Source organism: Chamaea fasciata, unplaced genomic scaffold (genome assembly GCF_029207755.1).
Source record: "Chamaea fasciata isolate MVZ Bird 193981 ecotype frontalis unplaced genomic scaffold, bChaFas1.0.hap1 SCAF_10, whole genome shotgun sequence".
Lineage (NCBI taxonomy): Eukaryota > Metazoa > Chordata > Aves > Passeriformes > Sylviidae > Chamaea > Chamaea fasciata.
Genome location: NW_027094095.1, coordinates 13,748,486 through 13,889,655, shown reverse-complemented (window position 1 = coordinate 13,889,655; position 141,170 = coordinate 13,748,486). Strand labels below are relative to the sequence as shown.

The 141,170-nt window shown below is 39.4% G+C and overlaps 8 protein-coding genes and 1 long non-coding RNA gene across 12 annotated transcripts; 5 read left to right on the top strand and 4 right to left on the bottom strand.

Annotated features, from left to right (window-relative positions):
• Positions 1 to 1,415: 1,415 nt before the first annotated feature.
• Positions 1,416 to 41,841, top strand: LOC136294879 (uncharacterized transmembrane protein DDB_G0289901-like). The gene is made up of 58 exons (XM_066193070.1): positions 1,416 to 1,442; positions 2,997 to 3,035; positions 3,873 to 3,908; positions 4,591 to 4,629; positions 5,272 to 5,289; positions 5,832 to 5,867; positions 7,315 to 7,356; positions 8,254 to 8,283; positions 8,539 to 8,574; positions 9,574 to 9,609; positions 10,818 to 10,853; positions 11,553 to 11,582; positions 11,842 to 11,877; positions 14,895 to 14,915; positions 15,194 to 15,232; positions 15,346 to 15,387; positions 15,568 to 15,603; positions 15,726 to 15,761; positions 16,094 to 16,141; positions 16,718 to 16,747; positions 17,935 to 17,973; positions 18,606 to 18,647; positions 18,852 to 18,893; positions 19,779 to 19,817; positions 20,345 to 20,386; positions 22,800 to 22,841; positions 22,944 to 22,982; positions 23,391 to 23,432; positions 23,532 to 23,570; positions 23,903 to 23,944; positions 24,047 to 24,085; positions 24,492 to 24,533; positions 24,635 to 24,673; positions 24,802 to 24,846; positions 25,208 to 25,249; positions 25,867 to 25,905; positions 26,896 to 26,937; positions 27,629 to 27,667; positions 27,917 to 27,955; positions 28,216 to 28,254; positions 28,510 to 28,548; positions 29,248 to 29,277; positions 30,545 to 30,586; positions 31,090 to 31,128; positions 31,854 to 31,892; positions 32,155 to 32,193; positions 32,586 to 32,624; positions 32,990 to 33,028; positions 34,488 to 34,523; positions 35,198 to 35,227; positions 36,113 to 36,148; positions 36,618 to 36,653; positions 37,702 to 37,740; positions 38,168 to 38,206; positions 39,348 to 39,386; positions 39,945 to 39,983; positions 40,242 to 40,271; positions 40,648 to 41,841. The coding sequence occupies exons 1-58, from the start codon at positions 1,416 to 1,418 to the stop codon at positions 40,744 to 40,746; spliced, it is 2,235 nt and encodes a 744-aa protein (XP_066049167.1). The 3' UTR covers positions 40,747 to 41,841.
• A 482-nt stretch (positions 41,842 to 42,323) lies between these two features.
• SLC35A3 (solute carrier family 35 member A3) lies at positions 42,324 to 61,581 on the top strand. Of its 3 annotated transcripts, none has more exons than XM_066192374.1 (8): positions 42,324 to 42,353; positions 52,362 to 52,566; positions 53,444 to 53,598; positions 53,713 to 53,835; positions 54,915 to 55,086; positions 55,636 to 55,754; positions 56,267 to 56,400; positions 58,471 to 61,581. In XM_066192374.1, the coding sequence occupies exons 2-8, from the start codon at positions 52,380 to 52,382 to the stop codon at positions 58,559 to 58,561; spliced, it is 981 nt and encodes a 326-aa protein (XP_066048471.1). In that variant the 5' UTR covers positions 42,324 to 42,353; positions 52,362 to 52,379; the 3' UTR covers positions 58,562 to 61,581. The 3 variants fall into 3 exon arrangements, with proteins under 3 accessions (XP_066048471.1, XP_066048470.1, XP_066048472.1); XM_066192373.1 differs by lacking the exon at positions 42,324 to 42,353 and adding an exon at positions 46,067 to 46,335; XM_066192375.1 differs by lacking the exon at positions 42,324 to 42,353 and adding an exon at positions 49,530 to 49,843.
• A 4,460-nt stretch (positions 61,582 to 66,041) lies between these two features.
• MFSD14A (major facilitator superfamily domain containing 14A) lies at positions 66,042 to 79,946 on the top strand. The gene is made up of 12 exons (XM_066192369.1): positions 66,042 to 66,251; positions 71,439 to 71,534; positions 72,599 to 72,661; positions 73,230 to 73,357; positions 74,391 to 74,505; positions 75,578 to 75,796; positions 76,089 to 76,202; positions 76,669 to 76,740; positions 76,988 to 77,100; positions 77,239 to 77,336; positions 77,861 to 78,024; positions 78,609 to 79,946. Exons 1-12 carry the CDS (start codon positions 66,165 to 66,167, stop codon positions 78,813 to 78,815), a joined length of 1,476 nt encoding a protein of 491 aa, XP_066048466.1. The 5' UTR covers positions 66,042 to 66,164; the 3' UTR covers positions 78,816 to 79,946.
• A 502-nt stretch (positions 79,947 to 80,448) lies between these two features.
• SASS6 (SAS-6 centriolar assembly protein) lies at positions 80,449 to 92,499 on the bottom strand. Its single transcript, XM_066192367.1, has 17 exons — positions 92,396 to 92,499; positions 91,367 to 91,427; positions 89,704 to 89,783; positions 88,417 to 88,521; positions 87,942 to 88,113; positions 87,244 to 87,321; positions 86,145 to 86,264; positions 85,865 to 86,056; positions 85,465 to 85,659; positions 85,030 to 85,119; positions 84,758 to 84,937; positions 84,063 to 84,144; positions 83,608 to 83,717; positions 82,663 to 82,785; positions 82,281 to 82,369; positions 81,747 to 81,838; positions 80,449 to 81,655 (listed from the first exon to the last, which is right to left on the bottom strand). Exons 1-17 carry the CDS (start codon positions 92,461 to 92,463, stop codon positions 81,567 to 81,569), a joined length of 1,926 nt encoding a protein of 641 aa, XP_066048464.1. The 5' UTR covers positions 92,464 to 92,499; the 3' UTR covers positions 80,449 to 81,566.
• Positions 92,478 to 98,250, top strand: TRMT13 (tRNA methyltransferase 13 homolog). Of its 2 annotated transcripts, none has more exons than XM_066192371.1 (11): positions 92,478 to 92,672; positions 93,000 to 93,046; positions 93,125 to 93,191; positions 94,023 to 94,085; positions 94,210 to 94,279; positions 94,698 to 94,804; positions 95,103 to 95,270; positions 95,533 to 95,605; positions 96,292 to 96,366; positions 97,214 to 97,628; positions 97,936 to 98,250. In XM_066192371.1, exons 1-11 carry the CDS (start codon positions 92,493 to 92,495, stop codon positions 98,129 to 98,131), a joined length of 1,461 nt encoding a protein of 486 aa, XP_066048468.1. In that variant the 5' UTR covers positions 92,478 to 92,492; the 3' UTR covers positions 98,132 to 98,250. The 2 variants fall into 2 exon arrangements, with proteins under 2 accessions (XP_066048468.1, XP_066048469.1); XM_066192372.1 differs by lacking the exon at positions 97,936 to 98,250 and having other exon boundaries at positions 92,509 to 92,672; positions 97,214 to 97,333; positions 97,483 to 97,571.
• A 165-nt stretch (positions 98,251 to 98,415) lies between these two features.
• Positions 98,416 to 109,146, bottom strand: LRRC39 (leucine rich repeat containing 39). Its single transcript, XM_066192370.1, has 11 exons — positions 109,060 to 109,146; positions 108,553 to 108,609; positions 107,939 to 107,984; positions 105,779 to 105,965; positions 104,802 to 104,907; positions 103,402 to 103,558; positions 102,719 to 102,855; positions 101,207 to 101,352; positions 100,682 to 100,834; positions 99,514 to 99,653; positions 98,416 to 98,501 (listed from the first exon to the last, which is right to left on the bottom strand). Exons 4-11 carry the CDS (start codon positions 105,901 to 105,903, stop codon positions 98,446 to 98,448), a joined length of 1,020 nt encoding a protein of 339 aa, XP_066048467.1. The 5' UTR covers positions 105,904 to 105,965; positions 107,939 to 107,984; positions 108,553 to 108,609; positions 109,060 to 109,146; the 3' UTR covers positions 98,416 to 98,445.
• Positions 109,147 to 109,198: 52 nt separating this feature from the next.
• DBT (dihydrolipoamide branched chain transacylase E2) lies at positions 109,199 to 121,851 on the bottom strand. The gene is made up of 11 exons (XM_066192368.1): positions 121,788 to 121,851; positions 117,618 to 117,741; positions 117,370 to 117,445; positions 116,324 to 116,505; positions 115,844 to 115,971; positions 114,847 to 115,090; positions 113,922 to 114,088; positions 113,205 to 113,282; positions 111,969 to 112,160; positions 111,749 to 111,820; positions 109,199 to 110,895 (listed from the first exon to the last, which is right to left on the bottom strand). Exons 1-11 carry the CDS (start codon positions 121,836 to 121,838, stop codon positions 110,728 to 110,730), a joined length of 1,482 nt encoding a protein of 493 aa, XP_066048465.1. The 5' UTR covers positions 121,839 to 121,851; the 3' UTR covers positions 109,199 to 110,727.
• On the bottom strand, positions 118,754 to 119,555 carry LOC136294549 (uncharacterized). The gene is made up of 3 exons (XR_010722445.1): positions 119,470 to 119,555; positions 119,077 to 119,137; positions 118,754 to 118,772 (listed from the first exon to the last, which is right to left on the bottom strand). It is a non-coding gene; the product is annotated as an uncharacterized lncRNA (long non-coding RNA).
• Positions 121,852 to 122,622: 771 nt separating the features above from the next.
• Positions 122,623 to 130,450, top strand: RTCA (RNA 3'-terminal phosphate cyclase). Its single transcript, XM_066193108.1, is given in 14 exon segments — positions 122,623 to 122,649; positions 122,651 to 122,701; positions 122,704 to 122,778; positions 122,780 to 122,971; positions 123,078 to 123,178; positions 124,005 to 124,148; positions 124,903 to 125,026; positions 125,507 to 125,565; positions 126,089 to 126,230; positions 127,333 to 127,457; positions 127,597 to 127,655; positions 128,220 to 128,314; positions 129,400 to 129,504; positions 129,871 to 130,450. Coding segments are annotated over 14 exon segments (1,398 nt in total). The 3' UTR covers positions 129,970 to 130,450.
• The last annotated feature ends 10,720 nt before the right edge of the window (positions 130,451 to 141,170 follow it).

The window sequence follows — 141,170 nt, the reverse complement described above, 5'->3', positions numbered from 1 at the left end:
AAGAAAGTCTCCTCAAATGCACTGTGTTGGACTGCAGCAGCACTGATTTATATCAACTTGTGATGTAACCAAGAGTTAACACCTGTCTTAAGTCTCTCACTTTACCAAGTGTATTTTCTGTTTCCTATAATAAGGATTTTTTTTAGTAACTAATCTGTAAATGCTTCCTCTTTTTTTCTGCCCCCACAGATTTTGATAGAATTAGAATGTAACAAGGTAAGAGCAATTTTTCTTCAATTTCCCAATTTTCAATTACCTCAGTTTTAGAATTCTTCTCCTACTGGTCCAGTTGTTTCATGCTTGTAGCATGAAGATCCTATTGTACTATTCAAATTACTTTCCTAGAAAGATGTCATTTATGCTTTCAGTTTTGTGTTCAGTTTTGAATGTATTTTTATTTTGAATTAGTTGACATCAGTTTGCAGGTGAGATTGCTAAAATGTGTAATACATTGTCAGCAAAGAAACACTTGATTTCTTTCTTCAGACCATCAGTGTGAATTCAGTTGATTTCCTGTTTAAAGTAATGTGATGTTTTTACACCAGTCAATAAACAGTAACTGGAATCTGTATTCTCTTGCAGCGTGGAGGGACTTACTCAACAGGCCGATGCATCATGGTAAATGTTCTTTCTCCAAAGACATTGACTTGCTGCTAACTGCCCAAGATCTCACAACCTAGTCAAAAGTTGCTTCTAGAAATCTCTTTATCCCCCTTGTCACTCAAACTAACAAAAAGAAAATTAAATTATCTTTGTTGATTAAAAATCCAAAACTGTCTAAAGGGTTGTCGACCTTGTTACCATTTTCTTCTGCAGATTCTCTCTTCTTATCTAAAGTAGCTCCGTGATAGAAGCTTTGTTTTTTCTCTTTTCACCCTTTATTCTTAGTGTTTTCTTGCTGTTCAAGATCACTTATTTCAACAGCTCTGAAACTGCTTTCATCTACTTTTTAATGATTGTGATGGTGTAGATCTCCTCAGTGATGGAGCTCAAGTGTATGAGGTCAGATAAAAAAGAATGCAAGCAGCAGAATTACGTTATTTTTAACAGCTGGATTGGCACAGTTTTGATTATTTGTCTGGAAAGATCTCTGAAATAATTTTAATAGTATCAGTTGGTGGAATGAAGTTATAGAAAGCTACTTTGTGGGTTCTTCCTTTTCCCACCAAGTAGAACTTGATTTCCTGAAAATCACTTACATAAAAATAATTTTTCAGCAAGATAATAAATACCAATGTGGTTTCTTTACAGGTTCCTTCCAGTTCCTCTCAGAGCAGCTATTCAGGCAGTCAGGTATGAGTCCTAAATTCCAATATTTGTATGTTTCCCTTCAGTAACCTTGAATGACTTCACTTCTGTAACTACAGAGTAGTGAGGTGATTTAATACTGTACTGAAATATCTTCACTGCCCAGAATGGCAGAGGTGTTCATCCAGGAAACAGTATGCTTGTACCTGGGCTAAGTTCAACTGCCTCCGCTGTGTTGAACTCAATAGCTTGCTCCAGTTTAATGTCTGTATTGTTTTTAACAGCAGACTATATCTGCAGTTGAAAATCTGGGGATATCACTGTCTAGTTAGCCTTTTAAAACTTCTGGGGTATGCATGACTGCATTGTTACCACTTCTGCTTCATTAATCACAGCAATGTATACTTGTTTTTTAGTTGATTATCTCCACTACCATTAATACACCTATTTTCTCTTTAACTCTTAGAAACTTTCTGGTATGTCTCCAGTTTCTTGAACTGAGCTTATCAAGGACGTATTTCTTACTACTTACTAGTGGTTATATTTATTAGTGAATTATCTGGTAATATTCCATTTCTTCAATCTTTACTGCTTGTAATGAATTACCAGATACAGGGAACCACAAATTATTTTGATATTCTGGTTTTCTTCCTTGTATTTTTAAATATATAATCCATATTCTTTTCTAACAGTTGAGTTTCTCATCTTGTAATATAACTACTTGAAGTTACTATTTTTTTATAAAATATGAGCCATTCTGTAAAATTTTGAAAGATTTCATGACCAGTGACAAAGCTGATGAAAGTTACATGAAATACAGATGAAAGCTAATGTCTCACATTAAGTTAGAATTGTTACAGGCAATGCCAGTGAACTGGTAGCACATTGTCAGCTGCACAATGCTTCATGCCATAAACATCCTAGCATTGGGTTTTTTCTGTCTTGCCCATTTGAGATTTTTATATGAAAATAATTGACTTCTATTTTTATTTCAGGGTGGAGTAGTCTACACAATAAGCAAGAGTGGATGTGGCCCTGTAAGCACTATTTTTACATTTTCTTTCTTGTCCCCAGTGTAACTATGATCATAGTAACTCTTAGCTTTCAATGGCATTATTTAATAAATGTTCATGTGGGAGTCTCTTTTACAAATAGAAAATACTGATGAGAAATAACTGGTTTATTTTTTGTCTTAGGGAGGTGCTGCTGGTACATATGGCCAACACGCCTGCAGAGATGTAAGCTGGTTACACATTTTTTACTGATTGTCTCCTAATATGCTTCTTAACGTCCTTGTTGAAAATTGCATTTGATTCTCTTCTGTAGAGCTATTGAAGTCTTCCTAAACGTATTCAGGAAAACAGTGTTAGCTTGAGGTATTATTCTGAGATTAAAACCCCAAATTAAAAGGTTTTACACTACCAGTTCCTCAAAACCTAATCATTTATGTTTTAAGCTGTATATGTACACATAGGTGATCTATAATATCTTCTATTAGAAACTCTTAATTTGTTTTCCTACTAAAATGTCAGAATTCTTATGATGTAATGCTTTTTATCAGGAAAAAATTTTGTCTTTGGATATTGCATATTGTGGAATATTATTAGGGGTTTTTTACAATCTTTGCATATTAATTCTTTAATTTAAAATTTCTATTGTCCATCTCATTTATTTCATTTTCACTTGAAAAAAAAAATAATTAGCAAATTATTGCATAAATAAATACCTGATTTATATTTTTATTTCAGACTGCATCCTCATCTGGGACTGGTCTTACTTATGGCCAGGTAACTGTGTTTTCCAACATGTTTCTATCTTCCTAATGTATTCAAAAGCTAAGCAGTTATGCCCAAATTTACCAAACAATAATTAAATTTGTGGAAGGGGATAAAGGCAAAATCTCTCAAATGATTTACTAATGATCATATCTGGAAATAACTTCATCAGATGAATTACATATTTGGTGTTTGTTGCTGTATCCTTACTTCCATTTTCCACCAAAAATCAATTATATTTATTCTATAAATTGACACCAGTTACTTTTATTATGCTTTTCCAAAAGTCAGTGCTTTCTTTGATGGTTACTAAGAATTAAAAGTACTTTTTTCAGCTTTTGCTTATGTAATTCTACTTATTGGTGGATGAAATGCAAAACATCACTGCACATTATTTTATGCTTCATTTAAATAATTTATCTTGTTTTAACATATGTATCCCAGTTTTCCCCGATTCTATTGCAATGGTAGGTTTTTTAAATTGAGCAGATGGGTTCTGGAACTTGGGTTGGTTTTTTTTTTTTCGGATGAAGGTAGGAGAGATTAATTCTTTTTCCTACTGATAGATTAGTTTTCTTACAAACTTCCAATTTGATGAAATTTTCACCTTTTATACAGCAGCCTGTAAACTAGCAAAATAATTGGGCTTTTAAAAAAAATTAAACCAGCTGATATATTGCAGTTATTAATTTATTAAATGCCAGTACATTAATATTTTTCTTCAGACTCTTAATTTGTTTGGTACTTCTGGGGCACCGTGATAACTGAAATATTCTTGTGGGGAATAGTGCTGTAGTTAATTTGCCAAACATTTACCTAAGCAATAAATGAATTCTGTATTCCTTACAGTCTGTCCCTTCAAGCAGTTCAGATTCCAGTAAGAAGGTAAGCACTCCTCTTCAAGGGGAAAAGAATTCTTACAGTTATAGCTTAGCATAACTCCTGTCATTTCAGTCAGATTTCAAGGTTTTAACCCAGATTGACTCATACTATTTGATTTGGTTTGGTTCTTAGAGGTGGGGAGAGAATGAGAATACATTAACACAGCAGAAGATAAAATTATTGCATTTGGCTTAAGTTTTTTTAATGAACTCAGTATCAAGTCTTTTTTGTTTGTTTGTTTGTTTGTTTGTTTATATAATACTGAATAAAGACAAAATAAATGGATGTCCTAATTTGGGGCAGAAAGTTTGAATAAAGGCAAAATAAGTTGATGATCTAGTTTGGGGTGGAAAGTTGAGGATCAAAAAGGGCACACAGTACAGGCCAGTAGATATGGTGCAAGACACGAAATCTTGCTTCTGTCTCTACAGCTGCATTTTGTGGTTTGGGGAAAATCTTTTATCTGCTTATACTCTTGTGTAAACTAGGTATAAATATATGTACTTCTTTGTTTGGTAATGGACATTAATTTTTAGTAAAAATGTAATTTTATAAAAGGGATCTTCCATAGTAGTATTAACAGAGTTTGTAAATTAAAAAATTAATATTCTTCATTTTTCTGACATATTTAACAGTTTTAAAAATCTCTACGGTGAGTAAACAGCTCCCTCTGGTTTCTCCACAGGTAGTGGTCGTTGCCAACAGCAACCCTTTTCCACCTGTGGTAAGCTATTTTTCTCTACAATACTCATTTTCTCTACAAATAATCTTGACCCAAAAAGCTTTCAAATACCTAGATTTTTAATTTTTCAGAAATATTCCTGGAGACAATATTTTGGCAGGCAGAATTTACCCTGTGTGTGTGAATATCTTCAGGGAAGGCATGTCACAAGATAGGTACAAACCTCGTGGTTCTGTGATTGCAGTTAATACTTGCAGAGACCACAGATTAGCTGCAGACAGCAGGTCTCACCATGTATGCAGTCTCTGTGCTCCTGAATAGTTTTGATTTTCTGTTTCTATTGCAATTTTCTTCTGTAAGTTCACTTCTATTCTCATTTTTAAATTATTACATTTTCACTCTGCTTACTTGGAACTAAAACTAAGTTTAGCCTTCAGGTGCTTGAAGTGAACTTTTATAATGTAATATTTTAAAGATGTATCATTTCTAACTGACCATGCTGCTCTAACCTGAATAAAGGTTAAGATGCATTTATTCTATGCCATCCTTTTTATATCATTCCTTCACATTCCACTATGTATTGCATCTGAAATATAAGGGCCCTATTCCCCTTTCTCTGCTCCAATGTTCTGTTTGGGCAAGCCCTTGTGCAAAATAATGAAAGATTTTTCTGTTTATTTGCAGCGTCAGACCTTCCCTCAGGTAAGCATGCTTCCTCTTGTGATTCCTAGAGTATCATAATAGTTCTTATGGGATCAAACCAGTAGTCTCAGAATGGTGTGTGCTACACTTGTCCCTCATGCCACAGAATTCAGCAAAAAGTGTCTGGATGAGGAAGTGGGTTTGTATGTGTTGGTGTATGTGCAGTGCAGGTGACAGTGAGATAGGTTAGGAGGGGTGATGATGTCTCAGCTTCCCTCCCCACATTTGGAAAAGCCAAGCTGACTGGTAGTGCAGAAATGTGGTGCCCATAACCTGTGCTCCGCTGCTCTCCACAGAAGATGTAAGAGTAGAAAATAGCTAAGGAGGGCCAGTCTGCCTCCCCAAACCTTCGGAACTGAGAATAAACTACCTTCATGCTGGTTGTTAAGAGCTGACACACAGTACCTCACACCTAGGACCTTTCTCTTTCTTCTCACAAACTAAATAGTTCAACTTAGTGTTTTCTGTTTAACTGCATTGCATTAAACAACTCAATTAAAGGTGCTAAATTATGTTTCTTTGTTTCTGGATTGTTTTTTTAGAGTTTGGGAAGCTCTGCAACAAGGATCATAGTACAGGTAGACACTTTTTCCTCCATTATACATGAGGTTTAAATGAAGATTTTTATTAGTAAACTAAATAATAATTCCTGTCTCTTAAGGGACAAATAAGTGTGGATAACTTAGAGATATCTTAGATGTCCACAAACTACAGTGGTGGAGTAGGGTATTTATGTGACTACTGCAAAGGGGATATCTTAGCTGGTGGCTGAATAAAGACTACTGCAGCTGTTTTCTACACCTGTAAATTTAGAAAACCTCTGTATAAAAATTCCATTGTGCTCTTGAAATTGGCAAAATTTGACCATCTCAGTCTGCTCAGGAAGGAGGATGGAATTCTAGAACTAAAGCTTGAATGTTAGTCAGTATCAAATCAAATATAAATTGTAACCTGCACAGTTCCATTTTCGTTCAGTCCATTTTTCAAACAGTCCATTTTTTAATGGAAACACCCAGTTCAGAATTACATTTTTAAAATCCTGCCATTAATGCTTAGGTGGACTGTTGTATTTTTAATTTTGCTTCTTGATAACCAGGCACTTGGAAAGTGGATTGCAATCTAATCTCAGTAACAGCATGCTTATAAAGTATTATGAATATCATTCAGACATATTTTTCTGTGCTCTTTGCCATTTTAGCATCCATCCCACTCATAATGGCTAGTCAATCAATTAGATTCCAGTCCATCAGACTATGACAACAAATTCTCACTTTCATTGAAAGAACAGTAGCAGGTCTACCCCAGCTGAAATTTGTCTTTCCAAAACCATTGCTTTCAAAATGTATAGCATTATTTTCTTCCATGACTAGTAATGAATGCTGGCAAAGAAAGGAATAAGATTTCCTTGTTATTTTATTTCTGACTTTAAATTTACAGTGTTTTGTTTACACAGGTTAACTGTCTTCAATGTGTAAATATAAAAAATATTTTATGCTCATAATCCACATATTTTGTGGGAATCAAAATATTTTTTGCAGTGGCTTGTGGCTTTTCCTTACATTAAATTGTAATGAAAATTAAATTGTAATGAAAATGTGGATTTTTCAATTTCTGTTTTGGCAAATTCTTTGTCAAAAGTTTGTTGTGCTTATTAATAGAAATATCAGTCATAATGTGAATACAAATAGATAGGAGTTTAAGGTAATTTGTGAGGTACATTGGAAAGGCAGAATTATTTTAACTCACTTCAAATGCCACAATATGACACAAAGATGTATTGTACAATTAATTTTCTTTAAGAAAATTATATCAAGATATATAAATACTTTTAACACTTTATTTGTGTAGGATCTTTATATACATTTTATAGCACATGGAGATGGTATAAAGTAAGAAAATGTGTAGTGAACCCTTTGTGGCTTTCAAACTGTCTAGTAGATAGAAGGACAGAGTGACTTCTTTAAATGGCTTAGTGCATAAGTAATTCCTCTTAAAAATAAATGCCCATTTTTTGTTCCTGTATAGAGTGGACAAAAACAGCAAAGCAGCAGCAGTACTTATATTCAGGTAAGTAGACTTAAAAATTGTAATAAATATTCATGTAGATTTCACTTAAACAGGGCTAGCACAACTTAGGAAAAATTATTTTCTGCATTTAAAAATGGATTTCACAGGTGCAGGTATTTTTATTTCCCTGGCTTTTGTTCATGAAAATACCATCTGACATTGGTGTTCAAATGATTTTGTTTGCGATGCTCACAAATGCATTTCCATGTGTGATGGGTTGACATGAAATGAATGCATTCCACTCAGAGCATAAAGGTCATGGCCCTGAGAGGATGCAATTCTAGGCTCTTTACCACAACATCAGCCCCATACTGATAGATTCAGAGCCCATGCATATTAGGCCTCAAATTGCAAAAGTTTTAAAGGGTAGTTGCTGAGCCAGATCAAGAATGAAAAATCATAATCGTGGAACTTAAAGCCATGAAGATAAAGCTACTTCTGTGAAAAAACGTAAGGGAATTTTAGAAAATACTCACACAGTGTCATCATAAATTATTGCAAAGTAAAATTTGAGAATATTCATGGTATGAACTCAAGTATGAAGGCTCTTCAGGTCTTCCTCCTCTTGGGGACTAGGGTAGGAGAGATTCAAAAGTCTGTCAATATTCTCTATAGCACTATATGCATCCAGAAAACTGTCTCAAAAAGGTAGGTATGACTTTTAGCAATCAGGGCCACGGGGAGGTCGCTATTCAACAGCACTAATATTCAATATGCACAAGGCTGGCAGTCGTGGCTTCTGGGAGAATAGGACAGTCTATTGAACAGCTGTTACCAGACTATTCTATCTCCTTTGTGCTTTTTGTGAAATCCCCATGGAACTGTAGTTCTATGAACATCCTGCTCTTGAAAGAAGCCTCCTTGTCAAGGTGTTAATTGTCTTCTCTTTATTTAAAGGGTTCCCAAGGCAGCCAGTCCTACGGCCAGGTAAGACTTTGTTGCTGAAATGTATTGAGATTTTCTATAGGAGCCTGTCTTGTAAACGGGCTTCAGGGTGTGGGCAGTTTTTTACCTTCTTGGTATTTCTGAGTGGTCCTTGATTCTAGTCTGTACCACTGAAATACGTTGAAGGAAAAAAATAATATAGTACAGAGGAACTTTAGGAGGAAATGGACTTTTCTGTTCCTGCTGTAGTAAGACAATACAGCTTTGTGTACAAATATCTTCCTACCTTCCTTGCAGGTCTACAGACCTCAAGGTGGCAGTTCCTACGGCCAGGTAAGCATCAGTCAGTCAGCAGTCAGAATAGAGCATTTCAGAAATGAAGAACTGTGGCACTGTAAAGGCACTTAACAATCCCTCAGAATTTGAATTTTAAAGGACAGTTTTCTCTGAAAGTGTCTATTCTCACACTCAACATTTATGCATGTGCTACTTATTGATTTGGGATCCCAGTGTGTGAAATCATCACACTCAGCATCCTCGTGAGAGCCAGAAGAAGGCTGGTTCTGCACACTGCCCTGCATGGCTTTGGGATGTAGTTGCTCGCTGTTGCTAATGCGGGCTGGATCCCTTATTGAGAGGGAAGTAACCAAACGGTGTCCTTGTCTTAGGGTGGACCAAGTTTCTCAGGCAGCAGCAGCAGCAGCTCCTATGGCCAGGTAACCAAACTGGTTGTTCTGTAGGAAGTTCTTCACTGATCTTTCTGTGACTGACATGACTGGCAGACTTTTGAGAGTGATGTTTCCCTTGGCAGTCTGTACCTCAGTTTGGGCTGTGACTGCTGCTGGGAATAAGATAATGTGCTGCACAGCTGCACAGCCATTAACATACTGTTCTGGGTCCTTCGGCATAGGAAGAACCTTTTAGGGAATCCTGCATGCAGCTGTCATTTCCATAACAGCTCTTTCCATCCTGCTATTTGAAGAAACCTCCTTGTCAAGGTGTTAATTATCTTCTCCTTATTTAAAGGGTTCCCAAGGTAGCCAGTCCTATGGCCAGGTGAGGCTCTGTTGCTGCAATGTGTTGAGCTTTTCTGTAGGAGCCTGTCCTGTAACTGGGCTTTGGGGCATGGGTGGCTTTTACCTTCTTGGTGTTTCTGAGTAGTCCTTGTTTTGGTTTGTACCATGAAATTCTATGAGGGAAAAATAACGTAGTAGAGAGGAACCTTTAATGGAAGTGGGCTTTTCTTTCTGGTATTGTGTGATTCTGTTGCTGCTGTGCTGGGACTACACTTATGCAGCTCTGTTTACAAATGACACCTTACCTTTCTTACAGGGCTCCCAGCCTCAAGGTGGCAGCTCCTATGGACAGGTAAATGTCAGTCAAAACAGAACATTTGAGAAAGTGAAGTGACATTGCCCTGAAAAGTTAGAAGATATTAAAATATTCTGTTTTCAATTCATGTTGAATTCTTAACCAATATATCCCTGAGTCCATCTAAAATATTTTGTTGGGAATGTGACCATTGTGTTTCCATGGATTGCTAAAGGAATCCTAGATTTCTTCTGCAATCTTACCTTTACCCTGGGTTTGGAACTTTATAAATTTATAGTAGAAAAAGTGTATTTGATGCTGTTCCCATTTCAGTTGATGGTACAGTACAAATTTATAGGCAGTTCTTGCTGCCTCTTTGCTTTCAGCAGAGAAGCAGCGTTGAGAAACTGATGATCATGGGGTCAGGTTCTCAGCTGAATGGTACTGGAGCCTGCAACCAATGAATGTCTACCTCCCTTCACAGTTTTTATGTAGATTAAAGCAGCCCTAAGATAGCTGTGAATTTTGTCAGGATCTCTATGTCAGATAGCAAAGATAGACAGGATACTTTGAATGCTCTTCGGTAATCCCTGTCTACATAACTCTTCCAGGCAGCTGGGCACAGGTCTGCTTGTACATGAAACAACTGCACTTTTTTGAGATCATATTGAAGGCAGATTTCAACAGCAAATAATAACCACAGTAACTTTATATTACTGAGAATTTTTTTTAAAGTACGGTCATCCTCGGCTAATTTATTCGACCTGCTACTTTGAATTGCAATGGTTTGTTTCCATTTTATGAACATATATTTTTTCCAAGATTATTTCCTATTTTTAAAAAAACTAGTTTTCACCCCAATTTTCTTTCAGAGGAAGGGAATTTTTCAACTGGGACCAGTGAAAAATATGAATATATGAAATCAATATACACCTAGTATGCAATATTAGCCATCTAAGCCCGTTGACTGAAAAACAGAAGGAAAGGAAAAATAAATATAATTAGAAAATTTTGTTTCCCTTCCTAGAAAACTCTCATAAGTTAGAGTAGTGTCTGAGACTGATGGCAATCTACTCTATGATTGTCATTCAGTAAACACAATGTGATCACCTATTTCTCCAGATTAAGAAATATCAAAATAATTCCAGTTAAGCAGTAGAGTCTATACATTCTCTTATTCTGTTTTCTACCCCCAAAAATAGACATTAGAGAGGCACCTGCTTCACAAATACAGTAACTATGAATCAATTGTTAATTTCATACAGGGGTACCAGCCTCAAGGTGGCAGTTCCTACGGCCAGGTAAGCACCAGTCAGTCACCAGTCAGAATAGAGCATTTCAGAAATGAAGAACTGTGGCACTGTAAAGGCACTTAACAATCCCTCAGAATTTGAATTTTAAAGGACAGTTTTCTCTGAAAGTGTCTATTTTATGTCTCAAAGTGAGTATGAGTGCCACACTCAAAACTTATGCATGTGCTACTTATTGATCTGGAATCGCAGTCTGTGAAATCATCACACTCAGCATCCTCGTGAGAGCCAAAAGAAGGCTGGTTCTGCACACTGCCCTGCATGGCTTTGGGATATAGTTGCTCGCTGTTGCTAATGCGGGCTGGATCCCTTATTGAGAGGGAAGTAACCAAACGGTGTCCTTGTCTTAGGGTGGATCAAGTTTCTCAGGCAGCAGCAGCAGCAGCTCCTATGGCCAGGTAAGCAAACTGGTTGTTCTGTAGGAAGTTCTTCACTGATCTCTCTGTGACTGACATGACTGGCAGACTTTTGAGAGTGATGTTTCCCTTGGCAGTCTGTACCTCAGTTTGGGCTGTGACTGCTGCTGGGAATAAGATAATGTGCTGTACAGCTGTTAGCATACTGTTTTGGGTCCTTTGGCACAGGAAGACCCCTTAAGGGAATCTGCATGCAGCTGTCATTTCCATAAACATCCTGCTCTTTAAAGAAGCCTCCTTGTCAGGGTGTTAATTATATTCTTTTTATTTAAAGGGTTCCCAAGGTAGCCAGTCCTATGGCCAGGTGAGAATTTGTTGCTGCAATGTGTTGAGTTTTTCTGTAGGGGCCTGTAACTGGGCTTTGAACATGGGCTTTTTTTCCTTCTGAGCAGTCCTTGTTTTGGTTTGTACCATGAAATTCCATGAGGGAAAAATTACATAGTAGAGAGGAACCTTTAATGGAAGTGGGCTTTTCTTTCTGGTATTGTGTGATTCTATTGCTGCTGTGCTGGGACTACACTTATGCAGCTCTGTTTACAAATGACACCTTGCCTTTCTTACAGGGCTCCCAGCCTCAAGGTGGCAGCTCCTATGGACAGGTAATTTTCAGTCAGTCATTGGTCATTATACAGCATGTACGTGATGTTCCCATATATAAATTGAGAATTCTGTGGTTTCTTACTTTAAATAATATAGTAAGTAACTCTTTAAAATTAAGTGTTGTGAACTTTTTTTCATATGGCTCTAGCAACAATAGGCTCACTGAGGCAGCACTTTCCCTTGTAGAAAGGAGTGCAGGTGTCAGCTTTCTGATGCACTTTGATATTCAACATACTGAGTACTTTACTAGATAATTCACAGTAGGGTATACTTGGGTTTGAAGCAGCCTCGCAGCTAAAGCCCTTTAAAATTCATATTTATGTTTGAAATGGAGAGTAGAAATATGTGGATCATGAACTATTCTTTTTTTTTTTCCAAGCAGGGCGGATCTGCTTCTTATTTTGGCAGCAGTGGTTGTGGACAAGTAAGACTTTTTCTGCAAACTTTTTGAAAACTAGACTCAGCTTTCTTTGCAATAGTTTTTAATAATTTTATAATGTTTGTTAGTTTGAAATCTACTGTTTTCTTGTGACACGAACTTATCTAGCACAGAGGTCAAGAAAGGCTGCTATTGTTGGCCATTGTAACGAATATGAAGTGGCTGCTCCCATTTGGAGTTGCACATGGGAGACAAACAATTAGTCTGTCTACTCAATAAGTCTATAAAATCTCTGCTTGGGAATTTTTGGATGTTGATGATAAGATTCCAGGTGAAAGCATAATGGATGAGGCCAATAGTAAACCTATGTTTGAATAAATATATAGAGGGAATCAAGCAAAATGAAATATAAGTATAAAACCAGATATTTTTATGAGAAATATTAGGACTGATGTAAGTTAGGCATGAATGGAAATACATCTGAAAGCATCACAAGGAGCAGTACAACAAGAACACAGTTATCAGCAATGAAAATCACAAACACTGAAGAATGGGTGATTTCCACTAAGGCGTGTCACAAGTTGACTTATTAAGAGAAGACCCTTGCTGTAATAATGGGAGGGTGACAACCAGGGTAGAACTCTTTCTGTGTACTGTTCCTCATCCTGTTATCACAAAATATACCCAGGCAAATGAATGTCTCTGAGCAGAAGCCTTGCCTAAAATCCACAGCGCTGAATCTAGCAAGAGATTGATGTTCACATTTAGATAGATGGTCACCCAACAGTAACAGTTACTTCCAAAAAACCCCACCAGCTTTACCAATCAAGAGGAACTAGGATGATACAGAGAGACATCAGTTACCAACCTACCTCTTTCCATGTGGCTCACAAGTATTCATTTGATCATCTGTGTGCAAGTGCCTTGATGCTTGTATGGGGGTATGAGAGTGACAGAGGGCAAAGCCACACACTTAAAGGGTTAAGTAAAATTAAACTCACTCTCTGTAAAGTTATATGTTGAGTTTTGTTACACTAAATCTCACATAGGAAATTTTAAGGAAACTAATTACTTTGCAAGAAAATGGCATTTACCTTTTTATTTGTTTGGTTTTCGACAGGGTGTCTCCTATGATAGCAACCCCTGCCACCAGGTAAATGGTCTTTCTTCTCTTATTTTAAGATGCATCTGAAATTAGTTTTGGCACTAACCCAATTATTCCCAAATTCAGATTCATATTGCACAAATCCATGTAATCTTATGAATTTTGACATTAGAACTCACTATCTTCCTGTTCACAGGAGTATTCACTTGGGCTTTGGAGTCTTTTTTGTCACTTTTTCCTTGCATTACATTTTGAAATGTCTAATTCTATAGGACATTAAGGCCAGATTCTAGAGAGAAGAAGTCTGCTGCAGAATTGTTTAACTGGCATGTCTTAAATCAGGGCTGGAGTTCACCAGCTTCTTTCTTCCTGTCAAAAGCCAGAAAATACTTTACAACTGCCACTTGAGGTTCCTGAAGCAAACTGAGTTTGTGCAGTGAACTATAAATAGCTACCTGTGGTTTTGCTACAAGTTCAAGTGTTGGAGCTCTACAAACCACTACCCTAAAAGATGTCAGCCATGTTAAAAGAAGTAATCACTGTGATGTTAAAAATTAGGCAGAAAATGGCAACTGATGAGTTCCTTTTTATTCATTATACTTTTTTTGATTCTTACTGAGTTTTCACAAGAAACAGAAAAATTGGATAGATTAATTGCTTCAACAAATGCTGTGTTTCAGCAATATAAATATATACTATATTTATAAATATGTAAACAACATAGGTGTTGCCATGATAATATATTATAATGTGGTACAATATTTACAATGTACTGTATGTAATACATTATTGTAACTTAAAAGAACTATATATTAAATAGCTATATATTTTATAATAACTTTCAATTTTTTAAAAGGACCTATTTCTTTTTAAGACTAAAGAAAATGCTTAAATTTTGTTCCAAAATCTTCTAGAACATCGAAAGATAATACTTTTCATTTAATTTTTCTTTGTCTGTTCTGAATGAAGCCTCAGTCCCATTTTAGCGAATGGCAAATATCCCACTCCCTTCAATAGTTCAGTATTTCACTATTCTTATTATGACACTAGTACTTCTACAAATATTTTTTTCTGATTTCACTGGAAGGAGTTACATTCCTCTCTACAGAGGGCATATTGAAACATACTGAGTGTTTTATTAAAACTTTTTCCTCAAGGCCACTGTATCTCATAGGTCACAGCTTTCTGTGTAACAATGCTACCAGGGGAATTTGTATGAACTTGTTCCATTTGTATAAATTAGGTTTTCTACAGGAGGAAAAAACATACATTCTCTAGTGAGTGTTCAGAATGGAACTCATCTGTGCACTAGACAGTATTTAAAGTTAAATGTTTGAGGTTCCTTGATTTATATCTCACTTAGTATTTACCACTGCATTACTGGCAATCTGTGCTCATTACATTAGAAATTATATCCATATTGTATATCTGCCTCTGCTTCTTACTCTTCCTAAGCAAGTATCATAGCTTTCATCAAAAAATATACCGTGGCCAAACAGTGAGTGTCTAAAGCATTTTTGTCTGATTTACAGGGTGGATCACAGGGTGGTCAGGTGAGTACATCTTTATTATCCATTGGTAAAACCTTTTAAAGCAAATGTAATCCACACTAGTTTTCTTGCTCCTGGGGATATAGACTCCTGCAGAGTCTTTGTGTTCTGTCTGTAAGTCATTCTCTGCAAACGTGCTTTTTATCAGCTCTGAAATCCATTTACATAAAAGTGGAAGTCACATAGAACTTTCATAGAACTCAGCAACCTATGATAGCTGTATGCAGCCAGATAAAATTCAGCTCTCCAGCATTCTGACTGTTGCTGTTTTATTTTCACAGGATGATTCATACTCCTCACAGAACTATGGTGGTAGCCAAGTAAGTATTGCCTCCCACAAGGGCTTTGTGAAGGTTTTAACTTCTATGATGACTGATCAATATCTGATCAGCAATACAGTAATGTAAATTCTAATTATCTTGTTTTTTCTTAGCAGAGTGGATCATCATCCTCCCAAAATTATGGTGACAACCAGGTAGGTAGACCTTGATTATCTCCTGGTAATAATTCTTATAAAGTTTGATAATTTATCCCAATATCTTGAAAATTGTATTTGTTCAAAGAAATCCTAGGTAATCGTTTATCCCAGCTTTACAGCATTTGAACCAAACCACAGTTTCTTCTGAAATAGAGTTTATATTTGTCTGTTTCATAGGATGGATCCTACTCACAAAACTATGGTGGGGGCCAAGTAAGTAATACTCTATTTCACCACTTATACATCACTTCATATAAACTTTAGCCTCTGCTCAAAATCAGGTTTTCTATATTCTTTATCCAATTTTTATTCGTTTTTTTTTTTTTGTTTTAAAGGGAGGATCATCCTCAGACACCTATTATGATAATAGTGTAAGTATTTCTTTCTTTCTCCTAGTCACATATTATTTGTAGTTCCTGCATTAACTTTCTCAAAGATTTAATAGAACGTAATTTTTTCTGTGCTCTTGGATTTGTTTCATTGGAGTTTTTTTCTTTACTGAAGTTTGGAACATTCCCTGTCCGCCACTGTTGCAGCTACGGATTTGGCTCCTTTTTGTCTTAAAGACAAAAAGACCCTAATTTAATTTAATTCTGCTTCTCCTTTGCATAAACATCTCTTCCGTCTTGCAGAGTAAACAGGAAAGTGTATTTTTAGCAATTCATTTCTGTGAGGAAATAACTGGTATCTGATGTCCTTCTAGGAGTCACAAGATTCTTCATACGATAATAATCCCAACGCTTGTGATGATGTGAGTATGCTTTCTCTAATATATTTTAATCAGAACATTTTTCATGTAGATGAGAAAATACTGCTCTGCTAGATGCAGTCTTTGGAGCAGAACGATCCAGAAAGAATGCTGAGTTTCCACACTAACAGTTATTTCAGCAACTGCCTCTTCTCTTGCTGAAAATTGTCATATATATATGTTTACAGATATAGTTAGTGCTTTAAATGCAATTAACTTGATGAAATGAAATATGAATAAAAATATTTCAATGGCTTTGCAGTAACAGCTACTTTCCTCAAAATCTAAGGGTATATTTTACATTAATTAAAAAAAACCAAACCTGCAAGAAAATCTTTAAATACATACAATGAATGCAAGAAGAAGTGACAAACAGTCCACTGCTTTTCATGTTACATTTGTACCAATCTAAGGATTGGACTGGTAGAATTTCAAACTAATTTAGACAAAACTGTGGAGAATGGGAGCAATAAGTGATTTTTGTTACGTCTGTATGCAGTATCAGAAACAATTTGTTTTCTTTAGGCTTACTTTATTTAAATAATTCTTTTAAAAATGAAATAATATATTCTTTTGCAGAATGACACTACCTACAGTAGCAATAATCAGGTAAGTACTTTGTTTGCTCTGTAGTGTTCAAATTCTAATGATTAATGACAGTGTTAGTAACTGAACACTTCTATATTAGACCTGTGGACCTTTAGTATATGATTATTTTATAATACCCCTCAAAAAGTTAATTATTTCTCTGTACTCAAGGCTGCTGCAAAATTACCTCAAATGGCACAATACTTCTAAGAATATATACTAATACATTCTCTTTGTAATATATCCACTTTGACTGGATAATTTGGGAATTGATCATCTGTGTACATGAGGCATGTGGCCATCTCAAGTTTTTCTCACTCATTCGGATTTAATGTCACCAATGTGCTGCTGCTAAAAAGTAACATTTGTGCCTGGTATTACCCATTACTCTGTCAAGACTTTCCATCTGTCCTGCAAGCAGAAACGGTGATTAACATGAATAGATTGTGACCAAGCAAATACACTGTTTTGTAAATAAATTACATTTTCTCTACTTGTTTCTGTTCATAGAAAATCTTTTTTCCATCTGCCACAGCCTCCTTTTGTTTTACTGCCATCTAGAGTAACCTTCTGTCATCAGTTACTTGCCTTTTCAAATTCAGTCCTTTATTATTCCGCTTCATTGTTTTCCCTATTTTTCCTCTGTAGTACTTAAGTACTGCACCAAATGTGCTCTAAAAAGTAGAGACCTTCTGAAAACATCATTTTTTTGTCTTGTATTTACCTTGAATGCATAGCACTAGGTTCAATTCAAAATGGTCGGAAAAAAACCCAAAAAAATTCTTCATCAGCAAACCCTGTTTAGGAGGCTCCTCACTTCCTCCTTTGTTAATGAAAAATGTTAGTATTCCCTCGGTTATCTCTGTCTAGCCTGTATGGCATTGTAAAAGAGTTTGCTTCTAAACTTTCTTGCAGAGAAGGATGGGGAATGCTAAAAAAAAAAGAGAGAGAAAGGATCCTGATACATATTGTATACTAAAGTACAGTGGTTCAGCTTAGGGATAACTCCCCTAAGCAGGAACTTCTGTTGAAAGAGATAACTGAAAACAAAGAATATGCTTTTTAAGAGTCTTACTGCTAATAAAATGAAATCTCTGGACATTTGGATTTTGCAAACATCTCCTTGACAAGTAGTAGATTTTTGCTAAAGTATTTAGTGTGGACAACTACAGCTATAAACTACTAACAGGCTTGTGGCTCCTTTGCAGCGTTCTGGTTGTGGAAAGAAGAAAGTTGTTGTTGCCCGAGTAAGTAACACTTCTTTTCTTTAACTTTTTGCCTGCTTGTAGGATTTTAGTCCTAACTATACCTTATCTGTCTTAATTATACTAATTTTTTCCATAATCATGTTTATAGTAGTTAATATCCTCCTTCATAAGGGAAAAGTAAAATAAAATTACTTGCTCTTTGGATGAATCTCTTTAAAGGAAGCATATATATATTAAAAAAAAAAGAGAAAAAGACATGAAAATCATGCTTTGAGGTATAGGGCAGCTCAAATTCCTGCTCTTCATTAAGCACATACAGAGCTGGTCCAAGCTAAAGTTACAATTGAATAAGTATCATATAAAGGACAGCTAATATTTTAGCTGAAGAAAGAATAATAAGTAAGGAATAATAATGTTTCCCAATTTATTATGCTTAGTGGTTGTGTAGAAGATACAGATATCTGTACTGTATAGTTCCAAGTCAGACTCAGTAGTAGCCCATAAAATTTATGTGAAAATAGCCTTTTATTTTATAATAGTGCATTCCTACTCAATGTAGACAACAATGGGTCTGAAGCACTTATAAACCAATAATATGGAAAGAAAAAAAGATCTATCCCTGATCATAGAATTTTCATCTCCTAATTGTAAATGTCATTATTTTTTTACAGGACACATCACATGTTTTAAACAGAAGAGCCTATGATGTACAGGTAAACCATTCCTGTCCCTTTTTCTGAGTTACTGCTGGTAGCAGTAAGCTTACAGCTGCTTGTGTATTACCTACAAAAAAGAAGGATCTAGTGTCCACAAAAAATGACTAATTCTCTTTAGGGTTAGATAGCTCTTTCCTGATAGCACTATGTATTTTATTTTATTACCCTTACAGATATGTGTCATTTTTTGTTTCTTCACAGAATGCATCTTCTCCTTCAAATAGCAGCCACTCTGACATGCAGGTAATAATGTAGTGTCAACTACATGATATCAAGGAGCTTTCTGATAAATTATATTTAATTTTGAAAGTTATGTTCCAGTAATTTTTCTGTGCTGAAGGATGCTATTTTGATTTGACAGCATTTTCCCTCTAATGTCATAATTTTGCACAGTTGTAAATAGTGATATTAGGCCCAGCATATAGGTTCTTCTATTCCTTCACACCACTAAGCAGGTAAGAATTGCAGGTGGTTTTTTACATAACATTTTGTAAAATTAATTCAAAAAACACAAAATGTATAATTTCAGACTCTTATTTTAGAAACATTCTTGCGTTCTTGATTGTAATGGCTATATACATAATTGTTTCATTTTGCATTTGGTAAGAGGGTGCATCTTAGGGATTACAGACTTCTGTTACAAAAGTAGGTCCAACTTTCATATTTTGTAGAATTATTTACTGCTGCAGCAGTGTTTATTTAGAGAATTATGTAAAATTTAACTGATTCATAGCGGCATCTTTTTCTGTTTTTCTTAATATCTTGGCTTGGTACCCAAGAGCTTCCCAGGGGTCTGAAATCTGGCTACACCCAGCATTATGTAGATTTAACAGTAGCATAGTCCTCTGTCTCAGAGAGTTTGAAGTTCAATTCAATATTGCAGACAGATCTCTGAGCTCTGGAAGGTAACAGTTTTCTTAATTAGTTTCCCTAACGCCCATTCTATGTGAATTGTATTAAGTCACTTAATTAGCTTTCATTCTAATTTATGTTTTCACAATAATTCAACAGGGGATGTTCATTGGTGCAGGGAAGTAATGGAGTTTGTAATAGTGTTTCTCACGACATGGTTTTATATTTTAAATTCTAATTAAATTCTTTAATAAAATAAAATTGTTTTCTTCACAGGGTGGATCATTTATTGCAACCAGTGGATCAAGTAATCAGGTCAGGATTTTCTTTATTTTTAACTAGTCTTGTTCAGATAGCTTCCTAGTAATTAAACTAATTTGATTCAGAAATCAGAATTTAAGTAGTTTTACATGGAAGATTGGTGATGTTATCCGTTAATTTGTAGATGAAGTGACCCTTTTCATATTAAATTTATCAGAAATGGCTCTCTGAAATCACTTCTTAGCACTGTTTCAATATAAAATGTGTTTTATGGGTGATAGCTCCATGGGATACTCCTGACTACCCTGATACTTCTCTCTTGCTGAGGCATCTGCCATTGAGGCATCCCACTGAGAGATGAACTATCAGTCTGACTTCCAAAGCAAATGTCAACTGTACACATCTGTGCTGTCCCCCCATTTGTTCTAGGTACAGCAAAGGTCACACCTTCTCTGTAGTCCCACAGACTTTCTTCCCCTAAACAGTTTTGCATCTGAAATAAGATTTTATTTTAAATTTCCACAAAGCAATAATTTTTTCTTTTTTCTTTTTTTTTCTTTTTTTTTTTTTTTCATTTGTAGGGTGGTTGTGTTTGTCCTGATGGAAGCAGTGGTTATAGACAGGTAATTATTTTTCTGAGTTTATACTTCCTTCTACATTATTGAGTATTTTGAGTTAATCACCTTGTAAATATGGACATTTGGTTAACACTAATGGAGATTTCCTTAGTATGGGTCAGCTATATACAATTAAATGAAAGAATGAATTCCACTTAACTGTATAATTACCATTTGACCACTAATTTTCTGGAACTGTGCTTGGTGATCCACATGCTCTGTCACTTGACTATTATGTGTCAGCTGTTTTCAAAAGCCAGTCAATATGCCTTGTAGTAACCACAGTACTTAGTTGCATCCAGCTTAGTTTCCTTGTCTTTCTCACTGGTGCAATAAAATACTGTGACTAAAACCACCAAAATTTGATAAATATTTCAAAATATAATCCCTTAAATCAACATTTAAACTGTTCGTTGGTCTAAAGAATCACTGAAAATTTCAATGTCAGTTGCACTGGATAAACTTTTCTCTTAGGCAATGCCTCTGGGCCAGGAAAAAGGCCAAGGAATGTGCTTATGTGGGCATTATAGCCTAGCTTTACCATGCTTCTGGCTTTTGAATTCGCCTTGGATTTTAAAGTAACCTGTCTTCTACCAGGATACGTATTTCTGAATCTTTTATTTATTTACATAATCCCATTACATAAATCATAAATGGGTATTTACTTAAACCCATTTGAATGGTGTGATATTTCTTTAGTTTTCGATTTCAGCAAGAAGTGTTTTGTGAATTTCTTCTTTCTGTAAAAACTCCCATGCTATTTAAACAAACTTATTGTATAAAGAAATTTCTGCTTTCTGAACTTAACTTCATTAACTTAAACTATAGCAACAGCAATTTTGGTCAGGTACAATACCACCTCTTTCATCTAATTGAGGCTAAGCAGTAATCATGGCCTACATGCTGTGAAATATAAACTAGCCTATTAAAAGAAATAATACTGAAACTTCATTGGGGAAAAACCTCTTTATTTCTTGCATCATTGTATAAAAAACCCATTTATAAGGAAAAAGGTGGAGATATTTAGGCAAGTTTTTCATTCTAATAAACATTTTTCTTTGCATGCTTTAATTGTTGCAAAAAAGTTTTTAACAGAAATGTAGCAGAGCTTGTTTGAGGAGAGTGTATTTAGTTGCTATCAACAAAAATTCTCAACATGAAGAAAATAAGATGTCAAAACTGGACACATTAGAAAACCAGTTCTCAATGCAGATGTATCAACTTTGATACACAAGAGACTTATTTTCCAATTTGCAATCGTATCAGCTGATCAAATTAATTCATGATAAATTATGTAGCAGTAGACTTGATCTTTGCTTTTGTGGTCTTATCTTCATATTCTGTTCAGGGCCCTCTACACATGGCAGCTGCAGTGCTTACAGAAGCATGTAAACAGATTGGCCATGATAGGTTACATTCTAATAATAAAAAAGCAAGGTATAGGTAGATGTATACGTACAAATAAACTGCTATTCATAAATCTTAGATTAAAGAGAGAGTCATCTACTTCCTGGGGAAATGATCATAGCACCAAGCCTGACAGGGTTTAAGAAGCATTTAGACAATGCTCTCAGGCACATGGTGTGACTCTTGGAGCTGGTCCTGTGCAGGACAAGGAGTTGGATCTGATAATCCATTTGGGTCCCTTCCAATTCAGTTTATTCTGTGATTCCTTCAAGGTCCTTTGTATTTTAAGACCAAGAGATAGTCTTAAATACAAAGCACAGGGGAAAAACTCTTGCAAAAAGCTTTCTTTTAGATTTAAAATGTGTGAGTCACACAAAAGTCTCTTCAAACTTGAGAAGAGCTACGCATATTTAAACCATCTTGTTTCAAAAGAAAAAATGGGTTTACTTATGTGGATCCCCAAACTCCTCACACTGTAATTATTCTGCTTTTTCTCCAAGCTTCATTTAAAGACAAGATCTTCGTCTACAAATAGTCTCAGAAGAAGAAGTCTAACCATAGAGTAATACTTCCCCTGTTTTGTATATAAGGGGGAAGTGACAGTAATAGTGAATATAAGGAGCTGGTAAATACTCTTCTCTTTAAGTGGTGTGCTCAAAAACATGCTCTCCTTAATACTCTTTACACTTTGGAAGGCCAGTATTCCGGCAGTTTTTAAAAAGACCATCAAAGTCAAGATCATCTATAAAAATACACAGAGTTTGGAAGGTATTATATAGGATTCTGTGATTAGAGTAAAACTAAATGCTAGTACTACTTTCAGATCTTTTAACCTGAACAGGAAATAACAGAACCTGCTACAAACTTCCTTATCTCTAAAAAAAAATACAAACCAGCATTCTTTTTAAATGGTTGGTGTAAGGTTTTATTTGAAAGAATAGAAATTCACAGTAGACTCATTTATGTAAATGTCTGTTTGCAAAAAAATAGCTAGCCTGTGTTTTCATTTCAGGGAGCCCCAGGTTCTTCATACAGCACATATTCTGGTAACCAGGTAAACATTCAGATAAAGTGCCCTATTCAGAAGCTCCATCTAAATCCTTCCCTGAAGGAGTAGCCAGATATAAACCAGTAACCCATTTTGTCTTCTGCACAGGGAGGGCATTTCTACTATCCTGGAGGATCCTATGGACAGGTAGTAGTTCTTCCTTCCCTCACCAGGATAATACAGACTCCCATCCTCCTGGTTTCCTTCACTCCCAATATTGTGGGTGTTAAGACATACTAAAATTACACACCAGAATGTTATCCCTTAGAGCAGAAAAATTAAATTAAATCAACCCTGATGAAACCTGGTTGTGTGAAGCTCTACAGAGAACTGTACAGAATGGACTCTGCAGTTACTTTGCAAAATTCAGGTTTCAGCAGGCTAAGAAAATTGCTGCCAGAAGATTTCTTCCACTTCAACAACAATGGTCTTGAGTTTTACTTAGGCATATAAAAATTAGCTCAAAATTGGGAGAAAGAGTAAACTGAGAACCAGATGTGCAGGTATTTAAACTCTCATCTGCAAGAAAATAACTGGTCTGTGTTTTTCTTCCAGGGCAGCCCAGGTTCTTCCCACAGTTCTTACTCTGGTAACCAGGTAAATATTCTGGTCACTGTGCCTGCACAGGAGCAGCCTAAAAGTATTCTTTGAGAGAAAATTCAACTACAAAACTGAATTTCTGTGCTTTCTCTGCAGGGAGGGCCTTCCTATTATCCCGGTGGATCTTATGGACAGGTAGGTGCTCTTTGTAGAGGCAATACCCTTCCTTTATTGTCATTCCTACATTCCCCATGTAGTGACTGCTGTGAAATGTAACACACAAGCATTGAGTCTGTCATAACACCTAATAATTGTATCAGCTGTGTGTATCTTACAACATGAAATCTGTCTGAGAAAAAGACTAAATTGTACTTAAAACTTCCATGGAATGATCTTTCATCTAACTAAAAGGTTAGGGATAAGAAGTCCTCTTCTTTAACAGTATTGGCCTAGAGTGAGATTCAGATACATTGCTATTTCCACCATCCTGTTTGCAAGAAAATAGCTAGCCTGTGTTTTCATTTCAGGGAGCCCCAGGTTCTTCATACAGCACATATTCTGGTAACCAGGTAAACATTCAGATAAAGTGCCCTATTCAGAAGCTCCATCTAAATCCTTCCCTGAAGGAGTAGCCAGATATAAACCAGTAACCCATTCTGTCTTCTGCACAGGGAGGGCATTTCTACTATCCTGGAGGATCCTATGGACAGGTAGTAGTTCTTCCTTCCCTCACCAGGATAATACAAACTCCCATCCTCCTGGTTTCCTTCACTCCCAATATTGTGGGTGCTATGACATACTAAAGTTACATTCCTGACTGTTATCCCTTAGAGCAGAAAAATTAAATTAAATCAACCCTGATGAAACCTGGTTGTGTGAAGCTCTACAGAGAACTGTACAGAATGGGCTCTGCAGTTACTTTGCAAAATTCAGGTTTCAGCAGGCTAAGAAAATTGCTGCCAGAAGATTTCTTCCACTTCAACAACAATGGTCTTGAGTTTTACTTAGGCATATAAAAATTAGCTCAAAATTGGGAGAAAGAGTAAACTGAGAACCAGATGTGCAGGTATTTAAACTCTCATCTGCAAGAAAATAACTGGTCTGTTTTTCTTTCAGGGCGGCCCAGGTTCTTCCCACAGTTCTTACTCTGGTAACCAGGTAAATATTCTGGTCACTGTGCCTGCACAGGAGCAGCCTAAAAGTATTCTTTGAGAGAAAATTCAACTACAAAACATTGAATTTTTGTGCTTTCTCTGCAGGGAGGGCCTTACTATTATCCTGGTGGATCTTATGGACAGGTAGGTGCTCTTTCTTGTTTGTAGATATAAGAGACTTCTTATATTTTCACTTCTATTCTATCCTTGAAAGATGGAAAACACTTTCTTGAGAGATTCAAATTAATCAACTTTTCTTGTTTTCTGTACAGGGAGGGTCTTCTAATTATGATGGCAGCAGTGAATCCTATGGTCAGGTAAGTACTCTTTTCTTCCTCTTTGTGTAAATGTTGCTGAGGGCCAATACCCTGGGTGAAGTAAATATACGGCTATATCTGTATCTTGGCTCTCACTGATTCTAATGAAAGTGATCTTTACTTTGAGGAATGAGTAAATTTGTATATACTTTTACCTAAGTAGTCTTAACTAAGTAGTTTATAGGGAAGTAAAAGGTGGGGTGCCTCCAACCTTTAAGGCTTCTTCTTCTCAACAGTTCTGCTAACTAAGTAAATAATCATATTTTTTTAATTCTGCCAGAAGATCCCTACAGTAAGCATCAAAAAAAAAAAAGAAAAAAGTCTGTTTGCAAAATGAAAATTATTTATGTTTTCTGGACAGGGTGGATCTTCCGCATATAGTGGTTCTGAGACTTATGGCCAGGTAAATGTTATTCGTCTCCTACATCCATAGCTTAAGCTTGCTGTGTCGGTTCTTGTGTACTGGGTTCTATGTTTCAGTTATTTTTAAGTGACAATGACCATGAAAATGCCATTTTTACTTTTGCTTCTCTTTATCTTCGTAACAACTCAAAATGTTTCCATAATGTAGAGAGCACGAGGCACTATATAAGCTGTTTTTAACTGTGCCCTGTGCCTACTTGATGCTTTAACTACATTATTATTCATATGTTAATTCATTCAAAAGGAAAAATATTTTGTGCATTTACTTTACACACCTTACTTATGCAGAAGCTGTTGGTTAAAAAATAATGAGATTTTTTAATATAAAGAATGATAACTTTGCAAATTAACTTCATTGAAAATACTTTCCTTATAAAAATGCATGTTTGCAAGGAGGGGTTTCTTTCCAGCCTCTTCTGCTTAAGCAACAGGTAAAGTTACATATTTTTCCTTTTCTTCTATATTCCTTAGTTTAGGTAAAATTGGATATTCTAAGTGCTTAGTTAGTTTTATTCTTCTATTTTATACTCCTCACAATTAAGGACATGTAAAAGTCCTTTTTACATGAAAATAAATGGGGTTTTTGTTATTTTACAGGATTCACCTGCCATGGGAAGCAGTGAAACTGAATATAGTGTAAGCATTTCTTCTCAACAATATGAATATCATAATTCACTACCTTTTAAAGTACCTAGGTGCTTACATGGACCTTTACCTTATCTGGTGTCACATGATTGTGCATGATAAAGACTTCACAAATTAAAATTGCAGTTACACAGTTCTGACTTCTAACAATCAAACATTTTTTGAATTGGTTGTTAGAAGAAGGTATTACAAAAAAAGCTCTTTTTATTTCACAATTTCCACCAAAACTCAATATTAGTACATGGCTACTTCCCTCTTTCCATCCACAATTCACACTACACTTCATTTGTTTTTCCAATGCCAGACATAGAAATTCTATTTCCTTCATCTATATATGGCATAAGAATGGTTTGTTTCCATGTGGTGTGGTGAAAACTGTCTGCTTTTCTTTAGAAGGTGCCTTTTTTCCTGATTAAAATATATTTTCCTATTAATTCTGCTGAAGTTGATTATGAAACTTGACAACTCTAAAGTGTTTTCCAGGGTCCTCCTTAGTAGGAAATTGCTTTCTGCAAGTAATTATAAATTCAGCTGTGCACTTTAATCACAGGTCTACTGTGTCGATGCTGTTTCTGTACCAAATCTTCTTATGGATATTCAAGAAAGCTAAAGTATGATACTACAGAGGGCCCAAAAAGCCTTCTGAAAGAAACTAAGGTGTAACAACATATGTGTACCATATCTTGGTCTTAAAATATGAAGAAAGCTTTTAAAAGGCTGATGTTTTCCCCTGAAACATTCTGGAGGAAATAGGTTGAGATGGGACCTCATTCCTTTATTTCACTATGTCAGGATTCAGCTTTCAAAATAAAGAAATGCCATTCTCCAGAAATGAGCAGAGAAAGGATTTGTACACTGCTTATCCTACAGCCTACATCTTCAACCTTCCGACAAGCAGTACCTTCCTTTGCTTCCCACCCTTGCTTAGAAAGAAATAGTAATATTTGCCATGGCAATAACTAGGTTCTGATTATTTTTTAGGATCCCTCCTCATCGTCTGGTGGTAGCCGCCAGAGTGAACGGGTAAGCAATCCTTCCTTTGTGTATTGCCAGGTGCCAGACCCAGTGCTTGGCAACTGCAGCACCTCAACTACATCTCCTGTGGAAACCCTGAGACAGCTCCAGTGTGGGACAGAAAGTCCTCAAGCACAGTGGGAATGAGGATATGGCTGAAGGGTTAAAGTACTGCTAGAAATCCCAGCTGATGCTGATGTGTGCTCTTGCATCTCAAACTCATGTCACAGATATGATAGCACCATTTACTTGTTCAGGTCCTTGAGCTTTTTAAATCATTGCTTGACTGCAAAGGGCTTCAATACCCTGATTCGTCCAGCACTTATTTCAAGTGCAACCCTTTGCTTTGTTGTGCTCTATGACTTACTTAGGAAGGCTTCCATGTTCCTATCATTCGTACATGGCACATATTGTATTTATTCTAATGACATAGACTGAGAAATTACTTTGTTGGAGATATAACTCTTTCAACTGTTGTATCCTAGAGAATATCACCCACCAAAAGAGCAATTTTCAACAGTCATGAAAGGGCCTGTGCTGTTTTATACAGAAAGACAGCAGATTTTTTTCTTCTTCTTGAAGAATCCATGATAGAAAATTAAGGAATGTGGAGAAGCAAGGAGGAGTGTTTTTCTTCCACTCTGATCTTTCCAGGTTTTGGGGTTTGGTTTTTTCATGTAATTTCAATACATTTTTCCAGGATTTTTATTCCCCAGGAGGCAGCCAGTCAGGTGGACATGTAAGCATCTATTTTATTTATTATTTGCAGTTCCCTTCAAAAATGGCTGTACTATTTAAAAATTATCCCAATGAGTAAATGACACCAAACCATTTATTTCCTGGAATTTCTCATGACATCTGGCATCACGTCTTATGAAATCAAATTACAAATTGTTTGAATCGAAAAAGTTAAAAATCGGGTGTGTATAACAGTCTTGTTCTCCAGAAGCCCTTTCAAACAGAAATAAATTGGGTCTTCTTTTTGCAGGGGTCATCTTCTCAAAGTGGTAGCTACTCCAGTGGACAGGTAAATACTAAATCTTTGTATTTTTGACCTCAAGTATCTGCCATACAAAAGTTTGAGGCCTCATATTGTATTACAGTAATTTTTAATCTGTGAACAAGATTGACTCATTCATCTCTACATATCTCTATGTAAAAGTCCAAATGTAAGCAGAGTAGTCAAAAATACAATTCATGTATTAACTGATAAACTGATTAACCAAGAAAAATTAAAGTAATAAATATTTGGCATTAATTTATATATTTTAATTTCTTTTTTTTCAGGACTCATCCTCATCTGGAAGCAGCCAGTATGGTGGGCAGGTGGGAAATTTTTCTTCTTGTGAGGGGTTTTTTCCCCAGTGTACATATTTCAAGAAAATATTGCCAGATTGGCAATATCTAAATTTCCAGACTACTCTGTGGTTTATTTTATCCTCATTAATCTTTCTACAGATAAAATTGCATTGCAAACCAAATAGATCTTTTCAAACATAGTTAAAAGAGTAAAAGACAATACTTTGTATTTAAATAGAAATGTCAAAGAAAATTTTTTAAACCAGAATGTAAATTTTACAGGGTTCACCTTCCTCAGGAGGCAGCCAGTCTGGTGGACAGGTATGTACTTTTTTTCTACACAGTCTTCAGCTGGGCTGGTGTCAGGCACTCAAATTTACTTCACTTATCTTTCCTTCACAAGAACTGTTTTCCTTCACCACTGTCCTTTTTGCCCGAAGTCTGAGCAGCACATTGTTTTCTTTTGCCAGGTCATTTGGACATCCTGCAAGCCAGAGTAGCCAGCAGGAACTGTTTGGCATGTGTATCTCAGCTTCTGTACCTGCTTTGGTGCTAAACAAATTCTATGCATATTGAAAGTGGAAAGTGAGACACTGAATGGTGAACTACTGGCCGCCTCTCAGTTAGTTTTATCAAAGTAGAAATCACCTGTTTTCTGAATCATCTGTAACATGAAACAGTACTGCATGTGCTCCAGGTGCTCTGGCCTGTTTAGGAAAAAAAAAATGCTTTCTGTGGTACTACTCAACATTTTTTACTCATCCTTTTGATGAGTAATGTTTTTAAAGTAAAAATTATAAGAAAATTTGAATATAAAAAAATAGCATTTTGTTGCCCCATCAGAGCAGTAAGTGCAGAAATAGTTGCAGAGGATGAAATAGACTCAGTTCTAGAAGTTGAGCAGTTAAACTAGCTTTATGGTTTGCATGCCTGGGATGGTGGAAGTAATTTGAGTTGTAACCAGAATCTATTGTAGTCCTGTGCTCTTGATATCTTAAATACTTTCTGCATTCTTTACAGGGTGGATGTGATTGTTCTGGGGCAAGTTCTGTAAGTGCTATTTGTTCATTATACATTTTCTTTAACTAAACTATTGAACTGGAAAATTATGAGAGATCCTATTTATTTCCACCTTACTTATTTGAATGTACTCTTAATTTTACATTCATTGTTCCTTTGGTGACTTAGATGGTTCTGATATGGCAAGAGTTATTTCTCATTATGCCAAGATCCAGTGTTACAGAATCATTGAATCATGTTAGAAAATGCCTCAAGTCCAACCATTAACTCAGCTGTGCCAAGGCACGTCCCTAAGTGCCACATGTACGTGTCTTGTAAATACTACTTCCAGGTGTGGTGATTCAGCCCCTTCCCCAAAAACCTCTCCAGTGCTTGATAATCCTTTCAGTGAAGAAATTGTTTCCTAAAATACAATCTAAGTCTCCCCTAGCACACCTTGAGGCAATTTCCTCTTGTTCCTCTTGTACTCCTGACCCTTCAGCAGCTCCGTTGCCATTTTTGGACACAAACCCACACCTTAATGTCCACCTTGAAGTGAGAGGCCCAAAAGTGAACATAGGACTCATCAAGATGGCAGCCTCATCAGTCCCCCCTCAGTACAGGGAGACAATCACTTCCCTAGTGCTGCTTGCCGGCCACTTTATTTCTGATAAAGGCCAGGAAGCTCCAAAGTTGCCAGTAAGTTGCATTTCTGAGCAGTGATGTCAGTTGCCATACAGTATTTTCAGAGATGTGTATCTCTTCTCAAAAAACCCCAAAAAGTTTGCATTAAATAGCAGAATTCATTGACAAAAGATCTATCATGAAAGAAAGCTAAAAAAAAAATCAAGTCTACAAAAGTGCCAATCATAAAAATTTGTATCAAAAAACGATGTTTACATAATTTAAAACATAAGTAAAACCAAAAGCTGAAACTTCTCACTTGTGCTTCAAAGTCCACATGAAATTATTTAAGGACTATGAAACAGGGTATTCCCTGCTTTCTAAAGCAAATCATATGTGATCATCAACTTTTAGCACGTAAAGGACATTTCTGCGCCTTGGGTAATACTCTTATTTCTTAGACAATGAATTATAGGTACATGCAATACGATTCTTCATGATTTATGATCTTCTGGGCCAAAAAAAGGCTATTTTCTCTCTTGATTTGATAAAAGTAAGTGAAGTGTAAGTGTAATTAATTTCAGTCTGTGATATTCTTCCTTTGAAATGTCATAGAACAGACATTCTAAGGTTTTGTCTCATTTCTAGTTTATGACCAAAGACAAAGGCTAATTTTTCTTTTTTTCCATTATAGGGCGGATCCCCTACTTTAGTCAGAAGTGATTCCTCTGCAAATGTAAGTAATGTTCATCAGCTTTTAAGTATGTCCTCTGCTTTGTCAATATAATGGCTAGAGAGGACAAAGAAACAGTGCCTAATAGAAGTCATGCACTTGTAAAAATAACCTCCTTTAGTTATAACTAAAAATACACACAGGACATTCCTTTTAATTGTAACTAAAAATTGCACTCAGGACATGCATGCATTGGTGGTCCCAGTTTCTCTTTCCATTTGAAATAGTTTTCATTAAAAGTCTTACAATGAAAAATGTTGTCACAAACACAAGTAGATATCAGTATAAATTTTTACTTTGGGAGTCAATCCCATTTGCTTCCTTGAAATTATGTAAAAAAATCCCCCAAGGACATGGATTTATGTGATTGATTCTTCTTAGATCATTTATGGCAAGAAAGTTTAGTATTAGTATTTATGTACAGCTATCTTTCCAGAAGGTTTGCTTCAAAGTATTTCTTTTGGAGCAAAATAACTGGTGGGTTTGATGTTTGCTTTTTTCCCCAGGACTCATCTTCTTCTGGAGGCAGCCACTACAACAGCCAAGTAAGCATTCATTCCAAAAGGAGAGCCAGTTTGCTGTTTCTGAAAATGATTGTTAATTCATTCACTCAATTAAATTCAGTTTTTATATGGGAACCGGGTAAAAAGAAATTAAATTCATCAATGAGTTACATATGGACTAAAAATTATAACGAGTTTTTTTGCAAATACTGCCCTTGCTTTGGGAAACTTGCAAAATGAACCTCACAAAAAAAGTTTCCAGGAAAAGATTAAATCAAAATGCATAATTTTATATTTCTATTGGACCTAATTCCATTATGAAGAAAAATAAATCCAATCCCCTCTCTTTAAAGAGATGTCTTATTGAATGAGGTTTCACTAGTTTTTCTTAGTTTGGTTTTCAGAGTCCTGTTAGGTAGATAATATTTTACTCCTAGCTCTGGCCCAGCATTCAGCTTTCCAAATAAAAATAAAGCCATTCTCCAGAAATGAGCAGAGAAAGAACAGGAAAGAATGCCACTTTAACCTTCCCAACACGTCACACAAACAAACACTATGTTTTTGCCTCCTACCCTTGCTAAGGATCTAAGGTATTTTCCTAACTTACCTTGCTCAACTTAAGTTCTAGTTATTAAAGCATTCTGAAAGTCCTGTTCACCTGTCTTCACTCTTATCTTGCTGTTTTGCTCCTGTTGTCCTAGCAGAGTCATGTTTTGATTTGAGGAAATCCTACTGCAGGTAATTCACCCATCTTCTATTCTTTACAGGATTCATATTCCTCTGGAGCTAGCCAGTATGGAGGACATGTAAGCTCTTACTTTTGATATATATATGTAATTTTTTTAAATAAATATTTGACTCATACAAAGGATCTCAATTTAATATATCAAGAAAATTGACAGTGGTCTATACTCTGTAGTAATATTGTGAATTCAAGGAAGACAAAAACCCAGAGTTTATTCTGGGATAATTACACACAAACACTCAAATAACAAAATATAGGTGTCTTTGCCACTTCTTTCCATGAATTAGATATTCAGAAATAACTAATTATCAATTTTTTTCCAGGAGTCATCTTCTTATGGAGGCAGCCAGTATGGTGGACAAGTAAGCATTAATAGTCCCCATTTTTGTAGTTTATTTATTGTCCACCTGACTGTCTATCTTAGCTTTAACTTAATCTAAAATATTTTCAGTATCTCTTTCTCTGTAGTGTTCTGATGCTACTGTAATTAAAAAAAAAAAAAAAACCAAAACAAAACAAAAAACCAACAAGTTCAGATGAAGGTCATTATCTAAGAGCAAGAAAAAACAGAATGTGAAATACATTGTTGACTCAACTGACTCCTGAAATTTGCAGGACTAGATATTATGTTTCTCTGAAATAAATCAGTACTTTATGAAGCTAACCAGAATTTTTAAAGCCTCACAAAATGATTCTGTGAGGCTATGAAATAGGTGTAAAAAGGTTTCAGGTTCCATTTTTTGTTTATTTTCAGGGTTCACCTTCCTCAGGAGCCAGCCAATATGGTGGACAGGTGAATATTTTTCCCTTGGAGTGTTTACTAGTTTATCAAAGAGATTTGGTAGTTCTCTGGGTAAAAGAGCATTTTAAGGAGGTTGGAGTTTGGTTTGGGGGTTTCTGTCCATTCTTTATCTAATTTGATGTTAAGTATATAATGGTTATAAATGTATGTGATGCCAAGCCGCAGAAGAGTTTTTAAGACGGAATTTCTGATGCATCATGGTAAATGCAGATGATGCATCTCATGCATTTTGGCACAGTGGCTCAGTCCACTCACAGTTCTGGAGTGAAGGAAACTGGGTCCTCCTTCATATGAAACATGGTTTAAAGGAGCACTATGGCATGGATATAGAGATCATTTAATTCTTTTTTGTTCAGGGTTCACCTTCTGCCGGAGGCAGCCAGTATGGAGGACAGGTGAGAATCTCTTCCTTTGTAGTCGTTATTCTAACATAGTTTCTACATCAAAACTTGGTACTTTTATATTGACTGAAAAAATGTTTTGTGAAAACTCTATTTATCTGATAACAGATAGGTATCTAAAGATACATGGTCTGAAGCAACACAAAAACTATGGAGTTCTGCTGCTTCTGTTGTATTAAATGCAGTTCTGTCTTTTTTTCTACCCTCCAACCTACCCTGTTGCTGTCAAGATTTTTTAGCTGTAACAGTAAGGAGTGGCTGGAAGCAGATTCATCCCTCCTCTACCTCATTTCCTTCAGCAAAATGCAGTATCACAATTGATATCTGAAAAGCACTATGGTTTAAATAGGAAGAAGGGAGAAGGTGAGGAGTTACTAAGACTCCTCAAGTCCCTGTGAAATGAAAGATGACAGACAGAGTTCCTAGTGCTGCCTGGAGATACAGCCTCTAATATGAAGTGACACATAAAGCAATAGGCTGAGTGTTTATCTTCCTGTAGTTTTTCGTTGTGCAACAGAGGAAAAAAAATAGTGTTTCATTAAAAGGCTCTTAAAGAAGCTTTTTGATTGGAGAAAAACTTGGCACCTTTGCTACAGGGTCCATCTTTCCCAGGTGGCAGTCATTATGGAGGACAGGTGACAATTGTTTTTCTGTTTATGGGTTGTTTTTCCCATTGTTCACCTTTTTTTTTTTTTTTTTTTTTTTTTGTGAAAATCAGAATATTTTTTAAAGGGCTGTCTTACAGCAAAATGGGATTTAGGCAGAATAGGCAAATATCTGACCCACTCACATGAGCAAAGCATAGAAGGATGCTGTGAGCACACAGTCCAGGGCAGCAGCACTACTCACACCTGCCTGAAGCTGATTTTGATTCAAACTTCATTGTTCTGTTTAAACAGAAGCCACTGTAAAGGCTTTCAGTGGATTTCAGTATGGTTATAAAGCAAATGTTCATGTCCCTGTGGCACTTAAATCCAAGGAAGACAAATAACAGTGTGTTTTTCTGTGACAGGTCATAAGTTAGAGAATGTGCAACAAATATAAATGCTTTTTCATTTGTTTAGGGTACAACTTCTTAGAAAAGCAGTCAGCATAGTGGACAGGCAAAACTTCTACTTTCATGGTATTTGCAGTTAGGGTACACAGCTGATCAGGAAAACAGACAGGTATTTTTTGCAAAAAAAAGGAACATTCTAAGACAGAATAGCTTTAAGCCAGACTGAAGGAGCATTACTAAGTATGAGTCTGTCTAGTGTACCAGATCATATTAACAGCAAACGATACAGGGGTCTGCCACACTGCATGGAAATGTTTCTTCAACATATCATGGTTTAAGAAGCAAATTTTTTTGTGTTATGTTTAAATAGAAGCAATTTGAAAGACTGACAATCAGAGAGAACAAATGAGAATGTTACTCAGTAACACAGAAATAATTGTTACTCATTTCTTCCAGGGCTTTTCTTCAGGAGTCAGACAGTCTGGTGGACAGGTATGCTTTTCTTTCTCTCTACTGTACAGTTCTGCTAGAGTCATATACTCACAAATTGCTTTGTGTAACTTTCCTTCACAACAATTGTTTCCCTTCACATATTTCATCCAGACTGAATGTGGAAAGTGAGACACTGACCAGTGAAACCCTGGCCACCTCTTACTAAGTTTTATCAGAGTAGAATTTACCTGATAGGCCTCCACTGGAAGTCATCTAAAGAGCACTGTGTGTATCCACAGGATCACAGAGTACCCTAAGTTGGAAGGCTCCATCAGGATCATTAAGCCCTGTGCAGGACACCCCAAGAATGACACCATGTGCCTAACAGCATTGTCCAAATGCTTCTTGATGCTCTGGCCTCCTCAAGGGAAAAAAAAATCTGTATTACTACTCAAAATTTTTTATTTATCCTTTTGTGAGTAGGTTTTTACTGTGAAATTTAAATGAGAAGCTATTAGATTCTATTTAAAAATTTGATCAATAAGTGCACAACTAGCCTAAAAGGGCAGGGGAGAGATAAACAAACTGCCTTTTTAAATGGAGCTTGATAAGTTGATGAGCAGTGTTTTATAGCACATTTTCTTAGAATAGCAGAATGAGAGTTAGATTTACTAACTCAGAGGCCTATTCCAATCACAGACCCAGGAAAGTAAGTTTGGTTGTGTTTTGTACAGGGTGGGTGTGTGTGCCCCGGTGGAGGTCCAGTAAGTATTGTCTTTATATATTTTTCATAGTATGTACACATACTGGAAAATTCCCAAGGAACTGCATTTCTTGAAATAATTCTGTCTGTGAAGTTCTATGTATGATGAAAGCTTTTTCCACATTATGCTAAAATGAGCACTTTTGAACATGCTAAGGTAGAAATATTAAGTGACTTGTTACTATAGTATTGCATTCAAAATTAGCTACTCAGTTTGTTACAGAAGCCAGGGACTTCCCCAAGGATCTGTTCCCCAAATATCTCATAGTGTACCTGCTGGGTTTTGGACTTTGCTCTTATGATAGTTATTAACAGTATGATTGAACTAGTGAAACAGATTAAAATCTTGGCTGCAAATGTCTTCAGAATGGAGCAGAGAAACACATTTGGAAAAGTTAAAGCTATTTCCAGTCTTCTGTCTAATAAATATATTTCCTATTTCTTTGTAACTTCCCAAAAAAATTCCCAAACACACAAAGTCCTCCCCACTGTTTCGCTGAGATAAATTTAATTTACTTCTGAAGGAGGGTTCAGTTACATGGGTTTTTTTGGTACAGTCAAAATTTCCGGGATCACTACTTCTCTCTGTTGGTCTGTATAATCAAGCAAAACAACATGCCCGAGTATATAACCCATGGCATACAAGCCAATTTTGAGAATCAAAAGCTTTGAAAACATCTAAATTATAATTTCTATAAATAGAAATTATATAATAATAGTATTCACTTATATACACATCATATATATATACACATATATTATTTGACATATAAATCAAGATTAATCAGAATAATAGTAAGCAGTGTAAATGACTTGATCATTGCAAATGAACTCTGTGACACTGAAGTTAATACAGAGTAAACATTGCTGTTTCTGTTGAATGCAGGGCTCTTTCTCAGGAACCAACTACCATGGTGGACAGGTAGGCAGTTTGTCTCTAACATTTACACAGATTCCTTCCTCAGGAATAAACATGACTCAGTTGTCATATTTGCCAGAAGCCATTAAATATTGAGTTCAGTTTAGTCACAGACATAGCTACAACAATTCCAGAGAGTGCATGGGGCTTTTATTCAATCACTCTTGACATTTCAGTTATATCCTTCTACACACAAGAGCCAAGGTTTTACTTTGTAGTTATAGAAACATTCTTACCTTTAAAAATTACTGAAGAATCATTCACAGGGTTCATCTCACTGCATAAACCACCAATATGATGTGTGGATAATTAGTCATTTGCCACTGCATTAGCAACTGTGTAAAGTTCTTCCAGTTAATCAGTGTCATGAGTATTGTAATATTAGGTCCACGATTTTTTTTTTTTTTTGCCGTTTAAAAATTTTGATGCTATTAAAAAGTTATTTATAAAAATTTTGCATTTTTTTTTACAGGGTTCATATCCTGGAAGCAATCAGTATGGTGGACAGGCAAGCAAATTTTCTTTGTTTTCAAGACCTTCTTTCTACTTGCAATTTATTAAATTAAATATATCATGCAGTACATATACTGATAGTTTTTTATTTTACTCCTAATAAATATTTGAAAACAGGGACTGTCAGTAGCTGGAGTCTACTTGCAGTGGAGTATCACAAACAAATTTCCATGTAAAGAAATTCCATGGATCATAATTCTAGTTGTTTTACCTTAGAATGCCTCTTATCTCAAAAGATTATTTTAATGGACCCTTTTTATATTTACATTAAATACTTGGAACATTTGGAACAGAATAAACCAATAGATACTGCTTTCAAAATATAAATTCTGGTGTGTTGCACACAATAAGACTACTTTCCTTTACAGCTTCAACTCAAGACTCTTCCTGTTAAGTGTGTACCTTATGCAGACTGCCACTGATTAAGAAATTTTACTAGTGCAAATAGCTGACAGATGAAATGGATAACTAACCCATAAGATGGAGCTTATTTTTCATTAGTGTTACTGTGTTTGCAATGTCTCACTCTACCATACTAAAAAAAAAAAAAAATTTACTCCACTGGCAAGCATTGGAGTTCAGTGTCACTCTATTAAAAAGATAATCTCATGTAGAACAGAGAAGATTCTTAACAGCTACAAATCAATTTTTTCCCCACACTACCTTTCTGGTAATATTAACAACGTTTTTACAATAATACACATGATGCTCTCTGAACATGTCTGACATAGTACAAAAACCACAAATAAAGTCAATTTTTTCCCCTCTTGAATAGAGCCACATGTAAGACACTTTTGATCCATTTATTTATGTAACAGAATAATCTCAGCAGGTGTTTTGTGACTGTTTGCCCAATTTACTACTTTCAGTTGTTGAAGAACTTAGAGGAATTCAGTGAAAAGTCTTTCACTGCATCTTTTTAGACTAATACACTTTCCAGATTATGATTGAGGTCTCCTGTCAAAAGTCCTGTGATGTTTCATTCTGCACAGAAAAACAAAAAGTAACTGATATTAATTTTCTGTGATTTTTTTTTTTAATAGGGAGCTTATCCCTCAAGAGGCAGCCAATATGGTGGGCAGGTGAGTATTCTCTTTCCATCCCATCACTTCTAACTCCTTCCTAACATACTTTCTAGATCAGGTCACTTGATGTTGACACAAACATTAATTTGGCCCTTTTATTAAGTTTTAAACAGTGAAGGTAATACAGATCAAAATCGTTTCAGTAAGGTGAATAAAAGATTTGCTTACTGAGTTACTGCTCTGTGTAAAATATTCCTCTGAACATACTATAGTTGCCAGGCTGCATTTCATAACATTGCTTTCCTGATTCAAATTGCTATTGTTGTGATGTGTAGCACAGAGTGTAAAATTTAGTTATCCAATTTACCTTTTTTTGTTCCAAGAACACCCAAATAAGCTTGTCCTAAGTACTGCACAGATTGTCTCAGCACAGTGATATAAGATTTTTCATTCAATTAATTCAAGTTTGGTTGACTTCTTACAGGGCTCATATCCTTCTGGAGGAAAACAATATGGTAAACCAGTAAGTACAAAACATTCAAATTTACCTCTTTTCTTATGCACCTGTTAAAAAACCCTCTATCTGGTTAGTTATGGACTAGACAGTTTTCTGAGAATTACTTTAATATGCAAAGAGTGTCAAATGATTTACCTATCTGGGATATTCAACAAATGCAAACACAATATTTATTTTCACAGTTTTGAGACAGCACTTTACTATGTAGCTGAACTTCTAGTAATCACAGGCTGAGGCCATTGGATTTGTGTGTGTGTAAGGAACTTCTGAACACTATTTCTGTTTAAATTCATAATAATCATACTCTGTGCTCAGATCTCAGTTTTTCATTGATTCTGTGTGCATTTGTCTCAAGTATTTCTGTCTTGCTTTGAAGAAAACACTTGCTTTTCAAAGGAAATAATAGTTGTCATTTAACTATGCATATTTTTCTACCATTTCAGACTACTCTTTTTACTATGTAATTTGGACTTCGCTCTTGCCATTCAATGGCAGTTGATACAAATGTTTTAGCTTATCTCTTATAGAAAAGTGGTACTTGTTATCAAAAAGTGGCCATGGATGTTACATTTTCTCACACATGAATCCTAAATGTGAAGCATTTTCTGTATCTATTTGATGGCATTTCTCAAAAACTTAATGCTTGTAATATTTCCTGTAGGCAATGCCATTCAAATAAGCAGAGCCACTTCACCAGAAAACTGAATAAGATGCTTTCAGAACATCTAATTTTTCTGTACTCACTTTTTTCAACTACCTTTCTTATCAGAGTTTTCTTTAAGTAAGGGCTGTAGAGTAATGGCCTCTTATCCCTTGCCTTTTTTTGTTGGTAGTGTCTTTTTTTTCCCAAAATGTAGCCATAGACTGACACCAGGAGAATTATTGTTTGATTGGACCTTTTTATTTTTTCCATTCCATATGTTAAACATAACTATAAACCAGTTCTTTTTTCTTCAGAATTTTGTGTTAAATTGTCCAACCACAACAGAAAGATGTAAAATATTTGTATTTCAGGTAAGGTTTTGCCTGGGATTTTTGAATGACTGGATATAAAACAGTGTTCATTCTTCTGTGGTCTTTAATTCCAGATAGCAAGAATATTTAAGCACAAATAGATTTTGAGTCAAAAACAGGTATCTTTTTTCAGGGTTCCTCTTCCTCAGGAGGCAGTCATCAAGGAAAGCCAGTAAGGATATTCTTCTTTCAGAATTCTGCAACCAAATTAGAAATGGGGATGTTGGGTTTTAAGATAGGTAGCAACAATGAGGGTGAAATTTTAAATTATGTTACGATGGTAAATGTACAAGGAAAATTATCAATAAAAATTGGAATATTATTTTGTTCTAACTTGAACCTTAGGATGAGGCACCATTTATTCCTCCCATAGCAAAGTTTCTATATACTCTGTTACTTACTCATAGGAACATGCCTGGGTCATTCTAATGAGAATGAAGTATTTAAATATCAGGGTAATTGTTTCAGTTTCCAGCTCTGTAGTTCAAACAAGACATGCTGCTTTGGCCCATTCCTCTGAAACTCTTCATGCAATAAAAAGGGCATAGCCATGCTTATTTGAGACACTCCAATTAAAATAGGGGGGGAAAATGCAGTGACAATGCTAAAATCAAAATCACTATCAGACCTGCTAATATCTAGGGCATTTTCAAGATTGCTATGTGCTCTTTGGACACTGTTCACTGCTGCCTTGTGTGAGAAAATTAAATGGTTCATAATTATTTCACAGGGTGGCTCTGGCTCAGGAAGCACTTACTCTGGGAAACCGGTAAGAATACTTTCATCACTGCACTTTAATCTTATTTTCTTAGTAAACAAAGAACCTGGGTGGTGGCCAGAGAAATTTGGGGATGATTTGGTGTGAAGAGGACATTCTGTATTAATACTAGTTCAACCTTCCTCTTGAACAACTTAAAACCATGCTGTGAGTTAAGCTAGTGAAATCTTGTTGACCACAGGAAAAAACTGTGTTCAAAACCATTGGCTGGGAACACCTCTATAAATTTATTTGTTTGTTTGTTTTCAGCAATCACCTTACTCAGGCGGCAGTCAAGTGGTAAGAACTTTTCCTCTTTGTAGTTTCTACTGGCGTCTTCCTATAAATGTCACAGAAAACTGAAATTTGTCAAATTTCCTACATCTTGATAAATGTTTAAGAACACATATGCAACATAATAAATGAAATACTCTTAACAAAGATGGAGAGAAGCGAGACCACATAGGTGCTTTATACTTCTATCACTGAAAAACATATGTTGATATAAATGTGGCACATGACCTTTTGACATCAGAAGTGTCTACACAATAGACGGGGCTAATAGAAAAAGATTTCTCTGAAAACTTCTATGCTTTTAACATAGCAATAAAGAGAACTATTTAGGAATGGGTTTATCAATTTTCTCTCTTTTTTTTTTTTTTTTTTTTTTTTATAGAGCTCTGCTGGGAAACACTCCACTCCCCAACTCCTGATGTTATTCAGTGTTTTGAGTGCCTTTGCTCTCTCTGCTGCTGTATCAAAATGGTCTATATGAACTTCTAAAGTGTTACTTGACATCCTTAACACGGATTATATTCCGTATTATTAGATTACTACTTAATGTAAGAAAAAAAAGTACCGTTAAGTCAAATTGGCAGATGCTACTTGGCTGTTATGTTGCATGTCTAGCTGGTATGCCATGCCCCTCATTAGTTTACCTCTGGTTTTAGTCATTAGTAGATATCATTAGTTGCGTCAGTGTTTTAGGCATCATTTTAAGAGAGCATATTGTACCCTACCTGTCTGATTTATTTTTATTTCCAATAGGGAATGCAATGAACACCTACCTGAAAGGATTGGTGTGGCAAATGAATACTTAGGAAATATTCGGTTTTTAACCAAAGCGGACAAGGTGAAATAAATTGCTGTATATCCAAATTGAACACTGTGCCTGGTAATCATCACATAAGATAAGGCTAATGTAAACTTCTGGTAAGCAGTTCTCCATGGGACAGAAGAAAAGATGCTGGAGTAGTATGAGAGTATTGGTTTTAGTGTTTTATAATCAAATTCAAATTCAATAGGGAGATCGCAAAGCAAAAAAAAAACCTCAAAAACTCCACAGGACTGATTTTTTGGGGGTTAATTAAAGTTTATTCATTAGAAAAATGAAACAGCTCAGAGCAAAGACATTATGAACTCCATCCAAACCAACTGCAAATATCTAGAGTTCTGTAGAGAAGCATATGAGGCAAATGTGCCCCAGATTAGGCTGATAAACCAAAACCTGCTGAAAAATAAAGCCTTTTTCCTTGGAGGAAATAGAAAAACTATTAAATTCATAAAACTAATACCATCTTGGCTCCTTTTTTCAAGTATTTAGTCTAACCTGTATATCTGAAAGGCTCATTTCATGAGTGATCCGTACATCTGCGAGCAGGTACTTCAGTGTGCTCGCTGCAATACCACGGCCCATTTTTGAGTTCACGAGCAGCTCCACACCTTGCAGCAAACTCTTCTGGAGCTCTCAGAGCCATCTTCTGTTCGGTGTTAACAAAACGCGTTCACCTAAAGCATATTTCTAATGAGTTATTGAACATGTACCTGCTATTAAAATCACCAGTATTAGCAGCTTGCTTTTCTGTCACGGTTTACACCTGTAACTGGTCGGAGAGGTTTCCATTCAAGTTCTCCTACGGACTTCTGCGGGGCCAGGATTTCACCCGGTTTAGATGTGCAGCAGTACCCTTTGCCAACCATCGGTAATCAACCTTTAATTGAAGCACAAAGTTATGCCAATGTACGATCTTCAAAGTTTCGCGGATAATTTGTTTCTTCGGACAACACAGTAGTGTTCCGTTTGAAAGGTCCGTGCCTTAATTCGAACCAGCCCCGCCATTCTCTAATACATTCGTGATGGGTTTCACACAACACGCTGGTGTCAGCGGCTGCCGACGTTCGCCCGCGCCCCGCGCCGCCGCCCCTCGCACGGCCCCGCCGGGCGCTGCCCGGCCCGAGCCCGCCCGGCCGCTCCCGGCTCCCGCTGCAGCCGCGGCCCTGGGAACGGAGCGGGCGGGGCTCGGCTGCAGCCGGAGCCTTTGCGGGACGGGACCGCGGCTCCCGGAAGCACCGGGAGCCGGAGCGAGCCGAGCTGGGCCGGCGGTGAGCGGCGAGCGGGGCCGCGGGGCGGGCGCGCAGGGGGGAGCGGAGCCCGGCCGGGCCGCCCGCGGCGAGCCGTGCGCGGCTGGGCGTGAGGGGCCGGCCGAGGGAGGCCCGTGCCGCGGGGAGACCCTTGGGGTTAGCGGATGGGGCGGGAAGCAGGGCTCTGGGAGCAGGCTGGGAGGGAAAGGCTGGGACTGGGGAGGTGCCGAGGGAAATGTCTGGAAACGGAGCGGTTTGGGCAGGGGGGAGCCGAGGGTGAAGCTGAAGTCGCTGTGGGGAAGCGGCCGTGTGTGAAGTTGGGAAGGGGCACGGATGCGGCCAGGGCTGTGTCGGTGCTGCTGAGGCGGTGACTGCCCTGCTGGTGCTCTGCCGGGAAGGTGCTCGCTGCGCGTGATGTGGTGCTGCATGTGAAGTTCGCAGAAATGCACATCTTACAAGTATTTGCATGGTTATCATCATTTTATACGAAGTTTTTCAAATGAGAAACGCTCTAGCGGTACAGCACTTAGGGATTAAGCAGAAACTCAGAGGATAGAGAGATAACAAATGTAATAATGCGTATCATGGAATAAACGGAGAGGTAAAAGATAACTATCAGAAGGTATCCGAAGTTGTTTTATTTTATTAAATCCTATAAACTGTGTTTTAAACCAGAGGGAGGAGGACTTGGATTCCAGATTAAATGTTTTAAAGCAATGACTGGGTGGAGAAGACTGACACAGCTTTGGGCCGAAGAGGGATGTGTTGTTTGGGACATAAAGAACGTATGCAATAAACCTTTCTAAAACTGAGTGACCACCACAGCGGGAAGTTTTATTTTGCACGGTGGTTTTTACACAGGAGGAGTGGGATCTAAGACACCCTTTGCTTTTCAAAGACCATATGTGCAGAATGACAAAGTGGGTCTTAGAATTAACATTAGGTGATGGACTGCTTTCTCAGAATCTGTGGGATTGCCTGTCTCCATAGGCACTGCATTGACTTATCAGTGTGCTCACAGAGTTGAGCTACAGGCTGCAGGGTGGGTTTGAGGGAGGTGACAGTTGTGGAGAAAGTGATTTACAATAATCTCTCCCTTTGGAAACTGTAGTTCATGATTCCCTTGTACATTGTTAGGCATCGTGAGAAGAACTTGTGATTGAAAATCACAGTTCTGGGAGATAAGGATCCGCTGGTTTGGGATGTGTGATGTTCTGGTTTGGTAGAAGTAGTATGTGTAGCAAAAATACTGGTTTGGGGAAAGACTGGTTCTAGTAAGTAAAAATTTGCTTTCTTTAGAGCAATATATTTTTAGGAATAACTCTGCCTCCAACATTTCTACAGGCTGCCTACACAACCCAATTCCCTATTCTGGTGATGCTATTGTTTGCTATAACAAGAAAAAGGCAGGGATCACCTGAGCCAAGTACCTGTGGAATTCAAGTCACGTGTCCCCTTAAAACAGTTCCGGATTTGGCAGTGTTGGGGGAGCACAACACATACTTACCTTAGGGACAGGCTTGCTAGACACAGTTATTCCTCCTGTATTGTTCTTGAATTGCTTGCTGCCTGGGGTCATTCCTCACCAGTTACTCCAGTTTCTGCCGTGTTCAAGCTGCTTGTGGGGCTGTGTGCCTTTGCTGGATCACATCAATGGAGGATGTCTCTAGAGGGGAGGAGAGATTCTTAACATCTCTACTTAGGATCTGGCATGATAATGTCAGGTGGTTAGGAGTTCAGGATTTTGCCACTGGATTTCTGAACCTTGTCTTACACTTATACCCCTTCAGTGCTGCTCAGCTGTCTCATTTTATTTGTAATTACTAGCACACTGCAGTGCCTACAGATTGATTTTCCCTGTAGGATCTAGTTTGTGTTACTGTAATCCAAGTAGGTCACCTTGATGGAGGTGTTTGACACACTGTGTTGCCTAGAGCACCCAGACTTGACTCGTAATTCATAAATAGCATAAGTGTAAGCTGCAGCTGAATCCCAGCTGGGTTCAGTCTTTGAGCACCTTAAATTGAGCTCCTTCATTGGCTTGATACATCTGCAGAAAGTGCCTTCCAGCAGTGCTTTGGTTCATAGCATTGCACTCCTGTGTGCTTCAGGAGAGGTGGGCATATGAACTGAAACTGAGAACTGAATGGCTCCTTGCTCCCAGAGCCTGAATGTGGCTGCTGGGATCTATCTGTACTGTGATCTATACAATGAACACAGTGTATGTGCTGTGTGAAGGCAAGATGCAGTTCAGGCAGCTTGTATCAAATTTCTCTGCTGGCAGGCAGAGTTTGGCTTAATGACTCTTACGTCAATATAAAACTATTGCACTACTGGGCAGAGTTGAAGCCTTCATCTTACAAGAAGTGCTGGTGTTAACATTTAGCTCAATGAGGGCCTGAATTTCCAGAGTGCTGAATATTTATACTCAATATGTGATTTGTATAATATCCATCAAACCAAATTTTTGTCAGTCAAAAAAATATGATCTCTGGATTCTTAGATTTGTTGTAAGGGATAAAGGTAGTGGGCTTAAAGAGCCCTTAGCCACAGATCCCACATTTTAAGATTCACAATGCTTTACTCTTCCTGCCTGATACAAAGGTTAGAATGCTAATTTTTTTTTTCCCCACAAAAGAAATAAACAAACAGAAAACCTTTGGGAGCTCATAAAACAACTCAGCCAGGTTCCCTTTCTGCTCTGTTTTCTGTCAATATGTGCAAAAACCTTGCCTGAGTCCTAAGCAATTTATAGCATTCTCTGGAATGAGACTAGTTAATAGTTAATATGTAATTGCATTCCTTTTGTTAAACTTGGCAGTGATGGAATTTCCTGGTTGAGTGGTAGGTATGGCCAGTGAGTCACTGATACAGCCTCCGCTATCTTTGGCAGAAGCCAAGGTTTTGGAGCAAAGTTGAGAAGAAATCGTTGGTTGATCTTTAACAGTTACCATTTAATGTGTAACTGTTCCATACCTAGGTGCACTTGCCAGTTTTGAAAGCCATCTGCATGGTTTTAAAATGGCCAAGGGTTGTGCTTTAACCCCAACTGGCAACTAAGCACCACACAGACGCTTGCTCAGTCCCCCTGGCGGGATGGGGCAGACAATCAGAAGGGTAAAAGTGAGAAAACCTGTGGGTTGAGACACAGACAGTTTAGTAGGTAAAGCAAAAGCTGCACGTGCAAGCAAAGCAAACCAAAGAATTCTTTTACCACATTCCATGGGCAGGCAGGTGTTCAGCCATCTGCAGGGCTCCATCGTGTGGAACGGTGACTTGGGAAGACAAACACCATCACTTGGAACCTCCCACCTCCTTCCTTCTTCTTCTCCCAGGATTATGTAGGGAGCATGACTCCATGTGATCTGGGATATATCCCTGTGGTCTCTTGGGGTCAGCTCTCCTGCCTGTGCTCCTCCCAGCTCCTTGTGCATTCTCAGCCTCCTCACTGCTCGGCTGGGAGGCAGAAATGTATAATCCCTGCTCAACAATAGTGAAAAAGTCCCTGTGTTACCAGCACTTTACAGCACAAATCCCAAACACATCTCCTGGCCAGCCACTGTGCAGAAGATGAACTCTACCCCAGCCAAAACCAGCACACAAGATACAGTTGTGCCTAGGGAGCCAGATGACGTTGCAGGACCAAGGTCCACCAGGGATCTGCTGTGTTCTACTTCATAACCCTGTCTTTAAGACCTCATTTGAATGCTGTTATGTTTTCAATTATTTTCACCAGTTAAGGTCTTTTTTATGTAAATGGAGAAATTGGAAATACTGCCTGAAGGAAACCTTCATGTGAAAAAAATCTTTGTTCCTCGGTTTCTGCTCGAAGAGTAAGAAAAAAACCTTGCTAGAGAATTTGCTTTTAACCACATTTCTGAAGAGGTGTACAAGCTCCAAGAGAAGCACAGTTTTGGTTTTTTTCATAGTGTACTTAGTGCACTGTATAATGTCTCCAGCAACAAGAATGAGTAGCAAACCGGAAAACAAAAGAAAGAGCAAGGTAAGTTTTTAAATGATGAAGTGATTTGTAGTGATGTAGTTTCAAAGTGCCAGGTATTTGGGGAGGAACAGCTGACGATTGTAGATAGCTTATGGGAGGGAACAAATAAGAAACCTGTTCACAGTATGAGGAAAATGGAAAACATAGTAGTGACATTTTAAAGTGAAAAGTACAAGGTTTAAGATGATTAGAAGTATTTAGGACATGCATTACTACAATTACAGTGACATGACAGATTTCATCTTGTGGTGAGGGGAGAAGAAATGTATTGTCAAATTATAGCAGTCCAAATAGGCCAGTTAAATTATTTGTGTGTATGTAAAATCTATTTCAGAACACAGTTCAGCAGCACTTAACTAGGTTTGGAAAGGTCTATGTACCTGTGTACCATGTGGGATATTTGTCATAAAATCATCGAATGGTTTGGGCTGGAGGGGACCTTAAAGATCATCAGTTTCTGACTCCCTGCCGTGGGCAGGGACACCTTCCGTAGACCAGGTTGTTCAAAGCCCATCCAGCTTGGCCTTGGACACTTACAGTAATGGAGTTTCTCCGGTTCTCTGGGCAGTCTGTTCCTAAATTAGCCCAGCCCATGTCCAGGCCCTTGCACTTGGCCTTGTTGAATTTCATGAGATGCCTTCCTTCCTTCCTTCCTTCCTTCCTTCCTTCCTTCCTTCCTTCCTTCCTTCCTTCCTTCCTTCCTTCCTTCCTTCCTTCCTTCCTTCCTTCCTTCCTTCCTTCCTTCCTTCCTTCCTTCCTTCCTCCCTCCCTCCCTCCCTCCCTCCCTCCCTCCCTGTTCTATACTTAAAGTACTTGTGTCATATACTACATCTGATAAATACAAAGCTATATTCACTCAAAAAAAAAAAAAAAAAGAGGAATAATTTTGGAATAGAACTTTCCTCTGAGGAATGTGGTTGTATTGCAGAAAGTTACATGTTACTTGTGTGTTATCCAGCACAGGGAAAAGAGCAGTGTGTGTAGAAAGTAAGAAAAGCATGGAAGTAAGTCATATAAACATATAAACATAGGTTCTTCAGGTTCTGTGAGTTAGCTCTTACTCCACTTTCCAATTGTGCTTTTCCTTTGTTGACAGCTTATTGTATTTGTATAAGTATAGCATCAGCACTGGGTTCGTATTTCATTGGAGAAATATGAGACCAGCATCCTGTTTCTTTCATCTGTTATCCTGATTTCAGAGCAGATGCCCAGGAGGTGTGTCCATACCTGTACCACTGGAATGACACAGAGGTGTTTGTTTTCCAGCAGATCCCATATGGGGAATTTGGTGTAGTAGCACGGAAAATTTAAACTTTGCCTTTGGCAGTTTTGAGAGGCTGGTTGTCTACTTCTGTGTTGGACTTTGCATTTTAACTGATACACAAATGCCTTTTATTAGGTTGAGCAATGTTAAACTGATTAGTCATAAAATGGTATATGACCTAAGAAAAATAACTCCTGTAACTTGGCTTCTTTACTCTAAAAGACACTCAGCAGTGAAAACATTTCACAGCTAGGCTGGAAGGAATTTAGTTCATGTAATGACATCACTGTGAAGATTTGGAGTGTGATACTAGTTAGTTTATTTTTCTTTTTTTAAATTAAACTTTACTTGTGGCAGAGTATGGAGGAGTAAAGAAATAGTTGCCAGTAGAGGTTATTTTTGTCAAATCTTTTGGTGAATTTAACCTACTTTTTTGTTGTGAGACTTGATGGAATTTACTGGGGGTTTTTTTTGTGGTTTGTTTTTTGTTGGGTTTTTTTGTTTGTTTGTTTGTTTGTTTTTTTGTCTGTCATCTACTACTTCAGATAACATTGGGTGCTTGGAGTTTTTCATTTAAGTTTCTCTGATACTTCCTGTAATTCTCATTTTGACTCCTTCTACAAAGATTTTGGGTCCTTCTACAAAGTTAAGAATAGAATCAGTTCATAAACGAATCCTTAATTTTCCACAGGATTTTGCAACAGTAGATACTTAGCAGCTGAAAACTTCAGAAGTTTTTATACCATCAGATCTTTAAAAGACAAAATCTTAAGGTTAAGAAAAGTCCTGCAATCTTATTGCTCTGTAGCAAAATCTGGTTAATATCAAGGAGTTTTGGTGTGCTGTTCATTAACTCAAATTGATTTTGGCCCAATTTCATCTGCAAATATTAGCATTTACCAGTATTTTAAGAGGGAAAGTGTAGGGATGAAATAAAAATAAAATGTAAAATACTAAATTTTAGGCTGGGTTTGAGGCATTGCAAAGGGAGATGAAGTTTACAAGTCAGAAATGTATTCATTTTTAAAATAAGATTATGAGCTGGAAATACTTGATTTTCTGCTTAAAAAAAAATCTGCTTCCTTTGTAGAGTTACTCTTCAGACTTTGCACAGTATGGTACTTTGGGCTGAAAGTATTACTTCCTGTATAGATTGCTTAGCTTTGCGTTGTGTTCTGAAAACCTTTCCAGGGTCCTTCTCCTTTTGACTTCCCAGGAGAACAGCTCTTTACATAGAATCCATCTGTGTGTACTGAATCCTGATGTTACATGGCTGCAAATCCCACCTGGCCTTCCTGCACACTGGCTCCAGTTCAGGGCTGCAGGTGTGTCCATGGCACGCTGAAGAAATGACGCAGAAGGGGCTGATTTTTTTTTCTTTAACTTAGACTAACAGAAGAGGAGCATAATGAGCCCCGTCCCTGAGACGAGTTGTTTAGTATTATAGTCATGGAACTGCAGGTCTTTAGCACACCCCTCTGTAAGATACAGTTCTTAAGCAGATGCATCCTGCAGGGTACCAAGTAGTGCATCCAAAGCCCAGTAGGAAACCTAAGTTGTAACTCAGCACAGGAAATGCAATGGGAACTTCGGTATCATTGTTGGTTTAAGACAATCCAGGTGTGAGCTGTTACTGAAGACAATAGCTCATTTGTTCAGTGATTGCACAGGTTGTTGCTGGGAGGATAGCAGGAGCTCATGGCTACAAGTGAGTGCTTACACCCACGATGGTCACCTGTAAATCTAAATGTGCTGTGACACTGCAGTTGAAGACAGGCCAACTCTTTCAAGTTCAGTGTTTTGTTCCTTTTGTGGGTTTTTCCCAGTTTGCACAGAGGTCCGTGAACTGATAAGCAGGTCTTATAGAAGAGAAAGGACCAGGAGAGCTGATAAGCTCTGTGTGCTTAGGAGAGAGCAGTTGTTTAATTGGCATATGTACATTTCAGAACTCTAGTTCCTGCTCTGTGAACCAGCTTGTAAATACAGCATGAAACTTCACACACTTGCTGTCTTCAAGCCTGTCTTGTTGACCACTGACAGGACAACTTTTAACAACTCCCCTTATTTCAGCTATCATGTTGGACACTTAGCTTCCATTCTTTGTGAACTTTTGAAACTTTGAAATGCATTAGTGACGTACAGTAAGGAAATATTTCCTGCTACTGGTGCCTTTTTGGAATACATTGTCTGGGGAAAGTTCCCTTTTTTATCATTACTACTGAGGAACACAAGACAGAAGTTGTGGTATGCATTCTTTATGGCTTTGGTGATGGGCTTATCAAAGTGTTGTGCTTGTTTGTTGATTTTTGTGCTGATTGCTTTGGTACTTGCTCATTAACAGCATACTAGTGATTTATTTTTAAAATTATAAATTTTAAGCTGCTTCATAAATAGATTATTGTATTTTAGCAAAAACATTACTGTAAACATTATTTTTAATATCATTAACTGTTTTGAAGGTTGCAGAATTGATATCTGATGATCTTGAACATTTGTAAAACCCTTTGTCATTTTGCAGGCTGACAGAATGCAGAAATTTGGGTCCAACTCAGGAGGGATATGTGTGTTCCCATTATGTGTATTTTGCTCAGAAGCATTTTGAAAACTAAAAAAACCCCCAAAAAAACCCAAACCAACAAACAAACAAAATACCCAATAAACAAAAACTTAAAGGTTTGAAGACTTCTTTATCTGTAGGTGTGCTTTCATGAAATTCAGTGGTTTCTGTCTTAACCATATGTTGCTCTTTATTTCCAATTTTTCAGGTCTGAATACTAAAAAATTAGGTAGATGAAAAGAGTGAAAGAAATTGTTCAAGTTGGCTCACATAAATGAAAACTTCGTTTTCTCTAGTATCATGGGCAAGCCTTTTAGTGAAATTCAGTTCTGTATCTTCTCCCAGTAGGTTGTTTGTTTTTTTTTTTTCCTTTACCTTTTTCTCCCTCTGTCTTCTTTGTGTTGCTGGTACTTCTCCAGAAACCACGGTCTCTGAACATGCATGTCCCTTCTTCATCCCTTTGCAAGAACTGGTTTTTTTCTCCTCCTTGTTCTCAGCTCTAGCAAATGTATTTATCAAAGTTGTTGTTCTTCAACACATCATCTCAGTTTTGTTGTTCAGGATGCATAATTCTACAGTTAACATCCTTGTGTAATGGATTATTCCACCAGAACCAATGGAAAACAGCAAACCCTGAGTATTGTCTGCAGCTTTCTTCTCCTTCCTAGTTTATATTTCTGTCTGATTCATATTGCTCCATGCAGTTGCATCTTTAGTATTTGTTTCTTCAGAAGTTCAATGAGATTATAGTTCATACAAAAGTATCTCCTATTAAGATTCCCTAATGGAACCTTGTGTGTTTCTTCCTCAGTTTCTGCATCCTGGCATCTGTTTCATCCTTATTTGCCAGTATGCTTTTACAAATGTTTTTACAATGGCATGATTTTTGAGATTAAAAAAATTATTGTGTGTGATGCAAGTGTGTCCTTCATATCCTTGTGGCTGTTGAAAATTCACTCCTATTTGCAGGTTACTACAATGTCTTTTAAGTGTCAGTGTCATATAGGTAATAATTTGACTTTGAGTACTTGTCTGGAGAAAATCTATAAATGCTTTAGAGACAAAATAAGGGCAAGTCAGAAATACTTGAAGAGTGTAGCTCTCCAAATGCCTACAAAACAGCAATGAAATGGATCTTGAGCTAGAGCAATGCAGTCAGCAAGAAGCTGTTTCAGTTCTAGCCACAAGTATTTAGAGGTACCAGCACATCCTTGAGCAGTGTGGACAGAACTGTATAGCTAATGAGTGAGAGGTTGTGTGTCTGCAGGTGTAAAACACGGGGACAGCTCTGCCAGATGCACACAGTCTGTGTGCTGTGTCTGGGCTTCTGACACTGGCAACCACATGCATTGTCTTGCCTTGTTACTCTTCTTTTGCTTGTAAACATAGTTGGGAACTTCTAGTTATTGATTTGACTTTGACATTATAAAAAATGGCTCTGTTTTTGAGTAAGTGGGCAATGAAGGGAGTAGAAGTTAATCTTTTACAGAAAGCATTAGTTTCTCTGTTTGGAAGTTCTTTATATGAAGCATGGCAAAAATTATCTGATACTCTGAGTAGCAGCAAGCTTTTTTTAAATTCCCTTGTCGTATATTGTGCTTGTAAAATGAAAATTACTGTCTCTGTTAGTCTTTTACAATAAATTAATCCTTTAAATTGGTGACAAATTGCAAAGAAAACTGCATTAACTTGGTGGAAGTTCCTGGTAGAGATGAGGATGGTACAGCTTTACTAACATGAAGTTTGTGGTAGTCAGTGCAGCCTGAGAAAGCAGTTGCAGTCACCTAGTCATCTATATTCAATGAATTTTTTTCTGAGCAGGATAATCAGCAGGACAGGTTTAGGGCTGCCTCCCCTAAAGCTTCTCCATCCCATGTCTTCTGCTTTCCCACAACTTTCCCTTCATTGCCAGGCATACCTTCTCATTTAAAGCAGCCCAACCCTCACCCTTCTTTTGCTGGCACGGTGCTACCTGGCAAGGCTGAGACTGCAGCCTGACAGACTTGGGAGAGGTGGGAGAGTGGAAAGATCTCTTCAATCTGGGAACAGCTCATTGCAGCAGGAGTACTGGGCATTGTGCTGGGCCTCAGCAGAAAACACCTTCACCTTGCAAATACCTTCTGAGCCTTCACCTACATACAGAAATCTGTGATTCCCAGCATCTGCAGTACTACCTTTGGGTTTGTTTCTTTTTTTCTGTTTCAGAGAGGAAGAAGTCAAGACATGTCTGCCAATTTAAAGTACCTTTCCTTGGGCATCCTGGTGTTTCAGACCACGAGTTTAGTGTTGACCATGCGCTATTCTCGGACACTGAAAGAAGAAGGACCTCGTTACTTGTCCTCTACTGCAGTTGTTATTGCTGAACTGCTGAAGATTTTGGCCTGTGTTCTGTTAGTCTACAAAGACAGCAGTATGTGTCAAATTTTGCACCAAGTAATTTTCCTAATCAATATGCTGTATTGTAGTGGCAACTGCAAAGCAGCCATGTGAGTACAGGCATACAACAAAGCATTTCCCTTCTCCTTGTGTAAGAAGTAGTCTTGGAAAGACAACAATCACGCTCTAGTATTTGCTTAAGAGAATGTGGAAATAAGTGTATTTGCTTAAGAGAATGTGGATACTGGGGAGGACACTGAATGAATTTTATGCTAACATCTCAAAGCTTGTGTTTGCTCAGGCATTTTAAGAAATCTGTATGTAAAAGCAGGAAAAAATGAAAAGTTTTAAGTGTGTCCAAAGCATGAATGATAATTAGAAACCTGTGATAAACCAGCAGATGCAGAAGGGAAGAAGAAATTTTGTTGTTGCAGGAAGAATCATAGTTTTAAGCTAAAAAAAGAAAACTATATTCACATTTACTCCAATCCTTATTTTGTATATTTAAAATGGAATTTACCTGGTTTCTGTTTATTTTTCAACAGCTTAAAAATGTCATTGTCTATGCATAAATATTGATGACTCTGTAGGATTCTAAATATGCACTTTTTTGGTGGCACTCTTTGATATATTATCTTAAATTATTTTTACAGTTTCAATAAGTTTAACTCAAAGTATTTTGAATAATTGTTTTCATTCTGGCATTTCAGGCTGCAGGAAGACACTTGCAGCCATATTTCCTTATGTATACGAGGCCTGTGAAAGTCAAACATCGATGGTATTTTCAGGTCTTGGTGTAGTGATAGCCATAAAAAGGGGCAACAGTTTAAAACCAGAACATTGCTGTGTCTCTTTTTTCCACTCCTTTCCTTTTAGTGAATGTCTACTTCTTTTACTGTTTCTTTGGGTAGAATGCAATTTACGGACTCTGAACAGGGTGCTACATGATGAAATCCTTAACAAACCCATGGAAACACTTAAGCTTGCCATTCCTTCAGGAATTTACACTCTTCAGAACAACTTGCTGTATGTAGCATTGTCAAACCTAGATGCTGCCACATACCAGGTATTGCCTATTTTGAATTCTCTTTAAGTTTAAAAAAAAAAAAAAAAACAACAAACAAAAAAACCACCTTATGAATTGTGGCATAGTAGTAGTAACTGTTCCTGCTTCTTCTAGGTTACGTATCAACTGAAAATTCTTACCACAGCATTGTTTTCTGTGTCCATGTTGAGCAAGAAACTGGGTGTATACCAGTGGCTGTCACTAGTAATATTGATGACAGGAGTGGCATTCGTGCAGGTAAATACTAGCAGGTGGTTTGTGGGGTTTTGATGTGTTTGTTCAAGAAACATGGATTTCTGTACTGATTATCCAGCTTTCTGATTCTACCAGCTGCACATGAGCACCAGAGTATAGTCAGGAGCTACGAATCACAACTGGCCAGGTCTGGAGGACACCAGAAATGGTTCAAAGGCAGAAGATAACTCCTCTTTTGCAACCCAGTGCTCTACTGTAGAATGTGACAGGGCCTCTGGAGCAACCTGCAAGTAATAGTGATAGCAATTTTTATTAGCACATTTCTTCAAGCATTAGGATTTCACAGATCATCTCCGCCAGTACAGGCTGTGTTCACTTTGGCATATGGATTCAGCATGGAAAATTCACTTTGGATTATTTCCAAAAGCAAAATTGGCCTCAGTTCTAAAAAGTGCAGGTACTAGAGTTCATAGTTTTCCGAGAGCAGGATTATGGGATAAGAGACTATTCTAAGAATTTTTAGCAGATTCTAGTATAGCCTAGAAATTTTTATTTTAAAACTTAAGGATTTGGAAAAAGATACAGTAATTAAATTCACTAATGAAAAATGGGAACGAAATACTCTGAATAGTATTTAACAGACTGCTCAGAAAATTTTTGTCCATGACATTGCATTTTATTCAGTTAGTCTTAGACACATTGCAACATTTAACTAGTCTGCACAATCACCAAAGTGGGGCACATGAAAAAAGACAGTTCATCCCATCTTATTTGTAAGGTAACCAACTGTTGGGTGGCACAAGTTGGTGGCAGAGAATGACTATGATAATTCACAATGGCATTAAAGAACAGTTCTTGCTTATAAAACATAAATCCTGCAGCTGTTTAAATTGAGTAATATTCTCCCAGTTGAGGCACAGTTTTACTCCTTACAAATAAGTAGAAAAAATTGTAGCTTTGCAGTCCTTTATAAGTATTTATGGTGCAAAATACAAAACTTTACCAGTATATGATTGTCTGTATTTAGTTACTGTTACTGTTGGTGGAAAACAAATTTGCATTTTGTAGATGCTCATGACTTGATTTCATCAGTGAATTTTGTGTAACTGTTTTACATCCAGTGGCCTTCAGACTCTCAAGCAACACCTGCTAAGGAGCACTCAGCAGGATCACAGTTTGTAGGCCTGATTGCAGTTCTCATAGCCTGCTTTTCTAGTGGATTTGCTGGGGTTTATTTCGAGAAAATTTTAAAGGAAACTAAGCAGTCTGTGTGGATCAGAAACATTCAGCTTGGTAAGTTCAATTTTAATCATCTGTTAGAGATATTGCATTCTGAAGCGTTAAGATAATTGTGCAAAATAAATGTATAAATAAAAAGTACCACCAACATTATAGTATGCTGCATATGTGTTATTTTAAAACCGAAAGTCAAACCCTGCTAGATGGAATGATAGCAGTTACTGTCCGATTTCAGTCTGCAATTAAAAACTCCACAGTCTCACCTCAGATTCAACTTTTGACATTAAGTCTCTACTAGTAAACATTCATTGTGTTTGAGACTGGCTCAGGAGAATCCCATTTCAAAGATCGTTGTCTGAACTGGCAGTAGAAAGCAATGGAAGATAAGTATATAAGGATGTCTTAATGGAAAAAATCAAAACTTGTTTCAGGCGTGGAGAATAGCTTTTAAAAGAGAACAGCAAACTGATTGCATTTGGATGTGATGGTATTGCAAGTGACAGTCCAATTTTAAAATCAGAAATACATGAGCAGCCTTTAAAGATGAGGAACCCATTTGCATGTTTTTCACCTGAAGCTTTTGAACCAATCTTGTACTTTCAGGATTTTTTGGTAGCATATTTGGACTGATGGGTGTTTACATTTATGATGGAGAACAACTGTCAAAGAATGGATTTTTTCAAGGATATAATAAACTTACCTGGGTGGTGGTTGTTCTACAGGTGAGACTGTGTGTTGCATGTTTCTGTGAAGGCACTTGGGGATTTGCTCTTCTAGAAATAACTGGAGAAACGAATGGGTGTCATTGAGGGGTGCTGAGAATTCTATAGTCAGAAGTCTGATCTGTCATTATTAGCATAAACCTCTAAATGAAAATCTGGAAAATATATAGCCAGTATGTGATTAAGCATTGTGCAAATTAAAAGCATGTAAGCATTATTTATTTTGTGATGTTTGAAATTATCTCTCTATGTGCCCTTCCTCATGTGGCTAAAAATGTAGAGTGCAAGCATTTCCACTCACTTAATGGTGGCAATGTCATCAACAATTTCTTGAATGGGGAAAGAGCTGCTCCTCCAATGTTTATTTTCAACAGTACATATCCGTAACATAAAATAAATGTATTGATCCTCCACATAGACAAAAGCTTTTCTGAAAGTAGATGCGTGGTGTTAAAATAAATGCTCTCGGTCAAATTATCAGTTTGTGAATCCAAACCTTGGTATTTTTCCAGGCACTTGGAGGGCTGGTGATTGCTGCTGTTATAAAATATGCAGACAACATTTTAAAGGGATTTGCAACTTCTCTCTCTATTATACTATCAACACTGATCTCCTATTTCTGGCTGCAAGATTTTGTCCCTACAAGGTAAGAATTATTACCCATGTATACAAAAAAAAAATTTAAAAAAAAAAAAAGGTTGAAAACTTACTGCTTACCAGATATAACTGCGAAAATAAATAAAAAACCAAATCCCGTCCAAGCCACACTATCAGAATGTTTAGGTCCAGCTTGCACATCAAAGTTTAGCCTCGTCCCGTAGCTAACAGTCAGCGTTCCAGGCGGGTGAGGAGCCGCTGCCCGGCGCCGCCGTTCCGCCGGGGCGCCCCCTGCGGGCCCCTGCGGGCGCTGCACCCCGGGCCAAGGGGCCCGGGCCAAGCGGCCGCCGCTGCTCCGTGTCCCCGCGCTGCGGGGTGGCACAGGGACATGGCCTCTGTGCTGCCTTTCCTCGCCCGCACCGCAGGCTCTAACACACGGCACTGCAGACACGCTCCCGTGGAAGTGACACTGCAGCACTGTGTGGCCCAAGGGCACCCGGGAGCCCCAAAGCAGAGCTGTTTCTAAAGGCAGTGCCACGTTTAGCAGTGCAAACAGCCGAGAAAGAAAGAGAAGGGCTTGCTCCGTTCTTCTAGGCCCCGTACGGTGTCCTGATGCTTTCGGGATCAGACTGTGGTGGCGCTGTGTGCCACAGGTTTTGTACATGGGTAGGCTGAGAACACTGCTTGTCTTGGCAGTGCATGTTCCTGTATGGAGTGTAGAATTAGTAATCCCACGTCCAGATAATCTAATTTTTGGCAGGAGTAGGATTTTCTTATGACTGACCAACGCTCCTTGCATATGTTACATGTGCTCATAACATAAAAATATTTTGAATAATATTTACGACTTTTGTATCTGGTACGAAGAAACGTCTTTTTATCTAAAAATACATATTTGCAATACTGTGGTCCCTTTCTCTCTCTACCCATTCTGTCATTCTGTATTATCAGGGCTTTACTTAAACATTCAAAAAAGGAAATGGGGTACCTGTTTAGGCTTAAGAAGTGGAAGACATTGAACTTAAATTATAAGTAGATTATATTTGTCCCATTAAAACAAAAGTAGAAATTGTTTTAAGAATTTCTGTGTGCTCAAATGGAAAATTAATAAGTAACTTAACAGCTTCTGCAAATGTGTTGCAAAATAAATAGAGCCAAGTAGCAGTAGGTAGAACTTGAAGCCATCCCATTTAATAAAACTTGATTAACTTGAGTTAATCAAACTTAATCTTTAGTACCTTGTTTACGCTAACAATGCATTTGAACGGAAACTGTGTAATTTTTTCTGTCACATCAGCAAACAGTTTAGATTGGGGTAATAGATATAAAGCACTTAAATGCTTGAATGTGTTGCAAGAGGCCATGCCCCAAAATAGGCTAAATGTATTCTCTGATGGATTTTCATGTCATATGCCACAGTTTTTTTTAGCATTTGGTTCAGAAGTTTAAATTGTTGACATGTCATGTCTGGGAGACCAGTCTTTTCTAAAATGTGTACTGATTGTCTGCTTGCTTCAGGTTTTTGTATCAGACTTTAACTATCAAAACAACTTGAAAGGCCAAAATGTCACAATAGAAAAGATGCCTTTATTGTGTTTTCATGAGACAAGTCTTTCTGTATCTGCCAAAAATTAGATTATACTGACTTGCAAACTGGTTCTTGGGCAGCAGTAATTTGTTTTGGCGTAAGCTTTGGACTTCAAAACAAACACGGTTTTAACAATATGAAGTATGTTATATGTTAAGAATGGGTGGGTAACCACAGTAGTTGCTTTTCTTCAGCTCCTGTTTCCATTTTGCACACATATTTAGGTAAAAGTTTGAGAAAAAAAGGATTGATCTGATTGCTTTTGGCAGTTGTTCCATGAAAGTGTAATTTTAATTTTCAGGATATGTTAATATGATACAATTCTCCGTTGTTATAGGTTTCTTACCTCAAAACTTTCTGCATCCCTCTAAAATAAATACAAAGAAATTATTTTGCTCTTTATAAATTGGACAAATATAATTTAGTTTCCTGTTTTCCTCATGGAAAAAAATGTCATTTCTTTGGATTGTATTGCATAAATAAATTTGCATCAACTAAAACAAACTTTTTTTTTATCCCTATTCTATTCAGCGTCTTTTTCCTCGGAGCCATCCTTGTAATAGCAGCTACTTTTCTATACGGTTATGATCCCAAACCTGCTGGAAATCCCATTAAGGCATAGCAGACTTCCTCATCAACCTGCTTCTCAAGATCATGCACTGGGGGCCTTGCTGGCACTGGCATGTGGAAAGTGTCACTGTGCACTGCAAGGGAAAGATGACTGCCCTGAATGTATTGAAGAAATGCCGATGAGTAGTTCTGAACAGCCAGAGGGGTTACAGGTGGAGGGTGATGCTGTCTCTAACTGAAGGGGGGGAAATGTCAGGGAAATGCCCCGTGCAACTTGCCAATAAAAACTTGAAAGGAACCAAAAGTTTCCAAGAAACTACAATTAGGAATGTTTACACCTTTGACTAAGATTGCATCAAGAGAATTGCTGTATTGACTGCTGCAGAAATATGTCCTATGCACTCTTTGAAAGAGCACACGACAACATTGTCAGATTGTATGTTTTTGCAATTCGATTCTATTTAATCTTAGTAAATATGTTTTTAACTGTTTGTCTATTTACGTGAAATGAGCTGAACGTCATAGTTCTAAAGTGATGGTTCTAATTAGGTACTCTTAATTAAAACTGTGAAAATTGAAATATGATTGAAAGACACTTTCACAATATCAAATATTTTTTTATATTTTTAGAAGGCTGATTTAATAACAGAAACCTGTTATTAAATGATAATATTACAATTCTGTTGCTTCTATAAAACTGCTGTAAGAATGTTAACATTCTTACCAAAGTACGAAGGGAGGAATACTCCAGCCCTCATCAGCCTGTAATGTTGGAGCAGATGGAATAACTCTGGGAACACTGGCTGGAGGTTACCACACTAACCTGGGAGTGGGTTATGATGGAGTAGGGTTATGACGGGTGCTTGCTCAGATGTAATGTTCCTTCTTGTTATTTTACTGATTATTAATCAACTTCTTGGTAGAACCTTAAAAGTAGTTTTTGTCCTTTAAATAGCCTCTGAAGATTTTTTAAAACCATGATTTAAAAAAACAAAGAGCCCATAATAAGCATTTCAAAGGCGTTATCATTGTCTGCAACAGCTCATCTGGAGATATTATGGTCTGGCATCTGTATACTGTACCGTACTGTACTTTATTACAGAGGTGTTTTTTAAACAAGTGTTGTTTACTCATGAACTCTTCCAGGCTTTTTCTGTATATTTCTATGTAATGGCTTAATTAGAGTTTTGGTGGGGTTTTTTTAATTATTATTATTATTATTATTTTGTTCCGGGAGTCCTTGAGCCAACAGACCAAAATGGGTTCTCTGGATCTATTTGTTCTAGTAGTGGAATTACTTTAATAGGAAATATAATTTAAAAGCAATTAATAGTGCAATAGGTAAATGTAAAAGCATGCTGTTATTCTGTTTCAAACAACAACAACTAAAACTTCACAAAGAAACCTTGCTGCAATTAGATCAATTTGACTGTTATGGACACTTCAGTTGATGTATTTGGATATAGTCAGAAACACTAAAAAAATCTGGAACTAACAAAAAAACTGTCTTAAAAACCATTGGTTTTCAGGAGACTGTTCACAATGGATGTTAATGTTGGGTGACTCGTGTGACACCTGCGATGGTGCATTTTGTGTAAAAACATATCAGGAGTCCCTTACCAGTAGAATGGCAAGCGGTAAAAATGTCTTTATTCCCTTGTTCCCTGCCACCACTCCCTTCATGCTTTTTCTCACATCTGTCTTGTACTAAAGAAAACGTGTAAGAGAAAGGTGTTTTAAAATGTTTACCAAAGCACCTCATCTGATTGACTGGGAGATTCTGTAGGAGTGCTCTGAGATTTCTTACTGAAGTGTTGTAAACAGGAAGAGAAGAATTCCATTTATGTCACTCAAGTAAAAATAGTGTTTTTCTTCTGTTGGCAATTACATGTTTTAACAACATTTTGTTTGCTTATCTTATCAGAGCAAGACATTAAAGAATTATCAGAGCTCTGCCTGGGCCTTGCTAAGCTTTGTGAACTGTGAATATGTCCCAACATGTTGTAATTGCAGGAGCTTTGCTACTTGGTGATCAAAACTATCTAAATGGGCATTCTGTGTTAATATTAAATGTTTTAGGTGTAACATTCAATGTGGCACAATCTCTGGAAAGTCACATTCAGCGTTTCCCCCTGCAGTGCAGCCTGAGGTAAGAGGTGTGCCTAGAGCAGTGACTCCCGGCGGTGCCAGGTGCAGAACGAGACCTGCACGGCTCTGAAATGGGGTGGGAAGTGTTGGTAGTCATCTTTCAACCGGAGTTTGGCCCTACACAGTAATACTTTTGATTTTATGAATGGCAGTAGTGGGAGTGTTCAAGTGATATAATTTATTATTTTCCTAAGAAAAGTCTCCAAAAAACATAAGAGGCAGATTGAGAACACTTTAAAGCCACTTGTATGGGGACCAAAGGGACCAAAAAAGCCGAATAATTACCAAGTGGCTGGAGCTCTGTGACGTGTGGCCTGGTTGCAATATTTCAGGTGCACCTGTCAATACTTGCCAGTAAGGATGTTTAAAGGAAAGAACAGGAATATGTGCTCTTTGCTTTGGAATAGGATGCCATGCAGCTTTGGGAAACTGCTGTACTAAGGAACAGTAACTCCTATCTGTAAATCAGTGATTTCTGTGCTTTCACTTGACGGTCCAATTCTGTTTTCCAGCAGAAGGATAGATCTCGCCATAGACTTATTGCTGAAAAGGAAAAATGAATTTGCATTTTTAGCTATGTTTCCTCAGCCTTTGACAGGCTGAGCGAAGGCTCTTGGAGATGTGACTCTGGACAAGGGGAGAGGTAGCATGTGTTTTGTGAGAACAGAAGGGATTTGGACAGGGCTTACTGAATCTGTAACCTTTGCATCAGAGAGCATATGCACATTTTATCACTGAGATACTTTTGTATTTGGATTTTAATTTTTTTCTAAGTAGCTTTAAGTCTATAACTCATTACCTAACCAAAGATGAATAGCTAGCACAGAGCCTTGGGAAGTAGTGGATAATGTGCTTTGAGTTTGCCCTAAAAGCAAATGCTGTAGGAGTTTAACTTCTCAAAAATAAACTTGTCTTTCTGTACTACTTTTCTGACTTTTAGAAATGGTTTGTTAGTTTAGTTGTATATTTAGGAGGCTAACCTATACTTAGCAGAATTTTGTTTTTATTTATAAAGTTACAGAAGTTATAGCTAGGTATTTATTTGCAATAACTTGAATTATGTGATTTTTCTTTCTAGACATATATTGGGTATACTAGTATTTATTGAATACTTGGATATTTGTTAGTTTTATTTGAGGATGTCTGGGATACGTGATAAATGGTCAAATAACGATAAACTTAGGACTATCTTCAAAGCAAAATAGATCAGTTCAGTGGTGAAAAACCTTGAGTCTAATGAAGTAAGATAAACTTTCCTTTCAACATTGTATTTCTAAGCAATCCACAAGTGCCCAAAAATGTATTTTCTCAAAGAATTCAGATAATTACATATAGTTTTATTCAACTTCATTGTTTTAGACAACCTTTAAGAAAACCTCCCATTTTATTTGTTTCAGTAAAGGGTAGATTAATGTTCTACATTCAGTTTCTACAGTATAACACCTTTGGTTTTTTACTACAATGTTTTAGTAACTGTTGTTTTATTTTTCCTCAAAAAGACAAAACAGTCTCATTTTGCTTGTGTTTCATGTGCATACAGGCCTCTCAGACACTTAGTAGTATGTAATTCTTTTGTGTTTCTAATTTATTTTTATGGCTGTATTTCAAAATACTGTAAAAGATTTTGTTCATTTTTTCAAAAAAATTGATAAATGAAACATGACATTTCTTCTGGTTTTTGTTGTCAGTAACTTTCATATTTGAATGCATTTCCTGATCAGCCCTGCAGGTTCTGTTGTATTTAAGCAATCATCATTTTCCGAATTTGAATTTGTTGCTCATTTTCCTCCTGGTGACAATCTTTCTTGCTGGATATTGTGTTGAGGAAGACTATTAATTCCTTTCACATCTGAAATCTATGTTTTGTGAGAATGAAAGGGGGTTTTTTTGTGTGTGTATTAGAAAGGTAATGTTTATCTATAACATGGTATTATACCATATATGTGTAAGGTGGTGCATTACTGTGAGAAAGTCCAAGTAGTGTTTTCTTGTCTTTGTTTTAATTGTTCTTTTCATTTTTAATGCTGATTATTTTCCACAGGAAAAGAGTCCTCCTTTTTCCAGGTAAGCTCATTGTATGTTTTTAGATATCTAGAATTAAGACATTTTACTAGAGTAAAATTTGGGGCAAAATGCAACAAAATACTTGGAATTGATTAGATCATGTCTTCTGCTTCAGTTACTGTCTCAAGTTCTGTTCAGTTGAACTCTTAACTTTTTCTAAGTATTTCTCAGCTGAATTTACGGCTCTTTCTAGGAGAAAAGAACCTGAATTTGCCATTCAGTTCTTGTTCTTGTTCTTGAACGTCTGCTGCACATTTGCATCCAAGAGTAGACACGGCACATTAACTCGTCTTCAACATCCCGTCATCATTCTGACTGTAATTAGCCATATTCATTTCATTAGTGATTTGTCACTCAGTAAGAATTGCTTATATGCTAAGCATATGTTTGTATTTGCTGCCATGAGTATAATTTTTAGATTTTTTTAAACTTTGCCCGTGTTATCAATATATAAGCCCAAATAGAAATCATTTATTCAAACATTGTAGCAAACTTTTTAAGGCAGTCTTAGTTTTTTTTAATATGTTGATGTTGATATTTGTGTGTGATTACACTGAATACAGTTCTAATATATGGTGTTTCCAGGCAGTTTGGAAAAGTTGTTTTTTTTGTTTTGTATAACTCTGCTGAACACTGGAATGCATCTTACATGACAGTCTTTTTAATCCACATTGAGATAAATTATTGTATTTTTTTCTTTTATGTGTGTAGATAATTAGTAATAAACTGGTTGAAATTAAGTACTGTCTTGATTAAGAATATGATTAAAAACTGTTTGAGAGCTTTGTTAAAAGGAGAGACTGTCTTATGCTTATTTTTGCAGAAATAAAACACTGTTTTGGCTATCATTTAATATTTCACATTATTATTTTAGCACAATTTTCTATAAATTCTTGAAGGCTGTTCTAAGATATTTTTTAATGGTATCTTTTAACATGCATCTTACTGAATCTTGCCAGCAATTTATTTTGACTGAGACATGCTTCTTTTTACCACTGTGTCATGACTTCTTGTGAACCACACTCAAGAGCAGTGTTGTTGTTACACTCTGTGCTTCTCTGGTCTGAAACCCCAGATGTGCCCTGAACCAGGGGTGGTAGGGAGCACCTGGGTATCAGTACCAAGTTATGGTGTGGGGTGTGGTTGTAAAACACTGTAAGGAGCTATGAATAGCTATGATTTACAATATATCGATGACCCAAAAAGAGTTCACAAGCAGTTGCTATAGATGATGGATAATTTGTTTCTCTGCCCTTTCTGCAGATTCATATAATAAAACTGGGTCATTTCACCAGCAGTTTTCAGGACGCTTGATTTCTGTCAGTTTTGCCCTTTTTTTAATGTTAGCATGCAACATGATTTAAACTGAAAATTTCATGCCATTAGGTAACAAATTGATTGTTCATCATCTAGGGACAGTGTTCTTCAAGACTGATGTAAAGGCACTCCCTGAGAAATGTTACCTGAGACTAGTGAAACCATCACCTGCCTGTGCCTTGGAATCCCCCTAGGGAGATAAGTACTCTGTCCTTTTTCCTCCTTCTTCCAAAATGATGGTAATGTCTTCTATGGCTAGCAGGTAGTAGTATGCATTCACTTAGTATAGAGGGTTGAACACTGAGGGTGCTTAGATGTAACAGACCTTTCTTGTTTCTCTTTTTCAGGAGTTTGTGTTAAATACTGTTAAATATTAAGGTTACTGTTAGCTTAATATATAAGTTAAATAATGTGAGAGCTGATTATGTCGGGACTTGTGTGAGTGGAGTTTAATATTTGAAAACGTAGCTGGCTGAAATTCATGACAGCAACAGCAAGTTTATTCTACATTCTCATTTATTTGAATCTTCTGCTTTGTCTACATGGGCAAACTTGATACTTAAATACATTTATTTTGAGATAATGACATCAATAACAGGTGTTGGTCTCATATGAAGGTGTGGATAGAAAACCATCTGGTCAGCCTAGTTACCAAATGACTTTGCTGACATTGTAGCTGTGTTGGCTTTTTACGTGAGTCCCTTACATGTCACATACATGTCTGTGTGTGACTTTCCCACCAAAATATAACAGCACTCTGAGGAATAGACTTGAAACTATGGCAGCATTTTATGACCCCTCTCCTTTTCAAGTAGCAGTGGGACAGAATTGTCAAATACTTCATGACACCCTAATACTTGTAACAAACGACTGATAATAGCAAACATCCCAGACACGCTAGATACACCCTTTGTTTCACGAGCTAGAGTCTGCTTGTCGTTATCTCACCGTGACTAGATCCTTTGATCTGAGTAGGGCTGTGCCTCAGCAAGTTCTAGATTTCCTAAAAGGTGCATTGTGATGAGATCAGAGGTATTTGATCTTAAGTCTAAGGGTTTAACTTAAGCCCACACGACCTTAAGCGGTGAGTGACACCCGTTTGCTAACACGGTGGGAGCTGCAGTGCCCGCTGTACCTCAGGGATGGGTTCCACTCTTGTTGGGACAATACGCTGTTCATGTGTGGCTCAGGTTTGGGGGGAAACGGGGATGTCACAGGGCTGAGGAGATGGAGATAAGCAGCAAGAGGGCCGAAAAGTGGAGGACTAAGAACGTGGAGAACAGACTGATACATGGATACAGCCTGGAGAGTTGTGTCTGTATCCTGAATGTAATATACCGCATGGGCACTTGTTGCTCCTTAGTGGTGCCAGACATCAACAGCAGATGAATTTATAAGCCACAGAAAACCTAATGCCAACAACATGTTTCTAAAAGATTTTCTCCGCAGATTAGCTGGCTGCCATGGGGAAGCTGATCCGTGTTATCTTGTTACTTGCAGGCGGTGTGGTAAATCAGAACCTGGGATGACCTACCCGTTTGAAGGCGTTGGAGCTTTCATAAACGACGTTTAAAACTTGATAGTAAGAAAGAAAGAAGAATATCTGTGTCCTAGCTGGATCTTTAGGGTGGATTATATCTGTGCGGGTGGACTCTGGCTCTAGAAATGGTCAGGTACATCCCATACGAACTGCCTTCCTTTGTTCCTTTTTCCCGGGCGCCTCGGCAGCTCCGGGAGGGAGGAAGCGGCGCCGGGTGTTTCGATGCGGGTGGTGGGGCCGGCTGAGGCCCGGAGCTCCCGCGGCGCCGCGCTCGGTGCGCTGTGCCGTGTGGTGTTCCGGCCGCCGCAGCGCCCCCTGCTGCCCGCCTGCCCGCGGTGCCGCTCTCCCGGCGCGGCCCCGCACTTCCGGGCGCGGGCGGGGCGGGGCCGCCGCGCACACGTGACGGCGCGCGGCCAATGGCGCGATCGCGTGATGCGCGGCGCCGGCTGCGCGGGCGGTGGGGCTGCGCAAGATGGCGGCGGGCGCGTGAGGGGTGGCGGCGGCCGCGCCGGAGGGACGGAGGGAGCCGAGGCCCGCAGGGAGCCGGGAGGGGCCGCTGGTGCCGCCCCCGGGGTGCGATGGTAAAATGACCCAGGCGGGCAAGAAGAAGAAGCGCGCCGTGAACCGCAGCATCATGCTGGCCAAGAAGATCATCATTAAGGACGGCGGGACGGTGAGGCCTGGGGTGCGGGGCGGCCCGGGGGACGGCTGGCGGCGGCGGGGCCCCGGGCTCTGTGGCTGTGCGGGTAGGGTCCGGTCCGGCGGGGGTCGGTGGGCCCGTGGGGCTCGGGCGGCCTCGCCTGTGTCGGTGGCGGTGTCCTGGCGGCCTCCGCAGCTCCGATGGCCGCGCTCAGCAGCCCGGGCCGGGGCGCGCGGGGCGGCTGCCCGAGGAACACCTGTCAGCGCGTCAGGCTGCCTTGCTCCGCCCGTAAACGCCGTTTGTTCCTGGCGTGGGCCGGGGAGCGAGTGCGGCCTGAGCCGCGGGGCCTGGGGCACGGCGGGTCGTTACGGCCGCCCGAGGTGAGCGGAGCGTGTCCGAGCCCGCCCTCGCCGAGCGCGGCTCCCGTGAATGCGGCTCCTTGCGGGCGGGGGCGCCGACCGCTGGCCCCGCGGTCAGACTGAACGGGCCCGCCAGGGACGGGCGCCAGCGCCTGAGCAGTTCCGCAAAGGGCGTCTGGAAGAAAGGCTTTGCGGTTCTTCCCCCTGTTCTGCTTCCTCGTAAATACATAAATTTGAAAAAGAAAGGAAGTTGTTGAGCGTTTTGGCTGCTGGAGCTTGGAGTTGGTTTGGGTGGGGTTTTTGGTTGGTTTTTGTTTCGTTTTATTTATATTGATGGGTGCCATTACTTCCAATTACTTGTATCATTGCCCCTGGATTTTTTCCACTGTGTAGCTTCGATGTGCCCCGTTCTAAATATAGTGCCATTATTTCAAATAAAGAGACATCCTGACAGATTAAATTGCTGATGGCCCTTCAGTTTGTCTTTTTGGAACAATAATGGGGAAGAGACAGGTGTCAGAGAGCCACTGTGCTTGTCCATTGAAGTGGCCAGCTGGTTGGATTACTGACGTGTTAGGAAGCAAAAAGGAGTCTGGTGATGGTTGTTGGTGTTTTCCAGGGTCTGCTGGAAAGCTGCTGTTTGTAAAGATAGAAATGTATGAGATTACCTTGTACAAACGTTAACTGCAGGTACTTTAGGTTGAGTAGTACAAGCAGAGTAAGTGCTGTTACTCGGGGGACATGGAGCTCCCTTATTTCACACTGGAGTATCATTGATGAAGATACAGTGTTTCCAAGCGTCCCCAGCCTCTCACCTTTGACTTCCTTTTGCCAAAAGAGGAGAAAGTCTGTTACAATAACTGCATTCCGTGATACTTGTAGCACATCATCCCCTGCCTGCCCCAGTTTCAAAAGCTGAGTGCAAACTGCCATGAGTTCTTAATTAATTTAATTTTTGGAAAACTCGGGAAAATGAGCCATGAACATTAGATGAAGGTATGTAGGTTGTTGTTAGGCAACCAAAACTTCTGCTTGTAATACTTTCTGCCTTCAAATAAATATTTGGGGATTTATTTGTTTTAAATATGTATTTTTTTAAGTTATGAAGTCTGATATTAGAGTGTTCTTTAAAGCAACAGCAGAAGCTTCATGCATGGATTTTTTTTTTTAACATTTGCTAAAATGTTAAGTTGGCTTTCAGTGCTCAGCATCCTCAGCTGCTTCACACATTACCCAGGGTGGTGTGTGCCATTTTGGGAAACAGATACCTGAAAAGGGCCCCCATGGCTTCAGTGTCACCCACTGGCAAACCAGGAGTTAAGCATCTTCATGTTCACTTTCCAGCGTTATTGGTTCATTTTGGAACCGTTTGACCTCAGAGAAAACTGTGTGAGCCAGAATGAATATACAGATGGTTAATGAGGTAGTGACACAGGCAGAGTTTCTCATTGGAAACCAAAAACAACCTCCAAACAAGCCAAAAGGGAAACCCACCCATTGTTTCTGCAGAGCCTCTCCTCCCACTGCATTTTCTGCTGGGTCTCCGTGACAAGGCAGTGGGTGGTGCAGGAGCTTGGGTTGGTGCACGATGGGTGGTATTTTTGTGGTTTTCTATTTGCAGCTTTAGTAGCTCTATCACAGTAGGAATGGGTACTGGTGTGTTGTACTCAAGTGTGTGTTGTCAGATTGCACCAAAGGAGAGGCAGTGACACCAGTGATGTGGTTTCATAGAATCACACACGGTTTGGGTTGGAACAGACCTTAAAGATCATCTCTGTCCAACCCCCTGCCATGGGCAGGGCCACCTTCCATAGAGCAGGTGTCAAAATCCCATCTTGCCTGCCACTGAACGCTTCAGGGGTGGGGCAAACACAATGTCTGTTTCAACACTTTTTTTCCCCAACAATTTTAATTTTTCCATCCTTTATGTATTCATCCTGTGTAGGGTGGTGCATTTTTGAAGCAGTCATGAGATGAATTAGAGGTCAGGACTTCATTCGGTGCTTTTTCCTTTCCAGCAGAGGAGCAGCAGCTGTGGTTTTACACACCATGCCATTGTTGCTTTGATGGTTATTCTGTCGTTGTCAGATGTGTGTTCTTAGGCTTGCCTGGATGTACACTTTTTATCACTGGATGACTGAGAGTACAGAGTGTTTGATTAAAGGCATCCTCTCTCTAAGCAGAGGAAGAGGCTCTCTTGGAGCCCTGTTGGTGCCACGGGTTTAGCCAGGCACGAACACGCTCTGCTCTGGCTGCTGGTAACAGAGCAGGGCTGCTGTTGTTCCAGTTGGAACATCTCAGTTCCAGCTTGTTCACACAAGGGCTCTGTCTCTGTTCTCTCCAGAGCTGGGGCTCTCTGCTTCAGTTTCACTTAGGCCACTGCATTCCACGGTGTTAGCCCATTAGGAAGGCACAGAGGCAGGGCTGTGGGGTACACCAGGGCTGGACACCCAGCACCTGCACGGCTCCTGGGGGCTTGGACAGTGCTGGGACCTTGTGAACTGAATGCTTGGCATGTGTCCTAATACACTGCATGTAACTGCTTATCCTTCCCCTGCTCTGTCACCTCAGAAGCATCCTTGCTACTTGATAGTTGCCACCACCTTTAAAAATGGCTACAGAGGTGATGATCTAAATGTGACTAAATACCTTCTTTTTTCTGTAGATCAGAACATATAACAGTACATGTGATAAGTGAGCGCTAGCAACAAGACAGCAGGGAAGTTGCACCGTGGTGATCTAAATGTCACTTGTGGTTTTTGTCAGCGTGTTGGAAAGCTCTGTCGGTGCTGCTTACAGCTGGGTGACCTGGCAGGGGGCAGCAGTGACCCACCCGAGGCCTCTGAACAGCAGCAGTTCCCTGTGCAGAGCAGCCCCTGCTTTCCTTCTGCTCTTTCGCTTCTGCCAGTGGCCCCGGGGCTGCCTGGAGCTGGCCGAGGGCAGCCCGGGCACAGGTGGCCTTTGGGCCCACTCCTGGCTGCTGTGGGTGGAGGGGCTCCTGACCCCTGTGCTGGGAGGGGGGGATGGTTTGTGACACCTCCCTCCCTGTCTGTCAGGCCTCAGCAACGTGACAGGAGCCTGGGGGCTGTTGGAATGAACCTGATTTTGAGACTGAGTCAAACAGCCAACACAGATACTTGCAGTTTGTGCAGAGCTGGATAAATTTTTAACCCAAAGCTAAAAGAAGGATTGTGGGTGGAAAGTGAAAGGAATTGTGGGAAGAGAGGATAATTATAGCCACTCTGCACCTACAAAAACTGTTAATTTACATCCTTGGGAGAGTAGGCAGAAGAAATAGGAATATCGGTATGGTTTGTCTGTATTTACTGAAGAGGGATTGGGAAAGAAAAAAAGTACAATGCTGAGGTACTTTTGTAATTCACCTTTTACAGGCTGATATGGTTACTTTCAAAAATTATGATCTTTTCTAGGAGTAGGAGTGAGTAGGCAGTGAGGTTCTCTGTATTTATTTCCTACATTTGTTCAGTAAGCTTTTTGTTTTTGTATGCTGGAAATTAGTGGAATCTGGAAAGAAAAGCTAGGTATGGCTTGCATAAATATCCTAATAAAAGAAAGACTCCAGTATTACCTAACTGCAACTTATAATTGTGTAGTGTTTGAGGCTGGAAGGCACCTCCAACATCACTAATCCAACTACCCCAGTCTCCTACCCCAGCCAGGGGTCTGCTCAGGGCTGTGTCTGGTGGGGTTTGCAGGATGGCAGCTCCACACTTATCTGAGCAGCCTTTTTCAGGAAGGGTTGCTTAAGGTGCAAGTATAATTTCTTATGTGCCTCCAGTCCTGTCACTGACACCCCTGAGAAGAGTCTGGCTCTTGTATTTACTCTTCCATCAGCTACTTACTGACAACGATTAAAATCCCAGTGAGCCTTCTTGGGAAGCAGCTGAGGTCCTTAGCCTGTGTGTGTTCTCAGTGTAAATGCCAGCTCTGACCACATCGGGGCCACTCTGTTAGAAACTCGGCTTTGCACAAAACTGGCAAAGTAGATGTTGAGGTAGCATTTCTAAGCTGAAAGAATGCACATGAGATTTCTGAGGAGTTATTCATACTGCTTTCATTTGAGAATAATTAGTGAACCCTATCCTTAACTGGCAAATGCTGGACTGTGGCATGTTGTTTGACAGCATTTACAGAGTCTACAAGATGAGCAGGTTTTCCCACCCAGCTCTTCTTGTTCTCATCAAAAGCTACTTCTGATTCTACCAAATCACTGAAGAATTTCAAGTTCCTTTTGTCAAATCTTTTATCTCCATCTCTTCCTGTGTTTGAAGCACACTGTAACTGATAGGCCTGCACTCAGTATTTGGGAAGTGATCTGTTCCTGAGATTTGCTTCTGGTGTTCATTATTTTAGTTTCTTTCCTGGTTTAGAGCTGTGTTTTGTGTGGAGCACTGGTGCATTTTAGTAACAGAAGAACAGTTTGATAGACCAGGTAGTGGGACTTGGGGATGGCTGAGTGTGAGCACTGCTGTGTTTTGAAACCATGGAAACTTGGTTCCATGTGGCTTTGTGTAAACTTAAGCACTTTTCTCAAGGAAAACAAACCAGTTGTCTGAAGAAGTCTGTTTTCCCTGTTAGCATCCTTGTTTCCCAGACTGGCAGTATGAGTGGTTTATTTTTTGAGATGGCAGTGAAGGATTCTGCAGAGTTAGAGTAGGACACTTCAGGACATTAGCATCAAAGGGTTAAAAGAAGGAGTTTCATTCCATACCAGTTAGTTGGGTAACTATTCCTGAGTTCTGAGTCCTGTTTCATTATGAATCGTTCTGTTAATAATGTTCAGATGCATTTCCCATGACTCTGATAGATGACCAGATGTTTGTCTTTTCTCCTGTTTCAGCCTCAAGGAATAGGTTCACCCAGTGTCTACCACGCTGTTATTGTGATCTTCTTGGAGTTTTTTGCCTGGGGACTCCTGACAGCTCCCACTCTAGTGGTAAGTTATCCTCGGGACAATTACTGCAAAGGCACTGAGCATCTTCTGAATTCCATGAAATAAAAATTACATATCACTGAGCTGCTCTGTTGTGCAAGTGAAAAGTTTCTGTATTTTTAGAGGTATCAGAAATTTCATTTATTTCATTTTAGCAGTGTAATGGTGTAGCACAGCTGTTTACATGCAAGTCTGCTAACACTCAGGTTTACATGGAAAATAGTTTCTGAATGAAACCAATGAGGTGGTAATGAAATTATCTTTCCTTTCATGATGCCATAAACCATTGGCACATTACAAATGTAAGGGCAAAAATACATTTGAAATGTGGTGACATAATGCAAGTGTCTGTGTAGGTGGGGAGGTCTTTGCTGAGCTGGCTGTATTTTGAGCAGAAGCTCCAGAGCACAGACCCTGTTACAGCAGTCAGAGCATCCCTGTGATTAGTGAAACAGTCATACCAATGTGTTTGTACCAAGGGACTTCCTCATGTAGTTGGTTGCTTTTAATTTGGATTTAATTTGTGAGTGATACATGATGACAAATTAAAAGGAGTGAAGGCTTAAAAATCTCCCAAGCCAACTCCATTTTAAAGCATCTTGCTGCTGCTCTGAAAGCTGATGTTACCCATCAAGTGTCTCTTGGGTGTGAACTGCACATTGTCACTGAATGGAGTCCCTCTCATCTGAACACATCAGACTGAGACAGCTGCATTTCTGGATTCTGCTCCCCAAACTGAGAGCCCCTTCAGCATGGTGATGTGTCTCCTCTCTCTCCCCAGTCCCCAACAATGACACAGTAACATTTGGAGAATCTGATCACAGATAGTTTTCTAGGTTCTCTGTGGTTTATTTATATTTCAGGCACTGAAATCTCAAAACGCCCTCTATGCAAATTAAAGCTTAGTCACATTATTTGTGGTTTGCCCTTTTTTCTTCTATTTTTACCTCTGTATTCTATGAAAATAAAAAAAAAAAAACCTGCTGTGCATCATGAAGTTGGATGTATCATGAGCGATATTTGTAGTTCATATTGTGTAAATGACTGTATTCATATTTCCTCTCCAGGTTTTGCATGAAACCTTCCCAAAACATACATTTCTAATGAATGGTCTAATTCAAGGAGTAAAGGTAAGTTTACAGAAGTTAATCACAAGTAAAATTTGAAGTGAATGGTGGGAGGAATATAGAAATAACTGCCAAGTGAAGCAGTCAAGAGGTTTTTCAATATGGCTTTCACAGTATGAATAAAATGGGAATAAATTACTGCTGAAAGTGCAAATGTGCATCTTTTTACTTTTAGTAAGGTATTGCTTGGTCTGTATCTACTGTTTGGGTTCAGCAAATAAAAAGGTAGTTGCTTAATCCCAAATAATGTATATGGTGCTAAAAGTGGATAATTTTTCACTTGGAGTTTGTTGCTCCAGTGGACTATAAAACACAGTTCTTGAAACTGCTTGTATGACTGGATCATCTCCATTTTGAATTTTGTGTAGCTCTGAGATACCAGATCTCAAGTTGTATGTAAGCAGACATTGGGTAGAAGACCAGTGATGCTTGGCCACATTGCCTTTGGTGCACTGCACTGTAGCTGTGGGTTGAATGAAACCAGAGCCCAGGCTGCTCTCAGACTGTGTTGTGGTCAGCAGTCACGAGTCTGACCTCGTAGTTCTAACTTCAAATGTTTTGTGTCACTTAGGGCTTATTGTCATTCCTCAGTGCCCCGCTCATAGGTGCCCTGTCTGATGTGTGGGGACGAAAGTCCTTCTTGCTGCTAACAGTATTTTTCACCTGTGCACCAATACCACTAATGAAGATCAGCCCATGGTTAGTAAATTGTTTCATGCCAGATTGGCTGTTGTTTTTCAAGGTTGCTATCTAATGCATATGTGTGTAGTATTGTTGATAAAATGCTGTTTGTGCTTTGTGGAGGGTTGAGGCTTTTGTATTATTTCTGGGCAAAGCTGGGGGGAACAGTCAACCTGAAGCAGCTGCCGTGAGGCCAAAGGCTGCGTTCAGAATTGCAGCAGCTGCTGATTTTGATCTGTGTGCTGTGAGCCCTCCATCCAGCACACCTGCCAGAGCTGAAGGAAGCTGTCCAGTGAACTGTGCAGGCCTGGATTGTGGCCACAGTTCTCACTTAGGTATCAGCCAGCAAGGTTGAAATCAAAACCTTACCTAGTGGGGGTGCATGAGGTAACCATATGTAAGCTACAGTGTTGCAGCACTGTTACACTTTCGTTTGTGAAATTCTCAAATGGACCGGCTTTCATGCTGTGTGTGCACCTTCCTGACCCTGAACTGGCTGGAACAGTGCCCAGGGAGGGCACGAGTCAGAGCTCTCAGGGTGGAGTAGCAGTGGCACAATGACACAAGCTGCCTGCTGAGCCAGCTCCATCAGCCTTTCCTGTTTCCCCTCTGCTCACACGGGCTGCTCAGCCCTCATCAGGAGCTTGTTTCCTAAGTGTTCATTAAGGTTTCAAATGCTAAGTGCTATGTCTGTAGCATAAAGATATGGCTAATGTGGAGGCCTTTCAATGACCGCGTTCTCAAAGTACTGAGGTTCCTAATTTGCTTTGGGTTATAGACCAGTAAAGTTTATTAGCTGAGCACTTCATTTCTGAGCAGTACTTAATCACAGCAGCTTTTTGTAGGTGTGACAAAATGATGCTGCTTGTACTTGGTGCACATAGGAGTTACACAGTTCTATCAAGGCACAGTCACATTGGCTTTATTCAAGATTATCTCAATAAATTGTCAGGATAAGTTGGACAAGGTGATTTACTGTTTAACTGCACTTGAATTGAATAAACTTTTTGTTTCTGTTCAGGTGTTCTAATTTTTCTTATCCTGTTCTTAGGTGGTATTTCGCTGTAATCTCTGTGTCTGGAGTTTTTGCAGTGACATTTTCTGTAGTTTTTGCATATGTAGCAGACATAACCCAAGAACATGAGAGGAGCATGGCCTATGGTTTGGTATGTATTGTTTGGGCTCTTTTCCTGTGGTATTCAGTACTAAGCCCTTCAGTTTGTAATGCTTTTCAAAGCTGCATTTTTGTTTCTTCTATGGCAAGTTGATTTTAATTTGGAGTCAGGTTTTTCGGTTTAATTGTTCCTGTTATCCAGTCTTGTATCTCTTGAATATTGTGCTTCTAAATGAAACAAAATATGACCATGGTAAAAGCTGTCATTCCTGTCTGTCTTAAGGGCTGTTATCAGTCCTAGGGATGGAATTTGAGGAGCTTTAGTTATTCCTGCATTGTTGCCCACACTGGTACTACTCTGTCATCTCAGAAATCTCTCCTTTTGTTCTGGAACTGCCATTGTGTGGTACTTGACTGCCTCTGCCTGTGTCCAGTCACTGTGCTGAGCGGCAGTTCAGAACAAAGATACTGATATGCTGAGGTACTTGTCTGTTTGATGTTCTTACGACTCGCCTCTGTTTCTCTGTTATCTCCTCATAACCTGCCAGGTCCCAGGAGCCTTTACAGAATCCATTACCATTCAGCAGGAAGGGCTAAAAGCAATGGATAGAGAACTAAATAGTTTCTTTGTGCCTGTACACATCAGGGATTGAGATATGCTGAGAAAGTTCTTTCAGTTTTTAAGTTAGTATCTTTCACAAGGCCAGCTGATTAACTGACAACAACTGGGTTGGATTGACCAGCATATTAGAGTTAATATACCCTTTACACATGTGCTTTATTTTTTAACAGACATTGCCTGTTGCCCTAGTATGAAGATTAAATACAGCTCATTGCTTCCCAGAGGTATCAGAAAAATCTACAGTTAATTAAACCTAATTATGTCAGTACATGCAAGACTGCTTGCTATGAGCCTCGCACTGCTGTCCAGTTACCAGAAAAAAAAATTCTGGACAAATTGTGACTGTCTAAAATACACAGCTGCTACCACGTAGGCATAGGAAAAAGGTTACTTTGAATCACTATGTGGCTATAATGGTTAGGCTTCTGAAAAGGAGGAAATGTGGGTAATACCACTGCTGACTTGTCTCACTGAAAAGCTTACCAGCTGTTATTTATTTCAGGTCTCTGCAACTTTTGCAGCCAGTTTAGTCACCAGCCCTGCTATCGGTGCCTACCTGGGCCGAGCGTACGGCGACAGCCTGGTGGTGGTGCTGGCCACAGCAATAGCCCTGCTGGACATCTGCTTTATCCTTGTGGCTGTGCCTGAGTCGCTGCCAGAGAAGATGAGGCCAGCGTCCTGGGGAGCACCCATTTCCTGGGAACAGGCTGACCCCTTTGCAGTAAGCTACTTAACCAGGGAATATTTTCTTATTTGTAGATACTGAGCTTTGGATACAGGGAAGAGACTGAATTTACAGTCGTTCAGGCTCAAAAAACAAAGCCTTCAATCATTTCGAGCTTGACCTTGCTTCACTGGTGATACTTTTAGCAACAATCTTGCTGAATGTTCAGAGAATGCTTTGGTGGTGCCATGTAACAACTTCATGAACTGGCAAGCTTTTCAGAGCCCAGCTAGGGATGCTTTTTGGAAATGAAGGTGGAATGTTTTGTAATTCTTTTTTCTTGCCGTAGTCCCTGAAGAAAGTCGGCCAGGACTCCATTGTGCTGCTAATCTGCATTACAGTCTTTCTTTCCTACCTCCCAGAGGCAGGCCAATATTCCAGCTTCTTCCTATACCTCAGACAGGTAATGGAACATTTTGGTAGGAATTTCAACAAAAGTAAATTTACAGGATTTAAGAAAGTTTTCAGCATTACTGAACTAATATGGAAAATACGGATAATTCATGTAATTTAGAAGCTCCCAGCAATTCATTTAAGTCCCCTTGTTCTGATTTTCTCTTTTAGACAGGCAAAAAGAAAGGGGAATGACGAATGAGTTATAAAACAGTCTCTTGTATTTTGTAATTATTTGCTTTATTCTTGGACTACGAGGTTCAGTATGTTAAACTGGTGTTATTTTTTTGAGGGAACAATTTAATTGTTAATTATTTATGCCTCCTTATTTTCATTTACTTGTTTGATGTAATGGAAAAAAAAACTGAGGAGCTGAATACTGGTCTTCTGCGTTATGTGTTCCCGCAGTGGAGTTTGTGACATCATGACCACGTGGTTTATGGTTAATAATCAAATTTTCTTTTTTTTTAATATAGATAATGGGATTTTCATCTGAAAGTGTTGCAGCATTTATCGCAGTCCTTGGGATTCTTTCCATTATCGCACAGGTGAGTTACTGCTCTGTGCGTCATTGATTTGGGAAGCATATTACTTGCTAAATGGCTGTGCTTTTAGTAGAGGCAAATACTGCTTTTGAAGAACACTACTTTGAAATAATTCTTCTGCATGTATTTGACATTAAAATGTTTTCAGGTTTTTTTTTTTTTAATTCATTAACTCATCAGCTTACTTGTGTTTTAACATTTGGAATACAATGGTATTTTTCTGACATTTTACTTTTGCCCTCTCTGTTAGACAGTAGTGTTGAGTTTACTGATGAGGTCCATTGGAAATAAGAACACCATCCTGCTGGGCCTGGGGTTCCAAATACTGCAGCTGGCCTGGTACGGCTTTGGGTCGGAGCCATGGTATGCACACTTGACTTTGGGCTGCACTTTGTCCCTTCTCTGAAGGGTGTGAGTGCAGGGCGGGCAGTGCGGCGCCCCTGCGCTGGCAGGGCAGAGCTGCAGCCCCAGCAGTCACTGACTGCACTCTGTGTCTTGCAGGATGATGTGGGCAGCTGGTGCTGTGGCCGCCATGTCCAGCATCACCTTCCCGGCTGTCAGCGCCCTGGTCTCGCGAACTGCTGACGCCGACCAGCAGGGTAGGTGTGCTCCCGGTTCTCTTGTGTTCTAGCTGGGAATACTGGGCAGACAGACATGCTGGGGCCTGGGCTTAGTGCAGGGCAGCCCAGATACCTCAGCTTGGGGCACCACCTTAAATCCAGGTTGCTTGGAAGTTGCACTGTGTACCACATACTTCTGTGCAGAGAGAGAACTCAGCGAGGCCCTACAGTAGCAGAACATTCAGCAAACTCAGTGCACTGTTCCTCACTGTAGCATGCTGTGCTCTCTCCTCTGTGAGACAGTGACAGCAGGGATAGTGTCCATCTCCTCTGAACCAGCTCGGCATGGCAGGCACTGCCCTCTGCTAGAGGCAGATGGTAAAACCACTGGAATATATGATAATGACGGGCTCTTTGTGCCCCCTGTTTACTGCGACCCACAGTGCAACACCATTGAGAGCTTTTCTGCTTGCATCCGTTTGAAGTCAATGAAGTAATTAGAAATAGTTAATGATATGTGTATAACTCTAGATAGATAAGAACGGGTATTTTACTTTTCCCAGGTGTTGTTCAGGGGATGATTACAGGAATCCGAGGACTGTGTAACGGTTTGGGACCGGCGCTCTATGGTTTTATATTCTATATCTTTCACGTTGAATTGAATGAACTACCCATGCCCGAATCCTCCTCAGGAGGCAGCGTGGTTGCACAGTACCATCTACAACAGGTGCGTTTCTTTTGTACTTGCTGCTTCCCAAAAAGGAGTTAGGAAGGGCTCCTGTGCTCATCAGTTCTCCAATTTGATGCTGTGCTACATTTTGTTACACTGACTGTAAAATGGAGGGTGTAGAAAGAGGTTTCTAAGTCCCTCTAGGGACTAGAGGGAGTAGTCGTTTAACTGATCTAGGTCGTTTAACTGATCTGTTTAATTACATGCACTAGTTTAATTTTCAAATAGCTACAGCTGACAATCATACAAAACTGTGACCCTTGTGAGGGAAGGATGGACAGGTAGCAATGGTGAATGTTTTTGTTTTGTTGTCCTTTTACCAAGCTTTTTTTTTTAATTAAGTTTTTGGGGAAACTCAGGAGAAAGAACTTTCACTAGAAAAGGAAGTTGGCAAGCATTAATAAGAATCACGTGTTCCCTTGTCCTAAATCTTAGGATTTAATGTTCTTTCACGTTCCTTCTCAAAGCCTGCACTGTATTCACTAGTGTGTCAAGCAACAGCTCTTCCAAGTGGGTAACTGGCAATTGTAGACTGTTAGTGTGTGTCAAAAGGGCTGTCAACACTTTGTTGTTGTTTTCAGAATTCCATAATCCCTGGACCCCCATTCTTATTTGGAGCGTGCTCTGTGCTGTTGGCACTACTTGTTGCCTTGTTTATTCCTGAACACACAAACATAACAGTGAGATCCAGCAACTGGAAGAAACACTGTGGCAGCCACGGCCACCCCCACAGCCCACAGGCTCCTGGTGAAGCTAAAGAACCGTTACTGCAAGATACAAATGTATGACAAAAATCCAGGAAGACCGTTTGGACTCTTCTTTCAGCAGCAGTTTGGGATCCACACTCCAACTCCATCAAAATGTAATTTCTTAAGGTAATCTTAAGAAGTATCTTTCTGCATGAAATCTGTAGGAATTGAAACGGGAACTTTCTCCAAAGATGTTGCCATGGAACTATAAAAACTTACTTGCTTTTATAAACAAACTGTTACATACTTGTCTCTTGCCATGAAATACTGTTACTGCTAAACTTAACATTCTAGTTCAGAGACAAACAATAGAGTCAAGGCATGAGCATGTGTCCTTCTGTTTCCTTACGGTGGTGAGCTTTAATTCTAGTCATGCTACGTCTCAATGAGACAGACTGGCATCCATGTGGACCCATTCGTTTTAATGTTGTAAAATCTTGGGTCAGATGATTCAAAGCCTTAATGTAAATGTACTTCAGTAGGGAGGTGAATTGGTATCATTTCTTTTAAAAGTCACATGGCAGGTTTTTTTTAAGTTTGTACTAATATAAAAATCACATGAGCACGCTTGCTGAACAGTAAAAGTTATTTTTATGTAAGTGCATTTACTCTTTCTATTTTTGAAGAAACGGTCGTATCAAACACTTGTTGAAATACGAAGTGGGTGTTTTGGGCCTACAGATTTTAATACTGGCTCTAAACCTCTGCTTTCCTCTGTACCGTTTATTAAACCACTCGATTTCTGATGTTTGCTTAATCATAAAGGACCTCAAAACTTGAATACACAGACTGAACTCTATAAGCTGATAGCCTTGAATCTGTCCATGTGCTATATAGTGGCCTTTGAGGACTGTCACAAGAACCCTTTTGCATTACAGAGCTAAAGTTTTAGTCCTAAATTTTCAGGACCCTTAGTACAGAAGAGAGCTTTATACAATTACTGATGTGAATTTCTCTAAAAGTGTATATTTTTGTGTCCAGTTGTATTATTTAAGTGTTCCTTTGTATAAATTTGTGTATAAAGTATTGTATAGGTTTAAAATGTTTTCATCTTGTGGTTATTGCTTAATGCTTTTTTACCTTTGAACATTCACCATGGTTGACCAAGAGCAGGAAAAAATGTAAATATACTGTTAATAAAGTTGAGTATTTTAATGAATTTTTAAATAAGTGTGGATGTCGCTTCAAACCTTTGGTGAAGTTCAGTAGCTGCACGAGTGTTATACTTCAGCATGCGGAAAATGTCAGCGAGAGCAGTGCTCCAGCATAGAGCTTTACCTACCAGCTAAAGCAGCTCTGAGCCCCGGGCAGGGTCCCTGCTGGCCAGCAGCACCGGCTGCCTGCGCCTGTTTCCTGGGGATCCAGGAGAACAGCCACGGCTCCAGGCTCCAAGGAATGAGGGCCAGGGCTGCCCAGGCCCAGCACATGCGGTTTATTTTTATCTAAGTGGCCTGGGAGATGCTGCCACACTCCTGTGTGCGCTGCAGGATGAACACACCCAACTACAGCTGGAGAGAGCAGCGCTGTGGGGCTGGGCCTGGGGAACAATGAGTGACATGGAAAATGCAGAAAAAGTAAGGAAAATGAAGCTGTTCCAGTGCTTACCTCAGCTGGGAATTTCAGTCTAGTGGATATGTTCATTAGTACTCCTGAAACATTAACTAATCAGAGCTTTTGATAAAAACCATTTAATATTTCCATTAAAATGTACATATGACAAAACCAGACACTATACATTACCATGGTGCTAATTTATAAACAAATGTACACATTTCACACAGCAGGAACAAACCACTGAAATGTACAATCCTCTGGGTGCACTTGAGTAACTAAGGTAGAAGGAATGAAATGTCTTTACCAAAAGCAAGGAACAGTCATTGTAAGGGTATTTTGCCTGGCAGAAGTCCATGAATGCTCCTTCTGCAGAGGACACCAAGTAAAGATGGCCCAGAAGGGGCTGTGACATGATCCTAGCATTTGAACCCAGACTAGAACAAGCCGCAGAGATGTAAGAGTACCTAAAATTTCTAAAGTCTTACAGTCGTGACGTATAATTTATAAAAATCAAGTAACTTTTAGGTGTTAAGAACAGTTAACTATTCAGCCACTTCACCTTTCAATGTTTATGCATGGTGGCCTGTGGAATGTAATAATAAGAGATTAACAGAAAAGTAAGGGGAACCAAGACTAAAAATTAAAATTCTCATTTTATACCTTCAGTGAAATAAATTACCATTACCATGAGATTGTTTGTAAGTTTATATGCAATTCAAGTAAGCTGGTTCCAAAATTAAGCATGTTTTTAAAACTAAATTGTGAGGGAAGGTTCATGAGGCAGTCACGCCCCCATATGAGCTTGACCATTACTAAAATGGACAGCACAGAGCAGTTCTGTGCCTTCCCCTCACCTCATCCTTTCTCGGAAAGGAGTCAAGAAATAGAAATTCAGGTGACTGTTCTCACTCAGGGAATGTACATTTCACCTCTTAAAAAATTCAGAACACTTTGGTGAGTTTTTAGGAGGATTTACAGGGTAACAATAGATTTAAGAAAATTCTGCACAGCCCTGCTGAAGTCAGTGTTGTTCCCACTAAGGGTCCTTAAGGCTTTATCTTCTCCTTAGGCTCAAGCACCCTGAAACATCATCCAAGTCAGTCAAGATCCCCTCCTCAAAGAAAACTGGCTCACAAAATTCTGTCAGTTCATACTGATACTTTACTAACACACTCTCACGGGACATTGAAAAATCCCCCCAGTGGTTCAAAGGGGACTCTTACTGTAAGGACCTGTCTATGATCCAGGAAAATAGGCCGAGGCCGGTGTTCCAGCAGCTTTTGGGGAGGGCTGGGCTTTGCTTGGCAAGTAGGGTCTCAGGTACTCTGCAGAACAGCACAGGACAGGGCATTGAACCATGGCTGTCACTGCCCTTCCGGGACATTTCAAATGGACCTTGTTCTGTTTTGTACTTACCCGAGTTAAGTGTGTTCTGACTAAGCCCTCGTAAAGGAATGCTGTCATCTTTCTTCTTGAAATACTTCGACTCCAGCCCCAGCTGCTCACCACTAGAAACAGAAAGGCAAATTACAATTAAAAGCAAATGCAGTTTGTCAGCAGTGCATTAGACTGAGGGGAGCTACAGACTTGCTCAGAAAAACCTTCACTGGAAGCGCAACTACTGCATTTCTATGACCTTTACCATGTAAAGTTAAACCATCCCTGAGCAGGTTAAGAACAGCCTCGAAGCAATTTTTTCAGTGCCCCAGCACCTGATGGCTTGGATCTATCAACAGGAGCAACACTGAACTGTAGTTCCTTGGGGCTGACTCCTGCAGGCACAGCTCTTCCTTCAGTTTCAACAAACTGACAGAGAATTGATTAGCACGGTAATGAAGAAGGCAGATCACAGAGCCAGGCTAATACCACAACTGTCAGCTAATACCAAGGTGACAAAGGGCTTTATCAATGAAACAATAAAAATACTAAACTGCTGTAGCTGACACTCACTTCTCCTTGTTTGCTGCGTGACCAGCTGCAGGCACAGTGTGAGCATCAGAACATCGACTCAGTTTCGAAAGCTGTGAGTTCAGCTGAACCTGCAGAGACAAAGTGCTGCAGGGTAAAAGTTACTCCAGATCTGAGTCCCCTCCCCCAGGGCATGCAGAGCCAAGTTCCCAGGGACTCCAGTTTCTACACCCCACTGGCCCTGCCGTGCAGCGATAACAAGGGCCTAAAGACAAGCATTAGCTAGGAATAACAGCTGTAATGCCCAAGGCAGGGAGCCTAAGAGTAAAGACAGTAAATATTTATGCACTTCGAGAAATAGTCAAAACATTGTGCTTTGATATACCCTCACATTCTTAATCTAACAAAAAGTCAAAGTGCTTGCCTTTGGTACTGGACAGTGGGAATTGCCATTTTTGCTGTGTGTTGGTTCCAGAAAGTTCTGGAAGGCATAGAGAGGAGAAATGGGATGAGTGATCCCTGAGCTGTGAAAGGATGGTCGGTCAGGCTGTAAAAGAAATAGAAATACATCCATAAATGAGAAACACAATATTTCAAGTAATGTAGTGATTAAAAATTCCAAAATTAACAACTAACTGCCATTACAAAGCCGATACTTATGTGAGTCTTCCTGATGAGAAGAAAACCACTATTCTGAGATTCACACTCTAAAGGAAAACATGACTTAAAAAAACTTAAATGAGGTGAGCGCTCTTAGCTAGTAATAACACTGTCATTGATTAAAGTAATTAATGTATCAGCTACAAATCCAGAGACCTCTTTGTATGAACATGCCCTTCCACTGTGAGCCAGCAGCTCATCAATCCCCGTTGATACTGTGACAGCAGCGACCTGTGCAACACAAGGTGAGAAGCAGCAAGTCACAATATTCCAGTGACTGCAGGCAGCCTTCCTTAGCCCCTGACTTTCCTGCTTCTAAAACTCACTAGAGTATTCAAACAGTACACTTTGGGTTTGAACCTTTACAAAGAACATTAGTCAGTTAACATCTTAACACAAAAATGCCTTCTTTTTTTGCCTTCACGCAGCATTTCATCTTTTCCAAGCTAATTCTGTATTGCTTTGTGTGTTTTATATAACCAAGAGCTTGGAAGACCTCACCTACAAGGCCCAGGATCTCAGGAAGCACCCAACAGGGCTTTATATTGTGGAAAAAATAAACAAACAATGCCCAACCACACCCACCCAAAACTGTAAGGCCTGAAGAAGATGAAAGCGCCTTGGATTTTTTTTTTCCCCTCTTTTAAGGCCCTGCATTTTCGCAACTGCTGCCCACCTCGGCAGGCTGTTATTTCCAGCTCTACCTTACCATGCCAAGAGGGGAACCAGCAGCCCTCCCAGCGGCGTGGGCACTGGCAGGAGTGTCCAGCTTCTTTGCCATCTGAACTTCACTCAGCTGTCTGTTCAGCCACGTGATGACTGCAGAGAGGAAGAAAAAGCTCAAGCCGTTTGAAATGGCCAGTAGCCCTTCCTCACACAAAGGGGCAGCTCACAGTACTTGTCCTCCCCAGTCCCATGCAGAGCCAGTTGTTGAAGCTTCCTGCCCAGCTCCCGGCCTCTGAGCACCCACCCCACCCCACAGCCCCCCAGGAAAGGCTTCCCCCCGTGCAGCTCTTGGCTGCTGCATGCCCACAACAGCCAGAGGCTCGTTTTCCGTACATGACAATAACGGCAGCTCTTCACAAAAACCCCAAAAGCTGCTTCTATCAATTTCAGTACTAGTGAGACCACTGGGTCATTTTACAGAGGGAAAATCAAACCTACCATTTTCATTGGTTTTCAGTAACTGCTTACTTTCTTCAAGTTTTTGTATTGTACTTTCTAGCTGTTCTTGTAGCTTGCAAACCTGTAATTCCCAAAGTAAGTGTAAAACCATCAACAGTGTTCTACTACTAGTGTTATACTAACTACAAACAGCAACAAAAAATTTATGAAGTTACTCTAAAATTAAACAAGTCTGAACTCAGTTTGTCACAAAAGCAACATGGTAATTCTTTTAAAGGAAGCCTTGCTTTCAGCTAAGATTTTGACAAGGTGACAGCCAGAATCCTTTCTGCCCTTTTTTTTTTTCCTACAATAAAATAGTGCAAGGACAGGGGAATATCCTGTTTAATGTAATGGAAGAAAAAAGTTCACTCTATTACTGTTCTTCTTCCCTTCACCTACTCACACACGAATGCGCCTTCTAAAGGGTGCTGATTCATCCATTACATGGCTTTGTTCTCTAAAACAATTCTGGTTGCCTTCCATAGAAATGGATGGTTCCTACAAGTCAGGTTAACATTAAAAAACCTGAATGTTAATGGCACATTTAAATAAACATGTTAAATCAGCAAAAGTGTATATTCTATTGCATGGAAAGATTCAAGACCTTATTGCTGTAACTAAGTTAAACCTCACAAAACCCAACCAAGTCCATACAACAGCATTTCCAGCACACAAGGTTAACCCATCAATACCTCCTGCTCCTTCATTCGAAGGGATTGTCCCATCTCCTGTGATTCCCTCTGCTCTTTTTGAAGTTTCTCTTCTTTTTCTGCCAATAGTTTTTCTTGCTGAATTGTTACTGTATTTTTCAATTTCAATTTACTCATTAGAGTTTTCAAATCTCCTTGTAGCTTCTTGATAATTTCATTAGCCTATTAAAAAAACCCAAACCATATATTACAAAAATAAACACCAAAGAATAAAGGGAGACCCTGCACAAGGGAAGTGCCACGTTTAAACAAACCTTAAGGAGTTCAGCTGACAGTGACTTGATTGTTGTCTCTAGTTTTTCGATGTGCCTTTGTTTTTCATCTGTACTCTCTTCCAGTATCACCTTGAACAGAATGTTACAAAGTATAATAAGGCTGTGATACACATTGTTTATGATTTCAAGTAGAATGTTCACAATTCTTTGAGAACTATCTTTACAAGGAACCAGTCAGTGCTTTTCAGCCAAATTTTATAGGATCTGGAGTAATCCTTTTTTCCCCTACAAAAAAAATACCATGAACTATTACTCCAGTATCACAACATTAAATCTGAGCACAGGATGCTTTTGATGCCATAATTCAGAATCTTAACTACGTTTGAAAGCTGACTGGCTGTATTCAGAAAAACTGGTCCGCAGCTACTCTATGGAAACCACAATTAGGAAGGTGAAAAAAAATCATGAAGAAACCTTTTGCTCCTGTGTTGCATCCAAGACTTCTTTTGTTCTGGTGACAAGCTGATCTTTGTCTTTGATCTCTTGTTCCAAGACAGCAACTCGTGTCTGCAGCTGATTTACGAGCTTCTCCTTCTCATGACATTCAGCATCCAGAGTCGAGTTCTCCCGGCGCAGGGACAGCACCTCCTGCTTTGCTCTCTGACATTCCTAAATGTTGGGAAGGAATTGAATTTTATTCTTCAAGCAAACCCCTAACAGTAATTTCAACAGATATATTTAAATAGTAAGCATAATATGGAATGAAGAGGAAATGAATAAACTTAATATGCTGTATTTCCTATGACATGCCCAGGCAGGCACTGTTAATGCTCCAAGAGGAGTAAGCCTGATCTGGGGTATTGGGAAGCCGTACATCTTCTAATCCAGAAAGCTTTGCTTTCAGTTCTCTGACTGCGGAGTCTCCTTTGTATCTCCTCTCTGTTAGGTCTTTATTGATGACCTCGAGTTCTGAGAGCCTGTTCTGCAACTGCTGAATACTTTTCTGATGCAAATTTTCCAATTCCTTTTTCTGCTGTTCATGCTGTTGTTGGTACTGAGTTTGTGCCTGTGAGAAGCAAAGAAACGAAGCAGTTATTTGATGAATCTGACTCTTCCCACACAAGAATCCCGTTCCTTCTTTCCAGCCATTGTACCTGGAGAGCTCTTTCCTTCTCACTTGTCAGCTCCTGTGAGTGTTTGTTGCTCAGGGCTGTTGTGTAGGATGTCCATTCGGTTTTCAGTTTGTCAAGTTCCCGGCTCTTCTCTGCCAAGCTCTGTTAGAGTTTGACAAAGCACACAGAGTTTAAAAACATTAAGCATTTCAGCCAATACTGATTCTTTACTGTTACTTACTAAAAGGACATGGAATTATTAAAAAAGTTTAAATTTCAGCACCAGATGGTGAAATACGTAAATTTTGTAACCAGGAAAAGTAAGGCACTGAGAAGCTGAAGAGCACTGTTCTAATGCTGTGGATAAAATAATCTTAATTTCCAATTGCATTTTTTTCCAACCACTCTTTAAGAGTGGAAAAACAGCCTGCTGATGCTCCCTACCCTTGTAACACAGAGCACTCTACTGGGGGGAAAAAAAGAAAAAAAAGTTCTTCAGCAGCATCTTTTCCTCTTTTTAATTTGCAATTCTGTATTCCAATTCAGCAAACACATTCCAGTAACTCAAACTGAAGCTGCAGAGATGAGGCAAACAAATATTCCATTCCAAAAATAATTTTTAACAGTTTTAATGGAATTGTTCTGTTTCATTATGGTCAAAAAGCCACCTTGATAATTGCAGAATCTGACCCAAATCATTCTCTTGAAATACAGAAGTGAAGTGATCACTATGCTGACTGCAAAAATCAAAATGGAGTAATTAAAGTCCAAGGCTTCCAATTTATTTACCATAGTTTCACAGTTTTTCCAAACAAAAGGATTTCCAACAATTCATGAAATATATGAAGTATATTTATCACTTATCTTCACATGACCATACATTTAGTATTCAATTTGTGTGTGCATTCACAGACCTTTGCAAAAAATAAAGTAAAATTCTGCTTGAGTACTGCAAGAACTCAATTTAATTGTTCAGCTGCAGGCTTTACCACTTCTAGAAAAGCTGCAGTAGACTATTCTCTTCACTCAGTCTCAAGTCAATTATCTTGGCTAGGTAGTGGCTAACCAACCAGCCTACAAAAAGGGACATTTCCCATAAATCAAAAGAGCACAACACACAAAATTTAAAAGGTCATGTTACCTGTTGAGTGTAGCTCAGTTGCCTGGTAAGATCCTCTTCAGTTTTTTTCAGCTTTTCTTCCAACATCATTTTATCCTCCTGTGTACAAATTGACATCAAGTTAAATCCTTAGTTCCCAAAATACGGGTAGCATTTAGCTCCCATTTAATCAGCACAGCCTGCCCAAGCACCCATATACCCACTGTAGTTGTGAAATGATCACCTTGGTAAATAAGTGTCATACTGAATAAGATCTAATTTGTAAATTAAAAAAAAAAGCATTAGCCCACAATGCAAAAACCCCAAATTAAATTCTTACCAAATTTCTACAAGAAAATAGTATCTTATTTACAAGACTTATTCACAAAGGAGTTACCTAAACAAGAGGTCAATTGAAACACTGTAAATTAATAATTTAATAACTGTGTTATTAAAATGGCCTATTAGGTGCCTAGAAACACGACAGCACAGTAGGAGAGACAAATCCCAAGCTATGAAACTGAAACAGACAACAGTCAAGCCATGAGGCCTTTAATTTCTCACCAAATCAAAGCTAGCATGCTACCAAACTGCATGCAATGACATATTTGGGCCGAAAGGGAAAACAAACCAGAACATACAACTTGGTACATACTTCTGAATTATTCAGAATGAAAAAAAATGCTTAAGTACATACAGCATTGAGGCTTAGTTGCAGTTATGATAAACTTTCATTTTACCTTAAGGCATTTTAAACTGCTGGCTAAAAACTTCTTTATTTCTGCATCGGTTCCCGGCAGGAATTTTAGAGAAAGATGGGTAAGGTGTTTGAAAGGGTTGGTTTCCACCACATTTAAAGAGACAGGTGTGTGATCTAGAGCAGGTGCTGAAGAAACTAACTGCAGCAAAAACCTAAGGAAAAACCAAGATAATCAAATGTTTAGCTTCTTATTTTTCTGACACTACCTATAGATCCTAAACTATTTCCCAATAAAATGTATTTTTATATGTGCACTAAAAGGCTATCCAGTTTTTGCTCAAGAAAGAATTCTCCCAAGACTCAGGTTTTGCCAGTTACATCCACCAGCTTATACTCAGGTTGGGGCAGGTCAGATTATCCTTTTCTAGTGACTCTTCTCAGTCTGAGTGACTGACAAGCACTTTAAGAACTCAACAGGTACCCACAGAGTAACATGGCACACACTTGTGACCTACCTTGGGATGTCTTTGTTCTGCTCCTGAATGCATTGCTGAAGCAGATCTATAAATTTCTGTGGGAAAGCAGAGAAGTCTACCAAGAGACCTTGTTGGGATTTCAAACTATAAAGAGACAGAAAAAATGTTAACAGTAGAGAGAACTGTAATTTATTTCCTATAAAATTCTTGGTTTACACTAGTAGCAAGAACCAGCTCTGATCCTGTCATTAAAGTTTACTAGCATGCTATTTTCATTTACAAGTGTGTCCAATATCACTGTCACAGAAGTGGTCAGGCTGGAAGGGAGCACAGCGGCTCAGCTGGTCCAACCTCCCATGAGCAGGGTCATCCTAGAGCACACCCTGGGTAATAACGCCCAGGGGACACTTCTGATCACAGGAGTTCTTGCAGATGGGCCGCACTCACTAAAAACCAGAAGCTGCTGTGGTGTACCAGAAGTGTTCCTTTGAGCAGGCATCACCCTCACAGCACAGCGTGCTGCAGTGATGGCACAGGCACAGAGAACAGGCACAGCACAGGGGAACCTGAGCCACTACCTCTGTCCCCTGCTCACCCATTCCTCTCCACAGACACTGCAAACCCAGACAGAAACACCCCACAGTGCACACACAAAGCTCAGCCTCCCTGCAACAAAACACTCCTGCACATCTCCCTGGCAAACACTACTTGGCTTTTGCCTTTTGATCCACACACTGATCACACCTTCCTTTTTGAAAACAACACCAAAGCCACTCCCCCACCCCACCAAAACCCCAACCAAACAAAACAAAGGAAAACAAAGCACAAAGAAAGCAAAAATGTTCATGCCTGGAATCCAAATTTGATGATCGACTCAAATTCTGAGCAAGTAAATGAGAACCAACAGTACAACTATGCAAGAAACCCCTAAGATACAGGCTCAGGTGTGTAAAATCATGCCCATGCATACAGACCTTCTTCTCATAATTACTTCCTGAACCCGTCCACACCCACACAACAGTCTGTAAGAAGCAGTTGGGATAAACGGAAGATACCAGCAGAAATATGAACTGTGGCACTGAGTCCCTGCAGGGAACTGAACATCAGGATCCCAACATTCCTCTGTGTAACCTGAGCTGGTCACCCGAACCTGCCTGTTCCACCCATTGGTCAGAGAACAGTATTGACAAAACACTGACAAACCCCGTAACTGAAAACTGCCAAAAGCTGAACACTAACATAGATCACTCTAAGCTAAAAACACCCCCTGGTCCAATTTTGCCATTTAGAAATGCTTCACAGAGAAAATACTGTAATTTCACTTACCTTTGAAAATCTTCCTCTGATATGACAAGGTTATAAAGGAAAAAAGGATCAGTATCATCAGTCAATCGAACGGCTAAGTCCTGAAAAGATGTACATTTAAATATTATTAAAATGCCATAAGCTACTCAGGAGTCTTTAAATATTTAAACCAGCATGGCAAACAGCATTGAATGTTTTTAATGTTTAGTCAAAAATACAATAGAATTGTGGCAACTCATTCAGAAGGTGTACAATATTACCATTTAACACTTCAAATACTACAGTGGGAAAACAAGGAAAACTCTTTCACAAAAACAAACCAACTCAAACTCTTAAACTCTGAGCAGCAAAAGTTTCAAAATTCAGTGCGTATCCATCATTTTTCAGAAAAAAAAGCTATTTGCTATTTTTTCCCCCTATGAAATAAGTGTAGCACTAGCATCCACTGTCACGGTTTGCTAATACCTCACTCCCATTGCTGGCGGCATTTCAGAGCACACTGCTCCTACAGTTTATGAATCCACCAGCTGATTTTATAGCCTTTAATACAGAGCTCTGCAGACTGCATAGAGCTGAAGGCCAGGAATCCCATATGGCAAACTGCAGCATTATGCAGCTTAGCTTCTACATAGACACTCACTGTTCACGGGGCGTCTACAGAATGTTTAGGAAAAACTGCCTTCGCCATAAGCATTAAGCCTTGAACTCCAGGGATGGGGTAATGCAGCACATCAGGCCCAGGCAGCAGCTCCCTGTAACAAGGTTTGCCCCTGTGGAAAGGATATTCCCCAGCACAGGTACAAAGGTAAAGTAAAAACTGCCAGCTGCTCCAACATAATGAAGTGTGACACAGCACAGTGCCTGCACACAGCTGAAACTTGTTTCAGTCATTCAGGTGCCGCAAAACTCTCAGCTGGACACACAAACAAACTCCGGGATTTACACACACAGACAGTTAAATTAAAATTAATGCTACCCCGAGGCAGCTGGGGTGGACTGATGGGTGAGATAAAACCGCCTGCTTGGTCTGATGTCCTATTAGCTGAGCAAGCACTGGAAGTTCTCTCTTTAGACTGATCACTCAACTGCATTTCCAGTTCCCAGGCTGCAGCTCAGCACACACCACTAACTGAGCTGCTGCTGCTCAGAGGGAACTACCATTCTCACTGCCACCAGAGCAGAGGCTGACCAAAACCTGCTGCATTCCTTTACAAACAAATCTTTACCCAACAACACCATAACCGACCTTAACATCGTGCTGGGGGGATGAACACTTTGGTGACAAATCAAGACATAAAACAGAAGAGATTACAAAATCTCCAGTGGTGAGCTCATTGCTATTTTCCCTGAGAAAGATTATCTTTTTTTTTTACTCCCAATTTAGAACCTTGAACTAAAGGTACTCTTAAGCTCTCATGTTGCCCTGACCATCTCTAAATGCCTTTAATATGCAAACTTCCTAAGACCCATCAACAGCCAAACTAAAACAGAGAGCTAAAAAGGCTGGGGGAGGGGGGGCAGGGGTGTTAAAACACAATACCAAACCAACTAAGTTACTCAAAAAACTAAATAAAGTGAAACGGCAAACAGTAAAATCTCATTTTGCTTTTCCTTTTCCTACTTATCCTTTTATACAGTGAAATTCAGGTAATACCTAATGAATGACAAAGATTGATTTACACACCTTTTTGTGAACAGGATTAGAAATTGACAGTAGTTCAATATTCACTCGAACATTTAATCTCCTGTGTACAAAAAGATGAAACTCAGTAATAAATCATGAAAACATTCCCCAAACAACACATGTTCACAGCTGCAATACAGGAATTAGTGACATTTCCAATATAAAAATTTAGGCAGAAACATCAAGTAAGTTCCCACCGATGACTACACCTAAGATATGAGTTTCAGTCATTGCAGCTCCTCAGTCAGAGCTGGGTTTTTCTTCTGCTTGCTTTGCCGCTTGTTATCCACCAGACTTTAAACGGAAAGGCAGAAGTTTTGAAACTTTGCCCAGAAACTAGAATTTTTGTAAAAGCTGGTTGAAACTTATTCCCGATTGCTCAAACTCCTGATAATCATTTATACTGCCTTGCCTTCAGCGATTTCTTGTCGAGTACCAAGTCATAAGCCAACGCACACCACAGACATCAGCCTTTGCACGCCTGCTCACCCAGGTGAGTCGGGCACGCACTGTCTAATCCAGACAGGACCCAGAGTGCGGAAATTAATTCTATTTTGAAGAGACGCTTCACACAGGACATGTCTGGCCTTCCCCAGATAAGCCGCCGAGCGCACCCTCGCCCAGGCGGCTCCGACGGGCGGGTGCTGAGAAGGAGCCGCGGCCCGGGAGCGAGGCGGGAGCGAGGCGGGAGCGGCTGCGGCCCGGGAGACGGCAAACCCCGGGCGGGCCCGGCAGCCGCCCGGCCCTCGGCTCGCCTCAGCCCCGGGCGCAGCGGCGCTTCGGCCGAGCCACCGCGGCTTCGCTCCGCTGCCGGCGCCCCGCCGGCTTCACTCCCCTGCCGAAGGATCCCCGGCGACCGCCCGGCCCCCGCCGGCTGCCCCGGGCCCCGCCACGCCCGGCCCCTCCCACACCCGGAGGGCGCCCGCAGCAAGGCCGAAGCGCAGCCGCGCTCGGAGCACGGGGCGGGCAGGAGTAGAGAGCCTGTGGCTCGCAGCCCCTCTGAGGGGCGCGCAGCCGGCCCGCACTCACCGCTCCTCGCAGCCGCAGCCCCGCACTCGCACCGACACGGCGCGGTCGAAGATCCGCTCGGCCGCCATCTTGCCCCGCCGCGGGGAGGGGCGGCAGCATGGCGGCGCGGGGGCCGCCGGGAGCGGCGATGGCGGCGCGGGGGCCGCCGGGAGCGGGGATGGCGGCGCCGGGGCCGGGGCCGGGGCGCTGCGCGCACTTCGTGCAGAGGAAGGGGCGCTTCTGCAGGATGGTGCCCGCGGCCGGCCGCCGCTTCTGTGGGGAGCACGGGCACGAGGAGGTGCAGGGACCCTTCCCGGCCGGGCGGGCGGGCGGGCGGGCTCGGGCGGCCCCGCTCCGGCGGCGCGGGTGGGAGAGGCAGCGCCTGTGCCTTCCCCCAGCTCTGTGTGCCGGGCACTCGCCTCAACCCAGCAGGGCCGCTGCCCTTGCCTTAGGGGTTATTCTTTGAGGATACAGTCAAATATTAAGTTCTCGTCTCAATTTCTCCGTTCCGGTTAACTCACCTATTCTGAATGGATGTTTTATGAAGCTGATGCCCCTCAACAGCTTTTTTTAAAACACAACACCGAATGCATGCTGAAGTGTTTTCTAAAACTTTTTTAACTAGGAACAAAATGACAGAAAAAGAATTCCGTGCCCTCTTGACCCGAAACAGTGAGTATACAAAAATGCTTTTCCCGTTCTTTGTCAGTATTCACAGGATACTTACTTTTCTCTCCATTTGGCTTTTAGCACTGTCTATGAAGACCAACTGCAAAAGCATTTAAAAAAATGTAACTCAAGAGAGAAGCCAAAGCCCGTAAGTGCAGTGTAATTTCAGCACTTCCTCTCGGATTTAAGGCCTTAAACATTACAGCGCTGCAGAGAATTTTCTGTGCTGACAGTAGCGGTGAGCTGCAGGGCAGCAGTTCTAGCAAAGCGCTGCTGTAAGGCAGGATGGAAGCTCTGTAAGTACTTGCTGAATGCAGCTCACATTCTCTGCCCCTCGTATTCTCTGCTCCTCGTCATTGTAATTTGGTACACTTTTTCAGTGCTGGGTTACAGATAAAAAAAGGTTGAATTCATTTTTTCTCAGAAATGCACCCAGGGAACAGGCTCTCTCTCCCTATGCCATTCATTTCAGAGGCTGGGTGAGAGCTTGTCCTGGGAAAGCAAATGCTGCAGGGAGGCTCTGGGTGTTCCAGCCCACTGCAGTCAGGCTGGCAGTGAGCCATGGAAAGCTTGGCTGACAGCTGCTGAGGGAAGGAACGGGACATGTGTTTAAACAGCTCTTCCAAGAAAGCAGAGGATGGCTTCTTTATTGCCTGCCTTCTCTGCCTTATTAGAATTGCACCTTTAATTGCACCCTGGGAAACCTGAAAATGGTCTTTGGAATCTGTCTAGCAAGCACTGACTGCTTTACTCTTATGAACACGTTCAGTCTTGTAAAACTGTGTCAGAAGAGTCACTTCTGGCTGGGATTCAGGATCAGACTATAGGAAGAAAAATTACTTGGAAGATCTTACTTTGTGGTGGATTCGTATTGCTACGTACATTACCATAAGAACACTGAAGAATTTAGCTATTTGCTTCCTGGTAATTAACTGGATCAAATTTACTTTCTTTTGGTTTTTTTGGTTTTCTTTTTAAGGTCTACTTTGTTCAAGATATTAATGCTGGTTTAAAAGATGTAGCAGAAATACCAGAAAAACAAGTGAGTACATTACTTGGTTTTGGGTTCAGTCCTTACATTACATGTTGCAATTTATGACTACAAAGATACAGAACATTTCAAGGAGCTCATATTTATTGGTGTCACTTTCTATTTCCGTACAAAGGTTCCTCTATCTTCTCTATCTATCGAAGAGCTGCAGAACTTAATTACCAAGTTGAAAAAAGCAAGTAATGGTGAGCTTAATACTAAATACTTAAGATCTTTTAAACTGAATTGATTGAATATTTCAGTGTTATTTTTGTTGTTAGATACCTGTAAAAATATGAGATAGGTCCCATAAACACATCTGAAATAATTATCAGGCAGACCTCCAATAGCTGAATTTTACTCCAAAAAGAAAATTAGACTGAAAGAATGATAAACTCCAATCCTGTGTTCCCTTCCTTTTTTCTTTTTTTCTTCACTCAGATACCACAACAGTTAACAATACAGCTCTGATATAAAGATACAGTGATGGAATAAAGCTCCCAGCAGACTGTTTTGTTAGTGCAACAAACTAAGCTCATGTCACAATTGTAGTAACGTGTGTTACAATCTAGGAACTCTTGGAAATTCGAAAGCTGTACCTAAAAGTTTTGTATTTGCCTCCAGGCCTGGAACTTCATCTTAAGGAACACATACTGTCCCACCAGGCTTTACAAGAAGCCTTAAATGACCCAAAGAATGGGGAATCTGCTTTCAAACACCTGAAACAACAGGTTTGGTCTGATTTACTAATAACCATCGAGGGGTTTAGACATGGAATTGTGCTGCTGTAAATTTGAGTGACTGGGTGCATAATGCCAGTTGCTTCCTGCAGAGGAAATCTGATATGGGAAAACAGAAGATATAATCCCTTTTCTCTGTACACAAATCATCTTTTCCTTGATCCCTCACTGAAAGGAAGGCTTACAAAAGCCTTTTGCAGTTGGATGAAGGAATAATTCTTCTATAAGGCATTACAAGACACAGGGGATATATTTTCTTGGTTCACAAATAATCTTTTGATGTTTGTAGGCATCTATTTTAGGTAACATGGAAAAATTGCATTTGCTTGGTCCAGGAAGGTGTTTTGTTGAGTTTGGAGCTGGGCGAGGAAAGCTGTCTCACTGGGTTGATATTGCCTTGGAGAACATTGAAAATGTTCAGTTTCTGCTTGTGGAAAGGGCAACCACAAGATTCAAGGTAAGAGGGTAAAGTATAATTTTTAAACCACTGCCATTGAAGCTGTTAGTATTTATTTTTTATCCTCAATGAATTTAAGTTTAACAAGTAATACATTCCATACTTCACCAATGGCAAATTTATTAGAAAAAAAATCCTGATGTTTCATGTTGGAAATTCACAGATGTCGACTTGACAAGAAAAAAGTCTGACATTAATACCTGGAGCAAAATTATAATTATTAGTGGCCAGCCCTATGTAATCTCTTGTTCTGTTTAAACAGGTGGATGGAAAACACAAAAGGAGAGATTCTGTATTTGAGAGGCTTCAAGTAGACATTCAGCACTTATGTTTAAGTAAGTTCCTTCTTGGCCTGTGTCACTCTGAAGTAGAAGCTTATTTTTAAATTTTGAATTGGGGTTCCAGTCAGTTTGTGTGTAACATGCTTAATTGTACTTGGTTCTGAAGATTATTCTCAGTGGTTGCTTGGACATGTTGATGCTGTGTATATACACATATATACACACAGGCATGTGTGAAGATACATAGAGACACATGTACATATATTTTAAATGGAGTTTTAAAGTTTTCTACTTTTTATACACTCATAGGGCATCATTACAGGTGAGAAGTACCAGAACAAATACATTTTGAAGGTTTTTTAGCACTTGCAGAATTAAATACCTTTGCATTGTTTGCTTTATGTGTAGAATTAAGCAAGTGATGCACCGTCAATACTATAGAATTTGTGGGAGCACCTGTCAGCAGGAGATGCATTAATGTCCTATTTACCTTTCATAGGCAGTATAGAAAGGCTGAAATCGTTAAATGTGCTTCCCAGCCACAGCATCCCGTTCTTTTAATTTGTCTTAACTAAAGACTTCTTCCTTTGAATAGCTTATAACTGAATGTGCCAATCACTGTATTTTTTAGTAGTGGCAAACATTTATTTCTAAGTGTGCTGAAATTATATTATTCAGAAAAAACAGAGGTGCTGGGTAGTTGTGGATTGGATGGGGGTTTGTTTGTTTTTTCCCTCCAGATAAGGTACCAGTTTTGGAGAAGAAAAAGCTGCCAGTGGTAGGAATCGGGAAGCATCTGTGTGGTGCTGCCACAGGTATGAATTACAGATATGTGAACTGCAGGAAGGCAGGGTACTAAACCTGACACTCTGAAGGGAATGATCTTCCAAACTGTCCTTTTAAGCTGTCCTTGCCCTCTAACCCTTTGTTGGTGTACACAGTAATTAATAGTAATTAATAGATGTAAGGATACTTTAGGCAGAAGTGAAGCCCTTCTTGGCTTTAATAGATTAGAACAGAGAATACTGTGTGGTCATATGGGTTGTGTGTTTGAGAGTACTTTTTTTAGCACACTTGTCTCTTCTTTGAAACAATTTTCTAAATTTTTATTGGCTGCCTGAATAATGTCTCCCAAACACAAATAAGATTGTGTTTCTGTCCTGATAACTTTAAACTAAGAGAGTTTTTCTAATGTTACATGGCTACTGTGTAAAGAAAGACATCTCAGATGTGACACCTTTACAGGGAGCGTGACAAAGATGACACAGTTAAGCATTTAAGAAGTATATGTGCATATTTAATAGACTGTACCTTAGATATCACACTTTTAGAGCAAATACTTGTGTGTTTTACAAGGAGGAGATTCTCCTACAAGATACCGATTTGTGAACCAAATTATTTTAAATTCACTTTTGCAGAACAAATATTTCAGAGGATAAGCTCTTAGAAGCTCCAGGGAAACCACATTTAGGGTTTTCACGTTTTCAGAGCATGTTTGTAATTTTTAGCTATCGTTGAACTTGCTTTCTAGCTTAGTTTGTGATGTGTCATTCAATTTTCTTTGTGAGAAGCACATTCCCAACCACGATAGAGCCTGTAGAAATAATGTCATGGTGTTTATGGATATTTTTTGTTGGGGGGGATGTATTTGTTCATTCCCAGATCTTGCTTTGAGATGCTTGGTTGAAAGTTACACCAGTTGCTGTGATGGAGAAGATGAAGAGCCTGCACCAAAACGCTGCAGGGCTGATCAGACAGAGGTGGCTCCTCACAAATCTGCTGGTAATGAAAGCACCACAGAAGACCATAAGCCTGTAGCTGGAATTGTTATTGCTCTGTGTTGCCATCACAAGTGTGACTGGGCACATTATGTAGGCAGAGATTTCTTTAAATCAGTAGGACTGGGACCAGTAGAATTCCATTATTTTCAGAGAATGAGTAGTTGGGCCACTTGTGGCATGCAAGAAACCACAAGCAAAGCTTCTACAAGTGAAGACAGTGAAGATCAAACTAATGACACAGAAGAACACGAGCCAACTCTTGGCAGGACAGAGAGTGGTTCCGATACTTTACAAGGGTATGTACATTTTTTTTCCTAGTAAATGGACTCCAGCAGAAAAGCTGTATAGTGGCACATTAAATTATTTTGGCTCCTCAAAAGGACTCATTTTTGCAGAAACATTTCATAACTAAACTTACAGAAATACTTTACTTTAAAAATACAACTTCCATGGACGTACATTTCAAAATATTTCAGCAGTCACACTTGCCTGACTGAAATGAACATACAGTGATTTTGGTAGTTTTTCTAAACTTAACTACTAATGCTAACTACCAGAACTATTTTCTGACAGCTGTTCCTTCCCTCCTTTCTGTGGCACTAGGATCCTGAGTGTGGAGGAACGAAAGGAGGTCGGTTGGCTCTGTAAGCGGCTGATTGATCACGGACGGATTGAGTATCTACAGCAGCAAGGATACAAGGCTGCACTGCAGTATTATACAGAGCCTGCTGTGTCCTTGGAGAATGTCCTCTTGACAGCTGTCCCAAATCCTGCTTTGATACCAGAGCCAACTGTATGATAGGAGATAGATTTGGCATTGGTAGGGAAAAAAACAAACCCTATAAAACTCATCTGGGTTTTTTTTTAAAGTTAATTCATTTCTTACAAAAAAAAAAAAAACCCAAAAAAACCCCAAAACTATCAAACCCTTCTATCATTTTTCTGTACCCAAAAAAAGGTCTTATATTTTCCAGTTTCACTGGGAATTACAAATATGCCAACCAGTTCTCATCAGTGGAAAAAATAAAATCCCTATGAAAATTTGAAACCTGTTGTAGCCTCTTTGCTGTGAAGAAGTGTTCCTGCTATTTTCTTCATTCACAGTTACATTCTTTAATCATTAGGATTCATGACAGGAGGAGAATCAGAAGAACAACTTTCCACATTTCCTGCAAGACAATAGGTTAAAATAAGAGAAAGCTGACATATTTTATTTTCACTTTGAAGTTCAGAATAGCTTTGTATTTCCTCTTAAAATATTTAAGTAGGCCCAAGTACTTTCATCAGCCTGTGCTGCTAGGGAATCTATTCAGAAAGAAAACTTATGTCTAAGGTGTCATCTTGGTGTATTTTTTGCTAATTTGATTATTCATTCATGAAATATTGATAAGAAAAAAGCTGGCTTAGTGTTCTAAATCAAGAGCATGCCATTCAGTTTTTTAAGCCTTCACAAAACACAAAATGAAGATCAGAGAGAACATTTTATATCTGCAGTGAAGTGCTCTCTGCAAGTAACAGCTGCCAACTGAACATCTGTTCAAAAGTGCTTATTTGGGTCTCTTACTGCAACATTAAAACTGTTACTCTGGAGACAATGAATAGCAATTTTTTGTCATGTTTTATAAATGTGAATTAAAACTTAAAATACTGGGGGTATTTTAAGTGGCTCTGTTTTATGTCAGAGCAAGTTGTGAGAAACATCTATTTATCTGGTGTTGATGGTTCGTTGCTAAAACGTGTATGTTGGGAACATAGCTTTTGTCCCTTAATCTTCCCCTGGAAGTACCATCTGGATAATACCCAAAAATAGGAAAAGTTGAGCTTCATGAATTAAAGGATGCTAGAAGACCTTCACTGTGTAAACTGATTAAATTGCAAATACAAAAAACAGTCATCACCTTCTAGTTATCCATGGTGTAGGTAACTCAGGCACATTTATTACAGTACTCCATGGTTCCAGTATGTTCCTACCAGAATTTGTGCTGTTTGTAGGGAGACCTTACTGTGCCAACTCCTGTTGAAAGTGCCCCTGCCCTCAGCAAAAGCCTGTTTACAGATTTTTTGGAAAACATTACTTATTCATATTTCATTTCTATACATATCCTAGATTTTATTTATCCAGTTTATCCCTCTCTTCCTCACTGTATTGTGGAGAGATAAGAACTGATAAAAAAGCCATGCCTGTTTTCTTGAGTGACTCCTGGATATACATGTGCATGAAGTCAATGCCAAACATTTCTTGTTGCTCCTCCTCGTCTGTGTTCTCACATGGAGGGAGTGTTACCTCTAGCTCCAGTGGGTTGTCTCTGAAGTTGACAAATCTAGGAATTCACCAGAAAAGGTTACTCTTGCAGTAAGTTTTGTCCAGAGAAAACAATTCTTTTGAAACTGAATTAAGATTTCTCAAACACTATTTTAAGTAAAAGGAAATTAAGTTATTGTTATACTAAACTCACCGCTCTATCAGCAGTATTAAGAAAAAGTAAGCTAAGAGGATGCTTTGTAACAGTAACTGATTGTGATGGGAAAAAACATCGTGGTCCTCAGCATTTTTTCTTCAGTTTCTGACCCCACTGTCAGATGTACTGAGCTTTCACAAACAGGTGAGTGGATGAGAACAGTGCAGGTGGCTCCTCCCAGCTTTGCAAGGCAGGTGCCAGTCCTGTCTCTGTTCTTGGGCCATCCTTGGGCCTATGCTTGTGTGTATTTAGTTGAGGAGGTGCGTCCAAAAGAGCTGAGGAGTTGTCTTTTTGGGTTAGGCATGGTTTATGCAGGCTAGCATCTTTCTCTAAAATGGCCAACATCCAGTAATCCAAATGAAAATGCTAACAACAGGAAAGTTTCTGTCACAGTATACTGAGAAGTACTTCAAATTCTACCAATTAAGAATTTACATTTTTTATTTTACATATCAAGTACATAAGAGTTTCATCCATGTCCTTAAACCTAATCATTTTTGTTTAATTCGGAATGCTTGATTTCTCAATGGCAAAGTTTTACTTTTTGTCATTTTTATGCCTGCAAGCTCTTGCCTTTAGAGAGTGATATAAAAGGGCAAAATATAGGGGGAGGGCTATGAAATGAGAAAATGTATTATAGTCTGCTTTTCCACGTGAGACTGTAGCTATCATAATTTACTTCTTTAGCTAATTTTCACTACACAAAGCCTGCATGACCAGATCCTTAACTGCTGTGAATCTGTGTAATTATGTTGATTTATTGTGTCCACCTGTACAACTGTGGTAATGCATTCTCCTCTTCCTTGGTATCACTCTATGATACACAACTCAAGGGAGGCTTAAAAATATTTTCTAGTATTTTCATTTATATTTCTGGTGCTTTTTCTTACCTCAGATTTGTCATGTCCTTCATACAAGCTGGAATATCCTTGAGTTTGTTGTTGCTAAGAACAAGAGTACTAAGATTTTTCATATTACCAATGGTTTCTGGCAAAGAGTTTATTTCATTCCTTTGGAGCCACAAAGTGTGGAGGTTTTCCATTCTGAAAAATAGATATTTGTGCGAAAAATCAAGATTTAGGAAATTAATCTTATCAGTCATTATTATAAAATAATTTTTCAGCCACATAAAGGACTCATAATGCAACAAGTCTCAAAAGAAATCCCATATCCAAGATAATCACCTACTCTGTTGAAAACTGTCATTGACAATAAATATTTAACCTTGTAGTTGATACTGAATTTATTGTTGATTGATTGGATTATTCCAGTTTATCCAAAACATCACATTAGGGCTGACAAAATCTTGAGTTTGGAGTGAGGTTCACATACCAATTATCTTTTGAAGCAGTATTTATTCATTAGAATTTCAATGGAATGGAATTGCACCAGGATGAGCTTTGAGCTCTGTTTACCTGTCAATTGCATCAGGAAGCTCCTGGAGTTTGTTTCCCCCCATATCTAACCACTCTAGATTGGGCATGTTGAGGAGAGCTGAAGGGATGGCAGTAAACTGGTTCATGCACAGATCTATGTGTGACAGCTTCTTTAAGTCACTGAGCTGAAAAGAAGGGAAGATTTAATGCAACTTTGTGTAGCTGTTGCAGCAGTACAGCAGCAATCTAATAATGTTGAGAAACATTACAGCACATTTTGGAGCCAGTAACACAGAATGGTTTTGAGTTCCAATAGCTGATAGTACAATAACAGTTTTGCCTGGAAGATAGATAGGTTGGGAACTGATAAGGCAGCACCTCTCACCCAGCAGCAAGTGCCCTGACTGCTGACTACAAAGCAGATATGCCTCAAGAAAAAGAATTTTAAAGACAGCACTGTCCTTAGTATTTCATAGTCCATGCAATATGCCATTTTTTGTTAATCAAATATTTATATTTTTATATATCAAATTGCATGGACTGTATTTTGGAGTGAACCACGACACCTTCCATGCTGTGAAGTCTACAGCCCTGGCAAGACATTCTAAAAAAGCAACATAGTATCACAGCACCTAAGTCCCTTGGTAAACCAGCCTTCAGGTGCTTTTGCAGTGTTCAAGTGCCACAAAGATGTTTTATAGCAGACCTGGTGCCATTGTCTCAACACTGAATGCCACTCAAGTGTGCACAACCAAAGCTTCCAGGTGTTCACATCACCACAGTCTCCACAGGACAGAACTATGGATTTTCTACATTACACCCTGCAACCTCTATCCACATGGATTTTGTAAACTCTGGATTTTGGTTAACCACTAGTGTAGATTTCCATTTGAAGATTCTATGTTGGCTATTGCTGTTTGGACTCACTCAATTTTGCAAGGCACTGATTGCTGTCAACTGTCTAAGAGACTTATAGATGCAGGTCTCTCACATTTCAGTCTGTTCAAATTAAAGTTCAATAGTAGGTGAGTAGTTATTTTCATTCTCTCATAATTGTTTCCAGCATTTGAGAACAACAACTGTTCACCTCTGCACAGGCATTTGTAGAAATCATACAACCCCCCTTTTCAGATCTAGCTGTTCTGGTAAAGGTGCTTACAGCTGTGTCCTGGCATATGGTATAAATTTGTACTCTCAACCATAAAAGGGAACTTCTCTGTGCTAAGGCATCAGATTCTTAGTGGGGTAAATCAGTGATGATATCCAGCCTAAACAAATTGATATGGAGTGTGTCACTGCCCCCTATGCACTGCCAAGTCATTTGTCTGCCCAAAATGAAGACTGGCTCCCTCAGCTACTCAGGTGTATGTATGTGCTTCTCATGCAGCTTCAGTTTGACCAGTCAGAGAAAGGTTGTTCCCATCAGTGTTTGTGTGGAGTACTGTGAAATCACACATCACAGCAAATCTGAAAACAGAAATGCAATATGTAACAATAATTGGCTTTGGATAAATTCAAAATATGCCTTAAATAAAACTAAACCGTCAAAACCTGAGGAGGAAGATCACAGATACTTCTGTTGACAGCCAGTTCCAATCTTTCCAGACTGATGCAGTTACTTATTTCCTTAGGAACAGATTTTATTCTGTTGTAACTGAGAAGCAGCTCTTGGAGGCTGGTCAGCTGGCCTGCAGAGAGCACAAACGAGAAATGTTCATGTTTATTCTATCTGAGGCACAATATTACTTGTTTTGTCTTATCCTTTTACTGTTATATAAATGCTCTGTGTTCTCACAAAACAAAAATAAATCACTGAACTGCAAATAACAGCACTTAAGGACTCCTTAGTACAGGACTGCACTCTAGTTGAGTGCTTCATGGAAAAACCCCAAACCAAAAAATTCTGACTAGGGTACTCATGCTGTGGACTGAGAACATGAAGTCTGTTTTTCAGGATCACTTTGCTAGCTGCAGTCTGATGTCTAGTCCCTGCTGTGCAAACAAGTCCTTTTCTTGTCATGAGGAGCTTTCATAGAGATGTCTCTTCCATCCAGTCCCATTTTTAGTTTATAGGGAATCTGTGGTGTGGAGATCTCTATCTCACTGTCAGATTTAAATCATCTGTTTTCTTACTACCCAATAGGATTATCAGACAGGTAAAGGGCACAGAAATGGTACCTCTGTGGGAGACCAATTTTCTTAGAAAAGCAGCTTAAAATAAAAGCACAGCTCACCAATTTCTTTAGGTACACTTTCAATTGAGTTCCGTGACAGATCCAGAACAACAAGGCTGTGAAATCTTCCAATAAACTGAGGAATTTTCTGCAAACTAGTTCTGTGAAGCTGCCATTCCTGGAGGTGGATTAGTTTCAATAAACATGAAGGTAATGTCTACAACAAGAAATGCAAACCAGAAGAAATTCAGCTTAGAATACAGGCTGAGGCAGTTTTATTTGAAACACTAACAGTCTGTCCTTTTTCTTAAGTTATACTGTAATATGTAGGTTACAAAATGAATCCTGATAACTGTTTTCTAAAACATGCTAGAAATAACAAGCATAACTGATACGATTTTAATATCATACATATTAGGAAAGGTTTACATCAATATTTTAGGAAAAGATAATACTTCCTCCAGGGGGTGTTTGGGCACTGGGACAGACTCCCCAGGGCAGTGGTCACAGCAACAGCCTGACAGAGTTCAAGAAGTGTTTGGACAGTGCTCTCAGGCACAGGGTGGGACTCTTGGGGATGGTCCTGTGCAAACCTAGGAGCTCAACTCAATGAACTCAGCATATTCCATGATTCCATGATCCTGAAGTGAACACCAGTGTGGGTTGTCATTCTGATCACAGATTTAACCTGCCCACTTTTGGCTCCCAGGAATTAGATACCTGCACTACTGTCACTGAGAAGTTTCAGGCTTGTTTTTGTTTCTTTCTTTTCTAAAAAAATTCAATATAACTGAAGATGAAACTGGTCTACATAGATACTTGCACATAAAGGGAGATCTAAATTCTATTTCCTATTCTGTCAATTCTATTTCCTATTCACTGGAGTACGGCTGGGTCTGGTTGTCATGTTGTCACTGGCCTCAACACAAACTAATACTCATCACTTCCTAGGAGCTGGTCTGTGCATTTCTGCATGGCTCAGAGCACTGCTGGCCTTCACTCCGCCAGCATTAACAGCAGATTACCCCTGTGCATGAGAAACAACAATAACTGTGTTCTGGGAATCTACTGGCTCATTTTCACTCTTGGGCAACAAACAATAAGAAAAACCTTCATGCCCCCAAACACAGTTTTCACCTTGATACATTTCAGTAGTTCTGGTGTGTGAATGTTAAATGAGAATTTACATAATGAAAATCATACTTTGCAGTGTAAATAATTTCTAATGCAGAAAAGTCTTTTGGGTTTTGTTTTTGCAGAGTAATGCTTAATAGTCAGGACTAAAAAACACCCAGCTTGCTTTTACACTCACAACAGTGTGTCCCAATTCACTGTTTGCAAAGCACAGTGAGTAGATAATAGAACAAATATAGTACCACTGTAAGTGTAAAGTTGTAAACAGTAGTTTTCCAGTGCATCAGTCATTCAATACAAGCAGCATTTATTCCTATCAACACTACCTTCCATTCTTCTTCCTCTATCCTTAAAATTGCTCTTCCACCTTCATTAATAACTTTTTCTTTGAGCTTTGCTAAAGCAGCTCTCTCCTCCCAGACAAGCAGTAGCCTACAAGGGAAAGAAGATCTGCCAGTGGTGCCACAAGGAATACAGCCAGTAATTACTATCCTATCTATTTTCTGGAACAAGAGACAATTGCCTTATTGTCAAATAACATGAATTATATCTGGATGTTATTATACTATCAATTGGAGAGAAGACAAGCCCTTAACGTTCAGCTGTATTAATTTATAGAATTCTATTTTACAGTTCTTCAAATTTACATTCAGAAAGAGGACATAATTCCCTTTCAACATGTTACAGCAGGGCCACAGAATATAACCTCTTGTGGAATTAAGTTCCAAAGCACATTTTGAAGCAGTCTCCTAACATGAAAGCCTTCCATTCCACTACATATAAGTGCAAGAAAATAGGTCAATGAGCTTCTTTTAGCTTGATTTCCAAAGGGGACCTAAACAAGAATTATGACAAGGTAATTTTCTTTCTGTTTTTATTCTCAATAAGGAAGTTTTGAATTTGTTGTTTCATTTCAAACACATGTGATAAATTGGGAGTACCAAAAATAGAATCCTAAGTTTTTTAAAATTTCATAAAATTGCTGGCTAGACAGAAGACCAAGCATCCTGTTAATACCTCAGTGGAGAAGAAAGCATAACTAATCTTCACAGGTTAGAATATTTACAGAGCAGAGGATTTTAGTATCTGAGTTCAGGGCATTTAGTCTATATACTAACATTTTTATCACAGACACTAGATAAATTCTAACATTTTTATCACAGACACTGATCACTGGGAATCCTGCTGGAGTAACAACTAAAGAAGTAGAGTCTGCATGAGTTTGAAGAAACCAATTACAGTCTTCTGAACTGTAACATATGGTCTAGCTTTTCACATACTTAAAGAGCTACAATTTACCTACCTTCCTGCAGACCTCTGCCTGAATTCCTTTTCTTTCTGTAATTCTTCATTTATCTTGTGTATTCTCACTTCCCAGAGTGTCTTCACAGCAGAGAACGTTCCCAGGCAAACTGCAGTTTCAGCCATGATCCTTTACATGTTCAGATTTGCTTGCAGGGATCTGACTGAATTTCAGGCTCAGTGCACCGCTTCAGGGGTGGGTTACCAGATGGGGACAGTGATGTGAAAACTAAAATACTGCAATATTTTAGTTAAAATATTGCAAATGAGTTAATGTAAAGAACTAATGTTCTAAAGAACTAACTAATGAGTTAATGTAAATGAGTCAAATGAGTTAATGCAAAGAACTGACAGGATTCTATCAACTGCTTTCTCTTTATAAAAATAGATAAATGCAACTAGTTAAGGAGTTTTGCACTTGAAAAAACTGAAGTATATTTTATGTGCATTCAGTTTCTTCATAGCTTAACTCATTACAATGTATTTTATAGTTAGTAATGGGAAAGTTACTTTTGGGGGAAATGCATTTGAAGCCTTCTGATTTCTCTTTTAATGTTTTTGTATCCCTACTGAGTATCAGAATTCACATTTAAAATTAAATTCAGTCTAAAATTGTGAAGTTATTTATCCTTTAGTGAGATAATCAATACATATTTTCCTGAAGAGCAGCATAATAGGATACTCACTCACCCTAATCAGTGCATCCCTCTAAAAATCATTCTTCTTGTCATTACTGGAGCAAAGATAACTGCCAGCAGCAGTGTACTCTGAACACTGATGATGTGAATGCTCCCTTTCTAGCTTTTTACTGATACTTGTAGTGGCAAGTAAGAAAAATACCCTATATATATGCTTCAAACTGAAAAAAGAGTAAGGATAACTTTCTTCCAAACAAGCAGGTAGGTAACAACAAAAGAGGAATTTCATGTTTTTTCATACATATATTTCCCTACAATAATTGCTGCAGGTCTGTCTCCAAGAACCAATCTTTTCTTTCATATTTTTTCTGTTAAAATTTCACGTGGCCCGGATAAGCCACAATTGCTTAGTGACCATTTTTGTGTTCAAACTGTCAACCATTCTATTTTATGTTTACTATGTCTTTTGCTAAAATACTTATTTATAAAATCTGCTTATACTGAAATCAAGTTAAAATGTGTAGGCAAATAAAATGTTAAATGTCAGGATTGCCTCCTATTGTAAAGACAGCACAAAATCAAATTATAAAGCTTGAATAAAGAAGAATCTGGTCTAATACATTAATATTTATGATTCTTATGTGTTCTCTGTTTGTTAAGGAAAACTGGCAGGATTTGACAAGTGACAAAATGGCAACCCCAGCGTGGCACAGTGCAGTCTGGCCTTCAGGTTCCTACAGAGGGATTGGATTTTTTCCTGTAAAGAGAGGACTGTGTACTTTTCCCTCCCCCGCATAAACGTGATCACATTTATTAGTTTGAAGGATTAGCTTCAGTGGTCATCAGAATAACTACCCTTCCCAATCCCCATCCCAATATGCAACCCATTACACAGTAATGCTATGTATGCATGAGGTTTTTTGCTCCAGACAGTGGTTACAATTCAAATTGCCTGATTTTTTCAAGATTAAATTTCTATTGAGATCAAGTGATTAACTAATCTATCATTTCTTGTTGTTTACAGACAACAAGAAATGATATTTTATTTATTATGATTTTATTGTTTGAACTACAAGCCCTTTAAAGTAGAAAACTAGAATTTTCTTTTATATAAATTGTGCATAAAAGAGACATTTGTTAATAGTTGTACTACCAAACCCAGTATCATACTATACACAGTCAAGCCAATACTTATTTCTAGTAAAGCTTACTCTGGGCAACTCTCTTCTTGCATGTTATTCAATAAGTACTGCCTTAGAACCATGAAATATCAAAGGACCTAAGTATATGACTATTTTCAGGATCATTTCATTATATAACAGGATTCCATCAAAAAGGTCTTGCTCTTAGATCTCATTATTCATCAAGAAAATAAAACCCGCAATGATCTTGCCATCCCAGCCAACAATTCAGAAGTGAATTCCCAAGCGTGGCTGTAAAACAACTGCAAATTCACTCCCAAGTAATCAGATCTCCCAAGAACTTCACCTCCAAGCATCAGAAAGAGTTTAACAACAACTCACCTCAATTATTTGGTGTTTGCAAGGATTTTCTGTGACTCATTGCTTTCTGGACAAAAGCGGAGATAAATTACAAATCTTGTCTGCATTACCAAAGCCATCTAAAACTCTCACTCAGACTCCAATGCAATGTCAGTCTAGTTCTAATTTTAACCTATGCTGAGAATAGAAGGCATCACATGAGGCACTTTTGCAACCCCCCCCAAGGATTTACTACTGTTAAAGTCTACCCAGTTTGCTGAGTGTGACTGGGCTCCCCTAAACTGGACTCCCATTAACAGAAATGGTGAACAAGAAGAACAAAGAAATACTTGTTATGCCACACAATAAGTTTGTTTTGAACTAAAAATGGCAATTAGAAATAAAAAGGCCAGTATTGAATTAAAAATGACTGCTTTCCTTACTAATGTTTCTCTGCCAGGTAACTGAGCTTCAGAGTGTTACTAAACAGCAACATTGACTAAACAGACTAGGAAAGGTATTACATCATTAAGTACTTTATTCATTACTTTTGCCCATGCTGAAGAATTCTCTTGCTGAAGAATTTTAGTGCAAATTACCGGAGTCCAGACAGAAAAGTAATCTTTACCCGGATGTGCAGAGGGGTTATTACTCACTCCTTTTCATGGTTCCAATCATGAAACATATTTAACATTCTATTTCTTCAAATAGCCCTTGGAGAAGATAAAAGGAGAACAAGTGTGTCAGAATCTTTTTCTTCCATCAAATGGGAAGAGAGAGACAACAATAATCACAGGTCACTATTTGAGGCAGAAGCCATAAAACTGGATAGTTCTAACCAACTGCACTAGAGTACAAAATATGAAGATGAAACTTTAAAAGTATCATTAATTTAGCCATAACTCTACCACACAGAACTTTACAACGAAAAAACCCCAACCCTCTCCAGTCCACAAACAACTAAATACATGAATACCAATACCTACTTAAAAAGACACTAATACTTTAGCTTTCAATCCTCTCCTGTGTAAGTAAAATTATTCTATCTTAAGTATTTCAAAGTAATTTTATTGGTTTCTTTCATACACTTCTATTTCCTCAATTTATTTTCTCAATGGTCATCAGATTAAAAAATATCCTAAGCCTTTAGGCTAAGCCCTTACCACAACAATATACTTGTAGGAAAACAGACATTAGGCTGTGTTCTTTTGGTAGCCTTGAGTACAGTATGTTCTTTAAGGCAAAGAGTTTGAGTCACCCGTATAGGATTGCCTGCATAAAATTCACAAATAAAAACAATACTTTGTGGGTTTATGTTTTTTATTAGGAATAAATAAATCTGATGAAAATGAAATAAGTGATAAGCACGATATATTAGTCAAACTTTGCAAGAAATGACCTTTATATAAAAGACCCTTATACCACAATAGAAATATTAATAGCACCTTACATGGATGCGCCACATTCCCCTTTGTACATTACCAGCTTTCCTCTTATTCAGCCTCAGCATCATGGATAGCAGGGATTCTACCTCTGGGAGCCTGTCTCACATCTTCACAGCTAAATGCAATAGACAACTTTGGTCTACAATGTTGAAGACTGCTCCTGTTTTTGATATATCTACAAAAAGGAGAAAATGTCCATTGTGTGTGTTACAAATTCATTTTTAAGGCTATGTAACTGTCTTTTCTCTTATGTGTTTAGAAGGTATTTATATCCAACAGTTTTCATCAAATCTCCCATTAAATCAGCAGTGCAATCCTCATGATCCGTTTGGTTTACCTTAAAGCTGCATAAGTTTTCTGTTCTAAAGGCATTAACTTGAACCTATCCCTTATGAGCCTTCTACCTGAATTTAAGAAGTCCTTATCTCAAAGTACTAATATTCATTCTTTGTTGAATCTGATTAATCTATCAGATTCTAGTATCTGAATATCAGTAACAGAATGCAAGCTTTTAGATCATGATCAACTTACTGTCAGGCTTACCTAATGACAGAATAATAAAACAGATCCTATAATAAAAAAGATCCTTCTTTTTTTTATTTTGTTTTCTTTCTTTCTTTCTTATTTGGTTTTAATAGACAGATGCTTTCTATAAGAATCAAAAATAACTGGAAAGCATTAAGGGCTGAAGCTACTTTCAGTCTTTAAAAATACAGGATATTTTAGAGAGTATTAAGGCCTTGACAGTTATCAATCAGTGTTGTCAATAAGCATTATTTAAATATGGCCTCTTCATATATAGTTTGATAAAGAGTACCTGTGCAAGTAATTGCCAGAAAAAGTGGACTAGCAAAAGACTTAAGAGGTTTTCTCAGTTAAAAAAAACAAAAAGCTCTCTAGACATCTTACAGTAGAAGCATTAAAGGCATTTTATTTGGATATGATTTTTGCATAATCCCTTTTAGGAATCCAGGTATTATTTGTTAAAATAAATTTACGTGTCCAAAATGGAAGAACTACGAGTATTCCCCTCCAAAATTTCCCTTCAGATTATAAATACTGCAAGTGTAGAGCAGTGGCACTCAGTCACACTGGCCTGACAAATCATCCTCATTATAAAAGGCAAAATAAAGATATTCCACCACCATATCCAGAAGCTGTGACCTATTCAGTTTGAATATACAGTCTGCTGTAGAAGAAATTACAGTAATACTAAATGAGAGAAGTAACAACTAATTGAGACTGATAGCAGCTGTTGAGAACTTTCAACCACATGACATTATTATACAATGCACGTAGCAAAGGGCACATGTTAGCAGAGACAGCTTTTATAACAATTCAGTCTAATCCACAGAGTTTAAAGGCATATTCTGGCCATGGTTTCCTTTATTTAAGGTCCAGCAGCATTGAAGCAGGGTTCTCCAAGTAAGATTTCCACAAGTTAGAAAAGCGGGCCATTGTAGCTCCATCAATGATGCGGTGATCAGCTGACCAACTCACATTCATTATTTGTGCTTGAAATACTTCACCTTTGCCATTAAACCGAGGGAGAACCTAAAAATCAGAGGAAGTACAAAACCAGAATTATTAAATACTTCTGTTAGTAAATCTGTACTTTTTTGTTCTTGCTAATTTCTTGATCTAAATTAAAACATTTTGCTGAATTAGACAAACAGCAGTAGCACCATGCTAAAAACCAAGACCTTTCCATTACTGTTTGTGCTGTGGATTAGAATATATTGCAAGCCTGCATAATAAACAGTCATAGCCTGTTTCCACCATCATGGAAACACTGAAGTAGTAAAAGCCTTTCCTGACTCAAAAGTTTCTTCCTTAAAAGTTTATTGCACTGTTAGTTCTCAAAGTGGCAGTTTCCTTAAAGCACCTCTTAAGAAATGCTCAGAGGAAGAACACAGAAGTAATTTCAGCTAATACTAATTTCATTTCCAGCATTGAGCTCAAATGTCTATATTACGGAATTAAAGCCTGAGATTCAGAAAATATAAAACTGCCTTCACATTCAAAATTCTGTATGGATTCAGCTACCTGGCTCATGGAATTAAACTTCATTTTCAGAATACTTCTCAAGTTTCCTCCTTGCTGATAGCAAAATTCCTATTGCCATGTTGCAAAACTTGTAAAACTGTATTTACATTGTTTCTTAGTAACCAGAAGGCTAAACATAGGTGTGAGTGAAATATAACAGGATTCTGAAAAATAAATATGAACCTTTGGTGTAGGAGACTTTAAATTAAACATTTGGTGTGTGCATAGTCATCTAAAAACACCACAGACTTTTCAGTCATGAGCTCTGCATTTTCTCTGCAACAAAGGCAGACTCCATGTTCCATTTTCATTGCAGATGACCTTAGCTAACACTCTCACCACTGTGATAAAGTTAATATACCTGAATCTTTCCAAGTGCTCCAATAGCTACTTCAGGAGGTAGTATCACTGGTTTGGCGTAAGTGCCACCAATCTAGAAAAGAAAAGGGTGGAGATATTATTTAACAACTTTTTTTAAGCAGATTGCCTCTTGAATTAATTGCTACAGATTTTGATCTTTGCATATCAAACTTCAGTAAAGCTTCTATTTCAGAAGCAACTCTCATTTTCCCTGTACTTACTGTGCCAATATTTGAAAGGGTGAATGTTCCCCCAGTGAGATCACTTGTTCCCAGCTGGCCTGCAGAGCCCAAGGACTGGAGGCGATTCAATTCCACAGCAATGTCAAACACGCTGCAGACTTGAACATTTTTCACATTGGGGACAATTAAACCTTGCTCTGTGTCCATTGCAACTCCAATATTGTGTGAAGCCTGCAGCAAGTGTCATTAACCAGACATTAATATAAGCTGTCAATATAAAATGTATTTTATGTAAAAAGCCACTTAAATCACATTTTCCTTATTTATTTTTTTTAACCTGGAAAGTACTGTATTTAGTAAGCAACTCCTGCATACAACTTGGAGGGGAGAAAAGGATGAATTTTTTTTTTAAATTAGCCTCACATCTACTAACTGTAAATTGATGTTGACAATTTCACCTTCAGAGAATATGAAGGCCTGGAATCAGCTTCACACTGAAAACATTGAACTTTGGGATGATCATATGTGTAACAAAACATAAATAGCAGATTTTAAAGCAAACACTAACATTAAAAAAAAAAAAAAAAAAAAAAAGAAAAAAATGGTGTGTGCATAGTCATCTAAAAACGCCACAAACTTTTCAATCATGAGCTATGCAGTTTCTCTGCAACCAAGGGAGATTCCATATTCCATTTCCATTACAGATGACCTTAGCTAACACATCACTGAGATCACTTGCTTTTCATTTTTTGGAAGGAATATAAGGATTCTGAGAGATATTCATAAAACAGCACAATAGAAGTTTGTACTGCAAGGAGCAAGAACAGATAGATAGCAAGAACAGTTGCTGCCCAGAAGAATCAATCCAGCAGCTTGTATAAAACCATACAACTTTGATCAAGACTGTACATAAATATATAAGGGTTGTGTGTTGGAACAGGTGAACCACTGTGCCATTACTTAAAAATTGTTGTATTAGATTTGAAATGTTCTCACTTTAAAAGCTTGGCCCATATTCAGATGAAAAATGGGAAATTAATATATTAATATGCATCTTTGAAGCAAGTCTGAATAACAACGGGACTCTTATCTAACGAACTACTGAATAAGACCATCAATAAATCGAATCTAGATCTGAGAATCTGAACACACAAATCACTTTCCTGCACAACACCATAATTTTGGTTGTTATAATTAGCTCAGACATTCTGAAAAGCCCCTGTTAGGCATTACTTTACACTTTCTGCTCACAACGTTTATCTGTAGGTTACAAACCTTATATGTGACATTTTGACAGTTCTCATCCAAAGAAGCATTAAGAATGGGATACTGCAGCAATCCCAGAGAGGCTGCCTGTTAAATATATCAAAAGAAAACAAAATAGATTTGTATATTTTATAAGCAGAGAGCTCCATGGAAAAGAAGTAATGGGAGGAGAAAATTCAGATTAATAACAATATGGAATGTGTGTTTAGGCAGCACTCTGAGTGCAACAGCATTACCAAAAGTTTCAGACTAAGCTGTACATTCACTGCACATGAGTGCAACTGTCTGCTCTTCTAAACAATAGAAGCGACAACAGTCAGTGACCTGAGGGATTCATTAGCAGTACAAAGATTTTAATAATAACATCAACAATGATGCATTTTATATGAGGTTCCTTTTAAAGGAGCTCAAAAAGTACTGACAATTTCAAAAACTTCTTTTGTGCAATTCAAACACCTGGTGATGCTTACTTACCTCCATATTAAATGATGCTAAAGGCATTCTATACTTTCCCATTAATATTTCAAGAATTTTCAGTGATATTACGTAACTCTAGCTGCAATTCCAACTGTAAATTGATTAGTGGCTCAATAAACAAAACACCAGTTGAAAGTTTTCCTGTGACCTGCCATAACTATCCAGATGATAGAGTGGTGCTCCAAACTTACAACAATCATTAAAAAACCTGTGTAAGCACTCCATACAGGGCTCTGTTGCACCCCTCACCTTTATGAAGAAAGGCATGAAGGAAAGCTTAACTCCCCGGATTTCAGCGAGAGGTTTCAGCTCTTCTCGCAGCTGAACAAGCTGAGTCAAATCAACCTCATCAGAATAACCAAAGTGGGGGATCTTCAGGGCTGCACTCATAGTCTTCACCATGGCCTTCTGAAAACCTGGAAAATATTCATTGTCTCCTTAAACCAACAAAATGAGCTCCTGTGAAGCTGTGGTGAAATTTCACCTGTTTCCATTAACCAGGTTACACAACTTACAAAAACAAAACCAAAGCTAAACCATAACCAAAAAACAACAGGGTAAAGAGCACTTACTGAGTTATTCAGTTCATAGAACTCAATTTTGATGACTGTAATACTTCAGATTTTATTACTGCATCTGTCTCCTATGTATGTATGAATTTGAAATCATATGATAATCTGCATTACGCTTTCCAGCCTCTCCAAACAAACACTGCTTGAAAGGGAAGCAAAAAATTTTAATCTTCCCCTTTTAATGTGATTTTGTGTTACCTTAGTGTCTTTCATGGCACTGTTCTCCAGAACAAGTGCGAATGCTACTCACATAATAGTGCAGTATGCTATTATTAAGCACTGATAAACCCTTACATTCACTGCACTTTGCCACTAATTGCATAATGATTCCTACCGTGATAAATCCATTAGAATTCCTACCTGTTTCAACATACAGGTTGAAGAAGTGCAATTTGTGGCCCAACTCCATCCAACCAAAACATGAATAAATATTTCGTAAAATAATTTCAGCAGAGATGCTTCTTACAGAGAATGTTTTCCTAAATGCTCACTTGCATCACAATAACACGAAACACACCCCCATCAAAAGGAATCAGCTGCTCACAGAGCTACTGGTAATCTACTGTGACCATGGTCTCAAGACTCTATATTTCATGATTTACCTGTTACAGGTTCAGTTCTATCTTTTCCTGAAAATGCAATGGGTCTGGAAACAGGCACAGGGATTCTGCGTGCTTTGTCCTTTGGAGCAGTTGGCACAGCCTCTGTTTTCCGCACAGGTGGGACAATTTCAGCTTTTGGTGATGGAGGCAAAATAGCTCCTGTTTGTTTGGCCAAGTAGTTGAGTATATCTTCTTTAAGGATTCTGTTATCCTTCCCTGTCCCAACAACTTCACTCAATTTAATCTGAAAAGCACATAACAAGCTGTAACACTTTAGTTTCACAGCAACATAAAAATATCTTATACTGTGAGCCATAGTAAAAAATTATTCCCATTTCTGATCCAATGTATTTGCAGTTATCTTTTCCTTCCTATAATTTATTAGGTATTCAACACAGTTCAAATCATCCAAAAGTCCCACTAGTCCCACTAGGTATTTGACTGCATACTTCAAGGAGGAACTATGAATACTATTAACCTCCTAATTACCTCGCAGGATCAATAATACAATATTAATTGGAGTAAAGCTATTTGTCACTTAATTCTCTCCTAAAAATACATCATGAGCTTTCAAAACCAATGGAATATTCATAGGGGAAAAAAGGCATCAGAAAGGCATGTAAAACATCACCTAATATATCCTCTGCTCTAATACAAATCTGAAAGGCAAAACAACATGTTTTCTTTTTATCTTTCCCTCCTACTTTCTCTGTAGAGATTTTCAGAAATCTCCTCTGACAGTGTCTAATTTTTATTCTAGAAAGGTTTTCTCAGTCTTTGGCCTAAAGCCTCCTAGCTGTGGTGTTTTAAGCTCAGTAATTCTTTTTCTATCCACCATAATCATTAGAAAGCACAGTCCTCTTCATTTTTACACCTTTCACACATTTAAAATGTATTTGAAAACAAGTGTTTTCTCTAGATGAGTGTTCTTCTAGTCAGTCAAACAGCCATATAAAAGCTGGGTAAAATGCAGCAGGACCTTATTCAGCAAACCTACATTGTTCTCCATGGCCAGGCGCCGAACTGCAGGGGTTGCTAATGTTTTGTGACCTTTTATCTCTTGGTGAGTGTGCTCCTCATGAGACATAGGAGGTGTCTCAACAACATCTTCTTCTGGGGAAACACCTGCAAACAAAAAGGAAAAAAAATTAACTTTACTACATTATAAGCATTTATTAAATCCCAACCTCAACCATTCTGTGGCAGCTGAAGTTTTTACGATTTACTTTGAGTTAATGTGGATGGGAACATAGCTTGCTAAAGGCTGCTGCTTAAGCTAAATATTCAACAGGAAATGTCTACGAGATTTTAAACTCTAATAAATATCACAGCTTTCTCTACTCAAATTTCTTGACTTTAAAAAGGAAAAAAAAAATCTTTGAAGATTTTCAGGAGGAAAAAGTAAGCTTCTCAGTCACTGATTGTTTTATGACAAGAAACATAAAATATGCACGAGAAAAAAAATAGCCTACAATACCTTTTGAAGCATCAATTTCAATGTCCACTAGTGGTTTTCCAACAAAAGCAATATCATCTATGCTGTAATGGAGTTTTCTGATGATGCCATCATAACGACTGGTGATAGTAACAGAGGCTTTATCACTCTGTACCTCACAGATGCTGTCAAACTGAGACACACTGTCACCTTCCTTTATGTACCTGGGAGGAAAGATACAGCCTACTGGGAAACACAGTCAGTGTGAAAACCTGTTCTGTGCATTCCTTTGGTAAGTTCAGGCACATACATCCCACAACATGGAAGCGCATCCCAGATGAGAAGACAAATTCTACATCCTGGATATGTTTGCTACATGCATTTTGCCTGACTGCCACAGAACTCTTCGTTGGGTGAAATGACAACATGATTATGAATATCATTACACACTTATTACATTTACTTTAGTAAAGCAGTTTTCCTGTCAGATTACAAAGCATCTAAAAATAACAATGACCCCAGCTTCATCTAAATGCAAGGAAGTTCTAAGTTTTAACTTTTCAATCTATGATCAGTTTCAGAAAGGAAATGGATAGTAGGGAACACTGTCTTCCATGCAAAGAGAGGTACTTGTGCAAAGAACAAGATGTTTCAACACCGCCTTGCTCCACTGTACACTTTGATTTGGTTTAATCCATTCATCATTGGCTTTTTACAAACAACTTATATGTTCAAATCTTTTACTAAAAGCAATAGAGAAGAGGTACAGGATAAAATGCTGTGGATTCTCCAGACTAAAGCTCAGTCTAAGTAAACATAACAAAAGACAGGCCTCCTGAACTCAAAAAACATTAATCAGTGAAGGAAATATACAGGTGCATCCCATTCCTTCCACTTTGTCCACTCACAAATACATCAGATTGCAAATAAACAAAATATAAAACTCACTACGTACAAGGTTTTAAAATATACAAAATGAAGCCTGAGAAACTTCACTAGTAACTCTCAGATAACTCACTGATAATACAGCTAAAGCTGCTGAACTACCTGCTGATTTCTTAGTGTATTTCCAGGAAAGCAGAGCTTACCATTCTTTTACAGTCACCTCTGTAATTCCTTCTCCAATGTCAGAAAGCTTAAACTGGACAATTTGGCCACATGAAACTTGAAACAGAGAATAAGAAAAGACAGCATGTTTAATATTAAACACAAGCTACCAGACAGAAAAATCTGAATGCATCAGAAATAGTCTACACACCAGCCATATGCAAACCTCTAACATAACACTCATAAAACAGCAAAATAAAAGAAATTATTTTATTATGAAAAAGATTACCAGGAGATGTTCTGAATAATCGCTGTTGATGACTAAACTTGAGGGCAGATTTGTCAAACACGCACACATATTTTGATTTTATAAAGCGAATGCTGCTGCACGATCTAACCCGATGAATGCAAACCTGGGGAGAAAAGTCTCAAGGGTTAATACAATGGACTGAGGATGCAGAGCTCATTTAATATTCCTGATGTAACACTCATACTAAAATAGTTTCATTCTAGTCTACATAAGAGAAGTTCTAATGGAAACACTGAACATACTCTTGAATATGCAATAACCCTTACATTAGCAAAAGCTTTGCCAGTTCTTCAACTTCTTTCACTAAAACAACACATGGGGAGATCAAAGCCACAGTGACAAAACTAATTAACAGAAATCATGACAAGATTTGGTGAGTGATTCATTGCTATTGTTTCTCTCAGGAATTAGCTTCATCAGGACAGGCACACAAAAAGCACACACAGTGTCAGCTACATCAGACATCTGAAATATTCCTTGCCAGGATGAATGCTGAAAGGTTTCCCTAGACTGAAGGGAAAACCAGCATATTTGTCTTCATCAGTTCTTATCCCCATCAGAGGTTGATCAGAAGTACTAATTGGAAAGGAAATTCATACCAGAAGGCCCAGAGAGCTGCCCTTTCTCTTTTGTCCCTTTATAGGAGGGAATCATCTTCAAGCAAAAAACATCTCAAATCAGCTTCAATGATATTTTGTAAGAACTGGCCATGAAACGGTTTTCTTTTATGGTGACAATTATATTTATCCAGAAATCAATTTAAAAGGGTCTACAGACTTTTCTGAAAGATTCTTCAGACAAAACTTCATGCTGTAAAGCCTCTTGGAATCAGTCATGATTGTGACCAAAAGCAAAGGTGGTAGTGCTTACGCAGACAAAAACAGATATTTTATTAATCTCAATGCAAGTTAGTTCAGAAAAGTTCTCATCCAGCAAAATTTATTAAATTTAATGTAATTTGATGTTATGTTGTCTTAAGAGTGCTGTAAAGTTTATAAAATAACAATTTCTCTGTAGATACTATCCCTAATTTAGAGATATGAAAAAAAATTCAGGTGCTACAATGTACCTCAAGTAGCTCAAAACTGTAAAATTTAGAAATTATCTTCTCAGAGGACCCAGAAAACAGCACACCTGCATGGGAAAGCTCATTTTAACTTCTTGTTTAAAAAATCCTTTCAGTAATTAAAGAGCATATGAAACTTCTTGTTTCCCTCCCCACACACCAAACTGTTCAACTATTTGCTATGGCATTTCACTTTTTAAAAAGTACATTGCTCAGCAGGCCATACAATTCTGAACTGACAACGTATTCATTTTCTGTATTATTTAACCTAGCACTGCAAGTTATATTTCATATCCCTTTCTTTAAGGAACAAACATTTATACAACACAATCTATCATAATGGACACAACAAAGTTATATCATTTGAGTTACCTTTCAGTTGCCTGCCACTGAGATGGTACGTACTGATCTAGAATGAGCATTTTCCTAATTTCTACAACAAGCAAATAGAAAATCTTTTCATTAGTCCTCCAAACAACTTCCCATATTCAACAATCAGGTAACATGGCAATTTTAAGCTATGAAAAATGGTACTTTAGGAACACATTTAAAGTTTTCATTAAATTACAACACTGGTATATAATGTACATCTCCACAATCCTATTTTCACCTAATTTTAATTCTGGGTTTCTTCCCAGTTGAAGGTTACATGTTGACATAAAAATGTTACTGAAAAAATTGTTCAACTAGACCTTTTTGTCACAAACTTGCAAAACTCCTCCTTTCTCTTTATATGACCCTAAATGAAAAACATTCAGTATTTACCTGTGAAGATGATCACAAGGAGCACATCAAATCTCTGAACTATTTCTAAATGTGAAGTTTCACATTGATTTCCATGTGCTTTTAACCTTTGATTACCAATGCAGGTAGTGAATTAGTAATGTCACTGCCAAAAAAAGAGACTGGTGTTGTTATTGAAGAGACAACAGGCTGTTTCATATTATATCTGTCGGAATAATTCAAAATCACTGCTTTTGTAGTTTAGAATCTGCAAAAAGAAGCTACATTTCATTTTAAAAATGAAATCTTTCTGATTTTCAGTTTGGCACGTTCTCCACCAAAAAGTTGTGCTAGTATGTTAAAGTAATAGTACAGGACACAATCTCTTCATAGAGCAGTGTTCCTAACTAACAAGGAAAAAATTAAAATTCATTAAACAAAGAGACTGTGCTCACAATTTCAGCATTTAATCACCATAATACTGGTGTAATGCCAAACAAAGAAATAAAAATGGCACACAAAAGACAAAATTAGCTCTAATATCCATAGCATACCCATTTTGATGTCTGGAAAAGTCTATCAGTAACCCCCAAACATAACTGCTAGTACTGAGCTTGTTAACGTGGCTACTATTACACTAAACAGCAACTCGAAGGCACCAATGGCACAGCAGGGTAACACCTGTCCTGTGCAGGTCTCCGATGTGCAGAGTGACTCTGGCAAAAAGGAGCTGAGGCCACAGCAGCCTGGCTGACACAGCCGTGGTGTGAGCCCAGCCAAGACAGGAGCTGAGTGCACTCAGGGGAGAACTGCCTTGCCCCTCAGCTTCAGCTTTGGCTGCTTCCTTAAAAACAAGCCAACTCCGGTTTTCTAAATTACCACTGATCCTGAAAATGTATGCTGGCCTCAGACCAAAATATTTTTAAGCAGCCTGCAGAGAACTGATTACCTGATGGAGTAACACTAAATTTCCAAGTCAAATCGAACAGTCCATGCTCACAGGCAATGACTTAGCATTGAAGAATACTGCCTTGCTAAACTCTCTTGATTTCTGTCCCACTGAGTCATTTTAATGAACATTTCCTCACACTGGATGTGTTTTGCATACATAGTCTATATTTCCAAGGATATAGTTACCTATATACTAAAGCAACATCCCTGGTAATGTGTTTTTATCCAATGTCATCCCCCATCTAAATACCTGGCACATGTCCCAGTGTGCAGGTACCCGCCATGTCCCTACCACTTAAGACAAAGACCCCTGTGTTAATAATAACACACATTATAAATCAGCCAGTTCTACAGTTCGGCATGCACATAGATAAGATGAGCATTTTCATCTCATCAGAATCTCCCTCTGGATTTAAGAGTAGATGGGTAGAAATACAACTTAAAAGAAAGCGCCATTTTCAACGCTCTTAATCAGTGAAATTATTTACAAATACTTATAAGTTACTAGCTGAAAACTGGATTACAAAAGTATCATTTAAAAATTCCTCACCATTATGCTTTAAAATTACAATATGAATTATTAAGAGAAAAAACATACTAGAAACTGGAACTGATGCTTAATTTTAATCTAAATTTCAAAAGTTATTTCTTCTCTGCCATCCCATAAAATAGGGGTGACATAATAGGAAACCAACACTCTTCACAACAGCAAGAAGACTGTAACACAAGAAGACAGAAGAAAGCACAAACTAAGTCTGTGTTCACGAAATTGTAAGTATCCCAAAAAGGCAACCAAGTAGATTCAATTCCTATGGTAAGGTATCTCAACTACTTTTCAAGTATCAAGGCTCCTGGCATTCAAAGAAACCCGCTTCCCTTTTCTGTACGTGTAGCCACACCGTCTGCGTGCAGACGCGGTATGCAAGGGGAGCCGGTGCGTGGGTGGAGAAGCGGTGATGGCACAGCAAGGCACAGGCAAAGTAGTAACAGGATGACTTAGAAACAACAGAAGAGGATGTCACTGGCTTATCACAGAAAGGCACAGGACTCTTTCACAGGGAGCCCGGGCAAGGGCAGGGCGCTCCGGGGGCCGCGCGGGCCGGAGGGAGCCGGTTCTGGGGCCCCCGGAGCGGCGCGGGCCGGGCGGTGCGGGCACCGCCGGGGACTGGGTCACCGGGGCGGAGCACGGGGGGCGCACGGCGGGCACGGAGCCGAGGCGCGGCCCGCCCCGGGCACTGCCCAGGCGGCAGCTCCGCGAACGCGTCGCGTTTGCAGAGGCGCGGTGCTCGCCGCGCGCCCGCCGGACGGCAGGAACGGAAGAACAGGGCTCGGGGATGCCGCACGTTATTCCTCACCACCCCCCGGCCGGCCGGGAGCGCCGCCGCCCGCGGGGTCCCCGCTCCCCTTACCAGGCGCCCCGCGGCTCGGCAGCTGCTCCTCAGCGCGGTCACGGCCGCCATCTTACCCCGGGCAGGGCGGCCCCGCACACACCCCCGGCACAGCCAACCGGCGGCGGCCGCGCCGCCTCAGCCAACCAGAGCGCGGGCCGCGGGCCGGCGGCGCGAGGGTCCGCACACGCCCCCGGGGCGCCGCGGGAGCGGCCACTGTGCCCGGCTCCCAGGCCGCCGCCGAACTGGCGGGGCGCCGCGGGGCGGGCGGCTTCCCGGGCCGCAGGAGCGGGAAGGGCAGCGTGAAGAGCCCGGCCGTTCCCGGTAAACGGGCAATAAAGTCCTGAGCGCCTGCCAGACCGACTCGCCCGTGTCTGTTGTTCTACGTGAAAGGTGTTTGTGTTTGTAGCCGGATGGGGGTCGGCCTCTTCTGCCAGGTGATGAGCGACAGGGCATAGTCTTATGATGCGCCAGGGGAGGTTAAGGAAGAGTCTCTTCACAGGAAGGGCGATTAGACATTGGAACGGGCTGCCCAGAGAGGTGGCGGAGACACCAACCCGAGAGGTGTTTAAGAAGACTGGACGTGATACTTAGTGCCGTGGTCTGGCTGACATGACGGTATTCGCTTATAGCCTGGGCTTGATAATCTTAGAGGTCTTTTACAACCTAATTCGTTCTATGATTCTGAGGAAAACCAGCTTGTAACGAGGAGGGCAGCAGTCCGGCCGCTCCCCTCCGGCGGCAGCGCTGTGCCCATGGCTCTGACCTGGCAGGTGCCGCGGTTGTTACAGCTCCGGCCCTCAGGACAGGGGAAAGGCATTCCCTCCTGCGGGACGCGGTCAGTACCGCGGGGACAATGCAGCTCCCCCTGCCCCGTGCCTGGGCGCCGGGCCCGGCGGCTGCTCCGCCCCGCCGCGGAGCCGCCCCGGCGGGCGGGCGGGCGGGCCGGGAGGCGCCTCCGCTCTGCGCCTGCCCGGCACCGCCGCCCGCCCCCGGCACCGCCGCCCGCCCCCGGCACCGCCGCCGCAGCATCCCGGGCGCGCCTCCGCCGTGAAGCGCTCCTGGCCCCGGGGCTGCTTCGCCGAGGGCTCGCTGTGTTTAGGGCCCCGCCGCGATCCCATCGGCGCGGCTTCTGCGAGAGACAGCGCTCATCGCCAGCCATGGACGGGGACAGGGTGGAGATAGACGGCGGGATCATGGAGGGGGTGAGCGCCAGCGGGCCGCGGCTTACCTAGTCCCGGGCAGCGGTAAGGGCTGGCCGGGTGCGCGGGAAGCGCCGTAGCGCCTGACGAGCGCCGTTTCTGCGTGCAGGGCGGGCAGATCCTGCGGGTGTCCACGGCGCTGAGCTGCCTGCTGGGGCTGCCGCTGCGGGTGCGCCGGATCCGCGCCGGGCGGAGCCAGCCCGGCCTCAGGTGAGACCCTCCCCCGGCGGTGCCGGGCCTCAGCCGGTCACTTACGGCGTGCAAGGCCTTGGCTGCTCTCGTCGGAAATATTAGTGTTTCCATTGCTTTAAATGGAAGCCTTTTTACCAGAAAATCCGGTCTGTGGCTCACGAGGAGCGAGGGGGAACGCTGGGGCACGAGGCGGGCTCGGTTCCCTCGCCGGTGCCGGCAGCGCGGGTCCCGCCCCGGGCCGCTCCCGGGGCAGGGGAGGAGGGCGCGGCCCCGCCGCTGCCTCGGAAACGTTTCCGCAGGCGCTAAGCGGAACAGGGTTTCAAACCGGGAACAATTGTAATTCCTGAACAAAACATAGCTTACCGAGCGTACAGGGTTAAGAACAGTTAGTGTATTTCCAGTGTTAAGAACAGTTGGTGTATTTCCTATTTAAATTACCCTAACAAACGGAAACCGGCACAAGGCAAATACATACGCAGTTAACTCTCTTGTAGCACTGCAACCGGTTCTGGCTCAGCCGGTATTGCCATCATTAGCCCACTCCATTTCTGTCCAAGCATTTATCACATTGGACAAGTGACTGCTCTTGCATCTCGTCTATCTGTCCGAACCCATTCTAGTGGAAAAGATACCAGAATCCTGCATATCCCAGTATGGCCTGAGTGCTGCTCCTTTATCTCTTGTGAACTCACAAGTACTGTAGCAACCAGAGTGAATTTCTGATCCTTATCTGATCCAAAATTTGCAATTGTAGTTTTTTAGTTGGTGTTTAGCGGTTCTTTTAATGTAACATGGGCATGCAGTCTACTTGTGTGTGTCTCTAACTGTGTATTGTCACTCTCAGACCTCAGCATCTGTCTGGATTGGAGATCGTTCGAGATCTGTGTGACGGGAAGCTGAATGGTGGAGAAATTGGCTCAACAGAAATAACCTTCACTCCTGGGAAGATCAAAGGTGGAACCCACATAGCAGATACAAAAACAGCAGGGTGTGTCTTTGTACACCAGCTTCTGGTAACTTTAAAATTGCCACAGTAGATTGGGGGAGAAAAAGGAACATTTATAGTTTGGTAATGACTCCAGGATATGTGATGCCTGAGCCAGGTTATGTGACCTAAGAACCCGTAGTATAGGCAGGATAGACATGAAGTACATGCAAAGTTTAAAACTATGATTGATATAAAAGCTGAAGACTTGGTTCATGTTATGCAAAAAGCAGCTGCCCCTGTATTTAAAACTTTAGGTGTTATTTTCTTACATTAGTATGTTACATACCAGACCAAATGCATTAAATTTGATAAATATCTCACATCCATGAGGTCTGAAATAATCACCATACAATAAGGTAAATTTTGACATTTTACTTACACTCATAGTGGCACAGTGTATCATATTAGTCTTTTGGAACTGCGTACATATTCCATCCATGTATTAAAACCTTTTTCTGCTACCTAAACCCAGAGTTCTGATGGCCCAATCAGTATACTAATCTGCATAACATTTACTTCAAACAGAACTATTAAAGATAAAATTATTGTGAAATGAAAACTTTCATATTTCGGCTTGCTAATGACATGAAGTTTTAAATTAGTATTTTTTTAGACTAGTAAGTTTATAGATAATTTAAAAAATAAAATTCAAAAGTAGATGTATGGAAAGTCATTTGCCTTCGATATATAATGCTTCTATGTATTTTATGGATTATGAGTGTATGACATTTGAGTATCTTATAATTGCTTTTAGGAGTGTGTGTCTCCTGATGCAGGTAGCAATGCCCTGTGTGCTGTTTGCTGCTTCCCCATCAGAGCTTCATTTCAAGGGTGGGACTAATGCGGAGATGGCTCCTCAGATAGACTACACGGTCATGGTAGGGAGAAGTTCCTTTGCCTTGCTGCATCTTCCCTGAGTGTGTGTGCAGTGTAACTGCTGATCCTCTGTTGCTCTTACCTCAAGTCTATTTGGGATTATGGAATTAGGCATGGGAATATAACACTATTAGTATACTGGATGTAGAGAGCACCCAATGGTTCATGGAATTTCCTGAAAAAGAAAGTGGTTTCTTTGGTTTTAATTACTACAGAAAGTTTCACTTAAAATGTGAAGTTTATCCTAAAGTGCTGTGAATTAGTCTTCTTTTTTTTTCCATAAGAAAATCCTTTTATACAAAGTGACATTGAGAATGAAGTATGAGGAATGTCAAATAAGCTATATGGATGAGACTGGCTATCTTTTTTTTTAATAATGCAACTGAAATTTTTGTGTTGAGCTTTTTGTTTTTCTTATAAGATTGCATAAATTATCAATGCAAAATAATTTCACTCTGTGTTTTTATATGTTTATTTTTCAGGTTTTCAAGCCAATAGTCGAAAAGTTCAATTTCAAATTTAATTGTGACATAAAAAGGAGGTGAGTTGTGGAGCTGTGCAGCAGTCCTGGGCCTTACTGAACCCATGTGTGAGCAGAGGCACACACAAGGGGCTCTCAATCAAACTGAGGGATGAATTTATAATGTATGAGCTAATCTGCATTAGCTGCCCCTGTGTGTACTGTCACCATGTGATGAATGGGATATCATTCTTTGCTGTCTTTTTTTTTTTTTCTCCTTGCTGAGTGTACAGCTGCTGTGTAATGTTTGCTGTTGGCTCCCCTGAGGGGAGCACATGCTGGACAGACAGTGCATTACTGAACTTTTTCAGGGTGCCAGTTAGGTTGGGGTTAGGAAGTTAATAAGATGTGCATTACAGAGGATTACTGTTAGAGAACCTAATTCCATTATAAGGGTTTCTGAGGCATGCATCAAGAAAACTTGTATGTGCAGTAACAGGGAACAAAAAATGTATAGTGAAACGTATGAAGAGCCTCCTGGGCCTTTTCTAGGCTTCCTTGTTGTCATTGCATTTAATTATATCCAATTACTGTTTCTAAATAGGGGCTACTATCCTCAAGGAGGTGGTGAAGTTGTAGTCCAGATGTCTCCAGTCAAAGAGCTGAGCCCAATAAACTTAACAGAACGTGGCACAGTGACAAAGATTTATGGAAGGGCATTTGTTGCTGGAGCACTGCCTATCAAAGTAAGTGCTTATCATGGCTCTGGTAGTGTCCAGCTTCATATAAAATGGCATGCAATCTGCTTAACATTCCTTTACTCTCCTGTCTTTTGCAGTCTTACATGAGCTGAGCAACCTTATTAAATGGTTTCAGTTATTCAGGCTGTAGGATATTATATTGGACATACCTAAAATTCATTCATTGCACAGCAGTGTAAAGCTAAAACAGGAAATGAGAGCAGTATCCTCATCCTTCACTGGGCTATTCAAAAGTCTTTATTAGCATATATTCAGGGATACCTTATATCTGATTTATGTATTCTTCATATTCACGTGGTTTATTTTAAATCTGAAATTGGGGCCCTTGTTCATAAATCTATGAGCAGTTTAACAGGAGGAGGCCAGACTACAACAAGTTTTTCAACCATTTCTGAAGGCACTAGAATAAGTTAAGGGTAGGTTTAGCCAAAAATAAAAAGGAGAGAAATTTGCTCCTTTATATTTCCTTCTTTCTATCCTTCCTGTCCTGAGTGCTGGGACCTCCTTAAGGTTCCTTCTCGAAGGAAGAGGAGAAGCTGAGTTACTGTTTGGAAAGCTGTAGACTGCTGGTTTTGGTCTTAAAATCTCCAAACCTATGAATATAGCTATGATTAGATCACAGGAATGGGATAAACGTTGTATGGCCCCATTTGCTTGTGATGTAAAATTGTTATTTTATGTATTCTCTTTTGCAGAATATATTCTGTACATAATAATTGTGGGGTGAGATTTTTGCATTTGGTTTTGAGGTGGGTTATTTTTAGAATCTAATGTTTTGAGTGAAGACTAATTTTTTTTTTCTCTCTGAAGAAAAGTTCTTGAATTTCTATTGATATTGAAGTTTCTACATACATTTCTGTAACTGTCATTTGTACAGCATTTAATGTTACCTTAATTTTGTAGCAAAACTTTCAGAAAAAAATCATGTTCAGTTCTTGCTTGCAGGGGTTTATAACAATCTCTTGTTTTTCTAGTTAATGAAGTAGCCCCTTTATTCAGGGATTAACAGTAATAATTAGATTTATGAGGAAAAAAGTACTGCTATATTACATAATTTTATTATTTGGTTTATGTCTTGTCTTGTTAGCTGGCTAAAGACATGTCATCAGCAGCAGTGAGATGCATCAGAAGAGAAATCAGAGATCTTTACATTAACATTCAGCCTGTCAGAGAACCTGATGATCAAGCTGTTGGGACTGGAAGTGGAATAATGTAAGATGAGGCCAAGCTTTCTATTGTTACCTCTAATCTTGTTGGTTAATTACCTAGGTCTTGATTACGGATCTGATAAATAAACTGTAATATGAGGGATTTTGTTCTTAATTTTAATTCCTTTTGTTTTTCTGCTTAGCATTGTTGCAGAGACCTCAACAGGTTGTTTGTTAGCTGGGTCATCACTTGGCAAGAGAGGTAAGAATTCCATGAATTCTTTGAGACTTAACTGAATATACCAGTAACAAATAGGAATCTGAAGTATCATCTGTTTAAAGATCTGATGCTTTGAATGTTTCATTTTAAACTGGATGTTTTTAGAAATAAAGGACAGCAGAAATTAGCAGATTTAAAACATAGTAAGTGGAAATTTACAAAAATAACAGAACCATTACCTTGTATCAGAATGGATAATCACTGGAGAATCAGTGGAACTATTTCTGAACTTTAGGAGCATAAACTTTGTGTTTTATTTATGAAGTTTTTGCTCAATAATGAATCTAGATTAAAATGAATGGAAGTGAACTTGGTTTTAAATGATTTGAATCAAGTGCTTTTCTGACTAAATGAAGCTACTTTCTTTCCACTGCTTAGGAAGTATAAACTATATATGAGCCTAAGATGGGAAGGGCTTTTTTAAGCAGACATTTGAGGCAAGAGCATAACATTTAAAGAAAATAAGGTTTAAAAAGTTGATAATTTCTTGGGGTTATTTTTTGTATTTTTAAATAGTAATTTTCAGTTTTCTGATTTCTCTCATAGGAAAGAATGCTGACAAGGTTGGCATTGAGGCAGCTGAGATGCTGCTTCAGAATCTTAAACATGGTGGAACCGTGGATGATTCTCTGCAAGACCAAGTAAGGTTCCTATATGTGTTTACATGAGGTTGAAGTAGCAAGAACATGCATGCACTACTTGTAAACAATATAGATCTGAACTGGGAAGGAGCAAGATATTAGTTAGTAGTCTCAGAGATGGGCAGCCACAACATCACTAGAATTAGAAAATTACATACAGTTCTTAGGAACCATAAATGCTTTTAGCTTTGCACCCACAGCCTCAATTTTTCCCTTTCTCTAACCCTCAGTAAGTATGGAAGAAAGAGACAGGAATTTGCTTGTATTTGGCATTCTGTGTAGTGCAGTGGTAATAACTCCCTCCTTACATATATAGAATGATACTGAGGGGAGGTATTGGAGAATATCTAATGGGACATGCTCCCCGTTATCTTGCTCCCCTAATTTCATTTGAGAATGAAGGCCCTCCACTACCTTATCTTAGCCTGATAAGAGTCTTGGGCTGGTTTAGCTAGGATGATGTTACCTCTTAGCTGTAAACACCTGGGTACACATTAGTATTATGTAGTGTAATAAGTATTTTGGTCTTGGACTCAGCCTCCTTTTTCCAAGCACAGCCACAGCCAGAGCCACTGTGTATGGGAACTGCACAGAGCTAATCATACTTGCAGTATTTTTGTCATGATGATGTTTTAAAGTCAAATCAAAGGTTTTTAGGTGTCTGGATGGCGAAAAAGTGATCAGGAAGGGTTGGAATTAAAGTATCTCTTCCTGAGTTTCTCTCCATTTAGGTAATCTACTAATCTGGAGTCTGACATGACATTGGGGAATTTTGGGGCAATACAACGGGGGAGAGCAAAGTTAAATGAACAGGAGTTCAGGGCCAGGAATTCAGAAATAGGAATTCAGGGGCAAACTGCACTGTGGAAAAGTAGCCCTTCTGTAACAGGCATTACAGTAGCAATCTCCAGACTTCTGGAGCCTTGGATCACTCTTCAAAATCAGCTTCTTTAACTTTTATGAAACTTGGAAGGCAAAATTTTTATATCTACAGACATTTTGCTTGTTTTGGTTGGGTTTTTTTTAATCAATAAATTCCTAGAATCTGAAGAATGATTTAATAATTACCTTTCCCTCCCTTTCAGCTGATCATTTTCATGGCACTAGCAAAGGGAGTGTCTAGAGTGAAAAGTGGACCAATTACCCTTCATACTCAAACAGCTATACACTTTGCAGAGCAGCTAACAAAGGTGAGTACAAACGTTCAGGAAGTTTTACCTGTCAGTTTTCTTCCAGTAACTTGGCAATGTACAGTTCATCAGGTAGTGTGAGCTGAACTTGATCATGGAGGACAAGCATTGATAAAACATTTGCTATGCTATTTACCTGGGATTTTTCCTGTAGAAAGTGAGCATACTCTAGAGTTAAAGGCTTTTAGAATGGTTAGATACTTTTACCACCTTTATTTAAATGCTTTCTGGAATTAAACCTTTCAAAGCTACATATATGTATATATATAAACACGTGGCAATACAATTATTGGATATCAGATATTGAATATTTAAACTGCTGCATGTGATAACTCAATTAGTGATGCAATTCTAATCCTGTTGTAGGCCAAATTTACTGTGACAAAATCAGAAGAAGAAGACCCCAGTAATGATACCTACATCATTGAGTGCCAAGGAATTGGGATGATTAACCCAAACTTATAGTGTTAAAAAAAAAAGGCAGCAAGCTGCCAAAGCAGCACTCAACATACCTCAGTGATGTATTGCACTACACTTCATTGGATGTATAATCTACCTGAAGAGGAGGAGCCTTCTCTCACATCAGAGTGATTTAACTTGAAGGTTGATGTCAAGCTTTTCCTTGGTATGGTGAGAATCTGTCATGTGAAAAATGAAAACTACTTTTTTTTTTTTTTTTTTTACTATTAGCAGCAAAATGAGTAGCAACAAGACAGCAAATAGAATATACTGTATGTATGCAAGAGCTTCAGTTAGAAGCTAAGAACTTTACCTAAGTAGAAAATGGCTATTTTAGTTCAGTATTTCTTGCCCTTCTAAAAAATATAAGTTTTGTTCTATGGAAAACTTTATGTTATGAGGTACATAGAATAAAATGCACCATTAAATCTGTATTGCTGTTCTTCCTTAGCCATTTGATAAATAATAAAGCAGTATCACCTTTTAACAGGCTGGTATTTGTATGTGCTGTTATCTCAACAGGTTATGCTTGGGATAGGGGGATACAAAATAACTTTTCAGCAGCATGGTTTCTTTTTCTCCCGGCAGAAAGAAGACTCAATGCAAAAGATAATCTTTTAAATCTTTTTTTCATCTATTTTATAAAGCCTTCTCAGGCAAGCTAAATCAACATTATAGCCCAGACACCAAGTATTAGTCCATGATATGGACGCCCATTCACAAAAAGGATGGGGAGGAGGATCCTGGTAATTATAGGCCAGTCAGGCTGACCTCAGTACCCAGTAAGGTAACAGGGCAGTTTATACTGAGTGTCATCATGCAGCACCTACAGGATGGCCAGGGTATCAGGCCCAGCCAGCACGGGTTTAGGAGGGGTAGGTCATGTTTGACCAACCTGGTCTCCTTTTATGACCAGGTGACCCGCCTGGTGGATGCAGGAAAGGCTGTGGATGTTGTCTCTTTGGACTTCAGCAAGGCCTTTGACACTGTCTCCCGCAGCACACTCCTGGAAAAGCTGGCAGCCCGGGGCTTGGACAGGAGCACTCTGCTGGGTTAGGAACTGGCTGGATGGCCGGGCCCAGAGAGTGGGGGTGAATGGTGCTGCATCCAGCTGGGGACAGTCACCAGTGGTGTCCCTCAGGGGTTTGTACTGGGGACAGTTCTGTTCAATATTTTCATTGATGACATGGATGAGGCATTGAGTCTTTCATTAGTAAATTTGCAGATGACACTAAGCTGGGGGTGTTGGAAGGTAGGAAGGTTATGCAGAGAGACCTGGAATGGTTGGAAGGATGGGCAGAGTCCAATGAGATGAAGTTTACTAAATCCAAGTGCTGGATCCTGCACTTTGGCCACAGTAACCCCCTGCAGTGCTCTAGGCTGTGGATGGTGTGGCTGGGCAGCGCCCAGGCAGAAATGGACCTGGGGGTTCTGGTGACAGCAGCTGAACATGAGCCAGGGTGTGCCCAGGTGGCCAAACGGGCCAATGGCTCCTGGCCTGGATCAGGAATAGTGTGGCCAGCAGGAGCAGGGATCTCGTTCTTCCCCTGTCCTGGGCCCTGGTGAGGCCACACCTTGAGTGCTGTGTCCAGCTCTGGGCCCTCAGTTTAGGAAGGATGTTGAGACACTTGAGCACATCTAGAGAAGGGCAACAAACCTTGTGAAGGGTTTGGAAAACAAGCCATATGAAGAACGACTGAGGGAGCTGGGGTTGTTTAACCTGGAGAAAAGGAGGCTCAGAGGTGACCTTATCACTCTCTACAACTCCCTGAAAGGTGGCTGTAGCCAGGTGGGGGTTGGTCTCTTTCTCCAGGCAGCAACTGACAGAACAAGAGGACACAGTCTCAAGCTGTGTCAAGGGAGATATAGGTTGGATATTAGGAAGAAGTTTTTCACTGAAAGAGTGATTAAATACTGGAATGGTCTGTCTGGCGAGGTGGTGGAGTCACCATCCCTGGATGTGTTTAAAAAAAGACTGGATGTGGCACTCAGTGCCATGGTCTAGTTGAGGTGTTAGGACTGGGTTGGACTCGATGATCTTGAAGGTCTTTTCCAACCTACACATTCTGTGATTCTGTGATCATGCCACAAAAACTTTTTCTGAAGTATAAAGAAGGTGAAAGGAGAAATAGGGCACAATTTGTTTTGCATGTGAGGACCGCAGGCACAGAGTTGGAATCACTTAACCAAAACTGCATAAATGAACTCTGGAAGCTTGAATTGATTTCCATGTTTCCCAGTCCATCCTGCAGCCATTGCTCTACAATCTTTTTTCCTCAGTTTTGACTACTGAACCTAACTGCTAGAGATGTACCTTGAGGTATTGTTTGCCGTACTAATTAAGATAATTACTTACTTAATGCATTACTGTGCATTTCTAATACCAAGAAAAACCTTTGCCAATATCCAGAAAACTTCACCACCTATCTACTGAGCAATATCTTTCTTCTTGGGGTTTTTGCCTTAGTGCAAAGAAATGCTAGTAATTTCCAACTGATTATTTTTTCTTTAGTACTGCGGACAGTCTGAAGGGGGCAATAGACACCTGCTGAAGTATTTTTGGGACACAGACTCGACATCCTTTGAAGAGCACCTCTCTTGAGTTACTTGGCTGTGCCGTTAATGAATTTCAGTGTTTCCTTTTTGAAGAATTCTGAATGTATTTAAACAAAAACAAAAACAAACAAAACCCCCCCAAACCCCAAACAAACAAACTTGAAAGAAAATCCTAAAGAAATTGCTGTCTGTACTTAAGAAAGCAAGCTTGTATAAACTACATTTGAATGGATCTTTACCCATTTTCAGTATTGGAAAATTAATATACTTGACTTGGTTTTTAAATGCGCAGACTTTGTTACCAAAGAAAGTTTAAAAAAATCACTAAATAAACCAAAATTCAGTTGAACAAAAAAAATCCCATTGAAAAACTGGAGTGCAATTTTTATCTTCCATAAAAGAAGATTAGAACATAAAAAAACATGTAAATGCTCAGCCAACACATTTAACAAAGATTAACAAACCTGGGCTACCAGAAATAAACCTGCTCTTGGTAAATGTGCAGTAAAGGACAGCTCAGCAGCCCTGACACCTCTTGCTGCTGCTCGCTGAGCTCCCCAGGGCTGTTCCAAGGAGCAGCTGTTGTTACTGACTGGCAGCCCTGCTCCAGCCTCCAGCCCTCGCTCCTTGTGACCCGACCTGGGGGCCAGCAGTGGGCAGGGGAGAGGCTGCACAGCTGCCCCTTTCTTGCTTGCCTTGTCCCCTCATGCCAGCCCTGCTGTGCTTCCTGCAGTGGAAGCTTTAGAAAAGCTTCAGATGGGAGTCACCCACAACAGGTTTTACTCCTCAGTGGGATTAAATTCCCCAAATAATTGTTACCCTCTGCTACACACATACACACACAATTTAGTTATCCAGGCCCGGTTCACATCCTGTCACCTCATAGGAACCTCTTACCAGGAAATGTTTTTGTAATTCCTCTTCTTTTTCTAAATATCATAATTAATCTTCATTCATACTCTTCTATTCATATACTTGAACAAATTTTAACTGAGATGATAAAAAACATAAAATTAATTTGAGGCCACTGGTATCATTCATATTCTACCAGGTTCCTACCTTCCTTTTTCAGTGGGGTTCTGCACCATAAAACTTACATCTTCCAGGCTTACATTTACCTTCAATTCACTTGATTTTAAATCTACAAGTCAAATTACGAGCTGCAGACCTTGTTACATCACACTCCTACATTGCACATGCTGTATATACTTAAGCTTAAATTTTACAGCATAAATAATTCTTAAAATTAATGTAGTGTGTGCAAATTAGTTGTTGGTAGTTAGAGGTGTAACTTTTCTCTTTTTAAACATTGTCTCCTTTTTGAACGTTAACCAATATTTACAGAGCATTACTTGAAGCTTTTTAACTTTAATTTTTATCCATTTACAATCACATAGTTTTTAACTATGAGGTTGGATTAAGTCACTTGTGAGAATGTATTAACCTTTTGTTCAGGAAGAGATGAGACATGCTTGCACCTGCTCCACAAATATGCACAGGGTTTTCTTATGTTAATCAGGCACATTTGAATCTTATATAAAAACTTCAGTGTGGGTGTACAGATACAACTAAGATGCTTACATTTAGTACTGCTCAAACAAGTAGTGGCAATGACTCAGAAGTTCTATGTACCAAGGAAATGGGATAAATCCTCTCCAACTGTGTGTCTCTGGTGTACTTGCATGAGAGAGAATTGTGTTTGGATGAATGCAGTGATCAGAGGCACTGCACTCAGGTATGCATGGACTGGAGTTGCAAGACAAATAATAGGGGCATTATATGCAGGCAGCTACAAAACGTTCTCCAGGAAATACTGCACTCTACTTCTGACTGAACTCTGTTCCTCTCAGAAAGGGTATTTTTTAACCTTTGCTCCTATCATGCCCTTAGATCAACTGGTGACTGTTCCTCTTCTGAGTTGGGCATTTTGTTCTGGTCACTGAAGTGTTAGTGACACATTCACTGTTTTCTAGCCCGTGTTGGGAGCACTGCATCCAGTTCTGGGCCCCTCCATCCAAGGAGGACACCAGTGGTGACGTTGGTCTGGGGCTGGAGCTCTGTGAGGAGGGGCTGAGGGAAGGGGACTCTCTCAGCCTGGGGAGGGGATGGGCTCAAACACCTGCCAGCAAGTGGCCAATGTCTGCACAGAGGTGAGGGGGGAAGATGGAGCCAGGCCATGGTGCGTGGCAGATGGTGAGAAACAGAAATGAGAGATGCTCAGGCTGGCCAGAGCCCTGACTGACCCAGCTTGAGCCCAGGGCTCACCCTGCATTGTGCAGCAGTTTTGACCAGAGCCCACCTGTGATCCCTTCCCACCTCATCCTATGATCCTAAATCCCTATCTGGCAACTAATGATCATCCAAACATAGTGTGGAAGAATTCTCTAAAATATTCCAGCATAGGTTGTCTATAACTGACAATGCAGCAGAGGTTAAATAAAGCACTACACTATACAAAGGTGCAAATAGGAAAAAATTGCCAACACAAATTCTTTAGAATGGGAACAATGAAGAAATTTTAGAATTCAAGCTACGTCTTGAATTCAAAAGAAGTGACTGCAAACACAAACATCAAATCTGTTGGTGATGGGAGAGAATAGGAAGTAATATAAATATCTAATACAGTAAAAGAGGTCAGCTGAAAAGCGCTTCCCTAAAATCTGACTGCAGAAAGGTCAGTATAGACAGGTAAAACAAGTGAGAACACAGTCCTGTGTAAACTTGGGCAGAACCAGATTTTTTTCTTTTAATCTCAGATTTTCTTTTGCCTTGAAGACCAAAGTTCAAGGCTTAGGAAGCCTACTGATAAGGGCACTTAAAAGCTAAAAGCTCTTGTGGAGTGTGCATGTGGAGAATGTCCCAGGGCAAGTTGTGTGACTTTGAATTTTTGTCCCACCCAACTGTCTCTCCTCCACCCAGGATGCTCTCTATGCAACGCTTTCCCAAATCCAAAGTATTTGGGATCCCATAATGATTGGACATCTGCTAGAACAAGGAGCTCTTATTTCAAAATCACACTTTCAGATAATAACTAAATCTTTTTCTTCACATAAAACTTCTTTAGGATTAAATTTTAGACATTTTATGTCACACAACACAAGTTTTCAAAGATCCATAAAAAGGACAAATATTAGCTCAGAAAACATCTGTTATTTTTCTTTCTCTCCTTCCAGAGATATTTTTCTAGCTACTTATGATTTTCATTACCAGATAAATTATTCCTATATAAAAAGACAATTTGTGAAAAGGTTTAATGATTTTTTTTCATATGGAAACCTCTGTATAACAGAATTTTACGTGCATTGCACTCTTCTAGTTTATACAAGGCCAGCTGACTTGAAGTTTATCTAACTCTTGTAATCCAGAAATGCTCATAGCAGACCATTAAAAAAAAGTGATAAATAAAGCATTCCCCTTTTAATAGAATGGGTCTTATACAAAATGTCTGTGCAGACTAAGACCAATTCCAGTATACTGTGGTTTAGAAACAGCAGTCAAGGCTTCATTGTTATAAAATAGCAAACATTTGCTTTTAATATGATGAAACCATGACTATGGGAATTTACATTTGTTTAACTGAAGATGGAACTTGGGCTTTAGACATAAATTAAAATGATTATTAGATTATATCATTTGGAAAGAAAGGAAGGGAGAGTAAGCACTGAGTCTAAATGTCATTTCCATCACTTTTATTCTACCATCATCTCCTCCAAATTCACCACAGACAGCTATGATTTTGAATTCTACTTTGCTGAAATGGCTTGCTAAGAAATACTTTACAGCAAACGTTTTATGCTCACTCAAAATACCTTTCAGCCATGGAAATTTACCAATTGTATTTACAATTTACAAAAGTTAGTCTTTTCTTCCCCTGCTCTGTTTCTCAAGATTCCTTAGATTTTTTTTTTTCTCCCTGATTGAGGAGAGGTTAAAAGTTAGGTTCTCTATCAGCACCACTCTTCTAAGCTGCAATCACAAAGAAAGAGTCTCAATTCACAGCAAATAAATTCACAGAATATCCAAGTAAGTCAAAGTTGTTGCTCTGAAGCAGCACTGGAAAGCACTGGCCCTGACTGAACAGGGAATATCAACATGTGCTGACAAATCTGAGATAGCTACAGTGGACTCGTCATCAGAAATGAGGATAAGCACATGGCCCCCTTATGTTTAAGTGATTCGGTGGTGCTATATAAATATGTCTTATCAGAACAGGATTACTAGCATTCTCTGCTTTGTGGGAGAGTTCATTTTCATAATCAAATTATCAGATGTAAAACTATAAAGAAAGACTCTGTAAGCTAAGCTGAACTGTATGAACTCAAAATAGGACTTAAAAATTAATTACGTTTCATAAAGACAGCAAATCTTGGCCCTTCTATCTATTCAAACCTTTCATCTTTTTATCCCCACATATTCTCCACATCATAGCTCTGGGCTTTGAACTTCAACTCCACAGTTGATCTTGCTACACACTGTTGAGTTCTCAGCTGAAGCATTCTTCATATTACCACTGCTGGGGTTTTTTACCTCTTTCCACTCCAAAATGTAGAAGTCTCTGCTCTCAAAAGCATTTGAAAATAACTCTGAATTCTGGTTTGGTTTTTTTTTTTCTTTACCTCATTTTCAGTTCTAAAATGGAATTTTTTCAAAGAGCAACTACAAAAAAATCTGTCTAAGCTGTTGATTTTGTTGAAGGGAAAGGAAAAGTCCTATGCAGCCATTTCATGGAAACATTGAAATGTGCTAATTTTTTTCACTTTATTAGTTACAACTGGAAACATATTTTCAAACTTGATGGATTTCTGGAGAAACACAGTTAACTGGTTTAGAAGTTTATGTCTTCCAATGTGACAGAGCCTGCTGCCAGGTAAAGTTGAGAATATTTACATACCTGTATGAAGTCTTGATTCCAGAAGTGGCTTTTTGTATTCCCACTGAAGTTTAAAATTGTTGCAGTGTGCTCAGCTCCTCTGAAATTGAGGATATCTTTAGGTTTTCTTGGTTTTTTTTTTTGGGGGGGGGGTTGTTTTTTTTTCAAATCAGTTGTAGAACGTGCACATCTGAAGACAGATTTAGTTAGTGACAATGAAATAGACTATTTGGAATGTGTTAAGATAGTACAAAAGCCAAATACTAAACTAAAATACTTTATATATTAACCCTTTGTGCTTGAAGTGAGAAATTAAGGTAACAGAATCAATGATAGCCACCTTCACAGAGGAAAAGGTCAATGTGATGGTGAACTAACTTCCTTTTAACATAGCTTGGTCAGTCCGCCAAAAACAGTTTTTAAACTGTGCTTTTAGATAGATTTGTTTGCTTCCGTCTCATAGGATGGCGACCTCCAGGACAAGATTTATGTCCTCTGACTGCCAGCCAGATTCCTGTATCCTGTTTATTATTTAATATGTGCTCTGTAAAATAAGCACAATTCAAATGCTCTGCCATTCAATCAAGAGTCAAGCCCAAGCCCATATTTAGACAAAATTTGGGTGTTTTTTCCAATGATTATTTAAAGACCCTGAAGCAGAACCAGTGAAATTTTCTTCTGTCATCCTGGTTATCCTGCAGGAAGGGAGATTCTGTCCGAGAGCAAACTGGACAGTTAGTGATTGTTGCAACTTGGAGGGAAAGGCAGTTAAATCCATTCTGCAGAGGAAGAAGTTAAAGCGTGGATCTTTTACTTCCTGGGAGATGCTTTAATGCACATACTGTGAGAAAAAGGAAACCCTACCATGTCTTGTTCTGCCTGTTAAATGACTACTGTGGCTTTCTCATCAAAAGGCTGTTGGTCCCCCACAATACAAGATCACAAATGGAAGGAACGACATTCCTGCAGGGTGAAGTGAGTTTTGAATTAATGCACACACCACTTAGGCCCAGCAGCAACCACCAGGGGTTTGGCTCCGCTCCTCATGGGCTGCACAGTGAGCCTGGGAGCACAAACCAAGGCTCTCCCGCTGCCCAGGAATTTGAGTCTCAGAGCCAGCTGCCACAATCTAACCTTTTTTACTTAAAGCTTCTTCTCCCACATGTGGGTGCATGAAATTCGAGTTTCCAGTAAATCATTAGCAAGCTGTTTCCAAGATCCACTGGTTGTGTAGTATGGGTAAGAGAAATAAGGACAAAATTCAACAGAAGAAAGAAAACCTCAGCAAAAAGTGCACAATTTTCCACAGGATCTCATAGCATATTCCAAAATTTCTGACACTTAGCAGGTTTAAATTACCCTATTTACCTAAGCTTCTCTCTTTCTTTCTTTCTTTCTTTCTTTCTTTCTTTCTTTCTGTCTTTCTGTCTTTCTGTCTTTCTTTCTTTTTCTTTCGTTGTAGCATGTGAGCCCGTGAAGAAGTAAGCAATGCCCATTTCCTGAACTGCAGACTATCAGTGTCTCTATCTTGCAGACTCAGCTGCAGTTGAGCCAAGTACTTAGGACAAATAAAATCAAATTTTTTTAAATTGTCTTTTTTACTTCTTGGTCTTTTTAAAATTTCCTTTTCTGCTTCTATTTTTATTTTCTATGTTCTGCTTTCAAGTTAATTTATTTCCTGTTTTATGTGCATTTCTCACCTTCTCTCCAGCTTTCCAGTTCCCTCATTTCCCTTTTCCCCTTTCTTCTCACATCCACATCTACTTAGAGAAGCATTACAATATCAGAGTATTGTTAAAGGACAGAATTAGAAGTGCAGTCTGGCTCCAGCTAACCTTGGTCCTTGTAAAACCACTTTACTTCCTGCAAACCACAATTGGAGATGCAGAAAATATTCAAGGACATCTCTGGAAGCCCCTCCTACAGTGTAAGTGAGCAGAGGCTCAGTTCCTGTGAATACAGCACCAGCCTCAGCCTGCACAGACAGCTGCAGAAATGCTGGTTCATGACATCTTACGAAATAGAAGGAGTACTTGTATATGGGGTTCACGGGTTTTTCTGTATAAACAGGGGAGAGACACATCCTCCTACAGAGCTGGGTTGGGGTTTTCTGAATCAAACAATTTCTTATTGAAACCACACGAAACTGAGGCAAATTAAGCTCGTGCATATAATGCTGTATCTGAGCCTATGTTTATGGTCAAGCTTCTGGAGCCAGCTGCACCCACAGAGCCTGGAGGGATAGACTTTCATGGGAACCAGGCTATCCCCATGTCTGAGTCACTTCTCCTGGCAAGTTCTTGGCTCACCCAACTTAGACAAAGTGAGATTTAATGTGTAGGCAGCATGAATTATCTGGGAGTTCTGGCTCAAGAAAGCTAAAAAGTAAAGTCAGTCAAATACCAATCTAGCAAAAATGGATCCCCATTGTATGCATGGAGATTTGTGAGGGCTTGCAATTACCTTTCAGTCCTTAGCAAAATAAGATTTTGGCCCATAGACAACAGACATCTTTGAAAGAAGGGTGTTTTTCTTTTAGTACTCCTTGTTTAGGTGGCAGAATATTCTTCAGAGTATGACTAAGATTGCATCTAAACTGCTGAGAAGCTGGGATGGAAATTTCACAAAATTACTTGCATGAGATTCCTGAGGCTTCCCAACTTCATCCAGGAAAAGAACAAGACTGATTTTTCTCACATAAGTGCAAGACTGACCTTCAGTTAAACCAAGATACGCAATTTCCACAAACAGCCCACAAATAAGGGATTAAAGAAAATGTGTTCAAATTTTAGAATACTTTTTCCCAGTATTTTACTTTTACATATGCTTTATCTACCCTGCACTAAAATTACCACCATATGAGGAAGAGCACTCTTCTGCCTCAGCAGAAGTAATAAACAGAGAGAAACTCACTCTGGCACAGCTTTACAACTGTGTGCAGATAGATACATTATTTCCCCCTTTAATCTTAGAAGCAAATAGTAGTAGTGCTGGTGGTGATGACAAACACCTAAATTTAGTTCATGGGATGGAATAGCTGCAAGGGTGGCTGACAGACCACACTGTAGTTATGCTCCTCTAAAAAGGCACTGCTGTTGGTTGACATGAATTTTGAGGTTACACAGATATGTGTGTAAAGCAGCTGACTAGAGTATCATGGAAAGTTATTTCCTAAGCAATTTCTTTATGAGAAGAGACCAGAAAGACAAACAGCAACTATTTGCAGATTTATGTGCTCAACTCATGGATTTTGACATAAGGTTTTGGGGGTTTGGGCATTTTTTTGTGGTTGAGCAAGTGAGTGATAACACAAGTCAACAGGAACAAAATGTGTTCTGAACCAACTTGCTGTTTCAAAACAATGCTGGGAAGATGCTGACATACCAATATGTATCACTCGTACAGAAAAACTGCTGAAAGCAGCTCAGAGCACCCATTCACCTACAGCACTGTATCTGCTCCCAGGGCTCCGTAGCAAAAGGTCCTGGCTGCAGACTGCTGCCTTTCTGCAGGGGCAGCGGACACTGAACCACCATAGTGCAGCTCGCAGCCCTGGGTTTGTGCTGGTGCCCTGTTGTTTCACCCGGCTGGTCTCTAGGCTAAAACATTTGCTGAGGTGGGAGCCCCTGAAGAGGTGTTACACCAGTGACATAGGGAAGCACTGGAGTTCATGGGATGTGACTGAAATGGTTCATGGCTGTAATCCAGAGAGGATGTACAAGTGAGAATTTTCAAACAGGAAAGGAGCAGAAGAGGTGTTTTCTGTAACTAATACTGAACA

Coding starts and splice junctions, on each gene's coding strand:
- DBT (XM_066192368.1), bottom strand. CDS start 121,838: ATGGCGGCCGTGACCGCGCTGAGGAGCAGCTGCCGAGCCGCGGGGCGC. Junction 117,742..121,787: donor GCCGAGCCGCGGGGCGCCTG/GTAAGGGGAGCG, acceptor TTTTCTCCCCAG/GTTTGCATTCATCGGGTTAG. Junction 115,972..116,323: donor TGAAATTGATGCTTCAAAAG/GTATTGTAGGCT, acceptor TTTTGTTTGCAG/GTGTTTCCCCAGAAGAAGAT.
- TRMT13 (XM_066192371.1), top strand. CDS start 92,493: ATGGCGGCGCGGGGGCCGCCGGGAGCGGCGATGGCGGCGCGGGGGCCG. Junction 92,673..92,999: donor GGGAGCACGGGCACGAGGAG/GTGCAGGGACCC, acceptor TTTTTTAACTAG/GAACAAAATGACAGAAAAAG. Junction 97,629..97,935: donor GGTTCCGATACTTTACAAGG/GTATGTACATTT, acceptor CTGTGGCACTAG/GATCCTGAGTGTGGAGGAAC.
- LOC136294879 (XM_066193070.1), top strand. CDS start 1,416: ATGGCAGAGGTGTTCATCCAGGAAACA. Junction 28,549..29,247: donor GCAGCCAGTCTGGTGGACAG/GTATGTACTTTT, acceptor CATTCTTTACAG/GGTGGATGTGATTGTTCTGG. Junction 33,029..34,487: donor GCAGCCAGTATGGAGGACAG/GTGAGAATCTCT, acceptor CATTTCTTCCAG/GGCTTTTCTTCAGGAGTCAG.
- SASS6 (XM_066192367.1), bottom strand. CDS start 92,463: ATGGCGGCCGAGCGGATCTTCGACCGCGCCGTGTCGGTGCGAGTGCGG. Junction 89,784..91,366: donor CTAATCCTGTTCACAAAAAG/GTGTGTAAATCA, acceptor ACATCTTTTCAG/GACTTAGCCGTTCGATTGAC. Junction 84,145..84,757: donor TTCGAATGAAGGAGCAGGAG/GTATTGATGGGT, acceptor TGGGAATTACAG/GTTTGCAAGCTACAAGAACA.
- SLC35A3 (XM_066192373.1), top strand. CDS start 46,282: ATGTCTCCAGCAACAAGAATGAGTAGCAAACCGGAAAACAAAAGAAAG. Junction 52,567..53,443: donor GTTAGTCTACAAAGACAGCA/GTATGTGTCAAA, acceptor TTCTTTGGGTAG/AATGCAATTTACGGACTCTG. Junction 53,599..53,712: donor TAGATGCTGCCACATACCAG/GTATTGCCTATT, acceptor TGCTTCTTCTAG/GTTACGTATCAACTGAAAAT.
- MFSD14A (XM_066192369.1), top strand. CDS start 66,165: ATGACCCAGGCGGGCAAGAAGAAGAAGCGCGCCGTGAACCGCAGCATC. Junction 75,797..76,088: donor AACAGGCTGACCCCTTTGCA/GTAAGCTACTTA, acceptor TTCTTGCCGTAG/TCCCTGAAGAAAGTCGGCCA. Junction 76,203..76,668: donor TCTTCCTATACCTCAGACAG/GTAATGGAACAT, acceptor TTTTTAATATAG/ATAATGGGATTTTCATCTGA.
- LRRC39 (XM_066192370.1), bottom strand. CDS start 105,903: ATGGCTGAAACTGCAGTTTGCCTGGGAACGTTCTCTGCTGTGAAGACA. Junction 102,856..103,401: donor AAGTGTACCTAAAGAAATTG/GTGAGCTGTGCT, acceptor TGCTCTCTGCAG/GCCAGCTGACCAGCCTCCAA. Junction 98,502..99,513: donor GGAGTCACTCAAGAAAACAG/GCATGGCTTTTT, acceptor ATTGTCTTGCAG/GAAATGTGGAAAGTTGTTCT.